This window comes from Lissotriton helveticus, chromosome 4_1 (assembly GCF_964261635.1).
Source record: "Lissotriton helveticus chromosome 4_1, aLisHel1.1, whole genome shotgun sequence".
In the NCBI taxonomy this organism is placed as follows: domain Eukaryota; kingdom Metazoa; phylum Chordata; class Amphibia; order Caudata; family Salamandridae; genus Lissotriton; species Lissotriton helveticus.
This window is the reverse complement of record NC_136063.1, coordinates 1,741,432,831-1,741,577,009: the sequence shown is the minus strand read 5'-3', so window position 1 is coordinate 1,741,577,009 and position 144,179 is coordinate 1,741,432,831.

The following is a 144,179-nucleotide window of genomic DNA, read 5'->3' as shown; positions in this document are numbered from 1 at the left end:
ATCTATAGTACCATCCCATTTAAAAAAGAGGTCATCAATGTACCTCCACCAACATTTGACCTTTGTATTCATGGTGGCAGAGTGGCACGACATGAGGACCTGCTCCTCCCAGTAGCCCATGTGGAGACAGGCATAACTGGGAGAAAAGCATGCCCCCATGGCCACCCCCCTGGTCTGCAAGTAAAGCTGGTTAGAGAAAAGGAACACATAGTTATTGAGGCAAGCCAAAATCATATCTACTATCATTTTAGAATGTTCTATGCATTCCACTGGTCTTTTGCTAAGATAGTGCTGGATTGCCCTAATCCCATCCTTGTGATAAGTGCTCGTATACAAGGAGGTAACATCTAAGGATACCAGAAGAAAAGTCGGCTGCCATTCAAAGTCGGAAAGTTTGTTCAGTAGATCTCCTGTGTCAAGTATGAATGATGGAAGATTCTTGACAAAGTCCTGCAAGAAAAAGTCAATGTATTTACTGACATTTTCCAGAAGACTGTTCCTGGCTGAAATTATTGGCCTTCCTGGCGGTTGATGATAGTTCTTATGAATTTTAGGGATGAAATAAATTACAGGTGTTACAGGGTGGTCATTTTTGAGATATTTGAATTCCTCAAGTGTGAGCAGTCCCTTACTCCTCCAGGCCATCAGTTTGGAGTAATTCTCATTTTTGGCTGCTAACACTTCTTGCGCGTTGGTTCTCCTGTAACAATCCCTATCACTCAATTGTTTCAGTGCCTCCTCCAGGTACATTTTTTTGGGCCAGAGTACTACGTTTCCGCCCTTATCTGATTGTCTGATAACCAGGTGTTTGTGTCCTTTCAATTTCTTTATTAGGTTATGATACTGCATGTCACGATAGTTGATTTTCTTCTTTTTTGCATGTGCCTTTTTGATTTGCAACTTCTTCAATTCCAATGCGACTCGGTCATGAAAGATATCTAAATTGTCCTTCAGCATTAAAGGGCAAAATTTGGATCTAGGTTTAAATGGCGTTGGACAATGGGTGGGTGCCGGTTCTCCGTCTAAAGCCAACTCTGATAATAACCCTTCTTCTTCCTGTAATTCTAACAGTTCTTGAGTGAGTGCTAAACCTGTAGATAATGGTTTAATTATAGGGTTGGAGGAAGAAATGGAGGGGGTCGTGCTAGCAATTCTACGAGTACTGTGAAATTTCTTCAACTTAAGTTTGCGCACATATTTGAATAAGTCAATACGGGTGCTCGCGTAGTCAAAATCACTTTTGGCGCTGTAGGATAACCCTAACGACAAGATGGAAGTGTCTTTCTGGGTTAACACTACATCACTTAAATTGACCACAGTTTTAGCACCATCTATTTCGGCGTTTGATTGTGTTGCCATTTTGATCTTTGCCTCCTCTGCCTTCCTCCTCCGCTGCCTCCTTTTGCTGCATTTTCTCCTCTCTGCGCGTTTGAGGTTGGCTTGTTTGCATTTGCTCCCTGTGTGCCAGAGCGGAGGGTTTGTTTCCAGTCTTGTTGGACGACAGCTAACTCCTGGGCAGGAGTAAATTTGCGAAACCCCGACCTTTTGTTTCTTTTCGCTTCATTGTCTGACTCACTTTCAACTTGAGAACTGTTTCCAGATACAGAGGAAGTCTCTAAAATACTATTGCCGGTTGATTGAGCAGGCGTGCCGGCAGTGGCACTTTCATTGTCATCTTTTTGTTGATGCTGGTTTAAATTATCGTACCTCCGGGCAAAGGTGAAAATCTGCCCGTACTCGTAATCTAGCCTGTCGCGTTGAAATTTATAGGCCTTTCGCCGCTTGATTACTTCTTCTTCATGTTTCAATCGCGCCTCCATCTCAGCGCGGTACTTATCAATAGCGGGGGAACTTGGAATCTTGGCTACTGCAGCTTCCAGTCTCTCTATTTCCGCCAGCAATTTGGTTCTGTCGCTTTCCGCATACTGAATAAGTATCTGCTGCATCAAGCGTTTGGAATAGTCCAAATTACACTGTGCCCAGTCAATGAGCATTTGGGGGTCAGGATCTTCGTAGGAGGGTGCTAACATTATTCTCAAACCGCGCGGCACCCTCCCTACCTCCAAATACCCGGACAATGAACTGTGTTCCCACCACTTTGCCTGCTCGCGCTTGTAGCATTTTTCTAATACCCTATATATATATATAACTTTATTACCTACTGGCGGTCGCCAGTAGGTATATATAGTTAGGATTTTTTCTCTATGGGTTTTTTGAAAATTCTATGTCTAATAACTTTGGTGTTTGTGGACGGAATTGGCTGAAATTTTCAGGAAAATGGCACATTTCGTTTCTGAGCAGCCCTTGAAAATTTGGGGGGGGTTCGTCAAGGGGGGGCCGAGAAAAAAGGGGGGTCCCAAAACGTGTTTTTAACATTGAGTTTTCCATAGGGCGGTTGGCCTCACTTTTAGCCCGAACGGCTGAATGGATTTGCACGAAACTTGGCAAAATTGTAGGGACTGGTAGCCCGATGTGCCTTTTGTAGGTCTCAATATATGTGCTCCAGTGGATTTTGAGAAATTAACGTTTAAAAAAAGATATATATCTGTAACAGCGGACCGGGCAGCGCTCTGGTTCGCGGACTTTTCGCGCAACGGAGCTTTGTGAAGCGAAGCTGATTGGTTCTCCGGCGTCTGTCAACATTCCAAACAGTCCGTAGCGGCCGCCATCTTGTCTCTCGGTAGGATCGAGAGACAAGAGGAGGTCAGAACAAAGGGGGAAATAACTATAAGGGGGCATAGTAGATCCTCGCTGACCCCCTAGGTTTGATGTGGAGGTTTTAAAAGGGCCCCGCGGGGCAAAAAAAAAACAAAATAATAATAATCGAACGGCTGAATGGATTTGCACGAAACTTGGCAAAATATTAGGGACTGGTAGCCCGATGTGCCTTTGCTAGGTCTCAATATATGTGCTCCAGTGGATTTTGAGAAATTAACGTTCAAAAAAAGATATATATCTGTAACAGCGCTCCGCTTCGCGTACTTTTCGCGTTACGGAGCTTTGCGAAGCTGATTGGTTCTCCGGCGTCTGTCAACATTCCAAACAGTCCGTAGCGGCCGCCATCTTGTCCCTCGGTAGGATTGAGAGACAAGAGGAGGCCAAAGCGAAGGGGGAAATGACCATAAGGGGGCATAGTAGATCCTTCCTGACCTCTTAGGTTTGATGTACCATTTTGCCAAGTTTGGTGTAATTCCGTTCAGCCATTCAGGCTGTAGACGTATGTAAATGTCCTATGGAAAATTGCATGGGGAAAACACATTTGAAAGTGTTGAAATTTAGAACCAATTAAAATGTTACTTTGGTTTTGTATTTGTGTGTGATGAAAGTTAATTGGTTATGTATATATGTCAAATGAGAGGAAACCACAGCCATTTTGTGATACTACTGTCTGAGGTACATTTGTGAGGAATTTTTGGTGGTGAATTTCTGGTGTTTGATTTACACAGTACTAACACTTCTGCTACTTTTAAAAAGGTGAGTTGTTAATTTGTAAGGGGAACTATGTTGTACACTTGAAGATAATTTGAAAAATGTTTTCTGTTATTTATTTGCAGTCCTTCTGTTATACTAAATACTTGATAAAGTTAGTTTTATATTATGTATTACTAAAGACGATAAATGAAAGTGATTATTTTTTTCTGCAATTTACAGCAAGCAATTTCAAAATAAAATGGCTCACAATGAAGAGACCGTGGCAATTTCTTTTGAATTGTCCAACACATTGATTGAAATTGAGAGCACCAATAATGAAATATTGTCACAAGGAGGACATGACTTGTATGATTCCATTAGATTGATTGAAATGGACAGCACCAAGAATGAAATATTGTCACAAGGAGATGACTTGAATGATTCCACTACATTGATTGAAATTGAGAGCACCAATAATGAAATATTGTCACAAGGAGGAGATGGCTTGTATGATTCCATTAGATTGATTGAAATGGACAGCACCAATAATGAAATATTGTCACAAGGAGGAGATGACTTGAATGATTCCACTACATTGATTGAAATTGAGAGCACCAATAATGAAATATTGTCACAAGGAGATGACTTGAATGATTCCACTACATTGATTGAAATTGACAGCACCAATAATGAAATATTGTCACAAGGAGGAGATGACTTGAATGATTTTTTTGATCAATCTCTTGATGGCGAATTTATCGAGTGTTTGGAGACCATAGAGTTACAAGAATCATCATTGGAGACTTTTAATGAGGACATTGCTGATGAGGACATGTTACTAGTTCTTTCAAATTTAGAAAATTCTGAAGAATAAATTTATATTTAGAAATCAAAAATTGTTTGAGACATTATTCATTTTTATTTTTAATTTATGAGGTTGTAGCGAAGTGATTGTAGTATAAAATGAGACTTATAGTATAGAGTGCAACATTTTTATGTTACATGGTAAGTTTACTCATATTTACTTCCCTTCTGCCACTATATTATCTCCAATGTGTATTTGACATGTCTTCTTCATCTCCGGCCTCCTTTCTCTCACTGTGTGTCTCCGATGCATCTTATCGCTGGTATTTTGTGTAATTACAGAAGAGAGTAAAATAAAATAGTTCGGAACGTGAAAAGGGGGCAAAGTAGAGTACTCCTCACCCCCTAGGCCTTTTTAGGCGGTCCCAAAAGGATCAGTTTCTGCTTTCCTGAGAGATTATGGTATGAGTTCCATATACCACAATAACTTGCATTACAACATGCAAGATATCTATCTCCTATTACCAACTTTTGGAGATATTCGCGCTAAGCGCGAATATCTCCAAAAAGTAACACCTGCCCTGAGCAGTTCTTAGCCATGTTATCTAATGGGAGGTGGATAACATGGCTAAGAGTATTAGCTCGGTAATGCATGAATATCGCTGAGTTTTTAGCGATATTCATGCATTGCGGCCGTTTATTATCGCATTTGCGATAAACCTTGATAATAGTAAGGTTTATCTTCGATAATTTCTGACGATGCTTAGTGGTAAAAAATTGGTTGGTAAGCATCGTTAGCGATAAATATCGCTTAACTTTGGTAATATGCCCCAACGTCTGTTAACGTTCGATTCGAAGGAAATGAGGAAGTGTTGAAAAACATTGTCTGCGCCATCTTGCCTTTTTTGAAATGCCACACTTTTGTCGTGCACGGCAGCCATTTTAGATGTCTTGACCAGACCCACTCTCTGCACGCTGTCGATTCGTAGCATGGCTCCTCACCCACGCAAGCATCTTCCCTAGGCACTGGTCACCACCGCTCTCTGTCTTATGCATGGGCAATAAACCTCCCCCCATCTGCGCTGCTCTTCCCTGAGAATCACACTCTGTGCCCGCCCGACACCTCCCTTTCGCCCTATTCACTACCGCACCCTCTGACACTCCTCTTTCTCTGTGTCCGATTGTCCAGGCTATCAGCTAGCCCTGCAGATGTAGTTTATGGCCCCAGCTGTAAAGAATCACCCCTCTTCAAAGGAGTTATAGTAGATCAAGGCCCACACTCGATGAGATCCGCCGACACCACACGTGTTCCTACTATCTGAAAACCATCCTGTATTGTGATTGGGGAGGGGACCGAGCCTGAAGCGGAAGATTCCAGGAATGACTCTTTGTACATCAAAGTTTTTACAATTATGTGTCACATTAAAAATATATAGCACTCCAACAAAGTAGTAGGAATATAAAACTTTAATAACATATAAATATATACAACAAAACAAAAACAGTAAAAACATTTAAACAACGAAGAGACCGTGGCAATTTCTTTTTAATTATCCAATAGATTTATTGAAATTGACAGCACCAATAATGAAATATTCTTGTCAGTAGCGGTCTGTTGTGCGAATAGTTCCAAGGCAGCAGAACGCGCTGAAATCTAGATGGCACGAAAGTGATGTCTAGTAAGTTGCCGCTCAGCAAAAAACGGCGTGGGGCGCCGCGGGGGTGAGTGAGTCCAGTAGGCACCACAGCTATTCTTACCGGCATTGCAGAATTACTGCTGGGGACAATGCCTGTGCTGTAGCAGGGTCACAGCAGAAACAAAAAGGATTCTGTTGAAGATGTTGTTGGTTTTCAATTTGAAAACAGTTCTGGTGTCAACTGCTATGCTAATGTAGTGGTTAATGTTTTGTTTTCTCTAGAAAATGTAAAAGAGGGGGAGGCAGTCCAAAGTTCCGTTAAAAGGGCAAAGGAAAGGATCGGTGGTTTGAACTATCAGTCAAAAAGGGGAGGGGGTGCAATAATTTTTCCTACCGGGTCACACTGTGCTTTCACCGGAAGTGAGGTCTGCAGGATTCTAGTAATTCAAAGTGAGGCTGGCGCCAGCATGGGAGCGCCGACGTCCCGCGGATACAGTTTCGTCACTCCACGGGCGATCATGGCAGTCATTCCCCATCGGGGGTCGGAGACTCCCGCGGCTCCTCTAGAATCTTCAAGGTCGTGGAGGACTACGGTGGTGGAGTCAACCAGTGACCGGGCCATTTCTTTATGTTGGGCCCGCTCTTGCCAGGTCGACCGCCATTTTGAGAGTTCGGCAGCTACCGGCGATCGCGGGGTTACATGAGCGGACGGGCTCCACCCTGCCGGGCGAGACGTTGCAGCATGGCCACAGTGGAAGAACCCTTTTCCGGGCACCTGGAGCGCTGAGGGTGCAGCTGGGAAGCCTCCACCTGGGGAGGCGGGAGAGGCCTGTTCGCACCGTCTCTCCCTCCCAGTGCACCCCACGGCGTCTCGCTTGAGATTTGTTATGGCCGGACCAGGCGATGAGGACGAGGGGGGGGTCGGAGGCATGTGCAAGACATCCACCCCCAGTGTTGTCGCAGCCATTATAAAAGAAAGAAGTGTCCCGTCCGTCTTTGGGCCGGGCTTCCGGTGGATGTCGGCCGGACGCCCCTGGCTCTGGCCCCATGAACGGGTTTCTTGGTTTATCGGCTGCAGCCGGATCCCGTCGGCCTCGGCCCCCCGACCGTTGGTGGTCGGACCGGAAGAGCATGTGGCGGGACTACCTGCAACTCTCAAGGGCCACCGCGGCCGGACTGGGAGAGAGAGGGGAGGGTCGAGGAGACATTCCCCCCCCCTGCAACTGTTCAGCGTTGTAAAGGCAATCCCCTGGCCGGGTCCCGCTGGCCTCGGCCTCTCCTTCGGCTACACCCTACGTTAGGATCTCCTGGCCGAGGCGTGGCAGCAGGACCTGCCTTATATGGGCTGCTCCCGGCTGGGCGTAGCCGGAACCCTGCCCCACCTTGGAAGTTTCCAGAGTGGGGGTGGATGTTCTACTGACTTGCATTTTCCCTAGTCTATCGATTTTTTTGGCGTGGCAGGCGGTGGGACAGCGAGGGGTGATTTGGTTTCTCTTACTGTTTTTCTGGTCTCTCACCACTGGCATATTTTAACGTTTTCTTGTTTCTAGGACATTAATAGGTTTTATCATTACGTTATGTTATCGTTTCTTTGTTCGTTGTTTAATAAAAGTTCATGTTCATCAGTGGCCTACTGATTTTCGTTTTCCTATTTTTTTCTTTCCAGGTTGTTTCATGGTAAAGTTTCTGTTAACAGGATACAGTGATCACTTCGTTATTATTGCATATGTCCTTTTCACTAGGGGTGCTCTCTGGTCGGGCCAGATGACGTATCTCTAGTAAATGGTCCGGGTGAAAAAGGTGCATCAATCAGTGGGGAGTAGATAGGCATGACAGATTACAACGGGGGAGAACGGTCCGCATTACGTACCCTTTCACTACTTGCAAAGATTTTCCTACGTTTATTTGCAAACAGGGAATACCTCCAAAAAGAACTAATTCCCAAACAGTCAATGTTCGGACAATCAATCAATCAATGAGGAATGAAATAGGTACGACGTGTTAAAGGCTTGCGTTACCTACCCTTCACTATCTGCAAAGGGAGATAGAATATTCCTATTCTTCCTCGTTTGCAGGTAGAGAAGATCCTTAAGAGAATTAACTTCGAACAATTCAATGCTCGATTGAAACAATCAACAAGGGGTACTGTGAACACAAATGAACGCCGCTTATATACATACGCATTGCTATTTTCAACAGGTTGTTCCTAATGTTTCTATTTTAGCGAGGTCAAAAGAGATCCCATTAGTGGCCTACTGATTTTGCTCGATTCCTTTTGTTTTTTTACACGATTTTTCGCTATCTGCAAAGACTAAACAGAGTATTGCGACTCTGTGCTTGTTTGTAAATAGAGAATGAACCAAAGAGAACAATCAATCAAATGGAGAGAGAAGCAGGCACGACGGATTACAAAGGGGGCAAAGGGCTGCGTTAACTACCCTTCACTATCTGCAAAGAGAGAGTACTCCTAATAGAAATGAGGGGTGGGGGGCAGCAATCAAAGCAGATCAGTGTGCATAAACACGAAAAAAAAAATTCTTACCACGTACTTGACATTCGACAGCTTATGATATTTGCCATTAAAAAACCATTGAAATTCACTGAAAAAACCATAGGTTATAGACCATATATAGTTAGGAATTAGCATTTACAAAACCTTGAAAATTCACTGAAAAAACCATAGGTTATAGACCATATATAGTTAGGAATTAGCATTTACAAAACCTTGAAAATTCACTGAAAAAACCATAGGTTATAGACCATATATAGTTAGGAATTAGCATTTAAAAAACCTTATTTTACTCACACAAAACCATTGAAATTCCATATATAGTTAGTTGCACTAACTATATATCGCGCACCCGCAATCCACTGCTGATGATGTCACATATTACATCATTCATGACATGGTCAGTGACATCACTGATGACATCACTGATGACATCTCAAATGACATCACTGATGACATCACTGATGACATCTCATTTGACATCAATGACCACATCACTGATGATATCATTCATGTGACAATACAATGCATCTCCTCACACTTTAATATAACCTCTGTTACACCCAGTGTTAAATACAGAGTATAATTTTTGAAACCATTGACACACCAATACTAGTTACTACATACGCACTCAGTGATTCCTATGTTTACACACACATTCACTCATTTACCCATACAATCATTCATACATACAATCACTCATCTTTACAACACTATCATATGCACTCATACACCTATACAGACTCTCACACTCTGTCACTCATCCATGGAGTTACTCACACACCTAGTCAGTCCTGTAAAGAATCAATCACACTTCCATTTTCTAATCTATACAGTTAAACATAGAGCACCTTACATTTTGAAACATATACTAACACATAATTACTCTCTTATACAATCATTGATACAAGTACACATTGATCTGCACAGAGTCACACACCTCCCAGCCAGCCACACACACACTCAGTCTCCCATACAAATACTTGGGCAATCAATCAATAACCCATATAGTTACTCATATAGCTACTGATCAACACATGCAGCAGTTTACAGAACAACAGACATAATGATGCACAAATTAAGACAGTTTAGTCACTAACCCATGCACTCAGTGAGACACATTTAATCACTCACTCATACAGTCAGTCACGCACCTACTAAATCCTTCATCCAGACACTTCTACATCTACTCATTCTTCAATATGTAAAACATATTTAAACTTTACAGAAACACACAGTCACTGGATGATGTCATCAGTGATGTCATCAGTGATGTCATTTGAGATGTCATCAGTGATGTCATCAGTGATGTCACTGACCATGTCATGAATGATGTAATATGTGACATCATCAGCAGTGGATTGCGGGTGCGCGATATATAGTTAGTGCAACTAACTATATATGGAATTTCAATGGTTTTGTGTGAGTAAAATAAGGTTTTTTAAATGCTAATTCCTAACTATATATGGTCTATAACCTATGGTTTTTTCAGTGAATATATATATATATGTGTGTGTGTATATATATACATATACATATATATATATGTGTATATATAGGTAGACTTTGTTTTTACCTGCTAAATACTTAATTTTTTGCTGTTAAGGCATGCATGTTTTACTTTGATTTCATGATAGCTTGTTGTTTGATTTATGACTCTTTTTGTTCACTTAGTAAAAACATGCTAGAACATATGGTTTATTAAAAATGTTCCACAAATACTGGCTCTTTGTAAATGCAATATTGTGTTCTGTGTGATTTTTTATTCCACTCTTCACAACACAATTGTTCTGTTCTTTTTATAACACTCATTACAGGGTACAGTTGAACCCTGCTTATGCTGTCTCTTCAGTAAAGGGACCCTCTTACCAGCTTCCAGGTCGCAGTAGTTCATTATGGGAATTTCTTTGTAGGACAACTGGAGGCACACAGAGTAACCAAACTAATAACAAAGGCTTTACTCAGCATAAAAAAAAAATATTACTCTTTTTGCCAATGTTTGTTGATTTTGATAGCAAAGCAACTGAATACACTAGATGGCTTGTTTGACAAATCTGCAAAACGGTTGTTTCCATGATTTTAAATCACCAATGAAGTCAAATAAAATTACTGGCTTTGTAAATTTTCTCAGAGATTGTTGACATTTCCTGAAAAATGTCAAGGAAGAGAAAGAAATATAGGGCCAGATGTACGATGGCCAAAATAGCGCCTCGCAATTTGTGATGCACTATTTTGGATGTACAACAGTGTGTAACACACTGTTAGCGATTCCCAATGGGGTCACAAATAGAGAGGCTCATGAATATTAATGAGCCTCTTGCAATTTGCGACCCCATTGGGAATAGCAGGCCCTCCCAGGTATGGTGGGCTGCTGGGCTCAGCAGACCACCATGTCTTTGACTGCTTTTAAATAAAGCAGTTTTTTTTAATGCAGCTCGGTTTCCTTAAAGTAAAACGGGATGCTTTTTTAAAAGAAAGTTAAACAATTTTGCCCTTCGTTTGAAATGGGGAAGGGGTTCTCTGAGGACCCCTTCCCTTTTGCGACCCCATTACCACCCTCTTGAAGAGGGTGGTAATTTGCTAGTGTTTTTCACACGCAATTGCGGACACAAAACATTCTTACATAGGGTTGCGCTTGCTATTAGGAAGGGAACACCCCTTCCTAACAGCGAATTGCAAACCCTATTTTGCAAGTCACAAAAAATTGCGACTCGCAAAATAGGGTTTGTACATTTCCCATGCCGTTTTTGCATGCACAAACGGGTTTTCAAACCCGTTTGTGCTTGCAAAAATAGTTGTACATCTGGCCCTAAGTGTGGTACGACCAAAAAAACAAAGGTTCAAGCATATGACAGCATAGTTGTGGTGTCAGCATCCATTACACAGCAACAGACAGTTTTTGTAGACTTTTGTTACACAAAACACTGCTATGGAGCAATCTAAATATAGGGATATTGTTCAAAGCCCAAACATTCCTCTATTAGGCTGTGTTGGTGCTGAAAAAGGTAAGAACTAAAGCGCAGGGATTCACAGTGATAGAAACTGAAGTATCCGGGTAAGGGTCAGGTTTTGACGTTTCAACGAAGTCTCAGATGCAAAGGTCCTTTCCTGAGTTCTTGACAAGAAGAGTGTTCTATAGCAGTACTCCTTGGACCCCTAAAGATGTCTAGAATACTTAAATCTAGCCACAGCATGTTTTGGCACATACCTCAGTGATGACGGGCAGTATATTTTTTTTAACTGTTTGGCAAAGATTTGTGGGCACTCGTCAAACTGGAGATGGTGCATAATACTTACATTTTCAAAGCAAATTCTGTAATCAACATTAGCAAATGAAGTTGGCGGCGTTTGTCGAAGCCCATATGGGCTTATTTACTGGTTTTTGATGCAGGGCAGCAAGTCACTTTGTTGCAATTCCCTATATCTAAAGAAAAGGGCAGGAATACACTGTATCTATGAGATAAGGCGCATTCCTATACTCTTTCACTGTGCTGGCACACAATTGGCTGCCTTGTGCCAACGCAGGCAACCTTGAACCATGGTACACGGGTGTCTGCGTTGTATGAATGATTGTTTTGGCACAGAAAAGGTACCATACCTGCATAAAAGCAATCAATGGGGGCGTTTTCCTCCTTCTATGTATGCTGCCAAAAAGGAATAAACAAGGAGAAAGAAAGTTATTTATCCTCACCACGCCTCTCCTCGGAAGGCATAGGCTTTTGGTGCATTCCCAGATTTACAACTCCTTATAAATCTGGTGAAGCGTCAAAATCCATGGGTGTAGCTTGGGAAACCCCAGTGCAGCACCCATTGGAACGCCCTTTTGATGCATATTAAGGCAACACAGAGACTTGCGCTGCTTTGCCTTACTCCATATTTACAAAGCCATGAAATGGCACGCAAAGTAGGTTTTGCGTGGCCTCATAGATCTGCTCCGGGGGTGCGTCAAAAAAAGTGATGCACTGGTGATGCAATGGGCTTGTAAATAAGCCCCCCAGTGTCCTGGTTGTCATGTGTTGGACATTATGGAGTCTGACAATGGTCAGGCGTAGATAAAGTGAGTTGGCGAAGTTAAACAGGGAGTCAACTAAGTTGCAGGCTACAGCTATCCCTTGATTAAAGTAAATAAAAAATAACCCTTTTCAGAATACTTAAATGATTAACACCGGTCTTGGATTCTTCGATGATGTGGCTAGTTGATGTGTATCAGAGATATCAGAATCATCAAGGGCCCAAAGATTTCTTAACCCCCGAGAAAGGAATTTAGGGGCATATTAGCAAGAACCTCATTAAAATTATCGCTGTTATAGCGGCAGGAAACTGACGCTAAAATGGCGATAATGGGCTTGCTAGTATGCGTTAAAGAACTCCAATAGACGCCCAGGTTAAATGTGCAGGACTTCTAACCTGAGCTTCTATTGGAATTCTATAATGCATAGTAGCAAGCCCATTATCGCCGATTTAGCGGCAGGCGATAATTTTAACGAGGTTCTTGATAATATGCCCCTAAGTTTTAGGTGATGAGAAATTCTCCATTCTTGGATGGATTTAAGGGTGGTGGCGAGAAGTGAGATGTTGTGTGCTGAGGACACCTTGAGGCAGAGTTGGGTGTCATCAGCATACGTCTTTTTCGTTGCTCTTAAATAGCGTGTTTTGGTAGGCTGAAGCCTCACATAGTATTGATACATATAGAAGGAATGATGTTCGTTCTATTGAGTAGTGTACCACTAGTTGATAAAGTTGTTACATTGAAGATCTTGACGTCATCTTTGGTTGGTGAAACACACAAGCTCAGTGTAAAGATTAGGCAGATACAGAGTCCGTTTTTTATGCTGGTGACGCTTAGTTGTTGAAAAAAGGAAGGAGGGTCACGTTGTTTCATTTGGATGCGTCTTATGTAACCTAAGAACGCTCGGATGACTAAATTGGCGGCTTGAACGCCGAGTGAAGCAGTTTTTCGAATTAGAGAGGCATTGATAAGGTAAAGAAGCTTGTTACACTGGATACATAATCAGGAGAAACTGGTTACAAAGCAGTGATTAGCAGTTAAATTAACAATTTACCTTGTGACTTTGACAGATTAAGGAAGTATCACAGCGCACATCAGAGAAGACGGACTAGCATTGTAGAAAGAGGTGTCGACAGGATAAACAAGTAGGTGAGGAGATGGGCTTACGGTTTATGGACACGGATTATAGTGTGATGCAGGCATTATCAGTTTGTGTTTTGTTATGTTTCTGTCTTTTTACAGCTATTCAATTATTCGGTTGACACGAGGCATTCATTTATGCTAGAGGTGAGGTAGGAGCAGATAGCACATAGGCATGATTAATGCACGAAGGTGGCACAGGGTGTCTGTTGTAATTTAAAGCACGTATTTGGCAGGTAGGATCCACAGTAGATACTTAGGTTTGTGGAGTTGCACTATTTGGATTTTATGTTTCATGAGCATGAAAAACACATGGATCACAGGCATGCAGGGACTGGCTGGTCTATCCCCTTGTTTCTGTTAATTTTATCAACTTTTGATGATAAAGTCATATCTTGAATTACAAGCAAATGTTTCTGTTACTTACATCATTCCCCTGATGAAGGGTAATACCGAAATGCATTGGGTGTTGAATATGCCAGGAAATTCGGTAACATGCTAACAAATGGATTGCGTTTTGCGAAATTCTGTGAACTATCATGGATGCAGAGGAATTAAAGACAAGAGATGAAGACCTTCAAACCATTTGATTTTGATTGTGTATAATTTGATGTTTTAGAAAATTGTGTGTTAACATATCGAGTAAATATTGTTAATATTTTGGATGAATCAGCTTATATACAGAAGAGGATATAGTTGTGGCACCATATTGGGCAAGTGAATAGTGTGTCTCAACAAACAGGTTCTGTTCTTTTTCATAATTATTCACCTGACTGGGGCCAGTCAGGATTTGGTACAGCACCGAACCATATTTGATGATTATTGATTATTAGTCTAACAGAAGACGTATACTGAGGAGTGCAGGTTATCTCACCTTTACAGATGAGAAAGATGTTAGCCAGATTTGCCAAGCAAGGGACTGTGTATAGAGGTCTATTACAATGTCACTTGGGATAGGGTCTAGAGAATGGTTTGAAGGTTTGGTTTTCAAGTGGTTCTTGAGGAGGGCATCCTCAGTAATGATGTTAAAACTGAAAACTGTTCCAGGAGCATTTGGATCTACATACCTTATTTGGGGTTGGATGTTTAACATGATCAAGGAGCGATTATCTTTTGCATTGAAGAACTGTACAAATTCTTCTGCTTTCTTTGGTGGGTCATCAAGTTTGATAGTTGAAGATTAGGAGGTGTTGCTGTTGGTTTTGATTTGGTCTGAGAGTTTCTTTGATCTGTTCTTAGCGGACTCGAGGAGGGTTCTAAAGTGATTAGGTTTTTTTGCTAATGATATGTGAATGCAAGATTGTTGACTGAGGGTGACTGTCTACATTTTTTTTCCGGTATTCTTAGGTATTTCATTTCATCATAGAGGGACTTATTGAACCATGGGGCAGAGAGTCTGGGCCTTTTCTTCTTGCTTTGTAGTGGAGTTACATTGTCTATCAAGACAGATAAATTGGTGAAGCAGTGAGTAGTCAAGTCATTGATGTCATAATTGGGGCTAATGTCTGGTAATATCTTTTTAGCAATGTTGCTGAGGGTGTTGAGGTTGATGTTCTCTGTGTTACAAAACCAAATAATTGCTATTTTTGGTTGGCCCAGGATTCCAACATGTGAGAGGTTAAATGAGAAAGGGACGAGGAAGCTAATGATTTAACAGTGTAAGAGGTGCTAAAAAAAGAAGCTGGTGGTCGACAGTATAAATCCCCAGAGACAAAGCAAAAGTAGCTTTCACCTCTGGCCACGAAGCACATGATTACTGAGAAACATGTCTAGGCCTCTACTCTTAGTGAAGGTTATAAAGAGGGTTCAGTCAGGCAAAATATCTGGGGTCCCCATAAGATCACTTAGATGTCCTTCAGAATCCATTTTGATAATAGACAATATTATCCTTCTTGTGCATAATTTTATCTCGGGTAGTTTAAATACCCCTAACAGAATTGCTACTGTTGATGACATTTCATCGGTTAATCTACGATACAGACCAGCACTGTATCAGAGACAGTTTTAACCTCAACAACATATGACATAATGTGTCCCAAACAGACAGTTTAACAGCAAATACATCAGCACAGTCCATCAAATAAGCCTTAAGTCAAAAAGGGATTTGAGATTTTTAGACGTTTTAAAATCATGAAGGCTTATACAATTATTAGAATGCAATACAGAAGTCAAAAGAAAAGTAAGTCAAAATAAATGTATGGTAATTCAAGATAGGGAATTAGCATAAGTATCAATAAGATGAAGCAAGGAGTCTGAGAAGAAGTCAGGGGCATATTATCAAGCACTGCGTTAAAATTATTGCTGTTTTACCGGCAGAAAACTGCTGTTAAAGCGGCGATAATGGGCTTGATAATATGCTCTTGAGAATTCCAATAGAAGCCCATGTTGACACCAGAACATGGGTTTCTATTGGAATTCTCAAGGGCCTATTATCAAGCCCATTATCGTCGCTTTAGCTGCAGTTTTCTGCCGCTAAAGCGGCGATAAATTTAACGTTGTTTCTTGATAATATGCCCCTCAGTTCTCAGAGCAAAACACATTTAAGTCCAAATTAAGAGACAGGCTAACTTGGGTCCCCTCTCTGAAGTCTGGGCAAACAAGAGGGCTCACTTCCAAAAAACAACTCCTTATATAACAAAATGCACAGTGAAAATTGCAGTGTCAGCAGATGGTGATTACGTCATTGCGCAAAATGTAGAAATCAGAACACAGAATGTAATGCAGCATCATCTACACCATCCCACCACCATCCACTAATTGAGTATTATACGAACCCTAGTTGAGCTAATGTTAGTACACATTTGGTTACACTAAGAACAATGACAGTCTCTAAAACGAATATACATAAGCAGGAAGAGCCCTGAAACGCATCAAACGGCTTACAAGTCAACATGAATATTACACTTATGCACATTTTGTTCTATGTGATGAGAGGAGAAATGAAAACCCACATCATGGCTGCGTTTGTTTTCAAAATGGAGTTTAGGTCTTGTTTGACCATAGTTTTGTTAGAACAGGAAAATACAGTTCTGCAGCGTGCAATGTTTTTGTTTTTGTACATAAATGTCCATAACGTTAGGCACGCAATTACATTAATTCCAAAGCACCTCAATGACAACCATTTGCTTACAATAAGTACATTTTATTTCTATCCCAGCACTTTACTCTCAACATCATCCCCGTGCCTATGGTCCTAAATATGAACCCAGTACTATACTAGAGCTGCTATGCACAGCTGTACCTAGTATTGACAATGGCAAATGATGACGTCTGAATGTGGTCGAAAAACAAAGAAATGTGATTTTCTTTATGTCGCTTTAGCTTTCCTCCTGTCCACTGGGCATTCAACTCAGCACCTTCTCTTTTACAGGGCAGCTTAGTGAATCCAGTGGACCATATATTAGAGCACTTATTAACTGATAAAACCAAGAGAAATAGCTTACCACAGTAAAAAAATATAAACCTAATAGTATCAGACTACAACTATCATTCCTGCACTGGCCTCAATTACCTCAACACCTTGCAGTCAATTTCCCCAGACTACTGCTTGATTTGTGTAATCACAAGTGCCAAGGCCCGATTTTATCACAGGTCATCTCATGCTGTAGGGCTAGCTTCCCCCTTCGGATTTATTGTTTTCTTAACTATATGGAACACCTATTCTTATTTACGACCTCCTTTCCGCATAAGACTGCATCACCATGTGGTGTACTGTCATAAAAAGTGCTGGTGTTTAGAAACAAGTGGTGGTACTAAGCAGAGGCAAATCCCGGTACAAACTAAGCACTGCCCCCAAAACACAGTGATTAACAGGGTCACACTTGTTCACAAGGGAAGGGGTGTACATGAGAGGAGTATATAACCTCTAATGGCCTGGGGCTAGATGTAGGAAATTCTATTTTACCACTTCTTAAATACCGAATTTTACCGATTCGGTATTTAAGAAGTGGTAAAATAGAGGGGGGGGATGTAGGTATTTCAGAATCGGAAAATACCGAATCGTTAAGATTCGGTATTTAACGATTCTGTAAAAACCGATTTGGTAATGCCCATTGATTCCTATGGGCATTGAAGCCCATAGGAATCAATGGGCAATACCGAATCGGTATTTACCGATTCAGTAAATACCGATTCCAGCAAGGGTGCAGGGGGTGTCACTTTGATACCCTCTAGCACCCCAAATACAGGCATGTGCGCCATGTGGCACACAGACATGCCCTAAGGGCATGTCTGTCTGTCACATGGCATAGGTGTGCATGCACAGATGTGCATGCACACCTGAATTCGGTATTTTACCACACAATAGGATTGTGTGGTAAAATACCGAATTCTGAAGGCCTGTAGCACTGTAAACAGTGCTACCTACATCTTGGATTTACCGAATCGGTAAAATTACCGATTCGGTATTTTACAGATTCGGTAAATTTACCGATTCGGGGACATTTACCAAATCTGTAAAATGATGCCCCTACATCCAAAAAACCTATTCACCGGTCGGTAACGGCCGAAATCGGGCGTTACCGGCCGGTAAATGGCCACCTTCATCTGGCCCCAGATTCTTAAAATAAAAATCAGCACTTATCGATATATTCTTCTATTACATTGTTCTTGTTCTACACTAAGGCTGCCAACAGTACTCATGAAGGGGTTTGTGAATTACCAATTACCTCCATTCAAAGGCCATATGAGTAATTGTGAACAGTTTGAAAGAAAGCATGCGGAATTTCTCTCTGACTTAGGCTCTCACCTTTTCTATCTTAAACTTTTCTTTTGAAGTCAAAAGCACTCTAAAGCTTTTATATACGAAGATTGGTACTTTCCGAAAGACTGATAAATATATGAAATGCCCAGAAAATATATCTCTACATTTGGTAAGGCATTAGAAATAATATTTATTTAGTGCAAATAAATGGAGATTTAATATACACATTATAAGTGTAAACTAAATTATGTTAAGTATATGCTGTCATATTGTGTTAAGGAAGTCTCTTCAATAAATTCCAAAACATTTCTATTAAGTTTTGCATCTGTTTTGTGGAAAACACGTGACAACATTTAATTCTTGGTCAAACACAATGGTAGCCATGCACACTTAGCTAAGATGCAAATTTGTTATGGCAACATTAATCTTACTACAATGGGCATTTTAAGTAAAGAACTGTGCGAAAATAGTAATTGTTTTGAAAATCAATAGAGGTTAGAATGTAGTTCCTTTTTTATTAAAGCTATTGATGAATTTAGGTGCACGGTAGAGAACGTTCATGCTGTTTGACACACAACATATCTCTGTGGGATTGTTGCTTTTAGTTTCTTTTAGCGAGGACTGCCTGGGGTGTCATTATTCTTTATTTATTCCTTTTAGTGTATTGTAAGAAATCTTGAAATTGACTGGCTGTCACTAGGTTAAAGAAGGTCTGCTGTTCCTCTATTCACATTGCAGCACATTGATATTTTTTTGCTGTTATTCACTAGCCTGGTGAAGGCAATTCGAGTGGCAGAGACACCCACACTGTGGTGAGAAGCATGGACTTTATTTAGGGGTCACCATGGGTCACAGCTGCGGCTCCCTAGCTTGTCCATTGCTATCCCTGGCATGCCTTTGCGACCCCTTGCCTCAGAGATGGCAACATCAGTGCCAAGAAACCAGGGTGTCTTGCATTATCAGAGTCAGGCACTAACCTTATTCTGCTCATTTTTATTACACTAATAGTGAAGAATAGTTCATTATTCACTATTAGTGTAATGTATATTGCATGCATCCATGTGGGTGAGTTTGGGTAAGAGACCGTGTATATGTGTGAGCAATTATGTTTGTGTGTGGATCGTGGATTTGTGTGTGATATAAAATGAGTAAGTTTAAGTGAGTAAGAGTGAGTGAGAGAGTGCGAATGAGTGATTCATGTTGATAATGAGTGCACAAGAGTAGGTTAAAATGAATGAGTGCAAGTCAGCTTGTAGGTGAAAATTAATGAGTGTGAATAAGTGAATGTAAGTGAGCATGTGTTTTTTTTCTTGCAGATTAACTGGTGTGCCTGGCATGCTTCTTGGCGTATAGAAGCATCCTCGAAAAAATGTTGGGACTGGAATACTGGAGGTAATACTTGCATATTGGATACCCTTGGCAAAATGCTACTGCACGTAAATTTCTGGCACAGAGCACCCATGCAAAATGGCAGCACTGGCTTGCTGGAGGACATTCTTGGCATAGTTGGCACCTGTAGCAAATTGCTTGTGATGGAACAAGAACATTCTTGACATATGGGAAGACAACTGTGGCAAGGTCATGGGGCCATCCATGACAAAATGCGGTTCATGACATATTAGACATACCCTTTAACATAGAGAGCCTCCATAGTGAAAGAGAAGCAGTATTAGGAAAATTCTGGCACTGGCATATTGTATGTAATGTTTGGGCAAAGGGGCCACCATGGCAAAACGCTGGTCCTATCAATGGAGGTCATGTTTGATAAAAAGAGGCATCCATAGCACATTTAAAAAACATAATTGGGTGAACTCATTGAGTGTTTTTTGGAGCATATGGCTTTTTAGCAAATTTATGTGAAAACTGTGAATTAAAATGCACTAGTAAAGCCCATTTTTTCCAAAATTGTCTCAGGGGAAAAAAACAAACCACCCTTTGTTCTCCACTAGAACACTATATAATATTAATTATGCAATTATGTAACTTCAGCAATGTTCATTATTGTGATGTCATTAGGATTAGCGTTATGTGACATCACTTCTTGGGATGATGCAGGGTCAAAGGTCATATGATGTCACTTTCTGGGAAATCGTTCAGGTCAAACGGGAATTGATGTGACTACTGCAACCCCTGGCCTTTTGGTGAATCAACATCGAAGGTGAGAAGGGTAGACACATAGCTTTTTTAAAACAACTCTCCAACCCCATGTGCCTGGTATTTAAACGCATAGCACTTGCGAACATAAAGGGACAGTGTGAAACAGGTGTCTCATCAGAAAAACTTCCCATAGTGTTGCCAACCATGTTAGAAATCTTGTACTCCCCCCTTGGTGTCAATTACTTAGTGTCATCCAAAAATCAATTAATAGCCAACACTGGGAGTATGCAGGATTTTTTAAATGATATTGTAAAGTATGCACAGTGATAGTGAGGGATCCCTGACTAGACACTAGGGTTCCTACTCATCTCCAGTGGTCCCAACTGGTATACAGTGATTTCCGTCACGCAAATGGCAATTGCAAACGCTTCAGTCAGGCTAGTGTCCTGCCTGTGTTGACAATAACTTCACCTTGAAGCCAAGCTGTTGCATTGCTGGGCAATTTAAGTCCTTGTTGCTGCCATCTTGTAAGGGGAAACGCCTATGCTGTGGCATGATTGTCAGCCCAGCATATTGCCAACCTGCCAGTACTTTCCTGTCTCTGCTGGAAGGATGACTCATAGCGTTGGATCTTGGCACTGGCATCTCTTTTTAACTGCTATGACACAAGTTCAAAAAAACAATAGGCCTTTAATCCATTTGAGGATGACAAATCACATGGCAATTTTTAAGCACTTAATACAACCTTATTATCTAGTGCTTCAGTAGTCACTCTCCTGCACTTCAAATTTCCAACCTACTCTCAAATGCTCGCATCTGCTGCCTTCCAATGCATCGTCCTTCTTTGACTCCACATTAATGTAGACCTTTTTAACCCTGATCCCCAAGTATTTATCCTTGCTCTGAATCTCTCCTGTGCAAATAGCCTTCACCCCTGCTGCACCAGTGCCCACCTTCCACCTTCCCCTTCACTATGGGATGTCATGATAACCCTTATATGTTGGGGGCGGCACACCTGGGTTAATTTCCCCAAGATAAAACTGTGATTTTTGATAAAAAAGAGAAAATGGACATATGGACACATTCTTCTAACTCATACCTCTTACAAGTCTGATGTGGTGTTTTGAATTTGACAAACGAACCTGTGAGAGCATCTCTTGTTCTTGCTTGGGATAAGTAAGCAGGCCCTACACTGAGCTCCTAGTAACGATGCACACACTTTTCAGGTTTCATAATGATTAGTACTTATTATATGCTATTCTTCTGAAAATCATGTAAAATTATCATTATACTAATGAATGTAATGTCTTTGCAATTATAACTATTATTAGAGCTCATAAAAGACACATTACAAACACTGTTAATCACACATCCCTTAATAATTAGCGTTAAACTTCCAATTTGCATAAATAACACGGTATTAATTTGTTTTGTTGTTTAGTTAGTCGTCTAAAAACTAACAAATGTGGTCTGAACAATAACATTCCTTGGCTCAGTCTGATTTCCTAAACATTCTTCTATAACCAACATCTAATCTTTTAGAGCACCCATGAATCATCCACCTTAATACAGGATTGATGAATCTTCTATGTGAATAAAAGAATCTAAATATAATTTCCTTTTCTGCTCTATACCATTGGAAAAACGTTTACACTACTGTCTATTGAAATTAAGATATTCTAGAACAAACCTCTCACAAACACCTAGAGATATAATACAGTCTTTTTTCACCTCCTTGTAATTACATAGTCTGTTTTCACTCTCCAAGAAAGTCTCTCTTACATATTCAAGCAAACCACTGCACCAACCTCATCCAGGGCGCCGTGGGAAGAGTGAGGGAAGAGAGTAGAGGTGTTTCTCTGCTGCGCTGCAATAAATCTACATTCAACATCATTTGTGGTGTCAAGCCATCTTTACAAGCGAGCACAAGTCGCCGCAGCCCGATGCAAGCCGGTGTGACATTGAGGCAAAGGATCGTCCCATACAGAGATAAGTACAACTCCTCTCCCTCTACTAATCCATATTTCACGTTAACTCTGCTTCCCAGCAGGTCAATTGTGCCTGCCCGCCCCCTCTTGAAGCCCGCACTATCGGACTCTGAGGTATGCCACGTTGAGCTAGCAAGCGCGAAACTAACAATATGCGCCCGTATCTGTCTGACTGTAAAAACCCTATTCAACATCTTGCTTTTATAAGCGTTGCGCATGCTGAGGCTCAGAGACTATTAGAACTCTCACCAGCACCTGATTTTTAATAACTTAGCGCAGTCTCTGGCGATTAAGCAGGACCGAGATTGGCACACTTCTTAACACTACTATGAACCAGGGCACACACGAAGTAATAGCCCCGCATTAGCCATCGCACAAAATATACTTCCACGGCATCAACACCAAGCAGTAACCAACATCACAATATTTTCCATTAACACTCACGATTATTCCATGAGTAGGATCCCATGACGCCTTATTCAGAGCACTGTCGAGTGGTAAACATCCGGCAACTCACTACTAACCACAATACCTCTTTAGAACTTCTTTAAAACAGCAGTATAACTTACGTACTGAACATCGTGACATTACTATTTCTATGCCACCCCTGACCATCTCACAAGTGTAACCTTAAACACACAATTGTGCCACATCGCTATGTGTACATAGACACCAACACCATCAACAAGAATGCCACGATTAATGATAGCGCACGATATAACTAGACATTGATCTGTGGGTGACTGATAAGGATAAAGAATTGCCATTTTCCAGTTACTTATCTGTCCTCCTCAAAACCGCCAACCAGAGTTTTTATAAATTCAGCATGCGACCCATCATTGACCAATTGGTAGTCACATAACATGATGTTCCAAACGTAACAATGTGTGTATATATGTACATATATTTTTAACTTGTTTTTCTTTGCTTCTTTTTTAGAACAAATTGCTCTCTCCACACATAATGGAACCATCATTGTTCTATTAGTTACCTGTGAAATACATAAGCTACCTCCACTTTCTTTTGAGGTCCTGAAGAAAGCCCCTATGACCAAACCAGGCGTACATGGAGGGCTGAAACATGTCAACCTATTTTTTTGGACACTGACATTGCGTTGGACAAGTAACTCGTCCACACACACACCACTCTGTTTTTATTATTACTTGATTCCTGGCTGATTAAAAAAACTGTCAAGGATATACAAGCTTTTAAAACACACTTCATTTGAGAACTTTCCCTTATTCTTTGATCACTACTGAAATAACCAGTGGTTTTCCTCGTGGTGGAGGAAAGCATACTACAAAAAAGAAGCCCAATGATGATGCTTACACGTTTCTAAACTTGGCACAGAACCAAGATATATACCCCCCACGACCTTGCTAAATGTGATTGAGGGATTTTAATTACCAAGTTGCTAGCCCTGGTTACTCAGGTCAAGTGATTCATTCCTCATTGATTTTGTATATTACGGCAAGGAAGCTGAATGAATCACAGCCTCTTTCTTCTCCCCCCACATTGATTTACAATAGTTAGTTGTCTATTCATATAATACCTCTGCATACCTTTGATCTTCGATTCAGAGTCCCAAGAGATAGAATACCTCCAAGCAAACAATTTCTCTCCCTGTTTCCTCCAAGTTAGCAAGAGTTTATATAGTTTTTATTTCCATACATTTGTTTGGAGCAGGTATGGGCTTACTCTCTTGGAATCCTGTGTTTGCCAAACCAAGCTGAAAATAATACTTCCATTCAGATTTATCATGGAAATATTAGTTCCTTTCAGTCTCTCATACCTGTAGCTACTAGGGACCATAATCAGCCACTGGCACTCATCCGCAGCCCCAGTCCCCTCCAGTGCTTGGTTGCTCCTTCTCAGGCCACTGACCTCCAAGCCTTTCTTTCAGTTCTACAAAACAAAGGCAACGCCAATGTCATCTATACGTTCACACATTGTAATTGTCATGTATTATTACGTATAATAAAATTAGATTTGGTACTGTTTCGTGATTTTGATTGGAGGAGGAAGTGTCCATGTCATGTTAGCTGACATTGACACAAGGAATGTGGTAAATGGACTCCATATACCTTTTTTTTTATTCTTGAAGTCCGTGGGAGCTCCTCAGTGTATAGATCAAGTTGATATCTGCAGTATGTCATGTCTTTTAACCACTTCTCACATTTGGGAACCCCTCTTTTACCCCAGTGAATAGCCTCCCTCCTTTTTGCTAACAGCAAAGCTATCACAGATAACCTATGGTTGATCAGCTGCAAAGGCTTAAGAAAGGCCAAGCAGACATGCGGGGTGCATGCCACCATCCCCATCACCCTATCTGACACAGCCTGAGTAACTTGGACCCAGAAGCTGTGTATGAGGTCTCACACCCAAGCTAGGTGTATGAAGTCTGTAGCAATGTCTCGGCATCTGGCACATTTTGTGTCAGTGCAGAGCCCATACTTTTTGCAATTGAAGGGGAGTTTAATACATTTGTTGTGAATATTTAAAAGGTATGATCCTTAAATTGGAATTGGAGGTAAGTTAGGCTATATGCGCACAGCAAAATTCCCTATTCTACAAAGCGGGTCTCCAGTAGGTTGTTCCACTTTTCTAACGTGGTGCTAGAGGCTATCATTTTGGTTTTCTGAGAGGTATTATTTAATCTGGTGATAAGGCTCTACGCATGCTGTTTGTAAGGAGTGACTGCAGCACTCCCAGAGTGGGTGGTTTGTCCAGGAATTGTAGGTAAAGTGCTCTCACAAACACAGTGATAGGTGAATTTCAACAGCAGGGTTTAGCACTGATTTTGTGATATCTCATCTAATGCTATAAAAGTCCCACCCGGGTATAGGTCTTCTGTGGTTCTCAGCCACTTCTGTGAGTATAGACAGTGCCTTAGGCTCCTGAGTGACTGAGGTGACTTGGTGGTGAAACAGAAGCAAAGCTTGTGCGCATATGGAGGATCCACCCGCCCAAAAACTGACTGTACGCCAGGTCCTCATGGTTATGTGTATGCCATTTATTTCCACGCACATAACATCCCTGCGCTCAAGAGGAATGATGGCTTTGAGTTGTAAGGGGCATGCATCATCACTTTATATAGCTGGTGTGGCATACATTGAGGGAGGAAATACCATTAGGGGGAACATTGTGCTTGTACACACAAGTCTGGGGCTCCAAACCCACCCTGTGTATATGGCCATGTGAGCGTGCTTGAGCCAATTCTGGATGCTTACCCACCCGAGCTAAGGTGATCATGTGGGATTTGAAAGTCTTAAAAAAAAGCCTTAGTCAAGATGATGGGGATATTGATAAACATGTATAAATATTTGATGATCACTACTCTATTGGCAAGGGACAGGGGCAATAATGACCACTGGGCCACCTGATTCTCCAATTTTGACACTGCCTTTTTTCAAAGAGTTGTATATAGCGCGAACTTGACCCGAATCGGGAATCAGAGTGCTTTACATAGCACCAGTTGCATTACATGAGGACACATTCATTTTTGTTAGGCATGGGAAGATTAAGCGATTTGCCCACAATCACAGGATGTACAGCGTCATTGCGAGATTCAAACCCAGTACCCCAGATTTGAGGTCGACCGCCCTAGCCAGGGGCAGCTTTAGTGAGGCGCAACTGGTGCGGCCACACTGGATGCTGACCTGTGGAGGGTGTGGTGACTTCAGGGGGGCACTAGGTTTAGCAATATCTTATGATTGGTGAGAGGAGGGGCACTTTTGACCAGTGGTAGTAGGAGAATCTGAGGAGGCGGTCATGGTGCGTGGGGGCGGCAAAAGTTATTGTAGCACCAGGCGCCAGCACTGCTAAAGCCGGCCTTGGCCCTAGCCATTAGGCCAACTCCTCTACCTCTCCCTCACCTTGCCATATTTCTGCCTGACAGCTGTCTCCAGTATCTGTGTCCCATGTACCAAGGTATTTTACAGGCTTCACACTCCATTCCAGAGAGATGTCCAGTGTATAGGGCTTGGTGCACAGTGTCAGGGGAAATATGGTTGACTTGGTCCGATTGATACACTGCCCAGAATACCATTCATATCTAACATATCCCGGATTAGTGTTGCTAATTGTGTGGCCGGGTCATGAACAAAGAGTTATATTTACAAGGGGATAGCGCCAGCAGGACTTTACTTCTAGTGATGTTCTGGTGGTGCAATGCCCTTCTCCATATTTACAAAGTGCCATTAAGCCACTTTTTGTGATTTAACTTTGCCTTGTAAATACAGCCCCTTTACACATCACTTAGATTGAAAGGGGCCTACAATGGAAGAGGAAGTAGCCTTATGGCTAGAGCGATCGACCTCGAAGTTAGAGACCTGAGTTTGGGTCCTGGCAATGATGCTCAACATCCTGTGATTCTGAGCAAATCACATATTCTCCCTGTGCCTAACGAAAAATTTAATGTGTTAATTTGCAACGAAACTGGTGCTCATGTAAAGCGCTCTGATACCTGATATCTTTTGGTCTAGTTCGCGCTATATAACAACAACAAAAAAGAAATTGGTGTTGGGCATTCCACCACAACACCCAATGATTGTTTATGCTGCCACAGATTTATGACATGAATCTGTACATCTCAGGCAGCATCAAAAACTAACGTCATGCAAGAGCAGGCATTAGAATGGATTTTGGGTAGTTATTTGCTGGATCCTTGTGGCGAATATTTTGTCCAAAATCTTGGTGTCTGTGTTTATTAGGGATAATGGTCGGTAGAATTAGCACTGTTAAGGTGGTTTGTCGGACTTTAACAATTCTATAATTACAGCTTATCGCAGGGACAGCAACAATGTCTGCTTCACATTTGCCTCAGCAAACATTTTGTGTAGGTGGAACACTAGTATATCGATATATTCTTTATAAAATTCACGTGGGAGCACATCTATTCCTGAAGCTTTCCCATTAAGGAGTGTCTGTATAGCATCCTTTATCTTGTCTATGGAGATTGGCTGAACACAAAATTCCTCTGTCCTGGCAGTAGCCACAACCAAAGCTGTATTATCGAAGTATTCTATTGTTTCAGCGTCTTTCGGGACTCGTGGGCACCGTATAGTCATGTGTAGAAATCCACGAATTGTGCAAGGATAGCTGTTGTATCGTAACATAAACCCCCATCTCAGAATCCTATGCCCACTATGTTAGCATGCGCCATGGTTCTGTTTTGTTTGCAGCTAGACTATGGCCAGGTCAGCCTTCCTCTCTATAGGCTCTAGGGACCCACTGATGAGACAGGTGTCTCACCTCCTGCATAGAAGTGTCATTGTAGACAGTGATCTGCTCCCTTATGGCTATCTGTGTTTGGGGTTCAAGAGCATCTTGTATTATTACAGACTTGTACCGCGCTGGGAATCGACTCCCGAAGGACTATCTCCGCGCCCCTGGCGTCATCTTTGAACAGAGCAGGTCCTACAGTGTAGCATTATTTCCCTTTGTCGGATAAACTAGTATTGAAAAAGGAAAGTTTTTAGTTTCTTCCTAAAAGGAAGATGTTCCCTACACTGTCTGATCTCTCTGGGGAGATTGTTCCACAGCTTTGGGCCAGCCACAGACAGGGCCCTACCCCCTTGCCTAGCCTTCTTAATCCTAGGAACACATAGGAGTTCTTGATCTCCCGATCTAAGAGATCGGGAGGGAGCGTATGCATTGAATTTTTTTGTCAGATGTTCTGGGCCTTTCCCTGTGAGGCACTTATGGATGACACAACATGTCTTAAACAATACCCTCTGTTTCACTGAAAGCCAGTGAAGCTTAATTAACAGGGGTTTAGATGGAGTACGTGCAGGGGCATTGAGGACAAGGCGTGCAGCAGTGTTTTGCACAACCTGCAATCTGGAGATGACCCCCTCGTTGGCAGCTAACACCAATCCATTACAGTAATCAAGCCTGCTCAACACAAGCGCCTGTACAAGGTTTTTCTAGTGGTATCAGGGAGCAGGGGGAACACTTTTTGGAGAAGCCCAATGATATGGAAACAGGAGCCAACCACTTGGTTTCCATGTTGTTTCAAGGAAAGCTCCTGATCCAGTTTTACTCCAAGATTTTTCACGCACTGTTTAGGTTCAGGGACTGGGCCCAGATCTTGCGGCCACCAGTCAGGAGTCCACAGGCATTTAGCTTCCCCAAAGAGCATCACCTCTGTTTTGGAAACGTTGCACTGTAAGAAGTTCGAGGCCATCCACTGAGCCACTTCTGTCATACCCCGGGCAAAGGAGTTTCGCACTTCAGATGTCAAAGTTTTAAACGGAAAGAGGAGTTGTGTATCGTCTGCATACGATACCGGGATAAAACCGTGGGATCTCATGATATTCGACAGGGGGGCCACATAGATGTTAAATAAAGTAGGGCTCAGACATGAGCCCTGTGGCATCCCTTTAGAGATCTCCACCTCCTCCGACCGATACGTCCCCATGATGACACTTTGGGTACGCTTAGTGAGAAAACTCCTTAGCCAGGCCAGCACCCTGCCTTCCAGACCAATGTCAATTAGTCTGGAGGTCATGATGTCATGTGACACCGTGTCAAACGCCGCTGACAAATCTAAAAGCACCAGGATAACGGAAAAACCCCCATCCTGTAGCATATGAAGATCGTCAGCGACGGACAACAGGGCAGTCTCAGTGCTGTGCCTAGGCCTAATCCCAGACTGGGAGGGATCCAGCCCCCCTGCACTTTCGATGAAATTTGACAAGTGCGACTGACAAATTTCTCCGTCAGCTTCCCAAAAAATGGAAGGAGTGAGATAGGTCTTAGATTTGTCAATTCAGTCCAGGGGATGGTGTTGTTTTTCCTCAGTGGTTTCACCAGTGCCCGCTTCCAATCTAGGGGGACTTCCCCTGTGCTCAGGGACAGGTTGATTACATGCTGGATTCCTGTAGCCAAAACATTAGCCACTAACGGCATAATGCGTGCCGGGATGATATCAGAGGGGCACCCGCTTTTTGTCTGGCTAATTAAAGTAATTACCTCCTCCGTTGTTATGAGAGGGAATTCTGCCATCTTTTTAGGGCAATTGATATTCATATGTGCTCCAGTGGCTAGATGAACCATGTTGTCCACTATGGTCTTATTTTTGGTGTTATCTTTGGTAGCTATTATTTTGTCATATATACCCTCGATCTTTTTGGTAAAAAATTGGGAGATGTTGTCACAGAGTTCCTGGGATGCTATCTCGATGGTCTCACAGGCAGCAGGTTTAGTGAAGGTTTGAAGAACTTGATACAAAACCCTTGCATTGTTTCCTGCTGCTGATAGTTGTGCTGCTATGTGTTGTTTTCGTGCAGCCCGGATGGCTTTGTGATAGATGTTTTGAGAGATCTTGTAATTCTCCCTATCCTCTGCCTTGTGAGTTCCCCTCCAGAATTTTTCTAACTTTCTTGTGGTTAGTTTTAGCAATCTTAAATCCGCTGTGAACCATACTTCTTGTTTAGAAGCAGATCAGGGTTTAAAAGTTCTCAAAGGTATAGCCTCCTTTATGGCCACTGTCACTGCTTCCTCGAACTTGCATAACGCAGTGGTCACATTGGCTACACATTCACCACAGCTGGGTTCGATGTATTTCCCCCTAAAACCGTCTGATGTTAATTTGTGCCAGGGTCTCCTGGTATCTGCCATCACCCTCTGTGTGGCTTGCGGTTTGTGGTTAATGCGGGTATGAAATTCAATGATGGAGTGGTCTGTCCATTCCACCTGGATAGGAGGTATGCATATTATAGCATTTGAGTTAGACAACACCAAGTCCAATGTGTGGCCTGCCCGGTGTGTTGGTCCCTGATTAATCTTTTTAAGCCCCAAAGTGTCCAGATCTGTCAGTAGGGTCCTAGCCTCAACACAGTTATTTAATTCACTGTGGATGTTGAAATCCCCTACCAAAAGGAAATCCGAGTTCTCCTGTACATGTGGTGCCAGGGCCTCAACCAACTGTATGGAAAAGTTTTCACATGGGCCTGGGGGGCGATGAACTAAAGCTCCCTTTCTAGTTTCCTTTGAGCTAGAATTAAGTCTAAAAATTAGAAGCTCCATCTGGGGAGTGCACACTGTCTCAATGATAATAACGTCTAGCTCCTGTTTAAACACAATGGCTATCCCTCCTCCAGTTTTGATTGGTCGGTCCATCCTCACCATCTTATAGCCTAATGGAACCCCCAATGTAATGGCCGGTGTGGTATGTGGCTTCAGCCATGTCTCGGTTAGGAAGCATAAATGTGGACTCTCAGATGTTATGAGGTCCCATACCTGTGTGGCATGTTTGGCCAGGGAGCGGATATTACATAGTAAGTTTTTACAGTCTAGAGGTAGGTCCTTAAGTGGAGTGTCAATCAGGCCAACTTGATGCAGAATAGGGATCGAAAGCCGTCGCTCTAACAGGCGAGTTCTGGTTTCAATGCAGATGGAAAATTGCTCGTGACACCCCGAGCATGAAAAGGGCCCCTCTAGATTAATTCCCGCCTTTTGAGTACATAATACGGGAGCATACCTGTCAATATCCAGCAATGCCTGCCTTGCACTAAGTTCCTTAAAGTCGTCTCTATGGTCTGTAATTGAAAATAAATGGACTTTAAAACCCCTGCTTGTAGCCAGAGCTCTCTTCCCTAATATAAATTTGGAATACTTCCCACAATGTGTGAGCCCCATCCACAGTGTCCCTATTCTCTTCAAAATATTGGCTATCATTGGGGCCGTGCATATTCTGTCACGGAATACTAGATTTAGCAGGGTCGTGGCCTGAAGCCTCCACTGATATTGCGGGGGCATGTGGGTGGGGATTGCAAGCTCCAAGAGGCATGTTCTGAGAGTGTCATTGGAATGTGCTGTAAGTCCGTTGTCCATGTGCTCACCTCCCTCTTCACCAGCCAATAATGTAACCAAGACCATGTTTTGTGTACAGAAGATGTGAAAGTGCTTTCCATGCCTCCTGGATGCCACAGCCTCCAGATGTCTGTAAACCTATACTCTTCTTCACCCTCCTGCAAAACCTGTGCAAAAAGCTTACCCTGCAAGTCCGCTGAGGTGGATAAATCAAGTGTGGGGTGCAGTTAAGTGTTAAGGTCTCTGCCCCATATGACAGCTGAAGATTTCAGGGTGTGAGCCAGCACCAGATTCGAGTGTAAAACTCAGGGTCGTCTGTGTTGGGACCATACATGTTTTTAATAGTGACTCAAGAGCCACACAGACTACCCTGTACAATAACCTAGCAACCCTGATTGTCAATTGTGGAGTGTGTAAGTGTAATTGGTATTCCCTTCTTAATCAATAAAAGGGTCCCCCGTGAATATAATTAGTAAGAAGAAGCTACTCGGGTTCCATCCTATTTTACCCCTGGAATGTGCAAGATGTGTTTCCTGCTGCAATACAACTTGAACATGGTAGTGGTTCAAGTAGGCAAATACCTGTCTTTTTTGGGGGGGTTGTTAAGGCGGCTCGCATTCCATGTAATAAATCAAATTCGGCCTATGGTGAGGGTAATAGAGGATTCAGTAAGACAGTGATAGACTGGTTAGGCTGCAAACAACAAACAGAACACCCCCACCCACTTCAGAATCCCAACGATGCTAAAGCCATCCCTACAACAAAAGGAAAACAAATATAAACATGCAAAGCACAAAATACAGTGAAATGCAGTTAAGTCATCATACAATACTGCCATGTGGGATTTACACTCATGGGTCTGCTACATGCCGAAAGTCCCTCCAGGTGGATGGAGGTGGCCGGTAACAGTGTGTTAACCTTTAAATAGATTGTTATCACATGAGAGCAGTGATGTACCAACTAGTACTGGGGCCTGAAGGCCACAGAGGGCAGCCAGTGGCTGGGTGATCTAATATTTTCAGGCGCAAGGAGAAGTTACGAGTTCAAACAGGGCACACTGAGGTTCAGGCCTATGCTGTATCATAATTCATTGAGTATATCACATGGTGCAGCTGCCTGGCAATAATGTTGAAGTATCTAACTTCCCTGATGAAGCCACAAAAGCTTACATACAGCCGATATCTCTTACTGCTCTCTGTTTCAGATGTCTGAAGCACCATAGTTAGATCGTATCAGGCTGCACCACTCCTGCGTCACTGATTTAGCAAAGTCCATGGCTGCTTTTGGGGTGGTGAAGATGTTTCGTGTACCGCCTTGTACTACTCAGAGGTGGGTGGGATACACCATGCCTTACAGAATGTTTGGGGCTTGTAGTTCTTTCTTGACCTGGAGAATCTCTCTCTGAGCTGCTTGCACCGCAATAGTGAATTCCAGGAAGAAGGCAATGTCTTGGAATAGGATTTTTTTTTCCCTGGATAAGAAGAGTACCATGTTGCTATCTCAAAAATTCAATATTTTGGCGATGAGCAGGCACGGTGGGATGCCCAGGGGTGGTCTATCCACCAGCAATCTGTGCACTCTCTACAATTAACACTGGGGACAGCCACTCCAGTCCAAAAATCTCATGCATCACTGTTTCTATGTAGTCCTCCAGCCAATCAGTGTTGGTGGATTCTGGTACGCCAATCATACGCAAATTATTGCAGCAGGAGTGTGCCTCCAAGTCCTCATTTTTAGCCTAAATAACCTCCAGCCCTTTTCCATCTTGATACATTTATTTTTGACAGCCTGTACATCATCCTCGGCTGTGTATATACAGTGTTCCATGGTTATGATTTGTGCCATTTGTTTGTCGAGTTTATTCGCTATATTATACCTTCTTAGGTACCGTGTGTCTATTTGCCCATCAATTGATTAGAAGCTTTGCTGCATCGCCAGGAACGTGGATCTAATGATGGAGCACTCTGAATGTGCGTTTCCTGTTGGAAGCATGCTGGTGGGGCCTGGTTGCACACCTAGACTCAGGACAGTTGATTTTCTGTCGTACCTATGGCGGGGAGTGTGTTGTCCTCTTCTTGAGTCCGTGCAGGGCAGACTACCAGTCAGTGTCTGAGCAGGGCTCACAGGGGCCACTCAATGTGGTCGTCGGAGGAGGTCTGCTTGATTTCAGTTAGAGTGATCCTAGCCACCTGCAGCACTAGAGCACAGCGCAGTGGAAGAAACACCAGTGCAGTTGCTGTTTAGGAGACTGGTGAGGTCATGCTCAGCAATCAGACGGGTGTGGTGCTCACTGGGGTCCCTTTCATGCCACCAAAAGTCTCATATGCTGTGTCACTGGCGTGGTTGGTTGGTACCTACTGCTCTGGTTGTGCTGGAGATTTCCACACTAAGGAGCCCAGCACTGTGCCACACCACCAACCTCCATTAGCCTGCTCAATTTGAGGTCTTCAGCTCCTGCACACCCCATGGGTTCTATGTATGTTCTCAAAGCCCTTGCATGTCTGACCTCCACCAAGGGCCAACATGCTTCTGGCCCGATCGCCATCGCTCCTACCGTTTTCTTCAGTGTTCCACGCACAGCACACCTGTGTAGGCTGCACTCTATACCCCATTTGTACCTCGGACAGCCGGTAGTGCCTATCATCTTTAAAGAAGTGGTTCTTATGGCCCACTCTCAATCTGAAGCGGCAAAGAATGCGGATCATTCAGGGCAGGGAGGCCTCCATATTCCAGGTGCAGTCCCGCAGCATCATACTGCTGCTCCCATTGCTACACTCTGAAAGTCAATTACTGTGGTGTCAGCCCGCTCACCATTGGTGTCTCTGACGCCACTCCTAGCCCACCTCACAGGTGCCTCCCATCAAGCCCGGTGAGCCGCTCCACTCCTTTCCATACAATGCCACCCAGCAGGGCCTTTCTTCAATGTCCTGAAGAGCAGCAGCATCTCCATCCACTCACCGCTGACTAGACATCTCGGCACAACCCCTCATGGTCAGCCGCTCAGTGCTGCGTTGGTCACAGCATCTCTGACAGCAGCCATCATCAGTCTGCCAATTGGCACCCCTAGCGCTCTGGACCATGTTCAGATGGTCCTGCATCCCTGCAAGATACTCCATCACCTGCCGGCTGCCATCATTTTAATGCTGTTTAGGTTCATGCAGTATCACAGAGCCCATGGCACCTCTGTGATTGGCATTCACCAAAGTTGCCGCTTTCTGCATATGTTCTGCACTAGAAGTCCTGTTGATCTTGGCACTTTTTTTGCAGGGTCACCCCATAACTTTTTGCCTTCCTCCTGGTATTTTTTTCTCTGACTTGGTGTTGGTGGTTTTAGGACTCAATGGCACTTTATCACTGCTGTCCAGTGTAAAGTGCATGTGCTCCTTATGGTAAACTTGGTAAGATTGGCGTATTTAATTTACCCATCAGTCCCTTGTAAAGTGGTATCTCATATACCCAGGGCCAGTAAATTAGATGCTAAGGCTGGGCTTGCAGCGCTGCTTCTGCCACCCACTAAAGTACGCTTTCAAACATGTCTCAGGCCTCTGCCATTGCAGGGCCTGCGCACACAATTTACTGCTGCTGTGACGTGGCACATAAAGTGGGTGCAATGTCTGTGACCTCCCTTTTACCATATATCAGTCACCCCTAAGGTAGGCCCTAGCTAACCCTATGGGCAGGGTGCACTGTATGTAAAAGGTAGGACATGTGCCTTAACTGTGTGGCATGTCCTAGTAGTGACAAATAGCCATTTTGGTTTCTCACTACTGTGAGGCTGCCCTCTCATAGGAATGCATTGGGGATTCCCTGATATGTGTTTCAGTAGTAATTCCTGACATGAGAGGAGTAGCGTGGTCAAGTTTGGTAGGTTTGGAATAGTGGTAGCAAATGCTACGTAATGGTGTTCACAGATTTATTATCACTATTTTAGAAATGCCACTTTTAGAAGTGGACATTTCTGTGTGCCTTGTGTCTTTGTGCCTGCCTGTTGTGTATTGCATGTCTGGCTCTGGAGTGACAGAACATGGGGAGGCGCAGTGGCTCCAGAGGGGCTGGGTGAGTCAGTGCTAGGCTGAATAGGCCGATCTGCATTTGGAGTAGCGGGAAGAGTAGCAGCTGGACCTGAATAGGACTGTGCCTGCCTTACACAATGCTGGCTCTGCCCCGTTGTGGTGTGTCTGGGGCCAGAGCCTACACTAACAAAGGAGGTTGTTGTGCACTGTAGATAAAATGTTTAAGTGCCCCCCCAGAACTGGTTTGGACCGGGCACAGATCCCTATGGCGGGGGGAGAACAAAGACTAGCAGTGGTATAAATATTGGAGCTGTGATCCCATGAAGGAGAGACTTGCTGGAGCTGTAGGGCTGAAGGAGTGCTGGGCGCCAGGAGGAACCACCACAAAGGATCACCCCTCTGCTGGAGGGCCCTCTGAGCTGGCCTACCTCAGCATAGCTCTGTCTTTGGTGATTCCTGAGATCTAGCACCAGGTGAGTGCTTTCTGACGTTAAGCAGAGTCTACAGAAGCTTTGGAGGAGCACTTGTGGCTCTGCCCCCTAACCAGCACGAGTGAGGGTGCTGCCGAGTTCTTGGAGAAAGGGGAGCAGCCGGTGTGCGTGTCTGTGCCCCCCCTTTTCTCAAGGGCTTCAAATGGCGGGTGCTTGAAAACTTGGTTCCTGAGCCGAGAAGTAGGCTCCTTTGGTGCAACTACAGTGAGAGAAGGTGACTGCTGCCTGACTGTGGGTGGGGCATCACGCCCCCAGGAGAGGAAGCCAGGCCGGCGAAGCCTGGTTGTGGACGTGGCCAATAGAGGCTTCGCTCAGTGTCCTGTGAGATGTTTTTAGCAATTCAAGGAGCCTGGGCAGGCAGCCCCGGCTCACTCGTGTTGCCCTGGACAAGTGGATTCTGTGCTTTCCAGCGGAGGAAGCTGAGAACAGAGAAGCGAGCCTCGCCTGCATCCAAGCCATGAAGAAAGTGCTGCTCGGGCCGCCTCAGGTGAGAGGCCGTGCGAGAAGTGGGGATAGTGTGACTCCATCCTCCAGCAATAGCACCTGCCTTGACCAATTGGACGTACTTGGCCAGATGTGAGGGACCCTGCGAAGTTACCCAGCTGGAGCAGACAGGATGTGTCCATCACACCCTCAGGGGCCCCTATGTGCCGCATTTGTTGCTGACAGTCCCCCCAGCCTGCCAGAGGGACTGCCAGAGCCAATACTCCTGGAACCCGTTGTTGGGGGCATTCTCCCTTGAAGGAGCTAGGGGTGAATTGCACCCCCACCCCCTGTGCATTACGCACATTGTTTTTGCTGCATCAGCAGCAAGGGGGTCCACTTTGGAGGCATCATGGAGAAAGGAGCATTTTGGGGGCAAGCCCAGGATGGGGCCTTGCACACCCAATTGTAGCAGCTTGAACCCTGTGGGGACTTTAGGAATGTGTGCCCTTTACCAGTGCTTACTTTGGTGCACTGCTTCTGTTGCACCCGTGTCCCATGATTACTGTGTGCCCTGATTACTGTGATGCCCTGTTGCCAATTATGATGTTTGCATAATGCTTTGTACTAGGGTGCACTGATGATTATGATGTATGCCTAATGGGTTTATGCTGAGTGTACTATTGCCAGTAATTACTGGTTGTTTTTGATTCCACTACTTGTACATTCCAATGGCTATGACAGTGGCCCAATTGGTCATGTAAGGTATATAATCCCCTGTAAAGTAATACCTAAGAGCCAGGTTGCACAGTGTACACATGTGATTACATTCTAATGTGTTTTTTTGAGTAATACAAAGACTATTTCTATATAACCTTGTTTGGAGTGTCTTTTGTGGTGTGCCTAGTTTGTCACTGCTGTGTGAGTGTGCTGCACAAACCCTTTACATATTGCCTCTGGGATAGGCCTGACTGCTCTGCAAATCTACTAAGGGGATGAGCAGGGATTATCTTCAGCGTGTAACTCAGTTGCCCTGACTAGAGTGATGGTTTCTGCCTGGCTGAGGCGCATGCCCTAGCCAACCACCAATCCCATTTCTAACATTAGGCAGCGGTGGGATAGGACTTGAGTTTGCGCAGTACCACAGTAATGCATGGTTGCTCTACAAACTCTGAATTTTAAACAATCACGTGTTTGGGGATTTCTCCTAATTTTATTATTTCTCCTCAAAAGGGTCCTTTTTGAATTGTGTACTCCTGTTGCAGCTCTTACGTCTAGCTCTCTTGTGTTGCACTTACGTTTTAGTGCCTTGCCAAAATGGAACCTGTCATTATTGTAGGTGATCTGTTCAAATACAGTATGTTGGAGTTGAGGGGGTTCTGTGAGGAGAGAGACATAGCAGTGAGTGGGTCAGACACCCAGCTAAGTCTTCAGAAAATCCTACTCCAATGGCAAGAGGAAGAACTGAGACTTGAGTACTCTGAGAGGAATAGTGCCCTATCCTCATACCAAGAGGGTGGTGGGTCTGAGGGTCGCCCTGAAGAGTCTGCATAGGAGGAAGAAAATGACAGAGCAGGGATGCCAGTAGGTAGTGAGGACCCCGTAGAGAGAGAGTCCCTTGCTGTGTCCAGTGCCGGGGCAGTGCCTCATCCCTTTCCCTGTCCCCAGAGGAGTGGGTAGATAGGAAGGAAGAAAGGGAGCACCAGCTGGCTTTGGAAAGGCTTAGGTCAGAGCATGCCAAGGAGATAGCGCATCTGGGTGTGGAGGAGAAAAAGGCCTTGTAGGCTAAGGAGTTGAGTCTCAAGGAGTTGGTCCTTGAAGAGAAAAAGCTAGAGACTGAAATTGTCTTAGCACAGGAGAGAATGGCGGAGGCAGAGAGGGCCTTGGCCAGAGAAAAGCTAGCTCTTGAGGATATGTCCCCTGATTGTAGTTTTAGTTGTCTGGATTCCCCAGTGAGGGCGAAGTCCAGTGTAGGAAGTCCCACTCCCAGATCCCAGAGCATGGTACCTAGTTCCCAGGAAGAGGGTGTCACACTGTGGAAAATTAGTACGGTTTGGTAAACATTATCTGCGCCATCTTGTCTTTCCCCCTGATGCCACACTTTTTGTCGTGCGCGCCCCGCCATTTTAGGTGCCTTGAACAGAACAGCCCTTTTTTTTGCATGCCACTGGCCCCCGACATAGCCCTCCGCCCTCACCAAGCCTGCACGCTGACCAACCCCCCTTGCTCGTACCCGCCTTGAGTCATAAACCCCTCTTCAGCGCAGCTCTGCCTCGGAACCCCATCCTGTTCCCAGCGCAACACCTCCCTTCATTCCTTTCATGATCCCCGGCCCTTTGATGCAAACCCCCTTTTCCCCGTGTGCCCATTTGTCTTCCTCGTTCCCAGGCCGACACCCAGCTCTGCCGATACTATTCCTTGCCCCTCCCCGTACAGCAGAAAGCTTCCCTCATCAAAAGACCCCCGAGTTGATCAAAGCCCCCTCCCCATGAGATCCGATCGAACCCCACATTCCATGAATCGACGGAATATCCAGCTGTGCGATAATCATCACCTGTTGTGACCGGGGTGGGGACTTCTACTGTAAATGTGTGTGGGAACGGGCCCGAAGGGGAGATCCCGGGAATGTCTTTCCGTACATCAAAGCATTGCCATGAATATGTAAACTGTAATAAAAGCCATGAAACCTGTATATAAGGGGCCAGGCCTCAGAGGGGAAGTTAGAGCACCTCATGACGATACCTGCTGTCTGTTTTGTTGTGTTCTCCTCCGGAGAGAATAAACCTTGTTTCCTGCTTTCCAGTCTCCAGCGCCTGCCTCTTCATTGATTAATAATTCGTGGGTTATAGAGGCAATACCGCCGGGCAAATATCGATTGTCCCCAACCTTAGATTTTACAATTGGCGTCCCAAGCGTGGGGCCCATCAGCGACTCGTGGATCCAGTGGGAGAGGTCCCGACGACAGAGTGAACGACTGCAACGATCGGGAGAGCTCTTGCCCAATAGACCCTCGTCTGGCAGCCGATCATCCGAACTTCACTAGCTCCGAACATACCTCTCTCGAGTGATCTACGGTCCTGACTGGGAACCATTAGGAGTGCCGTGAGAAATACGAGAAAAAGAGGACGAACGGGCGCTGGATTCGGAAGACAAGAAACTGTCCATACGGTCCGGGTAAGGTCGTGTAAACACGACGAGTTGCGAAATAATTGCTTGATTGTTTAGGAAATACTAGTATTGCTCGGTTTTTGACTTATTTGGAGATTCACTGTCTGCACACGGAGAAACAGTAGGCTCTTTCCCTTTTGCAAACAGTGAAGGATAGGTAACGCAGCCGTCGTGCCTATTTTTCTCCCCCACTGATTCTATTATTTATTAACGGTTTTCAGGAGATTCCCTCTCCCACACTGATTAACTGGGTTCTTTGACCCCGAACTACTGTTCACGGATTGTCTTCTGGAGATTCTCTGTCTGCAAACAGGAAATAACAGATTCCTCTTTACGGATAGTGAAAGGGTAGAGGACGCAGACTTTTGCGCCCCTGCTTACTCTCCCCATTGATTTTATTCTAGTTATTTATTATTGGTTATTCTTTATTATTGATTGTTCTTTATTATTGGTTGTTCTTTATTATTGGTTGTTCTTTATTATTGGTTGTTCTTTATTATTGGTTGTTCTTTGTTATTGGTTATTCTTTGTTATTGGTTCATGAGGTATTCACTGCCTGCAAACAACGTAGAATAGAAATATTCTGTCTAGTCTTTGCACACAGTGATAAGATAGGCAGTGCTGACTTTTTGTCCCTCGTTGCGAGCCGTCATGTCTGTCTTCTCCCCACTGATTGATAATTGGTTCAGCCCGGACCGTTTATTAGAGGTGGATCATCTAGCTCCGCTGGAAGGTACCCCTAATAAGGACATGTTCATAAACTATGGATTAGTCACCATAGCCTATAATAAATTGTGGCACAGGTATACCAAAGAAGGTCAAGACAAACAGTGGCCACTGGTAGGATCCTTCGACCTTGATAAAATAGAAACGTTAGAAATAGCCCTTCGTAATAATAAGACAACGCCTATTATGCTCGACAGTCTCGGTATGTGGCGAAAAGAGGCAATGCAACGACAGAAAAAAAGACGAGGACAGAGCAGGGAGAGGAACATATCAACAGGACAACCCCTGGACACCACGACCCGAAGGTTATCCCCCGACACTACGCACAGGACGGCCAGACTTAGGGCCAGACCAATGTGCTTTTTGTAGATATGTCGGACACTGGAAAGCCCAATGCCCGACTCTACTGAGCGTGAGTAGGGGCAGAGGGCCGACAGGAGTAACAGGCCGACAGAAAGGGAAAAGGCGCGAGACGAAGAAGAATCAGACTCACATGGACAGACCAGATAGAACCACCACGTTCGATTATGCCCGATGGCACAGATTTCGCCAGAACAATTTCAGCGACATGTTCGAGTTTTCCTAGGTCGGACAATGTAAAGACGGGAACCCAGCCTAGCCCTAAATTAACAGACGGAAAAAGATGATTATGGCCAATAACAGTTTTTATACTTGTCTTTGGATCTTGTATGTCATACTTTTACTGTCTCCCCGTCTGAGTTTGTGTGTACGTAATGTATGAATCTGCGTCATCCCTCTACACGTGCTTTCGTGTTACATAAACTCTGTTAACAGAAATTTAGCTTGAAACAACCTGGAAAGAAAGGAATGGGAAACGAAATCAGTAAGCCACTGATGAACACGAACTTTTATTTTTAACATAACAAGCAAGAAACAATAACGCTAGAAACAAGAACGGTAAACTGTAGAAAATGAAAGTCAACAGAACATTCGCCCCCCCCCATTCTGGAACCTTCCAAAGTAGGGCAGGGTTACGGCTACGCCCAACCGGCGGCAACCCATATAAGGCGGGCCCTGCTGCCAGCACTTGGTCAGGAAATCTTAACGTATGGGGGAGCCGGAGGAGAGGCAGGGGCCAGCGGAGTCCGGCCGCAACGGCCCTGGATAGTTGCAGGCAGTCCCGCCACATGTCCTCCCGGTCCGGCCACCAATGGCCAGAGACCGGGGCCAACTGAGTCCGGCTGCAGCCGATAACCTAAGGAAGCCCGGTCCAGAGAAGAACGAGACACCTCTTTCTTTTCCCCTCCGTGACAGCCGCAGCAGCTCTGGGCGGCGGGATGTCCTGCACGTACCTCCACAACAATTTATCCAAATTGGGCTGGGAGGGAGAGGCGACGCGGACGAGCCTCTCCCACCTCCATGGATAGGAGGTCTCCCAGCCCCCGGCCCAGCGCCGAACTCCCCCAGCCAGGCGGTGGTGCCCCAGTACTTGCGCAGCACCGAACGTGCAATGGTGCCCATATTTTCGGAGCACTGAATATGCAATGGCTGCACCGATACGTGTGCAGCACCGAATGTGCGCCGCAGGTGGCCATACTCCCACAGCACTAAGCACGAGACCTGGGGAGCACCGGATGTGGAGAGACCTTCGTGCAGGCCGATGAAAAGGAGCAGCATGGAGTGCACCGGGAGAAGGAGACGGCGCGAACGAGTCTCCCTCGCCCCCCCCAGGTGGGGGCATCACAGCCGCACCCCAGCCGAACGTCCCGCTTCCACAACACAGAGTTCCATCCCCTATTTGTCCTCAGAAAGGTCTCTTCCACTCTTGCAGACTCGACGAGAGGGGACCGCTGCAGGGCCTCAAAATGGCGTCTGGGTCCGCTGGAAGGCGGGCCTCGGCCGCTAGAGTAACTTTGACCGGCAATGTAACTCGGGCGCTTGCCCACCGGGGCACGAGCCCCCCCCCACCTCCGACAACATCTCCGCAGCCTTGAAGAGTCTACAAAGGTCCCCGGCGGAGCCCTCGGCTCCTGCAGGCTTCCGGTAAGGGACAACTGCCTTGATCGCCAGCGAAATAAACATGACATTGCCACCCCTTCGGTTAGCATGAATTCTTGCACTGCCGAAAAGGACTCTGGTCCAACTGCCGGTTGTAGGAAACATTTTCCCTGATGCTACTTCCGGACTAACCCGGCCCCGCCCAAAATGGCGCCGGTATCAATAGGAACGAACGAACACCTTGTGGTGTTTCTTTTTGCTAAACAAAAAACTTGAGGTTCTGAGACATGTATATGATCCTTTGTACACTTGACGAGAAAGAAGGAGAGCTCACTCGACGAACATGTAAAAGGATCCCGTTAAAAAAAAAAAAAAATGTTGATTACAAATGTACGATGTATTATATTTTTATATAGCTGATGTATAACCTCGCTTATGACGCACACACACGGTATGCATATAGGAAATCTGATTTCAACTAGTCTGACTATGCTTCTAAATCAGGAAATAGATGCCCCCGATTCCCCCAGTCAATTGATAGACGTTTTAATTTCCTACAAATGAGTGAATAAACCTTTCTAATGTTTTTATTGCTGCAAAACAACCCCCCACTGTACGCACTTTAGCCATTTCCGTGTCCGGCCAAACACGACCGCACCCTCATAAACTACGTACTGAGATGATTTTGCAAAAATAAAGGTTTTCGAAACTATGAACGGGTATTACATGCTTTATTTGAAATATGGGATCGGCGGGAGAGTTATTTTCTGTGCACCCTACTCTGCTCTCTCTTTAAGGTTATTAGAAGATGGTTGCCCAGCCCCGGAGGAAGGATCGGACCTACGACTCGATACTCTGCCTTCAAGGTACGCGACTGACTCATGAACTCTCGCGTGGAGAAAGACCTCGACTTCTGAGGATGGGTAAAACGAAACGGTATGAATGATGGAATGTAAAGGTACGACGCTCAAAGGTATTAGGGAACAGAGCGGACCAAAGAACTGAAGAACCTCAGAACGTCACAGCATTGAAAGAGATTTAAGGACCCCGATAGTTAAATACACCTGCCAACTAGAAACTTCGCGCTAAGTACTTCTGATTCTCTAACGTTTTCCTACTCACAGCCCATAAGGACACACTGCCCCCACCCCCCCTGGCTCCAGAATCCACAACCTCAGGGATTCTATCCCGAGGAGATAAGACGGGTATGAGGTAAGTAAAGGACCCTTGAATCCATGTATTTGATATGCGCGAATGTTGTCCCCCCTCCCTTCCCCTCTTTTCCCTCCCTCTGCAGGTTACATCAGAGATCACAGCCGAGGTGTGGCGAAGATCTGAAGCCTTGCCATGTCTGATACACGAAGCAGACTAGCGCCGCAAGGTGGCACCTAAGCACACCCACGAACTACTAATGTAACAGACAAACCAACAAATAGTATGACTCGATGAAAAATGATCACCCTTAATCCATGATGCGTGAATGGACACATGTCGCGTGTGAATGAAACTATGAGAGAACGTTTGTGTGTGACTGAAGCGCTGACTCAACTGGTCAAAGGACCAAGAATGCAAGGAGGGCGACACGATGGTGCCCCCTCTTCCTTTTTCTCAACGCATGTCCCCCGTACCCGACCTAATGCTCGCCCGTCCTGAACCGCATGCTTACAAAATACTAACACAGACCTGCGATGTCTTGTATCGAGTAATGCGCTGAATAATCTATCTTAAATACACGGCCGCTCCCTATGTTGCACGTGTACTATCTAGCCTATTGTTACACATCTCTCTCTCTCTCTCTCTCTCTCTCTCTCTCTCTCTCTCTCTCCTCCACACTCTCACTCTTCCGAACGACTAGCACCTAAATTGGCAAACCGCCGCCCCTAGCACACCACCCAATTGGCTTCAAATACCGCCAGTATTTGCTCAAAACTTGTCTTTAATGCAATCACCCTAACGCTGTGTCACCACCTCTCCTTTCCCAAAAAAAAAAAATAATTATTATTTCGATGAAACCGAGATTTGGCCATAAAGGAAAGGACAGGTAAGACGACTGAGGTTCCCTAATCTGACCCGTAATAAGGGAACTACAGGTCAGCGGCCCCTATGATGAAATAAAATGTCTCAGATGACGCGACCTTCCCCGTTCCGAATTGTCACAATCCCCAAACCATAAAGGTAATCGAAACCTTCCCATCTTCCCAGGACGCACCCAGTATTGTGTTCAGTTGCCCCAGATAAGAGTTTTTAACTATCCTCCACCCCCGATTGTAAAAGATGAGCCGACTTGCAACTAACGCAGGCCAGCTGTGGTTCCTAGAAGTGATTTTTTTGATAGGCAAATTTCAGAGTTTGGAATTCGAGAAATGCCACTGAACGCTCACCAACTGAACTGTGGCCTTCTGCCGATAGTACCCTTATAACCCAAAAGTAAGGTGATGTCCCCCCCCCCCATCGCAGTTTTCCATGTCCCTAGCTATTTTCCCATGAGACCCCTGTCTGTTCTAATTTGGTAATCAGGCCGTGAGAGACTGCATAAGAACCAGAATGATGGTTTACAAAGTTAAAGATTAGACCGAAACGAAGAAAATCATTGCAATGAATCTTGTGGAAAGCGAAAATGTTTAGTTAAAAGGCAGGATGCATTGATAAAATGAAAAATGTTTGGCCTATGTTCGTCCCTCAGCGAGATACCTATTAGTACCATGTTGATAGCTCACAACACCCTTTTTAAATATAAACCCCTAGAAGAACGGTATAGCTTTGTCAGGCTTGTATTACGAAGGTGGGTCTCCATCAGATGAACTGTCGAAACTGTAATAAATAGTTGTAAAGGAAAGTCATAGTAAATCCAATAGGCCCATCACCGGCCATTTATATGTCACTTGTGAACCTTAATATAACGGACGTCTTCATTTCGTGCCTGGAGCTGGAAGAGAAATAGACTTATGTGTTTACCTTCCTCTACCAATTCTCTAAAGACTGTCTTTTCGAACTCATTTAAGGGTACGACTGTCGGAGGAAAGAAGAACCGGATGTGGGAGCACGTGGCCTGACTACAGATCTTGGAACACCTGCGACGTTGGCCGAGGCGAGACCGCGACGGAAAGGAGCTGCAGGACGAGGCACTATTTCCGACAAAGTGAGAGGAAAGGGCTAACCTGTTGCCCCTGCCTAATGTTCAAATGTGTGTCGAAAGGTCCCCGCTCCCTAAACTCGGTCATGAGCCCGCCAACCTGAAATTTTCCGTTCCCCTAGTCTGTCCTCGGTCTGGCCTTCGCTCCATCCCCCTTTTTCTCCGACCTACCCTATGGACTATTTGTACACTCTTCTTCCATCTGAACTTTCTTGACTATCGACTCCGAAAGACACAGGGCGAAAAAGACCTTTTTGACCAGAAGCGCGAGGAAAAGGTCGTGCCCTGCAACACGGGACCTAGAATAGAGCTGGACCCTTAGCTCCACCGCCGGTGCTCCACAGCGCCAACAAAGGACGACAAACAGTACTGAGAACTCATTAACTTCGAACATTGACACCCTCAATCATCGTTTCTGCTACGTCTCGTTTCTTTCCCAGCCACCATTGTATTGATTATGCTCTAGCCAAATATATGTGGAGCCCGTATATAATAACCTGTATGCAATGTACTCACTGCTCGCTACAGAATCATTTTTGTATTACATTTCTATGACTTTCCTGCAAACAAGTTTATCAAAGTTTATCAATAGGCCCGCCTCCTAAAACTAGAGATCTTAAATGTTTATGACTCCTTCATCTGGGTTCCTACTGCTTTCCTTATGCCCACCATAATAGACCCAAATAGAAAATGAACCAGCAAGATGTCTTGAATATGTTAAAGGGAGGACTGTGGAAAATTAGTACGGTTTGGTAAACATTATCTGCGCCATCTTGCCTTTCCCCCTGATGCCACACTTTTTGTCATGCGCGCCCCGCCATTTTAGGTGCCTTGAACAGAACAGCCCTTTTTTTTGCATGCCACTGGCCCCCGACATAGCCCTCCGCCCTCACCAAGCCTGCACGCTGACCAACCCCCCTTGCTCGTACCCGCCTTGAGTCATAAACCCCTCTTCAGCGCAGCTCTGCCTCGGAACCCCATCCTGTTCCCAGCGCAACACCTCCCTTCATTCCTTTCATGATCCCCGGCCCTTTGATGCAAACCCCCTTTTCCCCGTGTGCCCGTTTGTCTTCCTCGTTCCCAGGCCGACACCCAGCTCTGCCGATACTATTCCTTGCCCCTCCCCGTACAGCAGAAAGCTTCCCTCATCAAAAGACCCCCGAGTTGATCAAAGCCCCCTCCCCATGAGATCCGATCGAACCCCACATTCCATGAATCGACGGAATATCCAGCTGTGCGATAATCATCACCTGTTGTGACCGGGGTGGGGACTTCTACTGTAAATGTGTGTGGGAACGGGCCCGAAGGGGAGATCCCGGGAATGTCTTTCCGTACATCAAAGCATTGCCATGAATATGTAAACTGTAATAAAAGCCATGAAACCTGTATATAAGGGGCCAGGCCTCAGAGGGGAAGTTAGAGCACCTCATGACGATACCTGCTGTCTGTTTTGTTGTGTTCTCCTCCGGAGAGAATAAACCTTGTTTCCTGCTTTCCAGTCTCCAGCGCCTGCCTCTTCATTGATTAATAATTCGTGGGTTACAGAGGCAATACCGCCGGGCAAATATCGATTGTCCCCAACCTTAGATTTTACAACACCTGAAGGTAATGGGTTGAGGTTCAGGGGCAATAGGAAACTGTTTCTCCCATTTTGCGGGGAGTTTGTGGATGAATGTTGTAATGCACTGGAAGGTTGGGTGATGGGTAGCATTACAAACACTTTTGAAGGGCTGTTCAATCTGATTGTCAGAGAGCACATGTTCCGTTGTTGTTTTCCAGAGTTACGCCAACACCTGTTGGAATGTGAGTTCTCTGATCCCTGGGAGATTGCACTGGAGGCAGACCTCTGGGTGAGTGCCAGAGGGTCTGATGAGGCATAGGGGAGTGACCCTAAGAGGAGTGGCTCAGGTATTTCCCAACCCAGGGTGGTGGGAAGGGTTCTTAGTAGCCCAGATACACCAAAGTGTAGTGGGAGGGGTGATGGGACTCACATCCTGTCTCCGCGGAGAAGGACTGAGGATGGAATGTGTCCCAAGGTGCCCAAAACCCAGTCTCAGGGTCTGGAGGGTTCCTTCGGGGAACACCAGGTGGGGATCCTAGGCTGTCCTAGTAGGCCATGTGTTGAGGGGATCTCCTAGTGTCAGGAGAACTTGGAGTGTCTGTATGCAGAGCTCCACCAGTTCTGATGTCTGGTGGTGCCGCTCCTGAGTGGAGGGTACAGGAATCCAGATGGAGGGGTGAGAGGGGGAGAGAGACCCCAGTGGGAGAACTAGTAGGTCAGGGGCCAGCCATAAGTGCTGAGCCTTCTAGGAGTGACCATGGTGATACAACATCTGTCCTAGGGGTCTTTGCGCACTGTCAGATGGACATGGGTCAGAAAATCTGTGCCAGGCAGACTGTCACGCAACACATGAGGTATGTATTACCTTTGGGGGGCTGCGTGCTCCCCCAGAAGTCCTGGTATGCCAGGCAAGTGTTCAGCCATAGCGGGAAGTCTCTGGGCTGGGAGGTCAGGTTCTTCCTGACCTGGAGGGATGGACATCTGTAAGCAGTGTCCCTACCGTTTTGTTTTCAGGGGGTACCACTTCAGGTGGGAGGGTGCAGAGCTCTGGAAGGGGGTGCAGAGAGAGGGAGTCCTCGCCTCTGACCCCGGTTCAACCTGAGGATTTAGACCCTATGTTGGGAGACCAGTTGCAGGAGAGAGGTCCTGAACTGATGGGAGAATTGCATGGGAGGGCTGATTCCAGCGCCCTGACAGGTTTGTGTTCTGAGGGTGCCTATACTAGGAGGAGAGTCCAGAACCCCAGAAGGAGAGATGGGGGAGGAGAGCCTCACCTGTGACCTCTGATCAGCCTGATGATGCAGACCCTGGGTTGAGGGATCAGTGGCAGTATAGGAGTGCACTGATGAGAGGTAGAGTGAATAATGGATACTATGTACCTGGAGCTACTGCCCCCCACTCTGTGAGATGCCAAGGACCAGAGACATCTGGATAGCCTGGGGCCTGGTCCTGGCTGCAGACAGGTGGGGAGTCCCAATGGGGTAGCTTAGTTGGTCCTGGGAGCTTTGACAGACGGAACCACATGGGTTCAGATTGGCGTAGAACTGGAGTGTGCGACTGCAGCTGTCGGCCCGTTTCTGTGTTCTATCACCCAAAGCAGGGATGTCCATCAAGGTATTGATTGGTCTACCCTGTCTTTAGGCTGGAAGGGGTTTGTGTTGGAGTTGGCCCTTTTTGCAGGGTCATCCCTGAACTTTTTGCCTTCCTCCTGGTGTTGGTGGGTTTAGGACTTTGGGCACTTTATCACTGCTGTCCACTGTAAAGTGCATGTGTTTTCTATGGTAAACTTGGTAAGACTGGTCTTCACCTGTTTGGTGTATTTAATTTATTGATTAAGATATATGCATAATGGGTGTACTATTGCCAGTAATACTGGTTGCTTTTGATTCCATTCCTTGTGAGTTCTAATGGTTATGACAGTGGCCCAATTGGACCTGTAATGTATAGAAACCCCTGTAAAGTGATACCTTAGTGCCAGGTGGCACAGTGTCCATATGTGATTACATTCTAATGTGTTTTATGAGTACTACAAAGGCTATTTTTGTATAACTTTGTGTGGAGTGTATTTTGTGGTGTGCCTAGTGTGTTGCTGCTGTGTGAGTGTGCTGCGCAAACGCTTTTCACATTGCCTCTGGGATAAGCCTGATTGCTCTGTCAAGCTACCAAGGGGGTGAGCAGGAGTTATCTTCAGCGTGTAACCCCTTTGCCCTGACTAGAGTGGTAGTTTCTCCCTGGCTTAGGCGCATACCCTAGCCAACCAGAAATCCCATTTCTAACAATGCCCCTCTTACTAGAAGAGGTTGACGGTCAAATGGACCTATATTGAACAAATTAATGTTCCCAACCAGCAGAGCTACACTAGTGTGCGCCCATCTTGCCATGGAATTTCTAGCGCCCCCTTCAAGCCTTTTTTCAAACACCACTCATTAATCCCGGTACCTGACATTTGCATCTGCTCCACTTTGTAGGCATTTCTGACTCCCTTGATCCCCAGAACACATCCTCTGATTTGTCCCACTCTCTATCAGTTCTCCAAATCCCTGCCTAGAGGACTAACACTGCCCACCTCCCAATTTCTAGCATTTGCCTTTGTGCTTAATTTCTATGATCTTAATGGGATTAGATATTGCTTCTTTCTTGCGAGAAATGCGCATGCGCGGACGCCCTCGCATGCGTAGTTTTCTCAAGGATTATCCAGATGGCAAGGAAGAGGAGGAGGGCAACCCGGGGACACCGCAGTGCAGGTAAGTAGTTTTAAATTACTTTAAGTAATGTGATTTACTTGTTAATATAGGGCGGGTGGAGGCGGAAGCTGGCCAACTCCGCTCCGCTGCGCTGAGAACGCGGAGGTGGCAAATCTCCGCACACTCTGCAGCGGCGCGGAGGTCTCCACCCAGGCTTAGATTTAGCTACTCCTTTCAAATCAGAAATTGCAGTTTTAAACAAGTTTAAGGCATTCCCAATGCTAGCCTATGAGAGGAGAAGGTCTTTCATTAGTGAAATACGAATTTTCTGTTTGGACATGTAAAACCTAAAAGTACATGTCCTGTCTTTTAGTTACACAGGACCCTGGCCATAGGGCTACCTAGGGCTAACCCAAGGGTGGCCTATGTCTAATAAATGTGCAGTTTAAGGCTTGGCAAGTAATTTTAAATGCCAAGTCTAAGTGGCAGGAAACTGCATGCACAGGCATTGCACAGGCAAACTTGAAATGTGTTTGGAAGGGTACTTGTGTGGATGGCAAAATCAGTGCTTCAGGCCCACTATTAGCATTAAGGTTAAAGGCCCAGGGTATATGGTATACCACTTTACAAGGGACTTAAAACCAAACTAAATATGCCAATCGGGTATATATCAATGCTGCCATGTTTTAGGGGAGAAACACATGTACTTTAGTACTGGTCAGCAGTGGTAAAGTGTTAAGAGTCCTAAGGCCAACAAAAAGATACAGCAAAAGGTGGCAGTAAGCAGGCAAAAAGTTGGGGGAGGACAGGTTTAACATGGGCCCCCCCAGTTGACAGTGGGGAGATCTACCTAACCTATAGGGAGTTCTCATCACTTATGCGTAAAAACTTGGACATACCATCAGCATTGGCATGGTCTACTCCTGGTCTGTGATCCACCCTGAAGTCCATACCCTGTAAGGAAATGGACCACCTCAACAATTTTGGAGTTCCACCCCTCATTTACATGAGCCACCTGAGGGGCATGTGGTCGATTTGAATCAGGAATTGAGTGCCAAACAGGTAAGGCATCAACTTATTCAGTGCCCAGACCACAGCAAAAGCTGCTCCCTCTATAGCACTCCACCTCCGTTCCCTGGAGAGTAACTTCCTGGACATAAATGCGGCAGGTTGTTCCAGGCCCTCTTCATTTAGCTGTGGTAACACTGCCCCCTGTATCATGTTCTGAGGCATGTGTTTGAATGATACACTCATTGGAGAAGTCAGGGGTTCTGAGCACAGGGGCTGTGCACATGACATTCTCCAGGGAGCCAAATGCAGTTTGGCATGCTTCCGTCCAAATCACATTTCTGTGCTGCCTATTAAAAGTCAGCTCTGTCAAGTGGGCAATAAAAGTGTCATATCCCTTGACAAACCTCCAGTAGTACCTAGTGAGGCCCAAAAATGCTCTCTAGTCAGTCTGGGTTTTGGGGGGCTCTCAGGCCATGTTAGTCTCTATCTTGGCCTGGAAGGATTGCATCTCCCACATGCCTGCCAGGTGTCCTACGTACACAGCAGATCCCTGCCCTATCTGGTACTTACTGGCCTTGATAGTCAGGTCTGACAGTTGCAGACCCTGAAGCACTTCCTGGAGGTTAGAAAGGTGGTCTTTCCAACTGCCACTGAAGACACCTTGGTCATCCAGCTAGGCAGCTGAGAAGGCCTCCATACCAGTAAGTACCCGGTTCACCAACCTCTGGAAGTTAGCAGGGGAATTCTTGAGTCCAATGGGCATCACTCTAAACTGATAGTGTCCCTGTGGAGTAGAGAAGACTGACCTCTCCTTGGCACCTTCAATTATGACAATCTGCTAGTACCCTGATATAAGATCCAGGGCACTTAAGTACTGGGAACCACTAGCCTGTCAAACAGCTCATCCGGGGATAGGATAAGCATCAGTCTTTATCACAGAACTGAGCCCAATATAATCCACACAGAACCTCAGTTCATGTGTGGTGCCCGCTGGGACAGCTTTTTGTTCAAGAACTACAGGACTGGACCAGGGGCTAATGGAGGGTTCTATGACCTCCAGCTCCAACATCTTAGACACTTCATTCTTGATAATGGCTCTCACCTTATCCGACAACAAGTAGGATTTATGCTTCACAGGGAGGCTTTCCTCTATGTCCAGATCATGGTTAAACAGGTGGGTAGTCCCAAGAGAAAGGTAAAAAAAGGGAAGAGTACTGCCCCAACACTTGGCAGCAGTCACTCTGTTGTGCAGGATTTATAGTGGGAGAAAGAATCAAACCTTCCAAAGATCCATTCTTTTCCTTGGAGTCCTAGAGTTCAGGGAGAGGTTCACAACCCTCTTCCTCCTCTCCATCTGTATCAAACAGCATAGTGAAATCATGCCTCTCAAAGTGGGTTTTGAAGTGATTGATGTGAAGCACCCTGTGGGGTTCCTTGGAGGACTTAAAGTCCACCAGGTAGGTAGCCTTACCCTTCTTCTCACTCACCTCATGGGCCCAGTTCAATAGTCCTTGAGTGCCCTGGGCTCCATCGGTTCCATCACTCACACTTTCTGGCCAGGTTGTAGTTCATCAGTGGTAGAATTGTGGACGCACCACTCCTTTATCATAGCCTGACTGGCTTATAAGTAGCCATAAGCTTGCTTTCACAACTTAGCCATCTGGCCTCTTAACCTCTAGGGTGCCCATGATGAGCTGAGCTCGTCATACAGCATGGTGGCGCTGTGCTGATGATGAGCTGAGCTCGTCATGAACGTTACGGAACGCCCACGCGGCGATAATTCCCCTGCTGTCCTGGGCGTTCCATTGGAACGGGCGTGGTCATGACGAGCTCAGCTCGTCATCAGCGCAGCGTTACTGTGCTGCATGACGAGCTGAGTTCGTCATGAGCACTGCGGCAAGCACGCGCCCCCCCTCCTCCCCGCGCAGTAGGGAAATTAACCCAGCGGCGAAGGGGCTAAGGCCAGCATATAGCTCACTACATCCTGGGGAGTCTTCCTAGGAGGTTGCTACCACCCTTCCTTCACCAGACTCGGAGGTCCTCTAATTGGCTGCTCGTACAGAAGCCTAAAGGGGCTGAAACCCATTCCCTTCCGTGGTACCTCCCTGAAGGCAAACAACAGGCTTAATCCTCTGGGCCTCAGAGAGGGCTCTAATCATGCCTTTCAGAGTCTTATTGAATGTCTCGACAAGCCCATCGGTTTGTGATTGATAAGGAGTGGAGAACTTATAAGTTACTTCTCATTCCTTACACATTGACTGCATGTAAACAGACATGAAGTTTGTGCCTCTGTCAGAAACTACTTTCTTGGGGAAACCCATTTGGTAAAAATCTCTCAGGGCCTTTGCCACTGCAGATGCAGTCATTTTCCTCAGCGTAATTGCCTCTGGGTACCTAGCGGCATGATCCATCAGAAACAGGATGAACCTGTTGCCTGGATGAGTCTGGGAATCCATAGGCCATACAATGTAGATGTTCACACTCTCAGATGGTGTGTCAATGATTGACAGTGGGTTAAGGGGGGCTTTAAGCCTTTGCCCTGTCTTCTAACTAGCCTGGTAGGTTACAAAGGTCCTGCAGAATGCATCTGAGGAGGCCGTGATATTGGGCTGGAAGAAATGCGGGGCAAGCCTAGAGAAGGGCATGTCTTGGCACAAGTGTCCTGCCAGGGGTATTTCATAAGCCAACTCCAGTTGGAAGGACTTGTAGCATTGGGGGTACTCTAAGGCCCCTGCTGTCCCATGCACAGGATCCTTAGACTTATTGTAAAGGAGGTTGTCCTCCAGTAAATATGATAACTCAAAGAGAGTTGCTTGGGCTTCAGTCTGCTTACTCATGCTCTCAAGGGTTGGACATTCCCTCTGCAACATACAGAGTTCCATCTTGGTGGGTCCTCCTTCTACATGCCATCCAGCAAGTGTAGGCAGTTCACCAAACCAAGGGAAGCAGTGTCCTCCTCAGGGGGCTGGTTTACCTCGCACTCTGCCTTCCTCCTTTGAGCAGCTGCTTGGCCATTGTTCCATGCTCCAGTCCTTTTTTTACAATCATCATAGAAATCCATAGACCTTGTCGTAGCAAAGTTCCAATCTGGTAACCCCAACATCTCCACATGAGCCTTGAGCTCACCTCTTTCCATATAGTGTGATCAACGTCATTACCCAACAAAGAGTTCACAGGCATGGCAGGGCTCACCGCAATTTTCAGAAGATCTGTAACCCCCACACTCAAATGAAACCAGGGCCATAAGATAGTGACCCTCTCTGTTGTCAGTCACCACAACCTGGAAGAATGCATTAGGAATTTTCAATCATGGGAACACCAGCTGACTTCTTACCATAGTCTTACTGGCTTCTGTATCCCTCAGAGCCTCAACACCTTGCCAATTGATGGAGACCCATTTCCTATGCTTTGCAGTATTTGAGTAAACAACATAAAAGGTGCCAATACTGATCTTCCTTCACTATATTATTTTCACTGGGATACAAGAAACCATTCAATGTGGCCCAAAGTTATTAATCCTTGTCTCTTTTTTGAAGGTTTTTCTTTTGAGGATTTTTTTTTTTACATTATGATTTTTTTTTCAATATTACCAACATCACACCACACACAGAAGAAATTCATTAGAATTATACGCAAATAAATGACATAAAATAAAAAACATTAAATTACAAACAGAGACTGCTTTTTAACAACACATAAAACATTTAACACAAACAACAGACACAGAACCAGACCGGTGAGTTTCTATTCTCAAAGTTTCAACCTTCCATTAAGGGCAAAATACAAACAGTGTATCCAATTAAGAAGGAACACACTCCGGACTGTTTTTTGGTACATTTAATTATTCAATTTCCAACCAATGTAATTATTATAGGAAACAGTAATGGGTTTGCATTTTATAGACACTGTTTGAAAGGAAACTGGTCAGCGCGTTTGAACCCCTCATTTATTCTTGGGGTTCTCCTCAGGACCACAAAAGCTATCTCTTTGTGAGATCAGCCGATCTCTACCTGTGCCACAACGTGCCACACAATTGTTTATTCTTTGGTCAAATCATTCCTGGTTGTGATGGGACTATTCTGTAAATCCAGGTCTAGGGACTCTGTTTTCCAGTTTTAAGCGGAAAATGAGCCGCTATATAGATATGTGGATCCACAAACGAAGAAGATGCCGCGAACACAAGAGACGCACAAGCCCAGATTCACTTGTGGCATCTATATAGCAGCTTATTTTCCGCGTAAAACTTGAAAACAGAGTCCCTAGACCTGGATTAGGGAACTTTTATTTCAATTCATTACAATGTGAAGTAAAACGTATATTTGCTCTAAAAAACAAGGTGCTCCAAAAAGGGTGACAGCGCAGTGAAAGTGACTATAAGTGCAGAAAGTGCATATGTGCTATGTACAGAAATAAATACATGTGGAGGGATAATGAGCTCAACACCCGCTGAGCACGTGTCGAGATCCAGGATCAGTTTCACGATAAACAGTCCACATATTTTATTTTTTCTACGTTTTGGTGCCTGGGCTTACATTATTAAAACAGGGTCATCATCAGGACGAAAAAGCATATAGGAGCCACCAATTGAATGGGACAATTAGTTCACTAGTTAAAAGAATTTCGAAACACCAGTCTTCAAATTCCTTTCAAAATAGGTATTAATATATGTAGTTCAGTGGGAACTGGACCTAATGGAGGATGCTCAAATCAAAAGGTATCCTTGCAGAAAAGTGCACTAATGTTTTACATGTGACCAAGAGAGCTGATACTTTGGAAGGAAGCTTTAAATCATCAAAATTATAACTGTTTTTCAATTGAGCTTTAGTCTTGGACTGCAATTTCTTTTTTCTAACTGTCCAAGCTCAGGCATCTTTCTCGGGCCAACCGCTGATGTAAGACACTAAATATAGCTACATTATTACTATTGCCTGAGAATGAAATTGATGGGGATGAAATTGAAATGGCCGCCTAGTTGTTAAAGATTTATGCACCAAGCCAAGACCAGTCATTTCAATAGTGAGTAATAATTCAGTGAGGTACTAAGGATGTAGTGTGTGGCTTGTCAGGTCGAACACAGATTACACTCTAGCTATCATCCCGAGGCTTCAGGGATAGTGAGGCAGTTAAACGAAACATTGAAGTCTTGATTGGCCAAAATCTGTGCATCCACTTCTTTTCAATGGCCAGATGAATGACCAAGTTTTGATGAGTCTTTGAAGCATTCCTGACAGGAGAACAGGATTATCACCTCATGGAATCCTCATGGGTCGTGCTATGAAAATATCAGATAGCATGATGCTCAATTACTGCAAAGGATAAGCTGATGCAGTGCATTCTGTTTCTCGCCAGGTTGTAGTGGTGTCACTGCCAGTACACATCAGGAGTGGAGTTTCATGACCTTAACCTAGGGAACTGGGTTTTGGTGAAAAAACAATGTGAAAATCCTGTCTGAAGCCAAAGTGGAAAGACCCCTAGCAGGTCATCTTGATCACTAATACTGTTGTTAATTGTGCCGGGACACCTACTGGGTGCATGCCTCGCACACTCAGAGAGTAAGGTGTTCGTATGAAGAAATAGTGTTCTTTTCGCCAATTCAAAGATCTCCTGTACCCATTCCTCCTGATGGACCAGCGGTGGGTGAAATACAGCCAAAGTAAAGCCAAATCTCTCACCGGTGTAAATTCCAGAAATCTTGCAAAGTGGTGTGGAGCACACACTGAAGAGAAGAACTGAGAGCTGTGAATAAAGGTTCTGCTGAAGCATCACAAGAGCAATTAAATGATCCAGATGAAGGAACATGTGCAAGAAGAGAAAGACCCCTATTGATATCGGAATGGCCAAAAGGTAGGAGGCAATTTCTATCAATTGTGTCAGTTAAATGAATACCACAAACCATAATTTAAAAAACATAATCTAGTGGTGTAACGAAACAGAAGAAGATGAATTGACACTAAGGAGAAAGAGTATTTTTTTGTAAGTATTCTGCAACTGAATGGACCCACTATGCAGAGAATGTGACTAATGCATCAGGTCAAAATCCTAATGAAGTTAAATCAGAGACATTTGGACCCCGATTATATGCCACACTGGGAAACAGCATTGATTAAATAGGTTTTCATGAAAAAGAATTACAGTCAAATAACTTGGCAAGCACTATTTAGTGAATTCAAATGCTGAATCAATTGAGACGACATGTAAGGTACTGTGTTTAAAACCACCAAATAAAAGACTAAGGGCCATATGTAGCATGCTCCAGTTTTGCGATTCTGAATTTGCGATTTTTTTCCGAATCGCAAAATCAGAATCGCAAAACGGGATGTATAATAAATCGCAAAAAAATAGCGATTTCCCAAAAATCGCTATTTTCATTGCGATATCTGAAATAGCGATTCCTTAACGGAAAAAATCGCAAATTAGCGAATTTCGCAAATCTGAGAATCAGAAACTCAGGTGCAGCTTGATGACATCACAACCAGGAAGTGTGACTACCCATGCTGCACCTGAGTTTCTGAAGCACATACAGAGAGAAGGAGTGGTGGAGAGGGAACTCTGCAGTGGAGGAAAGAATGCAGGACACAGGAGACATGCCCAGCCAGGACACCCCCCAGCAGCAGCAGGGTGACAACCAGAGGAAGAGGAAGCAAACATTTTCAGAAGCTGAGCTGGAAGTGCTCATTCAAGAAATGGTCATAAGCCATGAGCTGCTTTTTGGAACAAAATCACTCAGGGTGCCTGAGACACGGAGGAGGCGCATATGGGCAGACATCCAACAAAAGGTGAATGCTGTTGGGGTAGCACCAGGAGTATGGAAGACTTAAGGAAGCGCTGGTACGACATGTGCCAGCGCTCCAAGGAGAAGGTGGCTGTCAGGTTGGAACAAGCCAGGAAGACTGGTGGAGGGACCTCCACTGCCACTGACTCAACACCTTTGGAGGAACTGGTGGAGGGAATCCTACTTCTACTTCCTGAAAGCATCATGGGTGTGGCCGACCTGGACAGCTCCGAACCCCCAGGACCAGGACAAGGTAAGAGGCATGCCATCACACCCCTGAACCCCCCACCCCCCAAACGACCCACACACACCCAGCAGCGACCCAAGGCAGGACAAAAAAAGTCCAGTGCAGGTACACAAGCACACACAGCAATGCATTATGGGAGATGTAGTCACATGCACATTACAGTGGTGCATTTACACCCAGCCAATCCCCAAATGCATGTGCACATCAGGAAAGGAAAAAACAAGATACATGTAATCCCAACAAGCGATATTTAATAATTGTCAAGTGCAAGTCAGAACAGAAAATAAATGTGTGCTTTTATGTTCACAGCATCTACTGCAACACAGGCAACAGGAAGTGGGAGACAGGGCAATGCACCTACCAGACCAGTGGTTGCACAGGAGGATGAAACTGAGGACTAGGCTAGCCCAGTGAACCCCCCAAGTGCTGCAGGAGGAATGTTGTGCTACCACTACCCCCTTTGGAGGATGAGGGCCAGGACACTGGTGGCGATGGCCAAACTGATACCACACAGCCTGATCCACAACACCGCCCATGTGCAGTTCCGATACCAGTAGTCCCAACCAGGTGCAGGTCCCATGATTCCAGTAGTGCTGCAGATCCATGGGGATGGGTCTGTGTTTGACGGACTGGAGCTACACATGTTGCAGGTACAGCGCCGAACTCAGGGCAGACCGTGCAGCTGGTCACAGGGAGATGCAGCGCCTGGACTTGTACACACTGGCGGTGAACCGCCTGTCCTCTGCCACCAATGTTTTATCTAGGCGCAGCATCTGCATGCAGCGCGAGGTGGCGCACAACAGCCAGGACGTGGCAAGGGCCCTGCTCCAAATTACTACGGCTGTGAATGAGCTGCGGGCAGTCTGCACTACTGGGCCAGGAGTCCTGACTCCCACTGATGAGGACGCCCTATCAGGAAGGAGCAGCGTCACCCCCCCACCCACCATGGATAGGCACCATAGTGGCCATAACAGTAGGCCTAGTGGCCCAAGTGAAGGGGGCACTGTGCATCCCCAAAAAGGGGCTTCCTCCCGACAGCGCCGCTTGTGAGGAGATGTACATGGGACCACAGGATGGGTGCAGCTACCCACTGCACATGGACACTTGCCCCTGATGAGATACTTGCACTGTGCAGGAACATGTGCTGGACATTTTGATGGACATTGTGTGTTACTCAACCTGTGTGAAGTTAATAATCCTGATGTTAAGGAATAAAATACACAGTCTGATAATTGATATCTAGCATTGTATCATTTTCTCTTACCTAGAAATAGTTTGTGTGATCTCATCTCGCCTCTGGCGCCCAGCAGCTGAACCAACTACATCGGCTGGCATTTGCCTGGAGCTGGCCCCTCCACATCTGATGAGTCAGATTCACTGACCTCCACCAGTGTGCCTTTCCTGGTGGCGATGTTATGTAGCATGGCACATGCTACCACTATCTTGCAGCAGGTCTGTGGGCTGTATTGTAGTGCCTCTCCACTCTTGTGTAGGCATCTGAATCTGCTCTTGAGTATCCCAAATGTCCTCTCAATGGTGCCTCCTGTTGCTATGTGGGCGCTGTTGTACTGCCGCTCCGCTGCGTTGGCTGGATTCAGGTAGGGCGTCGGTATGAAGTCACGGACCACATACGCACTGTCACCTCTGGGGTGGGAGGAATATGGTTAAATACTGTCCTGCACAGGCTATCCTTAACAAGTGTGGCCTCTGTTCAAATGCATTTACCTAGTAGATAGCCCTCGCCAAACTCCTCACTTATGAGTCTACAGTGTATCCCACTATGGCGGAAGATGAAAGAGTTGTGCGTGCTGCCAGGGTATTTGGCAACAATGTCCGCGATGATGTTTTTGGCATCACACACCACCTGTATGTTCAGGGAATGGTAGGATTTGCGATTCCTGAACATGTAATCATTCTGGGAAAGGGGGAATATTGCAACGTGTGTCCTATGTATGCATCCGATGACATGGGGAAATTGGGCTATTTGATAGAAGTCCTGTTTGGTCTAGTCTAGTGCCTGTGGGGTGCTTGGGAAGTGAATGTGGTGATGCAGCCTCTGTACCATGGCATCAAGGAATGCGTGGAAAAAGCACGAAAGTGCACTTTGTGACACCCCTTCTGCTGTGGCTATCACCCCTGGAAACTACCTGATGCCAAGAGGTGCAGTGAGCACAGGACCTGGATGTGGGTGGGGATGGAGTGTGTCCTGCATGTGGGATGTTCAAGGAAGGGTTTGAGTTCATCAATTAAATCAAAGATGCTCTCTTCATCCAGCCTGTAGTGTGTATGGATGTCCTCCTCAGTGCGCTGGAAGATGGTAATGTGCACACCGAATATCCTCTCCTGGCATCTCCTCCTCTGTGCAGCAGCTCTGAGTCGCAGCCTCCTGGCTATCACGTAAAGCCCAGCCATTGTGGAATTCTCTAAAATGCGAATTTCGTGTAATCGCTATTTGCGATTTTTTCATACATTCCATAGCAATTCCTTGTTTTGCGATTACCCCATTTGCGAACTTCGCAAACTGAGGTAACTGCAAAATAAGGAATCGCAAGGGAAATCACAGAATTCAGGGTCCCGCAACGTAAGGAATCGCTATTTTAGCGATATCTCATTTTGCGATGAGATTGTGCTTCATACATTGGGAATAGCGAATTTTTTGTCGCAAACGCAGTTTTTTGCAATTCGCAGTGTTTGTAACTAAAAATTAGCTTGATACATATGGCCCTGAAGTAAATGAAACTGACAATAGATAATTAATGAAAGTGAATAAAAGGAATACCCTACGGCTAAGGTTGAAGCAGAAGAATAGGGATAACATATTTAGAAGAAGATGGAGTAGGGCTAGGGATTTCTTCAAAGATTTTTGAATATAAGCTGAATAAAATAACTGCAAGTGATAAATCAAGAGGTTTTGCACGTTTGCACAAGTAGAAGTCAACACAGAATATTACATCTGCCTACTTCTATACTACAATAAGGTCTGACTGTAGACAGACGTGTATTCTTATGAAAGCTAAGTGTAGAGTAGTGATTATTGTCACACTAATAGTTGTTATATTAGCTATTATAATCCTTTTAGTTTGAATGAGTTTTACATCAGGAAATAAAAACACTTAGGTCTACACCTGCATCTGCAAAACCTTCACAGGCAATAGAATAACCAAAATTAAAGTCTTATTTGTAGATTATTATATTAGATTAGTTCCAGAATACATTCAAGGTTTAGATACTAAGGACTGCTACGTCTGTTCATATTTACCTTCTTAAGCTGCAAAAGAAGTGACATATCATCATATCCCATTGTCATACGCAAATACATATGCTTAGTTAGTTTTACAGGCAGGAATATTCTGAATGCTATTTTTCTAATTATGAAATGATTCTTCTATTCAAAAGAATGACTCCTTACCCACAAGCAAAAGATGCCAAAATTGCATGGTTTTCTTTAGATCGCCCGCAGTTATGGACACAGTTAAAGCATCCGCAGAAGAATCTAACATGTTAAATGAGACCATCAGAAAAAAAAGTTTATTTTAACATTACAGGAGAGAAGAGCTTAATTTCTTCAAAGTAAACATAAAGAAGAAGATGTTTTAAGGAATGTTTGGCAGAATGAAGAAGATCAATATAAAAAGAAAATGATTCATCCAAAATTTAATTTAGACAGATGACAAAAATGTTAATTATGTGTTTACAAATTATTAGAAAAAGACACATTACGATAAAAGATTGTGAACACACCTTTGAAGTTTTAGCAGGACCTGTGCAAATGTTAACAGAAGAAGAGGCAGTTATTCCTGGAGTTTATTTTGTGTGTGGACAAGATGCCTATTTCCAGTTGCCAGCTGATTAGGCGGGTGTTTGCTATTTAGCTTTGTTATTTCCTAAGAAGTATAATGTAAATAGTAAAGATACCTTAACAATGACACCAATCCATAGACACCCATATTGTACAAATGATGGGACACTATTAGTGGGAGAGATTATCGGAGCAATCATACCACCTATAGGAGCAGTCTTAAACAATGAGATAATAAAGAAAGCTATCAACAGCGGTAGATAAACTAGTTTCTATTACATCTGGTGCCCTAGTAATGGTTAACACAGAATTAGTGACAATTAGATCAACAGTTTCGTATAATCAATTAGCTTTTCATATTTTGTTGGCAAAGAACGGCAGAGTCTGCAAGATGCTGAAAGCTCAACATTGCTGTTTGTATATACCCTACGAAAGTAGAAACAAAAGAATATCCAAAGAACATTTCTGACTTGAAACCTGAATTAGAACCTTTAGAAGCAAGTAGTGTATTAGAGAGCTTTAGAAAAGGAGCTTCTGCCATTGGCAATTGGTTTGCAACTGTAGGGGGAGAACTTTTTAGGATCATACTGGGACCCATACTAATCATTGGTATGTGCATGATATGCTTACACACTTTCTACAAAGAATTCAGATACTATGCAACTAGGAAGAATAATAAAGAAAGAAAAGGACACATAAGAAAAGAGTTTGAAATGGAAGAGAGTGCACTCTAATGATTAATTTGTGAAGATATTGGGATGGTTTTTCAACCATCAGAGGGGGTAAACTGTTGCTGTGAATTTAATCGCTCCCAAAATGCTTTTATTAATAATGTGCAAAAGCTTACATTTAACAAAGACATATGTTAAATGTCGAATTTGTAGTAATTAATCATGCTTAAATGTTAAATAAACAAAAGTCCTGATTTAAGTTAGCCTAACTGCAGATGCCATGTTAACTAAAGAAGAACATATTGACACTGAAAGGCCTGCTTTTCTACTTTGAATATTTATTTGTGAACTGTGTTTATCCATTCATTATAAATGTTGATTTTTCCAGAAGCTTTTTGTTAGCTAGTGAATAGGCTTTTGTTATGTATTAGATAACAGATAGTGATTCTCACAGAGAGAAGAGTAGATGACCGGAATGATGATTCATGAGAAGAACTGTCTGGACCTCAAAACATCAATGCTGTAACATTTCAAGGTTCAATGTCCGAAAGCCTATGGTGCTCGTCGGAGAAAATGAGGAGCTTGCTTATTTCCAGGAGTTAGCTGATATTCTACTGGAGGAACAAGAAGCCAACAAAAATAATGTTGCAACATATAATTTGTGTGTTTATATTAATGCATTTTCCTAGAATAGTTAGCCAGAGCCAGATGCATACTCCAGATTCCTTTCCCAATTATCTGAGTGGAGACTCACCTTTGAGTTTCTTCTGCCTTCTCTTTATGAGAGGCTGCCCTACTTAGATTTCATTGAACTGTCATCTTTGAACTAAGAATACGTTCCATCTTATAATGCAGACTTTAGGCTTGCATATTGATTCTCTCATCAGAGCTCTTCATTGGATATCTGAACTGGCACCTTCTTCCCTCTTTATCCCAACTTAATTTAGATTAGGAAATTTCCTTTATGGAACACACTTGTTGTATCACTACTATTTTGACTGTGTTTCTGATTAACATTTTGTTCTGTTTTACAATGAAATAATGATTGATGGATTATGTTAACCTTTAATGCTGAAATTTAAAGATTAAAACCTAATGAATTAATAATGAAAGACTACAAGATTTGAAAAGAAAATGTTTTATCTCACACTAGATTGTCTTTATTGACTAAATTGAAAGTCCTTAATAACTTATTTTTTTGTAAATGTTTGCTCCTCATTTCTCTTTGTCGATGAACAAAAGTCCCTACAACCATTGGCAGTGTTATTTAATGACTGTACCCGAAGGTTAAGATATAGAAAACCCATCTCCCTCTCATGTGTCCAGTGTGGACCCACTCTATACTGGCTGCCCATCTCAAGGAGTTTCTCTGCATCTTTATTTATTTGCTACATTACCTTTCACTTTGATCTTTTGCACACAAGGATGGATGCTAACTCTTTACTGCAACAGAAACACACAAGACATTGTCCTGAATATTAGTGTACCATGGTACTCCTCCTCCACGGCAATATATGTAGACGCATGTATGGAAACTTTGAGATACCATTTGAGAGCTCATATGCCTGTCATGGTCCCTCCCTGGTTCCCACATCATTTTTAGCATATCGAGCTACCCTTTGCCCCGACTGACTTTGCTAAGGATCACAGTGACCATCTCTCAAAATATGGGGCACAAACTTGCCAAGATGGTTATCATTCTTGGAATGTAATGGATATCTTTGGCATTTTAGTGCTCACCCCTGAAATATATGTGATCTGACATAATGATGGTCCTTCATGGCTGTTGTAAGCATCCATGACATGGTGTTGCCTTTCCCTGGTAAATATCTTTGGCATATTGTGAGCATTCGTGGTATGCTTTTGCCCTTCCCATGAATGAGGCTGATCATGTGATTATAGTAATTTCTAACATAACATATATATATTTGTAAAGCACAAATTCACCCGTAGGCATCTTGGCACTGAATAATAGATGTCTATTGTTAGCCAACTCAATGTACTCATTTTATCGACCTAAGATGGATGAAAGGCTTAGTGGACCAGCCAGGAGAACCGGTGGCCATGAGGTCGAACTTAGGTCCCTGAAGTGGACGCATTAGTCCACTGAGCCAACAGACCTGGCTTTTTAAGTTATAATCTATAAAAGACTGAAACGAACATTTGCCAAGAGATGTTTTGATGGTGGCTTTGTCTTTTGGGATATTTTCACACACTTTTTCAGATAGCTGGCTTCACTATTTCATACGCTTTTGACTTAGGGTCGGTAAGTATTATCCACCAGATGCAGACATCGAGAAATAACAGACTCAGACAGATGTTAATTTGTTCATGCTCAAAAGGACTGAGGTTTTCGAGCAATTCATCTTCGAGCATAGCAAGAGCTCTTTGCAGCCAATTAAAAACAGAACGTTCTTCAGCCATAGCTCTAGCTCTGCCCTTCCCTTAAATAAGATTGGCTTCAGCCTTATGGTGATCGTTTCTAAAAGATATAGGGTATAAAATACCAGAACTATTGCATGTGGGAATTCTTGTATTTTTCTTGCTTCATATTATTTTATTTTTCTTGATGGATGATACAATTAAATAAAATAAAAAATAGATATTCTGTACCATTAAAATTAATATTACACCTGCCAACTCACGTTATGTCAGTGGGCTTTTCCCCAAACATGTCTTTACAGAATTTCAAACGGTTGGCTCTACTGTGTTTGCTGTGCTTCTGCTTATGTGTCTAAATCGTGAGGTTGTACCTTCCAGAAACAGAATGATGAAGATCAGACCCCTGGAAAGATGGGCCCAGGTACAAGAAAAGCAAAAGGTCCACCTTCTTCTGGACGGCCAATCAAATACACTAAACAGGGATTCCGTGGGCCATTAAGGGCTCTTGGCCCGGTGTCTCTGCGCCTGCTGCACCATTAATTGCTACGACCCATGCAGCTGATTAAGTTCATGCTCAGAAAGGCCGCAATGTATCCTCACGAATACAAGCTCAGGCACTTAGAAACAGATCAAAACAACATGTTCATGAACAGTTCGAAATTTTGCGATGGGACAGGTACAGATGAAAAGTGGAGTTTGTGAAGTTGCACGCTCATAGTTAACCGTTAACATTAAAAAGAATTGGAACCCCTTTCGAGATTGGCATACAAAGCTGCGTGGAGGCAGTTGCCGTGATCTTATTAAACAAATCTGTATGTAAAACAACAACAGCTGTGTACGGATGACCGCCGAATGAGGCATGTCTAACCACAGGATGCATGTAGGAGTGCAGGTGCTATTTATAGAATCTTCGAATCCTTTGGCTAACTCTTTAGAACATGCGGCTGTAGAATGAAATCAATAAAACTAAGTTATGAAGCATGATTTTATTGAGTGCTTGCTTGGTGGGAGAAATCAATGTTGCTTTGTCAAACAGAGTCCTTAAGCATTGCACATAAAAGTGCATTTGTAAAAATCAGCCCCTAGCGTTTGTTAACCATACATCACATCACTTTACATATAACTTTAACTCGTCTGAACTCCGCCACCTCTATACTCATCGGCCACTGACAAGAGAGAATCTTTTACAATACTTCACTTGTCCCTTTCCGCTAATAAAGCTGTAAATGGGAAGATAAAACATTCTATCAATCGATGAACAGTAGACTGTAACAAGGCACTAGGTTTAAAGATTGTTATAAGCGGTACACCAAGTTTCTGTTCTTCAAATGATGTGTGGTAACATGCATTTTCAAATGCAATAGGTCTGGAATTGGCTGCCAATCTTTTTACTTTTGCAATTCTTGTGTTTTTTCTATCATGTATTTATAAAACTTTATTGTTGTGGAAGCTGCCTGGCCCTCATCATAAATATGTTTTATGGTCTAAAAAAAGCACATGGTAGTCACTGTCACTGAAGGGGACTACTTTGAGTGTGCATGTACTCCTTGTGAGAAGGGAACATAACTCACAGTGATGTCAGCCAATGAATGAACTGTGCTTCCTCCTTTCTGGAGCTGGTGGAAAAATGTGAATGACAACAACAACAGACTAATAGATGAATTACTTATCTGAAAACCCCAATAAGTAACTGTTGGACCTGGCCATTTTTGCAGGGTTATCCACAAACGTTTTCCCTTCTTCCTCCAATTTTTTCTGACCTGTTTTTATTGGCTTTGGAACTCCTGGCACTTTACCATTGCTAATCCGTGCTAAAGTGCAAGTGCTCTCTATCTAAATTGTATTGGCGTTTGGTTTATCTGCGATTGGCATATTCGATTTACTAGTCAGTCACTAGTGAAGGGCACTAGATGTGCCCAGGACCTGTATGTCAAATGCTACTAGTGGGACTGCAGCATTGATTGCGCCACCCACATGAGTAGCCCTGCAAACATGTCTCAGACATGCCACTGCAGTGTCTGTGAGTGCAATTTTAAACTGTCATTTCGATTCCAAACCTTCCCTTTTAGTACATGTGAGGCACCCCAAGGTAAGGCCAACGTAGCCCCATTGGCAGAGTGCAGTATATGTAAAAGGTAGGTTTGTACTGTTGTCCTCCTAATAGTGAAATTCTGCTAATTTCGTTTTACACTATTGCAAGGCCTATCTCCCGCATAGGGTAACATGGGGATTGCCTTGAAATATCTTTTACGTGTAATTTCCCATTGGGAGCAGATAGAGATTTTGAGTTTGGGGGTCTCTGAACTCACAATTTAAAAAGACATCTTTTGGTGAAGTTTTTTTATTTTATTGTAACTCTGAAAATGCCACTTTTAGAAAGTGAGAATTTTCTTGCTTACACATTTTGTGCCTCTTCCTGTCTGTAGAAACACATCTGGGTTGGCTGACAGTTGGGCAATCACTCTAAATAGTCACACAAAGGGATTTGAGGTGTGCTTTGCATAGCCTGATGGGCCATCACCAGGCTAATCCTTCTTGAGCTGAAGTGGAGGGAGGAGTTGTCACTGACACTTAAATAGGGCTGTGCCTGTCCTAACACAAAGCAGTCTCCACCCCCTTGCAGGGTGCCTGGAGCCAAGTCAGGGAAAGGCACGGTCTTGTGCACTGCAAAGACTTTCCTTTGACGTTTGCCTACTTTAAATGCAGAAAGGGGTTTAAGTATTGGACCTCTACACCCCAAAATCAGAACAATTCTGGACTGAGAACATACTGCCAAGAAGTAGTGCTGGATGCGATAGGAGGGACTGCCACTCTGCATGTTTCTTTGTCTTTCTGGCCTGCTGCTTCTGTCCTGGGAGTGAAAGATTTGGACTTTGCTTTCTACATCCTGCTCCCAATGTTTTCCAAAGGCATGTGTGTGCTTGCCTCCTGTTAAGAAGTGTCAGGGTCATCAAAGACCTCACCTGCCAGTGACTTGGCTCTTCTGTTGAGAGTCTTGACTTGCAGAGTGGTGCCAAATCGCATTCCTGGATCCTTAGAAGTTTAACCTGGTGATCTTAAGGAGAAAATCCACGCATCAACTCCCGGCTCCTGTTTTCTTGATGCACCACTGCAAAAGATTGACACACTGCCGCTGCCTGCACCGAAGCGTGGTTCCCGCTCCATGCAGAAACCACGGCTTGCAGCACAGGCCCCAGTGTGCCATTTCCCCAGTGTGTCTTCGCAGTGCATCACAGAAATCACCCCAGAGTGAGTCCAGAGCACTGTGTCACCGACATCCGTGGCACCCGCTCCAACTCCGGCACAGCACATGCTTTCTGGCCGAGGAATTAATGCAGCAGGTGCTTCACGGCTGTGAAATCAATGCAGCGCCTGAATTGCCCATGTCGCAACAATGCAGCACATCTGTATTTTTGACCCATCTCCCCATGGAGCTAATTCTTCATCAGCACCAGTAAAGTTCCAAGTCTGTGTGTCCAGAAACCGATGCATCACCTCCCCTGCCAGTAAGGAACCAATGCATCTCTGCCCCTGCCAGTAAGGAACCGACAAATTGACGCATCACCTCCCCTGTATGGCAAGGAACCGGCACATCACTTTCCTTTTCCAGCACCTCACCTCCCCTGCACGTTGCACCATCTTTGATTCTTGACACCTCTAAAGTGCATTGTGCTTAAACGAATGCATCCAATGATTTCTTTGGACTAAACTTGCTTAATCTTTTAGAAGTGATATCTTGACTTGTGTTTGTTGAATTTTTGTCATTTTGGGTCTTGTTTTATTCAGATAGATATTGGCTATTTTTCCAAACTGGTGTGGACTCCTTTTGTAGTGTTTTCATTGTGCTACTGTGTGAGTGTGTGTGATTGTGTGTGCATACAAATAATTTACACATTGCCTCTGAGATAAGCCTGACTGCTTGTGTCAAACTACCAAGCAGGGGTTACCTTAGCTGTTGGACTCCCTTAACTTGATGAGAGTGAGGGTCCCTACTTGGACAGGGTGCAAACCACTGCCAATTAGAGACCCCATTTCTAACAGTAACTATGTTATACAAACAACCTTTGTCAAACTAAAAAGGTCTTCGCTAACACCAGACCTAAAAACAAATTGTTCCGACATCAAAGCCTCTTTCATTTGCTAATGCTTTTTTGTAATTTTGAATAAATATCTTACAGCTAGTCAGGGACAGACAGACAGACAGAGAGACAGATAGATAGATAGATAGATAGATAGATAGATAGATAGATAGATAGATAGATAGATAGATAGATAGATAGATAGATAGATAGATAGATAGATAGATAGATAGATAGGTTGATAGACAATTAAATAGATAGAGTGGTATACACAGGCAGACAGACTGGTAGATAGACAGACATAGAGAGAATTAGATAGGTAGACAGATAGTCAAACAAAGACAGATAGGTGGGCAGATAGATAGATAGATAATAGCTCGATAGATATATGGATAGATAGATAGATATATAGATAGATAGATAGATAGATAGATAGATAGATAGATAGATAGATAGATAGATAGATAGATAGATAGATAGATAGATAGATAGATAGATAGATAGATAGATAAATAAGGATATTGGAATAAACAGACCAGCTTCAATGAGTAACATATTAGTTAAGTATATACATAACCACATCATTCAAGAACACTGAAAGTGAATTAGAAATCCACACAATCAGGACACACAGACTAAATTGGTAGACAAGTATTACTGTAGTCCTCAATAAAAATAACTACCAGCAAGACTTAGAGGAATACATTTATAAACGTATGTCACTGCATGCATACTGAAGGAGGATACCTTTATAAAGAACAGTTTCAAATAGATATAATCTGGTATGCTGTGAAATAGCAACAGTCAGATAAACAAAGGCTACACCAAAAGGAATTTACAAAAGCATTGGTGGCATTAAGGAACTGATGCAGCTGATATGTACCTTGTGCTCCAGTAAGAGAAACAGTAGGGAAAGTGTTGGATAGCGGAAAGGAAAAAATTACTATTCCTACTCCAATGAGTGCAACAGTAAGGAAAATGCTGGATATCGGAGGGGGTAAAAATTACTATTCCCACTCCAGTGAGTGCAACAATAAGGAAAGTGCTGGATAGCGGAGGGGCAAAAATTACTATTCCCACTCAAGTGAGTGCAACAGTAGGGAAAGTGCTGGATAGGGGAGGGGTAAACATTACTATTCCCACTCCAGTACGAGAAACGATAGGGAAAGTGTTGGATAGCGGAGAGGAAAAAATTACTATTCCCACTCCAGTGAGTGCAACAGTAGGGAAAGTGTTGGATTGCGGAGGGGTAACATTTACTATTTCCACTCCAGTGAGTGCAACAGTAGGGAAAGTGTTGGATTGCGGAGGGGTAACATTTACTATTCCCACTCCAGTGAGTGCAACAGTAGGGAAAATGTTGGATAGGGGAGAGGTAAAAATTACAATTACCACTCCAAAGAGTGCAACACTAGGGAAAGTGCTGGATTGCAGAGAAACAAAAATTACTGATAACATTTAAACAATAGAAAAAAATGTTAATCATACAAATAAACAATATTTAAAAACTATACATTTTAATATATTAAACATATAAAACACATATTATAATATAATTTACATATAACAAAAAGCTACAAATATTTAAAATAAATCAATCAATACATTTAAAAACAATAAATATTTAAAGGAGTAAATATTAACAGAATTATGTAAAACATAAATATATTTATTTTGTTTCCTACCTTATAACACCACACCAATAAAAAATCATTTTGTTCACATTTATTTTTATAATTAACTAATTAATAATCAATTAACAAATATTATTAACAAAAGAAAATTATCATCCATTGAATACACATGCTTTAACACTATAATATTCCGGAAGTATGTGAAAAAGTGTGTACAGTCCCGGCAATATTCAATAAATGGGCAGTAGGTAAAGGAAACACTGTTAAAGGTCCAGTAGCCCGTGGGTCAGAATTGGGGCTTGATGTGGGGTCAGGCGCTAAGAATGGTGCAGAGAATAGCAGCAGTAAACACATTGCCTGAGGTGTTCACTCAGCCCCCCCCCCTCAACTTCACGGAACAGCCGCACAATCAACTATTTGCCGCAATGATGAAGTAATCGAGGAAGCCCCTAGTATGGTAATGTTAACGGGTAAGGACATTGATGCTGATGCTGATGCTGATGCTGGCTCTGAAGGCAAGTTTTATTCAATGTCCGATCTCTCAGTAGTCTCGGAGCCCGATGATGACGATAAGGAAGAGGATGATGAAACTGAGGGGCTAAATATTACAGGTGACTGGGGTGATGAAAAAGAGCCTGAGTCAGAACAATCCTCTTCTCATGAAACGGTAAAAAAAGCTGTGGACCCGGCAGAGCGCCTTCCCCACGCACTATCAGGAGGAATTATCCAACCCAGATAGGATAATATAGCTACTGGGGATTCAGTAACCGAAGACGCCTCAAATTCAGTAAACAATGATGTAGGCACGGATGTAGGCACAGATCCAGGCATTGATGGGACTCCTATAACTTTGGAAATAATTTACAAGAGCATCATGGATCTTCGTGCTAAGACAAAAGCTGAGAGCTTGCGCATGCAAGGGGCGGTCCGCAAACTGCAGAACTCGGTTAGAAGGGTGGTAAAAACATCAGCAGAAATAAGTACAAGAGTAGTGGAGGCAGAAGAGCGGATTTTGGGGGCTGAGGACTCTCTGGCTAAACAACATTCAGCTATTGAGATGCTGCAAAAATCTAAACAGGATGTCGATTGGAAACTGACTGATTTAGAGAATCGATCCAGACGTAACAACCTGTGAGTACTGGGGGTAGCAGAGTCTAAAGAGGGGCAGGACGCAAGGAAATTCATTGTGGCTATGTTTAAGGAGGCATTTCTGGAACTCAAAGATTGGAATTGGGACACTGAAATAATAAGGGCACATAGATTTCCTTTTGTGATACGCAAAAGAAAAGGTGATCTGAGATCTCACACTAATAAGTTTCCCAGGGCCATTCTTATTTGCATCAACAACTATTTGCTCCGCGAGGCAATATACGATCTGGCCCGCCCAGATAGGCGACGTCAGGGCAAGGGATGTGAGTTCTTTGTGCGCCCTGATTTTTGCCCAGTCACTGTCCAGCTTAGGTGGCAATTGTGCCAGATGATTTCATCATTACAATCCAAGGGTGCAACGGTTTTTCTCCTTAATCCTGCGAAATGAAAAGTTATACACAATGAGCAAACTCGATATTTTACCTCCGAAATATTGGCACATGATTTTCTAAAGTAAATGGAACAGTTTATATCTTCGAAAGCCGCTCGAAGTGAGAAATTTGGTCAGAGATACATTAGATTTTACTTCCTGTGGATTGGAGTATTTTTTTGGGTTTCTTTTTTTTCCCTCCCCTTTGTCTGTTCAGTTTGGGGCTTGTAAAATTTTTTTTCAGTTGATGTTCTATGTGTTGTATTTAGTGCTCCTTTCTACCTCAGTTTTCATATTTCTTGGCCTTCTAAGTAGAGTAACTAACCATGTGAGAATAAGGCACTGTTTTGTTTAGGCAACATATTGTAAAACTGTTGGTAATATGCGGATATAATAAGCAAATGTTTAACTGTGGAATATACCAGTGTTTAGTTATGGAGCGGAATTTATATATTGAAGTTGAACAAGAGTATATATGAAAATGCCTTGTTCAAGGAAGTATAATAGTACAGTGCCCGATGTCTGATTTGGTACTTGACTAGTATGTAATATCTAATGACCTATTCTTGGCAAATGTTTAAATGTGGAATATACCAGTGTTTAGTTATGGAGCGGAATTTATATATTGTAGTTGAACAAGAGTATATATGAAAATGCCTTGTTCAAGGAAGTATAATAGTACAGTGCCCGATGTCTGATTTGGTACTTGACTATTATGTAATATCTAATGACCTATTCTTGGAGAAAGGTATCCAGAATGAGAAGATTCATCTTCTCCTTTTTTTTTTTTTTGCTCTATAACAAGACTGTTGGATAAAGGGATATAGGGGGGGGAATTAGACAATATACAGGAAGAAATTATGTGCTGTGGGTGTTGTCTAGTGTGAGTCGGGGGGGCGGTCTGCAACCATTTCCCATCACAGAGGACAAGATCCTCAAGCCCTGTTGTGGGTGGTTGGGGTTGGGAGGAGGGTGGGGGTGGGAGTGGATGGTGGGTAGTGTGGGTGGGGTGTTGGTTGTGGGGGTGGTAAAAATGAAAATAATACATGAGTACAGTATCGAAATGAGTGTTGCGTGCGATTTCTCTGTTTGTCCAATTCAGTATGTGTGGCGAGTGGAGGGAATTTATTTCCAATTCGATGGCGGTTAGGGGTATCAGGATAGGCTCGCTGAATGTCCGGGATTTGAATTCTTTAGATAAGAGACGGCAGGTGGCACAGGAACTAAGGCTACTTTGTTGTGATGTAATGTGTCTCCAGGAGACCCATATAGTTTGGGCAAAAAAGAAACGGTTAGAAGAGCTGGGATTTAATTTATTAGCTTGCACTAAACCCACTTACACGTCTAGAGGTGTTGCAATCCTGGTTAAAAAACATATAGGCAATACTGGTAGAATCTTAACTGATGGCTTGGGTAGGTGGGCAATCGCTGAATGTTTCATAGGTGACACAAAATGTACGATCTGTACAGTATATGGGTCCAATATAGATGAAGCTGCCATTTTAGATTTTTTTAAATGTAGAGCTTGCGACCTGGTCAACACCTTTGATCCTCTGCAGGGACCAAATATAAATCTTGCACCAAATGTATCATGTAATGAGAAAGCGATGTATATTGGCAGGAAACCGCGTGTTTTTAAAGTGTTGCAATCGTTACTTTATGCACATGGGCAAGTAGATGTTTGGGCCTCTCTTCGGGGGGCGGATACCGGATATACCTTCTTCTCCTTGTGGAAAAGTAAATTTTGCCATGTTATGTGTCCCTACGTGTTCCCCATGTTATGTCATATGTGCATGATCGATATGCATGTATTCCCTTCTGATCGATTAAAGACGCAATTATAGTTGTGTCCATCTCTAGTATCCCAGTTTCCAGTCCTCGTGAATACAACGAATATCAGGCCTATGTAATCCTACGTTGCCACATTTTACAGTGTGCACGTTAATTCATTGAATTATCCCCGTTTCTAGGCCTCAAAAGGGCCCGGACTCAGATTCAGCTCCTGTTTCCTGAACCCGCTCCGAGGAGCGATACAGCCCCACCTGTATCCCTGACCCTTCACTTACTTCCTGCCTCACAGTGCCCGGCCCGGCCTGGCTCTGCCTGCCAGTCTGCCAAGAGTATGTTATGATTCTAGTTATCAGTCCAGCTCTCCTTCTCTGCATTCCTAAGCTACTGCATCGCATCAATAGTTTCCGTCATGGTCTAGCCTTTATGCCTCCAAGTAAGAGAAATACTGTATTAATGGTCATTTAATATTCCTCAGCACGCACTACATGCAGAATAATGCATGCACCAGTCTTAGTGTCTGTTAGCCTTTACCCTGATAACATTTGGATTCTATCAACATGTTCTCTAAACATCAGATACTAGATAGGCTTTAGGTACATGTCGTTCTGACCCTCCAGACTTTCGTCTCCTCTTCTAGCACAGAAGTAATAGCCCCCAGTTTCTTCCTAGTAACACGTCATTGCCAGCTTGCGCGCACCACTAGGTCAGAGGTCCCGGCTCCTTAGGTAGCCCCCTCCATGTTTCCGCCCCATTTATGACATATTCTGTTACATTTACATCACATGTCTATGTACACGCCTCTTGTTACACCTACTTTCTGCCTTATCTTTCGCGAATGGTACGAACTCCGCCCACTGCTACGCCCCCTGCATTGAATATAATGTATTTTGTTTAACTATAAATATTGTGCACTGTTATTAAAGTTTGCTAGCCATTCCCAGATCCTGCCCCGGCAGCTGTCGGGCCCCGGCCATCCTATTCCCATGCAGGCTGTCCTGTTCCTGTCCTTTTATGCTTAATAAAGCCTGTCAAACTCAAGATACCTCGAATCTTGTCTCTTATTTATTGAGCTATCTGTTATTAAGAGTATCCTGAAAAATAGACCGGTAATTAATTATTTATTTACCACATAAAATGGCGCCCGAACAGGGACTTGCCCTTTCCCCACGCGCCGGAGAAGCCACGCAAGCCCCCTGACCCTCTGCAGCCGTGACGGAACCATCCTGCGCAGTGGCAGATATTTCTGCTTCAAGTATCCCTCAGGCCCACGGAGGAGACGGAGGTTGCGGTCCAGCATCCAGACGAGGCGGTGGAGGAACGCGGCGAGTCCCGACCAGAGCCCAAGCCGAGAGTCCAAGGTCCGAGGTATCCGGAGGCCCACCTGTAACTGAAGTCCGAAGTTCGTCCGTCCGTCGTCGTAGCAGTCCAGTCCAGTCCGAGGCCTTCCGTTCTTGCTGCCCGGTGAGTACCGTTGCTGGGGTAGTATCTAGACAGGGTCAATTAAATTGTCTCTGGTCCGTGGGTTTGGGTACGCAGATCCAACAACGAAGTGTCCACCTAGGTGGATGCGGGTCCTGACGTGTCTCTTTATGAGACCGGTAAGTTTCGTACTGTTTCAGCAGTGCATCTAGTCTGTTCTAGTAAGTTCTGTTCTCGAGAAATTCATGTGTTTCTGTTTTCAGTATTTCAGGTAATATTCTGTCCGAACTGTTATTTTAAATGTTATTTAAAGTGTTTTCAATGTCGTGGTATGAGTGATTTGTTTTATCGTGTATTGTATTGTGTCCAGATTCCAGTTTAAATCATGCCTCTGTTCACGAAGTTACGTCAGTTAAGAACTAGAAAAGGTCTGCTCGAGGAAGCAGTTCCTGTCCCGCCTAGGGACAGTCCAGGTCATTTTATGTATCATAAACATGGCATAAGTGCCATATTATATCTAGACTTATGGGTCGAGTATACTAAAAATCTAGAAGAGAAATATAGATGGCCTGTATCAGGTACATGGGATGCCGAGTGCATCATGCGAGTAGAAGAAGCATTATGGAAAAAGAAATCCAGACAGTCACAGAAAGATGCCATCGAGTTATGGCGCAAAGAATCTCATAAAAGAACCGAAAAAGAAATCAGAAAGTCAGAATTAAGTAGAGAATCCTCAGAAAGAGCCCAAGAAAGGGAATTAATCGAAATAGGTGAACGAGTTAAAGCCGAACAGTCAGACAGACAGAGAAATGCCCTCATCAAGGGTATGTATCCTCTTCTTGCCGAAGGCTTGCCAAAAGCAACCCCGGAAGCACCATGTAATTTTCCGCCGCCATTAGTTCCGATTAAGCTACGTCACAAACCGACCGCAGCTGATATTTTTCTCTCGTCCTATTTGGACGACACAGTCCCAGAATATGCAAATCCTGTTCCGCCAGCTCCTGTAAATAATGTAATTCCTGTTCCTCCAGCCACCGGGGCACCTGTTACAGTACCTGTTACGGTACCCCCGGTCCAGCCCACAGTACAAGTATCCGCTACATCGGTCACTCTGCCAGCACGGAGAGTATCAGTCGATGATTCCAGTTTAGGGGCCGCGGGGGGAGGTCCTCCTGGTACCCCGCCGCCACACAAACGTGGAACATTAGTCGAGTTACATGAACGTGCGTTACAGCGTACGCCCAAACAGCAGTCCGTTGCAGATATCAAACGAGCTCTTACCGAATGCCGTTATGATCCAGTCCCAGGCGATGATAATATGGTTATATATTCATTGCGTGTAAGACGGGTGACCGAGTATTTGGACACCCTACCGAATATGAAAGAAGATCTAGACAGAATGTATCGCTTCATCCGTACAGGAGAAGATCCAGAAAGTATAGGCGAAATCATGTCTCTCAGGAAAGCTGAGACCCAGTTCATGTTATTAAAGTTTCTAATTAATTGTTTAATAAGGGAACAAGATTGTCCGACTAAAGATCCGACCGAAATGAGAGTCCTGACAAGGTGGAGTGATAATATAGCCGAGGGTAGACACAAGACACTAGGTAGTATAGAGAGTATGTACAAGAAAATTCGTAAGGAAATAATAAGGTTGCACGAGAAACGCAAAACAGTACAAGTAAGCGAGAAAGAAGACGACTCTTCTACTGAAGAGGTAGACGACGAGAATCCTACCAGAATAGCGTATGTAGGTAGATCTAGACTTCCCGACCGACATTCACGCCTAGAACACAAGAAAGTTTTTCCTCCTCCAGCACCAGAACAAGGTTCTCTCGAGCAAGTATTTCAAGTTACTGATCACATTCTGAAATCACGTATCGGTTATAGTGAACTTAGTACCATGCATGAACAAGAACTAGCCCGATCAGCAGTCCGATGGATTACTGATTCTACCACTTTTCCAGACGAAATAGTGGCACAAATGTTTCTGAAACTGCCCCCAGCCGAGCAACGACTGGTGGGTATGTATATGATCCAGCACCTCATTACACTGTATGAGGGTCAGCATTCCGATCCAGGTCCGTTACATGATGTTCTGAACGAGTTACTCCAGTATAAATGGAAAGGTTTAGGTACCGATTTAATTAGTGTCATTCTAGAACAGCGCCACAAATATAGAACGTTTCTGAACCCGCATTTTGTTCACGTCTCACCTCCAGAAAGTAAACCATTCTACATAGATAGACAGCATCCATTACGAGAAGTACACCCAGTTAGGACACAGGGTGGTGAAATGCAACGAGTATTTGTTTACACCCCTATCACAAAGATGGAACTCTTAGAGATGAAAAAGTTAATTCCCTGTCACGACAAAGATCCAGCAGGGTTCCAACGAGAATTAAAAGACATGCTCCGTATGGGAGAATACACGTATCCAGATATCATTAAAATGTTAAAGGTCCTGTTGCCCGCAGGGGTATATGAAAAACTCAAGGAAAAAGAATGGGAGGTGGGAGAGAAAAAGATAGATTGGGCAGTTCTAGAAGCTGAAGAAAATACACGTGTACCAGGTACCGGTCTAGGAGATAAATGTAAAGAATTACCAGAGTTATTGATTCAGGTTTTGCCAAGATTACTAGCCACGAAAAAGGAAGACTGGGATGCAATCTCAGCATGTAAACAGAAACAAGACGAAGACACTAGTGATTTTTATTCTAGATTCGAGAAATGTTTTAGTATTAACAGTGGTTTGAAGACGAGTAGTGAGTCATACCCTCATCTTTTTGTTACTAAACTAGTCGAGAATTCAAGTCCACAAGTTAAAAATCGAGTTTTGAAAGTCGAAAGTACCTGGCAAGCTAATACCCCGTCACAAATGCTCCAGATGCTCCAGTATCACCAGAATAGAATCAGGGAAGAGCAAGAACACGAAAAGAGACGTATGAAAGACACGAAAATGAAAGTATTAGTTGCACAATCTGTTCCACAAGACAGTCAGAAGAGGGGTCCGAATCAAGCCAGTCATCCTGCAGTTCCTGTTAAAGGGACATGCAATTATTGTAAACAGCCAGGTCATTTTATAAACGAATGTGCAGTTCTGAAACATAACATAGCCACTGGTAAGACTAAAGAAAGACCACGTCCGCCTAGACAAGAACAAGTTTCACAGACTTCTCAGTCACCACAGAATACACAACAGACAGTTCCAGCACCGCAGCCTATAGCTGCAACACAGCATGTTACACAGCAGATGTACCAATATGCCCAGACAGAGTATCCAGAGTATCAACAGTATTCATGAAACAGCCTAGAGAGGGAGGTAGGCTTGCCTCTCATCGAGATACCTGTAGATCAAGAGGGTCCCTATGTACACAGTCAAGTATTAGGGAAAGACAGAAAGTTTTTGATTGATACAGGGGCAAGTAGGACTACTATCAGTCATGACGAGGTTCCAGGGGCTCCGCTCTCAGGCTCTAGAAATGTTTCCCTTGGATTTTCAGGAAAGCCTATTGTAAACGAGATATCAAAGCCAGTTACTCTAGAAGTTGGTCCATTGTCCCGAACTACTGATCTGTTGCTTACGAAGTCATGTCCAGAAAATTTGTTAGGCATTAAAACATTGAAAGAATTAGGTGCAGTAATTTGCTGCTCCCCAGAAGGAATACGCTTGTTTTTACGTGACTTTAAGGGTCACTATGTATTACGTGATTTTGATCCAAGATTACTGAATGTTCCCCAGCATCTATGGGCGCAAGGTCCAACTGATGTTGGTTGTATGCAAATCACACCCCATCGTGTGACTCTCAAGCAAGGTATAGTGTTACCACGAATCAGACAGTACAGATTGCCACCTGAGGCTGTAGCAGCCTTATCCAAAATTATTGACGAGCTCATTGCTCAAGGAGTGGTTGTAGAAACTGACTCCAATGTATGCAATTCTCCTATCATTCCAGTCATGAAACGTACTGATCCAAATGCACCTCCAGTATATCGATTAGTGATTGACCTTCGAGAACTTAATAAATGTATTATACCTCAGTATCCAGTAGTTCCAGATATTTCATCCCTATTGACAGCCATTGATTCTGAAGCCATATTTTTTACTGTAATTGATCTCAAGAATGCATTTTTCAGTGTTCCCATTCACCCAGACAGCCAGTACCTTTTCGGTTTTTGTTTAAATGGAAGGAGCTATAAATTCACACGAGCTCCTCAAGGTTTCACAGAAAGTCCTAGTATTTACAGTCAAGCACTTAAAAGACAACTAGACAATATTCACATGCCAACTGACACTGCCCTGCTCCAGTATGTCGATGATCTATTGATCACAGCCCGTTCTGAACGTGACTGCGAGCGAGCGTCACTTACAGTTCTGTATTTCCTAGCCGAGATGGGGCACAAGGTGTCCCCTTCGAAGCTTCAATTCTGTGTCCAGCAAGTGAGCTACTTAGGCCACTTACTGTCCAAGTGGGGTAGGCAGTTGACACCAGACCGTATCCAGTTAATAGCGAGTCTTCCACAGCCCAAGACACAGAAGGAGGTACGAGCTTTTATTGGCCTCACTTCTTACTGCAGACAATGGATTCCTCAGTATGCATTTCTAGCAAAGCCACTGATATAGTTAACGACACAGGAGGCAGCCGTATCGACTGTCCTCCCTTGGACATCTGAACATACACTTAGTTTTAATGAATTAAAGAAAGCCTTATGCCAAGCACCTGTTCTAGCTACACCGAACTACAGTAAGCCTTTTACACTTTTTGTCACAGAACGTAATGGTACTGCATTATCTGTTCTCACACAAGATCAAGCAGGACAATACAAGCCCTGTGCTTATTTTGCGAGCACATTAGATCCAGTAGCCCAGGCTCTGCCTGCGTGCCTCAAGTCAGTTGCAGCCACAGCTCTAGCTATCAGACAAAGTGATTCCATAGTATTAGGACACTCCCTGACAGTTCAAGTTCCACACTCCGTGGAAGTTCTTTTAAACCGAACACAGACTCAGCACTTGACAATTGCACGTTTAACAGGTTATGAATTGACACTGTTCCAGCCACACATAGAAATCAGACGCTGCAACGTTTTAAATCCAGCTACACTGTTACCGTCAGTTTCTTCAAATCCTGCCACACATGACTGTGTGGAAGTAGTGAACATTATGACAAAGCCAAGACAAGACCTGACAGACATTGCATTACCAGATCCCGACCTGACACTTTATGTGGATGGTTCATGTATGAGAACAAGTACAGGAGAACTAGTAGCCGCGTATGCAGTGACTACTGACACCGAAGTTCTAGAGACACACCGTATTGACACCCTGTCTGCTCAAGCAGCAGAGCTAGTTGCTCTGACCCAAGCCTGCATACGTGCCAAGAACCTGAAAGTAAACATATATACAGATTCACGTTACGCATTCGGAGTCGTACACGACTTCGGAGTACTCTGGCAGGAGAGAGGTTTCATGACTTCTCATGGAACCAAGATTCAGCATGGTCTCCTCATTCAAGCTCTGTTAGAAGCAATACATTTACCGACAGCTATCGCTATCATGAAGTGCAAGGCACATACGAAAGTCACTGACATTATTTCCCAAGGTAACGATCTAGCAGATCAAACAGCCAAGCTTACAGCTCAGACACCAGACATTCCAGTTAACAAGACACAGACATCCACTCCAGAACAGACTACTTGTATGACAGTTAAGGACCCTACACAAGATGTCATAGACATACAGTTACATGCTACTCCTGAAGAAATCAAGAAATGGTCCGAACAAGGAGGGGTCCAGACAGATCAGGGATGGGTGACGAAGGGAAAAGCCACATGGTTTCTCCCCGACTCTATGGTTCAAGTCATTATCAATACCGCACATAGTCCAGCACACCTAGGAGAAAAAGCTATGTTAGACAGTATCCAGAACATTTGGTTCAACAAGCACTTACGAGCTGCAGCCAAGCAGAAAGTCCGTACCTGTATGATATGTTGCCAGTTTAATCCAGGTAAAAGTGTCCCGGTGGAACAAGGTGGATTCCAACCCCCTGACCACCCTTTTGAAGTCCTCCAGATGGATTACATTCAGATGGAGCGATGTAGAGGTTTCAAGTATGTCCTCGTAGTTGTATGCGCTTTGTCCAGGTGGACAGAAGCATATCCAGTCCCAGATTACACCGCCGCGACCACTGCCAGGCAGTTGGTTCGTGAATTCTTTCCCCGCTATGGACTCCCTAGGGTCGTGTATTCTGATAACGGCCAGCCATTCTCATCTGAACTTATGAAGCATGTTTCCCTTCTGTTAGGGTACCAGTGGAAGTTTCATTGTGTACGCCATCCTGAAGCAGCCGGTCTCGTAGAGAGACATAATCAGACCCTGAAAATCCGCATTGCAAAAGTTTGTAAAGAGAAAGGTGTAGACTGGCTAGTTGCCCTGCCAGTTGCTTTATTTTATATGCGCATGGTTGCACATTCCAGATCAGGTCTGTCCCCTTATGAGGTCGTATTCGGCCGCCCCCCAAATATGTGGGGTACACCTAGACCCCGCAGTATTACAGATGTTTCCAGTAATATGCTGACAGATTACCTAGCTTCCTTGATGTCTGCCCTCCACTCTTGTCGTTCACAGGTTGCCGCTGCATTTCCAGACAATACCGAGGTGAAACCGCATGAAATCATTCCAGGCAGCCTGGTGTTGGTGCGAAATTTTGATCGTTCAAGTCCGCTGGAGCCCCGTTGGAAGGAGCCTCGTATGGTCTTACTTACAACAAGGACTGCGGCCAAGCTAGAGGGGAGAAAAGGATGGGTCCACCTGTCCCATATCAAGAAATTCCATGGACATCGTATAAAAACATTTGCCAAGAACATTTCTAAGGACTACCTTTTTCCAAGAGACTGCCTAAAAATTTACTCTGAATCCAAGCCTCCCCTGTTAGAGAAAACTCCGCAACAGGAGTATAAAAAGAAACTCCGGTCTAGTAAAATAAGTCAGCCAGTTTAATTGTCTAAGTCCCCCTCGGGTGAAACGGTTAGACAGGTTCCTGACATGTATGAGATAGACCCCCATAGTGAGAGAGTTAGTCAAAACTCTATCAGATGTATCATTGTTCTAAGTTTTCTTCTATTTTTGAGTTTGATGATTACCTGCATAAGTTATGCATTGCATTTATGTTTTCCAATTTCACATGTAAATAAGTTTTCTAATGCTACAGTAGAGCACACATTTAGTGATCTGCCTCCTCACGAGCTATCCTATCGTCTTGCTATGCGTAATAACACATTCATCAGAATGTTACACTATTCACACCAGACCAGCAATGCCACTAATTGTTGGGTGTGTGGTCGACTCCCCCCTTTCCAGACACCGAAGGGAGTTCTGCCACTCTTTCCTTATCCGTTTTCACATAATGGTTCATGTGGAGCACGGTCCACGTTAACGTCATCTTCTAATGATATGTTACTTCTGAATAGTACATGTTTTCCAGACAAGCAAGGTCTCTCCCATAGAACAGGGTTAGATCTAGAAAATGAAGTTTATAATTTAGGTAATTATTCTTCGAATTTTATGGTATTGAATGTTCAGTCTGATACTACTCCAGACTTGCCTGCTATTTCAGTACTACCAGTCAAAGGCGAATTATGTGTCAGAAAGAATGGTTCCGCACATGTAGGACATAGTGATTGTACTACTACTGTCAAGTATAGTGACAGTGGGAAATCTATTTTCAAAGCCTCACGTCATTCTTATTTTGTGTGTGGTCAGACCGCATATGTTCGTCTGCCCCTCGATTGGGATGGAACATGTTACATTGCCTTCCTACTGCCACCAGTTTTTCTAGCCCCATCCGATTATCATAGAAACACACATCTAGTACACATTAGACATAGAAGGGAGATCGAGTCCCCAATTGTCGATCAAACCGAAACTACTCTAGAACAATATCAAGACTTTAATAAAGGTTTCTTCTTCTTTATAGGCCCTGTCCAGAATAGTAAGCTAATCCGTAGGTTAACCAGAACCCTTGAAGCAGTAGTGAATGAGACTACTTCTGCTCTAGGTAACTTAACTGAAGAGCAATCTGCTATGAGATTTGTCGTGCTCCAAAATCGTCTCGTTCTTGACGTCATACTGGCCGATAGAGGAGGAGCATGTAGAGTCATCGGATCTAGTTGCTGCATTTTCATTCCTAATAACGCGCCGTCTGTTTATTCAGCTATAACCAGACTTCATAAAATTGCCCATCAGTTACACCAGAATCCAGGCACCTGGACATGGTCCAGTTGGCTCTGGAGTATTATTTCTGCCTGGGGATGGAAAGTATTGTCATTTCTAGGTATTGCAGTAACGATCATATTCAGTTGCTGCCTCTGTATACAATGTGGCCCTGCGATTTGCGGCATTTGTGCTACCTCTTGTATTCCTAGTCCTAAGTCCCGTTCCAAGACAATTCGAGACGAGCAAATGATACTGTATGAAATGATAGATGGTATCATGAATATTGATGTTTCCTGATGGAAACGTAGTGACAAGGAGGGAATGTGGAAAAGTAAATTTTGCCATGTTATGTGTCCCTACGTGTTCCCCATGTTATGTCATATGTGCATGATCGATATGCATGTATTCCCTTCTGATCGATTAAAGACGCAATTATAGTTGTGTCCATCTCTAGTATGCCAGTTTCCAGTCCTCGTGAATACAACGAATATCAGGCCTATGTAATCCTACGTTGCCACATTTTACAGTGTGCACGTTAATTCATTGAATTATCCCCGTTTCTAGGCCTCAAAAGGGCCCGGACTCAGATTCAGCTCCTGTTTCCTGAACCCGCTCCGAGGAGCGATACAGCCCCACCTGTATCCCTGACCCTTCACTTACTTCCTGCCTCACAGTGCCCGGCCCGGCCTGGCTCTGCCTGCCAGTCTGCCAAGAGTATGTTATGATTCTAGTTATCAGTCCAGCTCTCCTTCTCTGCATTCCTAAGCTACTGCATCGCATCAATAGTTTCCGTCATGGTCTAGCCTTTATGCCTCCAAGTAAGAGAAATACTGTATTAATGGTCATTTAATATTCCTCAGCACGCACTACATGCAGAATAATGCATGCACCAGTCTTAGTGTCTGTTAGCCTTTACCCTGATAACATTTGGATTCTATCAACATGTTCTCTAAACATCAGATACTAGATAGGCTTTAGGTACATGTCGCTCTGACCCTCCAGACTTTCGTCTCCTCTTCTAGCACAGAAGTAATAGCCCCCAGTTTCTTCCTAGTAACACGTCATTGCCAGCTTGCGCGCACCACTAGGTCAGAGGTCCCGGCTCCTTAGGTAGCCCCCTCCATGTTTCCGCCCCATTTATGACATATTCTGTTACATTTACATCACATGTCTATGTACACGCCTCTTGTTACACCTACTTTCTGCCTTATCTTTCGCGAATGGTACGAACTCCGCCCACTGCTACGCCCCCTGCATTGAATATAATGTATTTTGTTTAACTATAAATATTGTGCACTGGTATTAAAGTTTGCTAGCCATTCCCAGATCCTGCCCCGGCAGCTGTCGGGCCCCTGCCATCCTATTCCCATGCAGGCTGTCCTGTTCCTGTCCTTTTATGCTTATTAAAGCCTGTCAAACTCAAGATACCTCGAATCTTGTCTCTTATTTATTGAGCTATCTGTTATTAAGAGTATCCTGAAAAATAGACCGGTAATTAATTATTTATTTACCACACCTTTACACCTTTAAGGCCGCCTTCAGAGGAGAAGCTTTGAGTGTGGGACTATATCATCAAAAACAGCTGGCGGCAAAACTCCAAGAGTTATACCAGGGTCTTATAAGGGCTGAGGAGTTGCTCACGCAGGGTATTCATGCAGGGACCGATATAACCGCCCTTACAACGGCGGTAGCACGGCTGAAAGCAAGGATAAATCTTATCTGGTCTCAGGAAGCTGCAAACATTTTTTGTATTAAACGGCAACTGCATTATGAGTATGGGGAGGCAAAAACTTAGAGTGAGAGAGGCAGCTCAAAGAATTGATAACATTTTGGACTTAAACAGTTGTTCTATTGAGGGTGATCCTAGAGGTGTTTAAACAGTTCTACAACACACTATATCATGGAGATGATTACGATGAGGATAGGGCGGGCATTCTCCTGCGTCAATACTGTGCGTCGGACCTTCCTGTGGATGAGGCAGAAAGGTTAGAAGCTCCAATCTTTCTTGAGGAATTGGAAGCTGCGGTGAATGGCTTAGCTATGGGCAAGGCGGTAGGCCCAGACAAACTACCCTTGGAAATTTATAACATTTTCTTTACTGTATTGAAGTTTGATCTCTTAGCAACGATCAGAGCCGCTCAAAAGGGGCTGCCCCCAAGTCTTGGGATGAAGCATGCATAGTGATGTTTCATAAAAAACACAAACCTGCAAACTTACCCGGCTCATATCGTCCCATATTGTTATTAAATGCGGATGGGAAGATCTATTCAAAGATATTGGCTACCAGGCTCGCATCAGTTATTACCCCACTAGTATCTATTACACAGCATGGTTTTATTCCGCATCAGGGTACGACAAATTATGTTAGTCGGGTAATAACATTTTTTGATTACGTTAATACAACTGGTGATGCGTTGTGTCTAATTTTATTGGATGGCGAGAAGGCTTTCGACCGAGTCTCATGGTGCTTTTTATGGGATGTAATGAAGCGGCGTGGTTTTGGTTCAGAGTTTATCACTTCGGTGCAGACATTATATCGTCAACCTGTTGCTCGTATTTGCACCATGGGACTCGATTCGGCGGCAATTTCTACACAACGGGGCACGAGACAAGGGTGCCCGTGCTCCCCATTATTCTTTTCATTATACATCGACTCGTTTTTAAAAATGTTGGAATCTAGCACCAAGATTCAATCAATAAATATACAGAATTATCAGTTTAAGGTCCTCGCTTATGCGGATGACGTTGCCGTTGTCACGCCTAGACCAAATACAGCGATGCATGAGATAGAGCATTTGGCAGCAGAATTTGGGGCAGTATCTGGCTACAAGTTAAATACAGCTAAAACTCAGATGCTATGTGCTAACTTACCGACTTATTCTGATCCAAGGGCTTGTCAAGAGGTTACTTATTTGGGTGTTAAGATTAGGGTCTCAATAGTTACAAAAAGGGGGTAGTGATGGACAGAGTATCTGAGTTAATCAGAACACTCCTACCCAGTCAACAGATCAGGGCTTGATCCATCACCGTTTTTTAGCTCACTGCACCATCCCAGTTCAGAACCTGGCTATATGCAAATTAGTCTGTCCCTGGCCCAGTGCATCATGGGAACAGGGCAGACCAAACTACCAAGCCAATTCTTCACTGGAAAGGAAACAAGCTTCCGGGGACCGGTTTCTGGCACTACAGCCGTCTTCGGCCCGGCTTGCTTGAATCCTGATGGTGCAATGAGCAAGGGACTCATGTCTGAGCATACCCTTCCACACTCATGGTGGCCAAAATAGTTACAAAAAGGGGGTGGTGATGGACAGAGTATCTGAGTTAATCAGAACACTCCTACCCAGTCAACAGATCAGGGCTTGATCCATCACCGTTTTTTAGCTCACTGCACCATCCCAGTTCAGAACCTGGCTATATGCAAATTAGTCTGTCCCTGGCCCAGTGCATCATGGGAACAGGGCAGACCAAACTACCAAGCCAATTCTTCACTGGAAAGGAAACAAGCTTCCGGGGACCGGTTTCTGGCATTACAGCCGTCTTCGGCCCGGCTTGCTTGAATCCTGATGGTGCAATGAGCAAGGGACTCATGTCTGAGCATACCCTTCCACACTCATGGTGGCCAAAATAGTTACAAAAAGGGGGTGGTGATGGACAGAGTATCTGAGTTAATCAGAACACTCCTACCCAGTCAACAGATCAGGGCTTGATCCATCACCGTTTTTTAGCTCACTGCACCATCCCAGTTCAGAACCTGGCTATATGCAAATTAGTCTGTCCCTGGCCCAGTGCATCATGGGAACAGGGCAGACCAAACTACCAAGCCAATTCTTCACTGGAAAGGAAACAAGCTTCCGGGGACCGGTTTCTGGCATTACAGCCGTCTTCAGCCCGGCTTGCTTGAATCCTGATGGTGCAATGAGCAAGGGACTCATGTCTGAGCATACCCTTCCACACTCATGGTGGCCAAAATAGTTACAAAAAGGGGGTGGTGATGGACAGAGTATCTGAGTTAATCAGAACACTCCTACCCAGTCAACAGATCAGGGCTTGATCCATCACCGTTTTTTAGCTCACTGCACCATCCCAGTTCAGAACCTGGCTATATGCAAATTAGTCTGTCCCTGGCCCAGTGCATCATGGGAACAGGGCAGACCAAACTACCAAGCCAATTCTTCACTGGAAAGGAAACAAGCTTCCGGGGACCGGTTTCTGGCATTACAGCCGTCTTCGGCCCGGCTTGCTTGAATCCTGATGGTGCAATGAGCAAGGGACTCATGTCTGAGCATACCCTTCCACACTCATGGTGGCCAAAATAGTTACAAAAAGGGGGTGGTGATGGACAGAGTATCTGAGTTAATCAGAACACTCCTACCCAGTCAACAGATCAGGGCTTGATCCATCACCGTTTTTTAGCTCACTGCACCATCCCAGTTCAGAACCTGGCTATATGCAAATTAGTCTGTCCCTGGCCCAGTGCATCATGGGAACAGGGCAGACCAAACTACCAAGCCAATTCTTCACTGGAAAGGAAACAAGCTTCCGGGGACCGGTTTCTGGCATTACAGCCGTCTTCGGCCCGGCTTGCTTGAATCCTGATGGTGCAATGAGCAAGGGACTCATGTCTGAGCATACCCTTCCACACTCATGGTGGCCAAAATAGTTACAAAAAGGGGGTGGTGATGGACAGAGTATCTGAGTTAATCAGAACACTCCTACCCAGTCAACAGATCAGGGCTTGATCCATCACCGTTTTTTAGCTCACTGCACCATCCCAGTTCAGAACCTGGCTATATGCAAATTAGTCTGTCCCTGGCCCAGTGCATCATGGGAACAGGGCAGACCAAACTACCAAGCCAATTCTTCACTGGAAAGGAAACAAGCTTCCGGGGACCGGTTTCTGGCATTACAGCCGTCTTCGGCCCGGCTTGCTTGAATCCTGATGGTGAAATGAGCAAGGGACTCATGTCTGAGCATACCCTTCCACACTCATGGTGGCCAAAATAGTTACAAAAAGGGGGTGGTGATGGACAGAGTATCTGAGTTAATCAGAACACTCCTACCCAGTCAACAGATCAGGGCTTGATCCATCACCGTTTTTTAGCTCACTGCACTATCCCAGTTCAGAACCTGGCTATATGCAAATTAGTCTGTCCCTGGCCCAGTGCATCATGGGAACAGGGCAGACCAAACTACCAAGCCAATTCTTCACTGGAAAGGAAACAAGCTTCCGGGGACCGGTTTCTGGCATTACAGCCGTCTTCGGCCCGGCTTGCTTGAATCCTGATGGTGCAATGAGCAAGGGACTCATGTCTGAGCATACCCTTCCACACTCATGGTGGCCAAAATAGTTACAAAAAGGGGGTGGTGATGGACAGAGTATCTGAGTTAATCAGAACACTCCTACCCAGTCAACAGATCAGATCAGGGCTTGATCCATCACCGTTTTTTAGCTCACTGCACCATCCCAGTTCAGAACCTGGCTATATGCAAATAAAGATTAGGGTCTCAGCAACTGCCTTAGTTAAAACAAACTGGGATGCTCTTTTGATGGGGGTAAGGAGACAGTTAGACCGGGCTGAATGCCTACATCTCTCTCTTGTAGGGAGATGTAACTTATTAAAAATGATGATACTGTCTAAAATATTGTATTTTTTTAGATGTGTGCCTTTGGAAATTCCAAAGGCGAGTTAAGCACAATTGCAATCTATCTGTATGTGGTTTATGTGGTCTAGGGGGAAGGCCGGCCGGGCTCTGCAATATATAGTTTTACCTAGAGTATTAGGGGGCTGGTCTATACCGGACTTTACTTTGTATTATTATGCATGTATGACACAAACTATGAATATACTGCTTACAGGGGTGGGCCCTCTCGATATTGCGGAATGTCCCTCTATATATCAGATGTTATTGGGAGTAAAAGCTAAAAATTGCTTGTTTTTAAATTTAGATTGGAGCTACTACAAGCGTACTAGATTTAAGGTTTTAAGGGGCAGCATACAAAGTGTGGAAAATAATCAGGAAAATGTATGGGTTTGAGAAAATATCTTGGTATACACCGCTGGCAGCTACAACATTTTTTCCAACTGTATTTTGGGACCGTGTGGTTTACAATAGGAGATCAAAATGCATAAGGTTGGTGGGAGATTTGTACTCGGAAGCGGGCCTCAAATCATTTGATCAACTTAGGGAGAAATATCAGTTGCCTAGGGAGAATTGTTTTAAGTATTTACAAATTAGGCATTTTCTGTTAAATGCGTGTGGTATTATCCAATCTAATCCCCTGGTAGAAGCAAATAGTAAATCAGTAAGAATCTGCATTCTATATGGTCTTATGCTTGGTACCCACCCTAATGATTTGGCAGAGCAGAATCGCAAATGAGGGATTAGATTGGGGCGACAGGATATATGTTTAGAGGCCTCTATTGAATTGGCTACTCAAATCAGCCTTTAATCTTTATTATACCCCAGATAAGGTCTCAAAATGGAGTGGGGATCAAATAGGGAAATGTTTTCGCTGTGGGTATCCTTCTGCAGATGATGCACATATTTTTTGTGCGTGCCCATCATTAGCTAGGCTATTGATACAGCTGGAGAAATTTTTAACAGAGTTCATTGGTGTTCCTACGCAATTATCAGCTGCTCAGATTCTCCTAGGGGTGGAGATGGGATCTGGGGCGGTAGGAAACATCAAAGCATCAGGTTTTTTTAATATTCCTAGCTACAGCTGTAGTTAGATTGAGTATAGCCTCGCATTGGCTTCAACAAGAACCGCCCACATTTGAGGGCTGGAGGGCACGCTTCTTTTCTGCGTACAATATGGAGCATAGTCTTTATGCCCTTAAAGGTTATCGCAGAAAAAAGTTAGGGCGGCAAATCTGGGGCGCAGTTTCAGACTATTGGGATGCGGATACTTAAAACGAGGGCCCATTCTGGTCCCCCGACTGGTGTTTATTATGTCTGCAGTTTAACATTTTATGATCTGTATTATTTGTATTCGCTCATTGGATTTGGTTGATGTATATATATGGAAACATTGTTGTTGTTTTTTTTCTCTCTTGAATTTATTCTAAGATCTTCGCGCATACTGATTGTATGATATTGATTTGAACTTACTGACTCATGTATTTTCAATAAAAAGATTTAAAAAAAAACACTATAATATTCACAACACACATCTAAAACTATTAAATTAAAAATAAATTACTTCCTACCCTTCCCACCATTTACACCTATAAAAACCACAATACACACCTAAAACTAATTTCTAAATGCCCATATTTAATTACTAATTAATTATTTAAAATTAACTAATAACTAATTATTAAATCATCAATTAACAATAAATTACTTCCCACCATTTACACCTATACATTCCACAACACACACCTACAATTAATTACACAATTACCATAATTAATTGCCAATTAATTAATTTAAAATTATGAACAACATATTATTAATTAATTCATAAACAATTACTTTCCACATTCAACACTATAACATCTCAATTAAACAGATATTAATAAATAAAAAAATATTCAATACATTTAATAAAATTATATTACTTTCCACCCTATTTCCCTATAAATCCACAACCTACTATGGTACTAAAAACACAAAATTAAAATAAAAAAGGTAATAACTACTAAACATAATCAATACATTTAATATATTTAATTTACTTCCCACCCTATTCCCCTATGAACCCACAGACCGCTACAGTACGAAACATGCTAAATAAAAATAAAAATGAATAACAACTAACATTTTAAAACATATATTAAAAATTCAACCAATTCTTATACATGAAAACAGATCATATACATATAAAATATATACTAAATACATAACATTAGTAAAATATCGATATTCTTAACAACTATATTTTTGCAAACTAATATTACACACCTTCGCTATTTTAAATATCAATATTTTTGCAAATGGTATTAAACACTACGATATTTTAAATATCGATATTACTTACCTAAAAATCGATATTCTTGACCACGATATTTTTTCTGATGATATTTCTGACCCATGATATTTTTACCTCGATATTAATGCAAGTCGATATTTATACATCTATATTAAGTCTCTTCACCCACCAGTTGAAATTGTTCATTGTGCAACTACAATATGCACATTTCACAGCGTAAGTTATGCTGCCTAAATTGGTATTGGTAATAAGTATGAGAATATGAGATTGATCAAGAGAGCTTACATATGACAGGCTAATCTATCTCTTAATACTCCCTCATTTCCTAATTTACTAAATTATCTAATGCCAGAATTAGCCTTTATTTTCAAACTCTCGTATGCCTTTCCAAGTCATAAAATAATACTATTTTCTTCAATACCACATATCTTGCAACACGGTCCACAAGCATACAGCATTAATTACTAATAACTAGCAGCATAGTTAAATATACTATGTATACTTCGGAATCAAGAGATATAACAGTATTGGCCCTGTCTCCTGCGCTACCCTCTAGATGTTATAATTGGAGTAGAAATAGAATGTACACAAATGCTTTAGACCAATATGCAAGCATATGATCATACCTCACATTTCACATTACCACAGACAATGCATTGAGGCAGCATGACCTGAGCACAGGCAATCATCAGGGTGTCGGAACCACTGCCAGCTCCAATTGCCCTTGTGAGACTCTCCAAATGTATCCCTCATGTGTGTCGCACGAGTTAACATCACCCTCTCAACTCAGGCCTTTGTACCATGAGATTGTTCACTTAAGTCATCTCATGGAATGTCTACATGAATATATGAGAACCTATCCACACAGGACCTGCAACAAACAAAAGAGCAGGTGTCCCAAACATGCCACAGGTAGTACTGTAGGGCAACTACTAGGGATGAGTAACATCAAAATTAGTAGTAACAATTGACATGGAAGTGTCCATTCCACACAGCTAAAATCTCAAAGTGACTGTTTCACTTCTGTCCACTGCCAGATGATGCTGTTGACAGATGTAAATGAGTAGGTTACCTACGTGTCACTTGCAGTACAGAACAGTAGTATGGAAACAGCACAAATGACCATTGTACCTGATTCTCCCTAGGTACATCCACATTAAAGATCAGTTCTTGTATGTAGACCCTTTCAATATTCATAAAGTCAATGGCATGAGGAAACTGAAAGTATGAGGTATTGTTATGAGGCCATCCATGAAGATGTCAGATCTTTCAGTACATTCTAGGTATTTTGTGACACATGCATCCATGAAGCACTGATTACTGACACACACGTCACACCAACATGCCAGCATATCATTCCCAGATGCATGTCACCATCCACAGACTGTTGGTTCACTGATGCACATGCCCTTCTCAGCATACTGCAAAGATCATTTTCTTTGACCGGTCTAAAGCAATAGCTGAGACAACTGGAATATCCCAAACGTGTGTCCTTTCATCAACATATTTGCCTGCAAGTTGTCATCCATCAATGTCAGTGGGTATGTGTGACTCGTCTTTCCATATCCCAACATACCATAAGTGTGGCTTCCCCAAACTGCAAAATACACATCAGTCATTCACAATGTCATGTACACATTGACAAACACAATGTCTGTTGCAGACACATAGTGACCCATCTATACCCTCAATTCTTGTATGCCACAGGGGTACTCCTGACAATGCAACACATAAAGGTACACAAGGCTGCATGTAGGCATCCAATAAAATGACATGAGTGATGTTACACAACTTTTACTAATGCACACTCCCAACTACCAAGGGAATGTTGTACACAGTCACTGCACCTAGAGTACAGTGAATCCCAATCATGTGTCATTTCATCAACATATTTATCTGCAAGTTGTCATCCATCAATGTCAGTAGGTATGTGTGACTCATCTATCCATTATCCCAACATACCACAAGTTTGGCTTTCCCAAACTCCATAATGCACGTCACTTATTCACATAGTCATGTACACATTGGCAAACACAATGTCTGATGCAGACACATAGTGACCCATCTATAACCTCAATTCTTTTATGCCACAGGGGTACTCCTGGCAGTGCAACACATAAAGGTACACAAGGCTGCATGTAGGCATCCGATAAGATGGCATGAGTGATGTTATGCAACTCTTACTACTGCACACACTCAACTACCAAGGGATTGTTGAACGTAGTCACTGCACCTAGAGTACAGTGAATGCCATGACACAAGTAAGTGGTACACCATCACATGAGACACAGTTGTGAGGAATCTACGCTGTAGACACAAGGATGACAAGTTTCCTGTGTAGGACCACTTACACACATTACATCATGGAACAATGTAGGACAAGAAGAGACATCATGCTGCCACGTGGATATGCCACAGTGAGAAAACATGTATAAGTGGACCCTGCTTAGTTCCTGCCCACATGACCTATAGTCAATTGTAAACACCATGCCCCAACTATCATACCAACACATGCAACAATGCTTCTGTTTCTTGGGACATGAGCCAGCTCCAAGCTTGTGAAGAAAAATCAGCCTTTGGCAAAAGTTAGTTGCCCATGCACAATATCACCGCAGGCCAATACTCACCCCCAAATTTCTGCTTTTGGGCTTACCTGCCCATGAAGGTCTGGGTGGACCACCACCAGTATGCAGGCCATTAGGGGGGGTCAAGCTCTGGTGCACACCTCTGCCACTCCTGTGCCCAACCCCAGTTTGATCTCCATAACCCTGCGTGCCCAGCACCGGAGGTCATCCCATCTCTTGCAGCAGTGGGAACTGCACCTGTTGGGGACCCCCAAGGTCCACACCTACCGGGTGATAGCTTTCCATATTACCTTCTTCTGATAGTCAGTTGTCTGTATAGATGCAAGAATTGTAGAAACTTTTTATAACTACTAATTGGCAGACCTCAGCATGGTAGTTAGAACATAGATTAAGATCTAGCACACACATTACTCTGTGTAAAACACGTCACATATGTCCATCTCACCACACGTAATGAATGGAAAAGCCCTCTTCTGCTCATGTGATGTTGAACTACAGTGCTAGTTGTGACAGTCACTGACTGAGCAAGACCACTTACAACATATGAACCAAGGCAATACTAGATGGAATGCTGATATGAAAGGCCATGATAGACAGTACACCATTTAAAAATGTTGATTGGTCCACGACCTCTGCATGACTGTCCAGACACCTTTACTGCAAGGTCCAGTGCTTCACATAACATACCAGGAATAAGGTAAAAGGGAAAGAGCTAGTATGTGTGACACTAAGAACTACATCTTAATGGGGGTGCTTTGAAATGGGGACCTCTCAATTTAGATTCCCAGTGAGTGGGGTACACGTTGCCATCCGAGGAGACCCCTTTAGGCCCACGTGGCACAGTCACAGGGTTGCCACTAACTTTACATTTGTTTTGTGAAATGTGATTTGTGCTACTTTAGCCAGAGATGTGATCGGGATGTATATTGTAAGATGTACAAAAAATATCCCTTTCAACAGACCTCTGGGAGTTGAGGGATAGTCATTAGTGGCAGACACACATTTACATGGTGGGTCAATGTACAGGAGTATCAGATGACGACATTCACCTCAAACTCCATCTCCGCTAATTACCAGATATTAAAGTAGGTAGGGTCAGCAAATATTGTTTCTAGGCACATCAGAGGAGCAGCTGGGGTAAAGCCACATGAGTATTCTGACACTAGTCCTACCACAGTTAGGCCTTGTTCCCTGTTGGCTGCGGTAGATTATCCCAAATGTAGCTTCCATTTCCAAAACTCCTAACTGATTCTTCAACCTCTGCCCATTCCATATCTGAACATATGGCTTTGTTGATCTCAGTAGTTGTCTGTGAGTCGTAGTAACCTCCCAGTCAACTGTTGTGCAAAGTTTGATGTGGGCTTCTTGGATATTGCTACAGTACAATTGGATAATATCATCCTGTATTGTACATGAAAGCATGAAGACTTGATTCATGGTGAGAAAATCTTACATACCATAATGTATGTATCCAAGTTAATGTAGGTACCATGAACTAGAGTGTTGCATCAAGCTATGCCGGTGACATACTTGGAGATAACCTTCTCCACAAAGTCCCGGGGCCCATAGGCCTTCACACGGGTGCCCATGTAAGGGTCAATCAATCCATGCAATGAACATAATGCTTACACTTTTGCGGCATATTGTAGCTAAAGGGTACAGAAGGTAAGCAGTCAAGCAGAGTGCAATCTGCATATAAGACACTTACTGTTACCTCTGGTGAACCATATAGCCTGCAATAGAGGGGAAGGACCACATCAACAAGGGTATCCAGTTCCTCAGGAGTGCAGGTATGGGACCTCTCCCCTACTGCATGTGTCATGACTGCTCCCAGAGTTGACAAACAGCAGGCAGTGTTGGGGAAGTGTGGCAATCAGCAGCGTCTGGTGGCAAGTGACAAGAGGTCAAAAATGCAAGGTCTAAGTAGGTCACATAGATGGGCTTTGGCACACACAGCCACAGCCATTGGACCCCGACGTTTGCATTTTCCATTGTAAGCCTACGGGTGTGACCGCTGTGGCAGAATAAGGCTGTCCCATTGGTGATGGCTGGTATTCACATAGGCATCTCCACTGTAGGCAGACGGATCACTGAAAGAATATCGACTACCACAATATCGAGTACCCAAAATATCGAGGAGAAAATATCTACTACAAAAATATCGAGTTTGTATGTACAAACAGGTAAGTACAAAAATATCGACTACAAAATATCGTTTACAAAAATATCGTTGTAAAAAATATCGACTTTACTAAAAACAATGTTTAATTACATTAATATAAAAATTTAATTACTAAAATATAATTAACAATACTTAAAATAACTTTTAATAATTAAATATTTAATGAAAGTAAAAAAAAAATATTTTTTTAATCATATTTCTTAAAACATATATATATAGTAACAAAATTTAATTAAATAATAGGCAATATTGTATATGTACCCCAAAAACCCAAAACTGACCCTGAACCCTAAAAATACCCCTTTACCCAAAAACTAAAAACTGACCCTGAACCCTAAAAATACCCCTTTACCCAAAAACTAAAAACTGACCCTGAACCTTAAAAATACCCCTTTACCCAAAAACTAAAAACTGACCCTGAACCCTAAAAATACCCCTTTACCCAAAAACTGAAAACTGACCCTGAACCCTAAAAATACCCCTTTACCCAAAAACTGAAAACTGACCCTGAACCCTAAAAATACCCCTTTACCCAAAAACTGAAAACTGACCCTGAACCCTAAAAATACCCCTTTACCCAAAAACTGAAAACTGACCCTGAACCCTAAAAATACCCCTTTACCCAAAAACTAAAAATTGACCCTGAACCCTAAAAATACCCCTTTACCCAAAAACTGAAAACTGACCCTGAACCCTAAAAATACCCCTTTACCCAAAAACTGAAAACTGACCCTGAACCCTAAAAATACCCCTTTACCCAAAAACTGAAAACTGACCCTGAACCCTAAAAATACCCCTTTACCCAAAAACTGAAAACTGACCCTGAACCCTAAAAATACCCCTTTACCCAAAAACTGAAAACTGACCCTGAACCCTAAAAATACCCCTTTACCCAAAAACTAAAAACTGACCCTGAACCCTAAAAATACCCCTTTCATTTAACATAATTACCAATTAATCAATTAAATAAAATTAATTACCAATTACATTTTAATTAATTAACAAATATTTTTTAATTAACAATTAATTAAATATTACTACCAATTATTAAATTAACATATTTAATTAATTATAATTAAATTACTTCCCACCCTATTCCCCTATAAACCCACAACCCGCTAGAGAAAATACATTATTTTAATTGACATAATTAGCAATTAATCAATGAAATAAAATTAATTACCAATTAAATTTTAAATAATTAACATATATTATTTAATTACCAATTAATTAATTATTACTACCAATTAATAAATTTACATATTTAATTAATTATAATTAAATTACTTCCCACCCTATTCCCCTATAAACCCACAACCCGCTACAGAATTAAATTACACAATAATTAAAAAAATAATTAAAAATAATTATAAAATAAATTGACACTTTTCACACATATTATAACATAAACACACTATAAATAATTAAATATTATTTAAAAAACTATATTTTTTACTATCTAGATTATATACTTGGATATTTTCACTGTCTATATTATTTACAGTCGATATTACTTCACTTACCTTAAAAACGATATTTTGGCTGTCGATATTCTGTCTAGTCGATATTTTCTCCAAACGATATTTAAAACTCGATATTCTGTCCAGACGATATTTTGGAGTCGATATTATGTCTGTGCACCTAGGCAGACACATCAGACACATCCCTTGAACCACGGGGGGCGCATGTTAGAAAGACAACCAATGGCTGAGCGCGGCATGGTACAAATCGTATACCTCCCTATTCAAAACATCGAGTGGTCGCAGAAGAGGCCTGTCCCAAAGGTCATGACTGGTATACAGATCGGCGCTCTCCACTTTCGGTGGACGTATCCCTTGAGCAGCTACAGTCACAATAACGTTCTTCAGATTATGGCTGGGAACACCTCTCATGCACCCACCTACAGCGTGGGTTGACAATATTGTTGGGGATCCTGTAACTCACATCAGTTACATGGGGCCTCCACCATGTCACTCCTCATTATCACATTGAATGTGGAAGTGACAGTTAGTCTCTGAGACAACATTTCTATTGTCACCTGATGTTTGCCACCTGACCTAGGCCTATACCACAGATCACACATCTGTGTTGTGCACAAGTGTACATAAACACACAGTTATCATGATGCTAGGTACCCCAGGGGTGACGGTGGAAATGTGTACAATGCAGACTCCCCAAGATGACAGTGCCCTCCAAATGAGGTCAGTATACATGATGCTCACTTTCCTGTTACTGGATCATGTGTTTTCCAAATTGTGACAGATAGGTGGGAATTGTGATGATTGCAGTGCATTCTATCCATCAGTATGTCAGCCACATATAGCTGAGAATTATGCCTAATGTTGTGTCCCGGCTGTGAGGGGCACTAACAACAGTGCTCAATGTGACTCATTTGTCATCAGCACAATGGCAGGCGACTCTTCCACTTTCCTCATTCTAGAACTTGTAAGGAATCTTTGCTGCCATACAGACATGATGTACACTGCTCACAAATGCACTACTGTTAATTCACATGGCTGTTGGCTGTATCCTGGTATAAGTGAGTGTGGACTATGTGACCACCATCAATAAGTGTTTTCATTCCACACATAGGAACCCTGGCAGAGGGAGCAGATGAAGTGCCTAAGTCTTCCGGCCTTTTCCAGACCTGATGACAATGGAAGAACGAGACTTCATCAGGAAGTTTTGTCTCAATAGGGGGTCAATACAGGATCTATGTGGCTAGTGGGAGGTTCACTTGCATCCTCGTCTGACCTATACCCCAGCTCTGACACACAGTGGCTATATCTGGTGGAAAGTCACAACCAGTGTTCAGTTTGGGTAGACGTGATGTGCTATCAGAACTACATTCATTTCCCCAGACCTGACGATTTGGCCACTGTGAAGGGAGACTTTTATATCCTACGTCGCATCACACATGTTGTTGGAGCTATTGATGGAACACATATTGCCCTTTTACCTGTAGCCCAGAAGAGGTGTAGCGGAACAGGCAGAACTTCCATTCCATCAATGTGCAAGTGGCATGTCTTTTGGATTTTTACATCTCCCAGGTTCTACCCATGACTCCTACGTACTGCATAACAGCACCATATCCTAGTTGATGTCACAACTGCAAGTGGAGAGGGCCTGGCTAGTTGGTGAGTGAGATGTGTCCAACCTTTGTGTGTGTGTTCTGTAAATATCTGATTCCTAACTGCACCTCTGTGTGTCTTCAGTGTAGGGGACTCAGCATATTTCAACTGGCCATGGTGGTTGGCACCGCTGCGGAATCCAACAGAGCCAGGGGAAGTCTGCTTCAATGAGGCCCATGGTAGAACACAGGGCCATTAAAGCAGGCTTTTTAGCTCCCGAAGGCCTGTTTCCGATGTCAGAACAAGTTGAGAGGAGCCCTCCTCTACTCACTCAGGAATTTGTGTCAGATCACTGTCACTTGCTGCATGCTCCACAACCTCACATTGAGGAGGAACATCCCTCTGATGGAAGAGGATGGAGATTAGCAGGACCCCACCAGGTGTGGACCCTGAAATGAGCAGTGATGATGATAGTGGCAAAGAGGAAGGAGTTGACATGCATCAGCAGCTCATTAACAACTTCTTCCCTTGAGTGTATGTACGCTGAGAGATGTCACGAAGGTGACAGTTGCAGTTACTGTGGTTGTGCAGCTGTGAGGGTGTAGTTTATGTTTGACTGTTTGGTGTGTACAATTGTCTGTGAGTCTTTGTTGGTCTGTCATTTGAGGAGCTCTTGACAAATGCACACGTTGGTGATGTTGATTTGTGTAGTCTGATATTCTCCATGTACCATGTACTGCCCATGTAGACTGTCATTGTTGTCATATGAATGATTAGCTGAACTGATATCTGACTTTAGGCCTGTTGTAGGTTGCTTTGCCCTTTCATCATCATTTGGTCATTTCGGGGGTCTGACTTTAGCAGGTGTGAGATGCTCTTCTCCAGTGCAAATTGGACATGGTATATACCAGGGAATGGGTTGCACAGTCTTTTGGTGTACGACTCTGGTAGCAAGGCAGCTTGCACAGCAACAGGATAGTAAGTTTCTATTCCACATTAGGGTTTCTGATCTGTTGTGTGGTGGTGTTTAGGATTATGTGTGTGTTGGACTTGGCCCTTTTTGGATAAAGTTCCTTAAACTTTTTGCCTTCCTTCTAGACCTTTTTCTGACATTATTTTGCTTAGATGCTTTAGGCACTTTGTCACTGCTGATCAGTGTAAAATTCCAAGTGCTCTCTGTATAAATTGTTATGGTACTTGGTTGTCCATAACTGGTAAGTGTGGGCAAAATTAGCAAATTCGCGGTCCACGAATTTACGCAAAATCGAATTCGCAATCCGCATAATCCGCAAATTCGTGCGAATTTGCGGATTTTTTTTGTGTGTTCGCGGGGTTTTTTGCATATTTGCGGACCGCTTGCAGCGCACCGACCGCGAAGTTGTCCATGCGGTCGTACATGGGCGCGGCCATCTTGTGCGCGTTGCGTATTTCCGTTTCCGGGCGCTATTGGTAATCTTGCGTTGTGTGCGGCGCGCTATTATGAGTTCACGCGTGTTTTTGCGTGCTCGCAGGGGATATATCGCGCAAACTTACCCACGTGGTCCTCAATGGGCGCGGCCATCTTGTTTTTCATTCATTGCTATGGTTCTGGGCCTGGCTTTTCTATCCTCTTTTAATCTTTGCAATCCTTTGTTTCTTTGAACTTTTATTTGTTTTGTTTTGCTCATTATCTATCTCTCTATTTGTCTAGATCTATATTTTGTGTTCTTTTCAACTTTTTGTTACTTTAATAACTACTTTTTTTGTTGAGCTCTCTCTTCTATTTTTTTTTTCCCTATTATTTTCTTCTTTCGGCCAGGACCATGGCAAAGGGAGCCGGCAAGTCAAAGGGGAAGGGTCCCGCACCCCGTAGCCGGCTCCCTTGCGGGCGATTGAGGGGAGTGGATGTTGTGGCCAGGGAGGTTTTTACCGCGGTGGAGGTGGCCACCCTGATATGTTTTTGTTCAGCGCCACCTCCCTAAGACCGTGGCAGCAGGGGGCAGGCCCGTTCAAGGATATGGCCTCCGGGAGCATCAGCAGCGATGGGATAAGGTGTGCCGGGCCATGCGGAGGGATTTTGGGGACCGGCGCACCTACGACCAAGCGACGCACCGGTGGGCCGACGTCCTCGACCGGGAGCAGGACCTACTCCACCTTCAAGGTGTGGAGATCCCTGGCGTTAGTGAGTAGCTATTTAATAACTACTTTGTATTCTTCTGCTCTGTGTTATATTGCTAATATATGTTTTTCCCAAAGAGCAAGAATGCTGCCTATTCGATTACATTGCAGGTAAAATAGTGTTTAAATAGCTTCTGTGATTGCAGGTGCTCGCCTCCTCAGTGGCGTTGCTACTATGCTTACTTGTTTGCAACTTTGTGCTCATTTGGCCTGAGAATATGTATGAGTGTAGTACTTTACAGAACTGCATAATGCTAGAGAGACTAGAGACTCAAGTCCTTCCTTTGTACTCCTGCTGCCACTAAGAAGAAGAGATAGTGATGGATTGATAGGTTGAGTATATTATGACTTTGTAGTGTAGTTCCTATTATCCCAATAGGCTCTGCGCATTGGAATAATATCTTCAATAGTATAGACCTAGGGCAGAGGTTAACTAGGTCTTCTACTGACGATATTAGACTTAAAGTTTTTGGTTTTGCCAGCTAGCTCAGAGTTCACTAGAAACTTTCTCGAATAGGCAAGGAGGAGTTTAACCTCCCTGGATAGACAAGAAGGGATTTAGTTTCTGACAACCATAGAACATGACAACTTTGCTCTCCCCTAATCAAGAGTGTATCTCTAGAGTCGTGTGAAAACAAAAGACAACTTATTTTACTCAGTCAGTTCAGTGCATTCTTAGTTTCACCAGATTGTAGAGAAAAGGAAGAGACGGGCGTGTTCAATAAAGATGGTATTTATTGATCAGTCTCTTTTCTCGTACAAGAGAAATGAATCGATATTATTGCGATACTTATGGTTAAGTAAAGTGCATACAATAAAAGCAGGAGTATAAAATAATACTGCAGAAGCATTGATATGGTTTCTAAGCCATATGATATTTAAAATTGATAAAATAGATACATACATATATACATTTGACTAATCGTACTCAACTGGTGCTTCTAACCACGCCTACCCCAGTGTACCTGACCTAAGCCTAATACGTGGGCGGGAGTAGATAAGTAGATAAGTAGCAGTTTAAGTTAAGTTTGTTTTGCCAAGGGACTGACTCAAGAATTCTCTGCAAGGGGTTGTTCAGTTCTGTACCTGAGATCTAGAATGGTTGAGGACTGGTATTTCTCGTCTCTGGTCTTGATATTCCAGCTGCCTGCGAGGGCCGCTTGGAAGCGCCGGAGCTGGATTTCTCGGTAGGAGAAAAGCAGCGTCTCGTTCTCAGCGCGTCAGGAAGGCGGGGCAGCGCGTGTGGGCTTCGCTCTCTGCTGGGCTCCTCAGCACGTCTCGCTGCTCCGATCTCGTCACCACCGCGTGTGTTTGCTTAAGGCAATGTCGGTAATATTTATACCTGTAAGGTGTCGAGATTGACGTAAGGATGGACATAGATACGTCAATAAGGATGTCATACGAACTGGTCGTTAGCACATTCTTTACTGAAGTTCTCGGTGAAATCAAAACAATGGCCGCAGGGATTTTCCCAGGTTGTCATAGGTTTGATTTGTTTTGAGAACTCCGTATGCCTTATCAGGGGCTGGAGGAATAGTGCTTGCCTAATTAGATGGCAAGCGTTATGACCTAATCAGATAACGCGTTCCTGTGCCGTGGTGTGGCTTAATCAGATAACGGTTTTTTGTACCGTGGGATGGCTGCTAGTTAATTATTAACCAGAACAGGGTCAGGAATAGGGGGATCGATACAGAACCTATAGGAATACATCACACCCACTCCACGCAGACTATGTCCATATTTACAAATCTAGGCATAGTAAATATACTAGTAGAGCACGTGTATACCGTACCACCCCAAAATACATTCATATGCATTTTGAAACCATGAAGTATACGAAAAGATAAATATATGCATTATATGCACTCAAGCAGTATAATAATGCTAAATCAATTACGCATATTCATACATCATTATTAATAAAATATGAAAATAACACATGAAATTGCTCTTAAGACAGAAGAAAAAAAATGCGAGACCATTTCATCACAAAATAAAATATATATGAACATGCCAGAGGGCAGCTAAAGTTCCTAAAATAGAATTTTAGTTCTCTAAGAATAGTTTCTACTTTAAGCAGAAGATAAGTGTCCCGAAAAATTGCAACATATTTTGGGGCCGCTGAAAAAATTATGTTCCGCTGTCGGTAAACTGGGGAAAAATTGTCCACAATACTTTATTATCAAAGTTGAAGGCCAAATTCAGGGTGTTGGGAACGCCGTGTGCTAGCTTGCTCAAAAGTCATTATTTCTGCTCTGGTGAGAACATCATATCATTTAGACTCTTGAAAAAACTGTCAACAGCTTCCTGTGAAAGTTCCATTAACTCGGAAAAAGATGTTACCATGCATTCATGAGCATGATTGCCTTCATTGATGTTTTGATCAGCATAGCTGACAGAAGGTCGTACCTGATCGATGCTGCTTTCATTTTAAACCTCACTACCCCTCAATCGTAGTGGTGAAGTCTCCACGAATGCCGTCATCAGGATTGGTAGCCGCAGGGGACAGCACAATGCATGAGCCGTTACCGGACCCAACAAGGTATCTGCGTCCATTGGCACATCCGATTGTAGTGCCAGACAGGTGTCCAACACGCATTCTTCGCCGCATAGCAAGCATCTTAATACAGGCATAACACAACTGTGCCACATTGGTCTAAATGAAAGAAACCAAGTCATGTTCAGGTCTCTAAGCCGGGATAGTCCAAGGATTTTAGTTACCCGGTCCCGGTAGCCAATGGCTAGGATCATTTCTTCCCTTGTCGCAGGTGTTTTGTCTGTGACACGGTTTGTCATAGCGAAATACCAGGATCAAAAATAGAATACCCGCTACTAGTCCTAAAAGGAGAGGAAGTCCGCCAAAAATGGAATGGACAAAGTCTGGAAAAATACCCAGGATGGCTTTGAATGGAGTTAAAGCACCCGAAAACACTGCTTTAAATACACTGGAGATACCAGTGGTATCAGAAATATTTAAGATTTCGTTCAGGATTTCTGCGAAATGTATGAGGGAATTAGTTGATAACAATGAATGAATCTCTGCCGTTGTCCTTGCAACTTGGAGATCATACGTTTCTTTTGATGACGTGAGCTTGGTCGGCGTCTGAAGGAGCACTGTTTTCATTCTGCTTAAAGTATCAACTCGAATGGAAGCAATTTTCAAATTCGGCCATAACCTTGCCTCCCTGTCTGGCATTGCGCAGGGGAACAATACTCGTTCACAGCACATAACCTTTGCAGTCGTAGTTATGAGATAAGCTATTCCGGGCACCAAGCTACAACATCTGCGGTCTACGATTATAATGTAACTCCCGTTCGATAGTCTCCTAAAGAATGGTTCTATTTGTGTCGCAGGTGTGCCTAGCTGGTGACATGAAAGGTTATTTGAGGACCCTTCACAGGCTACGTGTAAACTAATACCATTACACAGAAGTGTACCGCTTAGTGACATCGCACAATTATTGCCACTAAGAAACACTTTTCGGCCTTTATTACTGACACATGCATGTGAATAGGGCAAGTTCCGTGTTGATTTGATGTACCCTTTACCCAATTTTTCGTACATGCCAGCCTGTATATATTTTTGGCAATATTGAAACCTGAAAGTAGATATTGGAATATTAATTATTCCATGTATTATCCATTCACTGACAGGTCGTTCTGACATTGTCAATGGTAATCTCTCAAGTTTCTCAATGCTCAGGATTGTATAATCCGCACCCTTCTGTGCCATACTGATTTGTTTATCAGTAAGGTTAAAGATATTGAACAGTGACGTTGTGTTGATTAAACGCCAAGGCACATAGCCTGAACGCAGATTTTGTAACGTCCAGCCAAGTTGTACAATAGAACGCAATTGGGACTGACCGTGTTGTAACAACAGTAAGTCTTGCGATATTATGTCGATTGCTGAAGACACAATGCTGTCCAAAGAGAATATTCTGGAGGACAGAGTCATTAACCCATTGTCCACTACAGAAAGTGATTTTTCCAAATTAATACGGTCAATTTCCCGTATTCTCTCTGATGTTTCAATTTAAGTTATTTTCCAGGCTTCATTATAAGCTGCATATACAGAGGCTGCTATGAAGCGTTTTTGACGCTGTTTGCCCGGTCCCATAATGAAATCACGCAAGTCAGCACCATCAGTAAGTAAAGTCAGGTGTTGCTTAATTTCTGCCAGTGTGGATGTTTGTAGCCATTGAAGGCAGAGCTTGCCCACACTGTACGTGGTAATTATCCCTGGGTGTTGTCTTTGGGAATATCTAGGGTCTGGCCTGGTCAATGTGAACCCTTGGATTTTGTTCAGTAATCTGTCTTGACAGTTATTTGTATCTGTGGGCCAGATCAACCACTGTTTCCAATCAGGATGTGTTCTGTTTTGGCTTAATATATGGTTTACGTCTATCTCCTCATCTAAAGATATATTACCGTTCATTGATGGCTTTGGAATAGACGGTTTGTTTAAGTCTTTGATTTTGGCTAGGCCAAGACAGGTAGTTTGTTGAACAGTGTCATTCAAAAATATAATTTGTTCTGGGATCATGCAGGCTCTAAACAATGATTCTATACCTTGTACTTGCCATTCCTTTGTACCCCAAATACTTTTTACTTCAATATTTTTGTCCCAGTAATCAAAACCAAATGTACTCATTTGCTCAAAAAATGAGTCTGAATATATCAATTTAGTGTTTGTAAGCATGGTCTTTGTGCCTGTCTTATTCGATAATTTGAAATAAAATGTTTCTGCATTACTTGTGTTGAACCCTGAAAAATATGAATATTTGTCATAAAAAGTTCTTGAGCTACCTTTTGGAGGGGTTGCACAGTGTTCCCATTGATTAAAATTTAAAACATTTCTCGGTTGTGCAGATAATGATTACTATAGTGATTATAGCAGAACATTTTATCATAATTAGACGAACCCTGCAAATAATCATGTTTTGTAAATTTAGCAGACATTACTAGGTCAGACATCATATTATTAATGCTTTCAACGTCCCAATCATCAGCAACTGAGTTTGGTTTTACAAAGTCACTCAATGAGATCTTGATTTGATGTGGATACTTCAGGATTTCAACCGGACCATAGATTTCATAATCAGTATTGTCCCATGCTACCCCACCGGGTATAGGATTGGCTGTGAAGTTGACTGAAGAAAGTTCTCTTTTCTCGACGTGTGAAGACGTGTGTGGTTTGAGGACCAAGTTGATTTTCTGGCTTGCTGTGTCCATTTTAGCATATTTTCCCTCAATGATGTGTCCCAAACATAGTACCATGATGAGCCAAAGTATGAGGATAAGTGCACCTAAGGCCACCCAGAATTCAATCCATGGAGAAATCAGATAGGTTTCTTTCAGATGTTGAAAAAGTTCCTTAGCTTTATCTTTAAAGGTTTTTGTTGATGTTTGTTCCTTTGATTCACTCAGGTCTTCAGATGAATCACTGAAGTTGATGAAGTAACCGGATGCCGTTCTGTCTATTGTTCCTATTGTTTCAGGATTGCTGTTTGCTTTATTAGTGTGTTTTGTTGCAGTAGCATAGTCATTTGTTACTTCATTGTAGATTGGTGTGTCTCTGCTAAATGTTTTTATTTGGGTTTTTAGAGGTTTAAGTTCCATAGCATTGTTGCATAGTCCTTGTTGTTGTTCTGTTGGCATTTCAAATGTGAGTAGCCTCTTAGATTGAACCTCTGTGTTTGTAGCAAACCTTGGTATTCTACTACTTATCGGGAGTCCACTTGGCCTACTGTTTGTTATCGGCCACATGATTGTGGTTTTATCAGGTCGATTGATACAACTCTGTTCTCCTTTTTACCAGCAAGGGGCGGTAGTACTACTGATCTTGTCCCGTTGATAGACAAGACAGGAACTGCTTTTCTGTAAGAAGGCCCAAATTCCTTCTTTACCGCGATCTTTTCTCTGACTAGATCCCCGACTTTTGGAATCCAGACAGGTCTTGCTGGGACAGGTGGTTTTTCTTCAGTGGTTGTTGGCTGCTGTTTCAACTTTATGTTGCTCAGGTCTTTTCTTGTTTCGTTTAAGTCCTGTAAAATAGCCAAACGATCTTTGATATCAAAGCTTTTTTCTTTAACCACTGAAGTCTGACTGTCAAGATCTAAGACCATCATTCTAGTTCCAAACAATAATTCGTACGGACTGAATCCCCTCAGAGAATTTCTTGGCAGGTTATTTAGACTACGTTGGACACTTATTAGATGTTTGACCCACCCAGCTCCCGAACCTAATACCTTCGCTGTTATAGATTGCTTTATGCCTTTGGTTTTTTCTTTACACCATCCCGTTCCCTCAGGTAGGAAGTGAGAAAAGTCCCGCTATGCTATGCTCATTTGACCATGTGTTTTCATACGCTTTAGGGCAAGAAGAAAAAACATTCAGCCAAACGTAGCATGCTTCTAGCGTATATGCCATTATAGACTCGCAAATCTTTTTATAACAGTGCAGACGTCAGCCGAGTGCTGGGGTCTTACATCATAAGTGAAAATTAGTCTTTTTTTTTGTTTGTTAATGTAACGCTTTTTCGTGATGGGTACTTTCTTATTGTTGTTGTTTTTCTGGAGCGAAGTGCCATGGTAATAGTCCTCCTCGCTCGCCACTGCGATCTCTATTGCAGTCTGGGCAGTTTTTTACAAAAATCTGATGATGCAGGCTCATGCCTGGCCACCAGTACACTGATTGTAATTCTTCCAGAGAATCTTTTTGTTTAAGGTGTCTGAGACCTTCACCCATATGTGCGTCTGCTATTAACAAGCCTCTCCTGTCCGTGTTTGGAATCACTCTATCCCCCACTCCAGGGATTCGAGCAAAAGGGACTGAGTTTGCATCGATTATGTATGTATAATTGAGTGGATAGTTGATCGGTCGCCTTTTGATGACGTTTTCACCGCCAGCATAGTTTCACCGTCAATGTGTTTTACTGTACGCTTTTTCTTGACTACGGAAGCCGATTCAGTTGCTGCAGTTGTGGCTTTCTCAGCCAATGAATTCCCTGCAACGTGAACGCCATCACGCTGATGACTCAGTGAGTGTATCACGTGAGTTTTTGGTAGTTCTTTCTGTAAAAGAACTACTTGTTCCCAAAGCACTTTTTGCTTTATTGTTGCACCTGTGTCATCTTTGTAACCGTTTTGAATCCATTTCTGTAAATCGTTATTGTATGATTTGACGCAGTAATACGAATCGCACACAATAAGTGTCGGGAATTCGCGATCGGCATTATCTAGCGCCATTTTTAACGCTATTATTTCCGTTTGTTGTTCTGAATTATTTTCCACTGAGTGTGTTTTTGTAAGTAGAGGTCTTAATTTACCTCCGCGCCACACTTCTTTTACAATTTCGCATGTGGCCTTGTAAGCCAGCTCTCCCCAAACTGAGGGTTGAGCATGCCCGTCTGTATGTATTACACAGGCGTACTGTCGTATAGGCAGAATGTCGATTGGCAGAGGGTATGTCATTTCATATTCTAGATATCTTAATTCCTTTAATTCTGGATCAAAGTAGTATTTTACTCTGTCCGTTGTAATTGAATTCACCCATTGTATCCATTCTGGATTCAACGCTGTTGTTGGTAAATTACATGGGGTTGTTAATGCCTCAAAGGCTGACTCCGCTGTTCTGACTGTGATACGTCTACCGTCAGCGTTGTCTTTTTCTCTTGCTATAGCCGTTTGAACTGCATGAACAATGTTGTCTTTAACACTGAACTTCTTTTCAGCTTCTGTGTACAAGTGTGATTTGTATGCAATTGGTACCTTTTCTCCCTCATTAGAGGTCAGGTATGTGAATCCGCATCTTCCTGGGATGACTCGAATCACAAGATTGCGTGTGTTGTCACGTGTTTCTAATTTTGTTTTAATTAACATGTCTGTTTGTAAAGATCTCAAAATTTCTGTGTGTTTTTGAGTCCAATTGATTCTTTTAAAATCTGTTTTTATTAGATCATAAAGGGGTTTGACCCTTTCTGCGTAATTTGCAATGTATGTTCTTCCGAAATTTAGGAAGCCTAGAATTGATTGTAAGTTTTTTAGTGTTCTAGGAGCTTGGAGTACAGCACATTTCTCTAGGAAATTGTCAGCCAGGCTTTTGCCTTCACTTGATAGTTCATATCCTAAAAACAGGACTGTTAGATGGGCAATTCTTGATTTTTTAAAGTTGAATTTGTAACCCTCTGCTGCGAACCCAAGTATTATGGTGTTCACTCTCTTCAAGTGAGTATCCAAGTCATCATCTGTTAGGTAAATGTCGTCGACATATGATAATGCCTCGTCATCGTATGTTTGTAGTAATTCTGTTACTCTCTTTGAGAATAATCCTGGGCTGTTCTTGTGCCCCTGGGGTAAACGGCAGAAACTTTTTTGCGAGCCATTTACCGAGAACGCAGTCAAATATCTGCTCTCTGGTGCTATATTTTGACAAAAGAATCCATTAGAGATGTCTAATGTTGTTTTGTATTTTTTGCGCACTATGTTATTCATTAGTGCAGCACTATGCGAGTTTTGCACTGCAAAGGTTTTGCAACATGAGTTAAGGTGTCTGTAATCCAAAACTAGACGATATGAGTTGTCTGGTTTGGAGACAGGAAACAAAAGATTGTTCATTTGTGAGGTGCAAGTTTCAATCACCCCCTGGTATTCAAGTTGATCTAGGATCTCTTTTACCTGTTTTTTGGCTTCTTGCTTAATTGGGTACTGCCTCTGTGCAGTAGGTTGTGATTTTAACTGGATTTTGTGAGGAGGAGAGTCCTCATCCCATCCTACATGATTTTTATATAAAGCAGGATCTTGAGCTACTGCCCACTTTCTAGCAAGTGTATATTTTTTATGAATTGGAATATGATTTGAGAAGGCAGGCATACTTATTTCTTCGCCATGAGGGCACTCCCTGACTCGGGTGGCCAGTCTTTCTCAGCTAGAAGGATGTCATAGCCCTGGGAGAGATTATCCCAAAATAGTCCCCTTATTTTTCTAGTCTTATCCTCTTCTATACGTAATGTTATTTCATATATTTTATGAGGTTTGCTTACTCTGGTATCTGCAGTTTCCACCTGAATGTATTCATTTGTGTCCACTGTCTCCAGATGATTCATAAGGACTTTGCGAGCTATGCTCACTTCTGCTGCGCTGTCTAGCATTGTCTGAGCCCATTCTCCGTTTTTCAGCTGTGTCCTCAGTATTCTCGGCATCTTTGACTACCTTAATACTGGCTACCTTCTTTTTTGGAAATTGTAACTTTTTATTTGGATGAGCAGGTTCCTTGTCTTTGGACTTGACGTGCTCTTCCCTGTGTTCTGATCGTCCTCTTCTTTCCGATTTCTGCGAGGAAGTCTGAAAAGATTGAGAGGGACGTGCATCATTATCTTGATATCTATCAGGTTTCTTTATATTATCCCTATTTCTAAGGTTGTATTTTTTCCCAGAGGGCTCAGTTTGGGGAGACCTCCGTCCTTGGTTCGGAGATCTTTCTCTCCGCCGAGGAGACCTTCCTCTGGACTGGAATCTTTTTTCTTTAGGATTGGATTGTTTGTTTCCATCCCAGCTCTTTTTTTGAGTGTTTAAATTATTTTTAATAAATACCTTCTCAGGACTTTCAATCAGTTGAGGTTTTACCGGTATTCCACCCAGACTATCTCTTCCTAGTTCTTCATAGGATTTCTCTATGATTCTGGCAATTTCAGTTGGTTGGTCTGCTATATCTGTCTCTTTTAACCTTTGGCGGATCGCCACGTTTGCTGCTTCTCCCTTTATGTTGACTAATAATATAGCCGAGACCTGCTTGAAGTCTTTCAGTAATTTCATACCAAGAGTTAAAGCGGGTTCTGGACCATATTCATCTTGAATTTGTTTTAGCACATCTGGTATTACTGACATGGATGGTACACCATGTGTATTTGTGTATATGGAAGCAAAAACTGTACCCCAAGTGTCACAGTCCTCCACGTGTGGTGCGATTCCCATTGGAAGACAGATAGTCAGAATCCTGTGTTTTTCTACCGGGGTGGTGTCTGGAAACACCGCCTCTATTTGAGTAATTTTTTGTGCTAGCCAGAAAGGTATTTGTTCCCGTTTTGTGGGTACTTTACCCAGACAGGACTGTATGTTCTGTGGTGTAATTTTATTTGTGTTACCCTGATGAGGGGTCAGCTGTGGAATTTTACTTGCTGGTTGGACTGTTGAAGTCCGCATTACATATTGGACTAATTGTCTATGTATTTTGATTAGTTGTTTTAGCTGTATTAAAAGCTCTGCTGCAGGCATTTCTTCAATGTCTGGATGTGGTGTGTATCCGGCTAGGACCGGCCACGTTGCTCCTGGTCTACCTAGTGGACCGAGCCTGGTGATGTGATTATTATGTTTTAGGGCGCCTTTAAACAAGAGCAGGTGCTCTTGGAATTTGAGTGGTACTTCCACCTCCTCGAAAGGAGTGTAGGTATCCGGTGGTTCCTCTATTTTATAATAGTGGAACTCTTTTGTTACAGCGTTTGCTGCTGGAAAGTTTATCCATGAATAGAATACCTCTGTCTGCCGATATTCGTGTGCCTCAATTACGAATATGACTGTACCACCTCTCGATGTCAGTCCATTTTCTATAAGTTTTAAGGTTATAGATTTTCTTATGTTGACCGGGATGAGTATTATATCCGGGTCATTTTGTAGCAGTGTATTATCAGCTGCTAGGAGTTCAGCTGCTAGTCTAACTGTCTCCCTTTCATCATCACTGTCTACCATTTTACCGACAGGAAGGTTATTTTGTTTGTTTGCAGATCAGGTTTCTATGGAAACAAAGATTAGATGCACAATATTTTGGAACAGTGTATCCTTCAACGTTGACTAAACCAAGAACCATACATAGGAGTCTCCTCCTGCGAGGTTTGGTGGATATGACCTTTCACCCACTCCAGACGTCTTTGGAGTATTATGGGAAAAAAGGGAGTCTGTGTGAAAAAGCACGACTGAGTTACTCTAATGTCTTGCGTTAGTTTTATCGCCTATCCAAACGTTTGGGCGCCATGTAGTGTAGTTCCTATTATCCCAATAGGCTCTGCGCATTGGAATAATATCTTCAATAGTATAGACCTAGGGCAGAGGTTAACTAGGTCTTCTACTGACGATATTAGACTTAAAGTTTTTGGTTTTGCCAGCTAGCTCAGAGTTCACTAGAAACTTTCTCGAATAGGCAAGGAGGAGTTTAACCTCCCTGGATAGACAAGAAGGGATTTAGTTTCTGACAACCATAGAACATGACAACTTTGCTCTCCCCTAATCAAGAGTGTATCTCTAGAGTCGTGTGAAAACAAAAGACAACTTATTTTACTCAGTCAGTTCAGTGCATTCTTAGTTTCACCAGATTGTAGAGAAAAGGAAGAGACGGGCGTGTTCAATAAAGATGGTATTTATTGATCAGTCTCTTTTCTCGTACAAGAGAAATGAATCGATATTATTCGATACTTATGGTTAAGTAAAGTGCATACAATAAAAGCAGGAGTATAAAATAATACTGCAGAAGCATTGATATGGTTTCTAAGCAATATGATATTTAAAATTGATAAAATAGATACATACATATATACATTTGACTAATCGTACTCAACTCGCTTCTAACCACGCCTACCCCAGTGTACCTGACCTAAGCCTAATACGTGGGCGGGAGTAGATAAGTAGCAGTTTAAGTTAAGTTTGTTTTGCCAAGGGACTGACTCAAGAATTCTCTGCAAGGGGTTGTTCAGTTCTGTACCTGAGATCTAGAATGGTTGAGGACTGGTATTTCTCGTCTCTGGTCTTGATATTCCAGCTGCCTGCGAGGGCCGCTTGGAAGCGCCGGAGCTGGATTTCTCGGTAGGAGAAAAGCAGCGTCTCGTTCTCAGCGCGTCAGGAAGGCGGGGCGGCGCGTGGGGGCTTCGCTCTCTGCTGGGCTCCTCAGCACGTCTCGCTGCTCCGATCTCGTCACCACTGCGTGTGTTTGCTTAAGGCAATGTCGGTAATATTTATACCTGTAAGGTGTCGAGATTGACGTAAGGATGGACATAGATACGTCAATAAGGATGTCATACGAACTGGTCGTTAGCACATTCTTTACTGAAGTTCTCGGTGAAATCAAAACAATGGCCGCAGGGATTTTCCCAGGTTGTCATAGGTTTGATTTGTTTTGAGAACTCCGTATGCCTTATCAGGGGCTGGAGGAATAGTGCTTGCCTAATTAGATGGCAAGCGTTATGACCTAATCAGATAACGCGTTCCTGTGCCGTGGTGTGGCTTAATCAGATAACGTTTTTTTGTACCGTGGGATGGCTGCTAGTTAATTATTAACCAGAACAGGGTCAGGAATAGGGGGATCGATACAGAACCTATAGGAATACATCACAACTTGTTATTAGTAGTAGGACATTTTTTAATGCTCTGCAATCATGATGACGGACTGTGTCTGTCACGTCGCGTGCTCCTGAGTGCTGGCAGTCGTAGTAGAACCTTTTTTTTGTTGGTTTAGTTAGTGATTTACATAACTTTCCAAGTAGACGGTCTGCAAATCCAGAAATACTGTACTAGTATCCTCCTAGTTGACCAGATCAGATAGGTCAATACATGTAGTGCAATTGTTGCTATTTTGTTTCCCCGAGATAATTTTAGATTGTGGTCAAAGAAATCAAATATTTCAAAAAAACAATCATCCATGCTGTGTTTCTTTATTTCATGAGCATCAGCACCTCCGAGGGGCAAGGCGACTAGCACCATTGAGACTCCGGTGGAAGAAGGTGGACAGTCACAGGATCGGTCCCTTGCAAGCTCTTCTGCTGGCCCCAGTAAGTTGTTCTATTGTTATATTAATACTTATACTTCTCTAACTTTTACAGCTCCTATTCATTACAAACTGTTTCCTAATTTTATTTTTTACAAAATAGTGTTTGAACTTCTTCTAATCTAGACTACTTTCTACATTCTTATCCTGCTTCTACCATCACTCTCTGTGCTACTACTATTTACGATTATGAGTCGGTCTGTGTAGGTAGATAAACTTGCCCAGTCGGCAAACGGTGTTAAACAAAACTCTGATCCAGCATTAGCTCTAGGCACTGAGTGCAGTCATCTGGGTTGCCCTTGCTGTCTATTCCAGTCTTCTTAATGTAAGTGCTTTGACAATTTCTAACAACAAAATGTCAATGTTTACACCAAGAAAAAGGTAGCAGTTGCTTTTTTGATTTGCTAGGGGCACATACCATACCGCTAGTGTTTCAGGGACTATTCTGCACATAAAGAAGTATGGACAAGAGAAATAGGGCATTATTGATGATAGGTGCAGTTCGACTTTCCACATATCTCAGTCCGAACAGAAGTTGAATCCCCAATCCCCTGACCGACTATCTAGTGTGTCTGACCAATGATTTTACGACCCAGAAGAACAGAAGAAGACTACCGCCGAGTCCCGGCCTATCTGAGTCACTGAAACATGACTGCCAAGTGCAGTAGTTCAAACCCTTCCGCTCACTCACTCGTGAACAAAAACCACAGTTTTAAAGTTTTATTTTCAATTAAGAAATGAAAAAATTATTTCTTTATTTTTAATAGCGTAGTATTCCGAGCGAGCACTGCTGATAGATGACGTTAAAGTTTAAACAACATTCCCATGAATCAAATTACTTTAACGGAATAGTTAACAGACACATGAAATTATTAGAAAACATTGTGCGGGAGCCCCCACCTTCTTTAAAGTACTTAAAGTACTGCTGGTGATGACTTACTAGTAGTTGATGAATTGTCATATTGGCAGAAGGGCAATGTAATCTTCTTACTGTAATTATAAAAACGGTGCACGTTAAGCAAGCATTCATCAGTTGTCCTAAGAAGTGTAGCATTTAATGGAATAAGCATATAAAAAGTTAACACCCTCCCCAAAACCGTGTTATGTAACATTTTCTTCCATTACGAGACGAAATAGGGGGTTGTGTATGGCATCTGAAAATATGACATGTTTTTTCTAGACGTCACAACATCTGATGCGGCACAGATGACCACCAGTGCCGGGGCCAGCAATGCGGAGGGGTCCACTCTAGGGGCGGATGCGGCGGCGCCACCAGGAAGAGCTGGGGGGGAGGCTCAGCGGCGGACGGTGGTAAGTTATTATACTCCTTACCTATTGAAATTTTTGAGTAGGCTCGCAAAGGAGTGTATGATGTACTGTACAGTACACAGTACACTAGTACAAGTACACTGTACTGTTGAGAACAGTTACTCATTTAGAACTACTTTTTTGGCTATCACGGAGAAGACAGTCAACCTTGACTTGTAATAGCATTAGCGGCGGTACTTCTCCGGAAAGCAATGGCCCCCTCTATTTGACTTCAACTCAGCTGGCAAACTTTTATCGTGAAGCCACGTCATAGCAGATGTACTTTAGGGATGTGAAGAACGAAAAGTGAAAGAAGGATGAAATGAAGGACGAGCGAGTCTTAACATTTATGACTGTAAAGAATGGTGTTTTTGAATGCAAGTCAAGAGAAGAAGACGGTGGTTTCCAAAATATAATGAAAAGGGTGTTAGTTGGTTGCTGAGAAAAAGAAAACTTGATACATTTGAGACATTAAGAAGAATGATAGACGTACTTTGGAAGCCTGGATGTTATCTTCTTTTTCCTCATCGATAGCAGAGGTGTATGATGTAGTAGAGCGGACGCTGAGTGGATGAAGATTGTTACTTTGAACAGCATGTCCGTGCCAGAGTAGCAAAGCTGAGGAAGTCCAAATACTAGAATTTGTGATTGTTCACAAATACTCCCTGCCTTGACAAACGGTACAGTACTTTACTTTGCAAGCACAGCATTGATTGTGTATGTATTGTATAGTTGACAATATTATATCAAGTCAAGTCCCTTCCTCCGGCAATTATGGGTACCACACTTACTCCCTATGTTAATAATTTTATTTCAGCTGTGTCATGGGTGGACTATCGCTGTAGTTCACTCAATCTATCTAAACAAAGCACCTAAGTCATCCATCATATAACCAAAGATCATGTGATCGGCAGGATAATGATATATGATCAGAATTGAATAATCTTCATTCTTCTTTTGTAGTAGTCAAGGCCAGGGGGGGGCAGTGTGAAAGATATCATTACATTGAGCAGTAGCCCTTGATGTAACCGAGTATGGCCAGTGGCAGTGCCACCCCTATAGAAAAGTAAGAGCTTCCTATCCCCACCTGCATATACTGCTTAAAGTACTGCGAGTCTGCGTCATCATGGCTTGTGTCTGTTTTTCTTGGGTGCAAGCTGAGTGAGCTGCCATGCCGGCTTCCACAAGTTCACGTACCAGTAATTTCTTTTGCAAAACAAGAGAAAAAAACAGAAGACTTTTTTTAGTACTCTCTGACTGTGTATGTAGTAGTGAGTCCATCCATAGTCCTGCTAGTGGAATTCCTGAAACTCCCAGTAATGTCAAAGGCCTACAAAGACGGCAGAAAGATACATGCCAAAATGTTATACTGTGTTTGCTACTTGCTGGTGTTACTCAGAGTCAACTTTCCATTGAATTATTTTGACTTTTTGTTAAAGACTATTGGCTACAGTATTTTTCTTTCTTTCTTCATATAGATGCTACTCCGAAAAAGCTCACCAGAAAGGAGATGGCTGTCCGGGCCAGGGCCCGTAAGCTGGAGGCTATTTGTGCCGAGTATCGGCGGCTGTGGGCTCGGGAGCAGGAGGAGGAGACAGCAACCACTGCATCCTCCTCTAGTGCCCCCGGGTCCACCAGCCAGGAGCCTCCAGCCAAACGGAGCCGCGGCCCGACAGCCTCCCGCCAACACCTCACTGCAGCAAGACAATCAGCTGCCACCCCAGAGCCTGGATGGTACATCAGCGCCTCCTCCATAAAAGAGTGGACAACCTGGAGCGGTTGGTCGAAAAACATCAGCAACAGCTCCGGGACCTCCGCAAAGAGCGGCGGGAGGTGCGGGACCAGCTGTCCACAGGAGGACACCACCGAAGGAAGTGACTGTCCCTTGCCCCTTTTTTAAAGACTGTTGGGGGGTAGGAATTGGGTGTTTGAGAAAGGGGACTTTTGGACTTTTGGACATTGGTTGGGGTTAGGCAGGGGGGTGAGTTGGGTTAATTTATTTAATTTTTTGACTACATCAATATATTCATTAATAATTATTTTTCATACCAAAACATAGTATACGTGTTGATATTATTTTGTGTGGGGGTGGGCAGTGGTTACTGGACGTTTGGTTTCTTCCAACTTACCAGCATGAATGAAACATCTAGTCCTGAAATGTACCAAAGTGCTAGTAACCGAGTTAGTGAATTCAGTAGCCCTACTAGTACTTTACTAGTAGTACTGGCAGTCTCTGCTCTCCTCCCAGTCCTAGCCCATTATTCTACCTCTCCAAAATACTTTTATTACCTGTGATTCGTGTTTGAGAATAGGGGTAGCCACAGGGCTGCCTGCATGGAAAATGGTGATTAAGGTTGGTTGTTGACTTGAATCCTCGACGGACGAAATATCATTGTTGTGCTGGTAGTAGTAGTGGTACACACTGGCAGTAGCAGCATATGAAAAAAAGGAAATGAAACATTGAGTGGCCTGAGCGTAGCATTAGAAACAGTACGATAGATAGTACGCTACAGAACAGTGCCATAAATTTTAGCCTAAGCAGTGCTAAAGTATTCTAAATATAAGTACTAGTTTCGTGGACTATGGCTACTATAAGAAATATTATGAAGGCAAAGGATACTTAAACATAAAAATTAACCATTTGATTCGTCATGTGTACGGGCATGATGTTTGATGCTCAATCCACGATGTCGCATATGAAATTCCATTTTCCAACATTTTTCTGTTGCTTAGACCTTATCCTCCCCTGCAAGTGTGTGGAATTTCTTGGTGTCATTTAGTCATACCTCAATGAAAAACCACACAGCCCGGGGGAAGAGGGTTAGGGTTTTTGAAGATTGGATGGGAATGGGGTTTTTTGGAAAAGTTTTGTGGAGAGAAGAAAAAAAACACTGCATGGACAAACAACAAATGAAGAGAAACAAATGTTTGGATTCAAAGATATCCATAAATCTTTTAAGGGACATAAAGGTAGTGCACTACTGCATGCATGAAGTTGTTTTCTAAACGGATGGTTAGGTTACTGAAAAGTTGTACTTACTACATCTTATTAGTAAGTATGAGGAAACAATTTGACATTGACACTAGTACAGGGCTGCATTAATTACGCAATTTCACGTGCCTTTCTGCCCTCATAGAGAATAAACTCTTATTATTAGTACATTAAGTTAGTTATAAAAATAGCAAAGAAACCTACGCAATAGCTGGAGAGATGACTTTGAAGCAGAGAACAAAGAAATGCACCTAGTCACATTCGTAGAAGTTCAAGTTTACAACAATAACATTTAAAAGATAAGGAGAAGTTAAGAGAGAATACTGTAACTTTATTTTGTAGCTGTCCTGTTGAATTGGTAAAGTTGCATGCATCTAGCCATTCCTCTTATTCGCGATATACTCCTCCATTCCATCTTACGCTCCGTCGATCAATATTGGTGACCAGGCACACTGTCCACTGGCTGCCTGATGAGTAATTGCGGATTGCTAATGGAGTTCATCGTTTGTTCCATGGCACATGGTAAAAGCCGTCCTGTAAATTTTGATGGAAAAAACAGGAAGTGAACCAGTTAAAAAACCTAAGGTACGCTGTGTAGTGCAAAAATAACACTTTCAGTTTTCAGAGCTGACATTATTATTATATAAATCATCACTTCAAAAGTGCGTAACCTGGTTCTCCTTTACAAGGATAGTAATAGTAACTATGGTTGAATTCTGAGGATCCACCATGGATTTTCTTAAAACAAATTGCAAACAAAATTAGACATTCCCAGGAGTGCTCACAGACCCCTGAACCCAGTCGGCAACATGTAGAACACCCCCAAGTAGCCCCCTAAAATCATGCGATACTGCTACCAGGTTGAACCCTAACTTCAAATCGTGCCAAAAAGCACTCTGCAACTCGGCCCAGACCCCCCTTTTCCACCATGGATTTTCTTCAAAACACTTGCAATCAAAATTAGACATTCTCAGGAGTGCCCCTAGACCCCGTAACCCAGTCGAAAAACTGTAGAATCCCCCCAAGTAGCCCCCCAAAAACATGCAATACTGCGACGGGATGAGGCCTAGTTGAAAATCAAGCAGAAAGCACACTTTGAAATTAGGCCAAAAATACCCCTTTTCCACCATGGATTTTCTTTAAAACACTTGCAATGATTATTAGATATTCCCAGGAGTGCTCCCAGACCCCTAAACCCAGTCGCAAAAATCTAGAAACCCCCCAAGTAGCCCTCCGCAGAAAAGCAATTTTGGAGAAAAAAAAAGGAAAATTTCACCTCAGATTTTCTTCAAACCACTTGCAATCACAATTACACATTCCCAGGAGTGCTCTCAGACCACTGAACCCAGTCGCAAAAATGTAGAACACCCCCAAGTAGCCCCCAGAAAAAATGCGAAAGTGCTAACCCTAACTCCAAATCGTGCCAAACCACACTCTGCAACTAGGCCCAAACCCCCCTTTTACACCATGGATTTTCTTCAAAAAACTTGCATTTAAAATTAGACATTACCAGTAGTGCTCCCAGACCCCTGACCCCATTCAAAGAAATCTAGAACACCCCAAAGTAGCCCCCTAAAAACATGCGATACTGCTACCAGGTTGAACCCTAACTTCAAATTGTACCAAAACCCACTCTGCAACTATGCCCAAACCCCCCTTTTCCACCATGGATTTTCTTCAAACTACTTGCAATCAAAATTATACTATCCCAGCAGTGCTCCCAGACCCCCAAACCCACCCCCAAAAACCTAGAACCCCCCAAACAGCCCCCCCAAAAACAAGCAAGTGAGCAAAAACGGAAACACTTTTTCACCATGGATTTTCTCCAAACCACTTGCATCCGATATTAGACCTTCCCAACATTGCCCCCAGACCCCTCAACCCACCCGCAAAAAAGTAGAACACCCCCCAAACAGCCCAAAAGCAAAAATGGAAAATATGACAGAAAATTTGCGGCCTACCTGTTAAATCACTCCAAATGCGCTCTGCAGCTAGGCCCTAACTCCCCTTTCCCACCATGGATTTTCTTCAAACCACTTGCAATCAAAATTAGACTATCCCAGCAGTGCTCCCAGACCCCCAAACCCACCCCCAAAAACCTAGAACCCCCCAAACAGCCGCCCAAAAACAAGAAAGTGAGCAAAACTGAAAAACTTTTTCACCATGGATTTTCTACAAACCACTTGCATCCGATATTAGACCTTCCCTGCATTGCCCCCAGACCCCTCAACCCATCCGCAAAAAAGTAGAACACCCCCAAACAGCCCAAAAGCAAAAATGGAAAATATGACAGAAAATTTGCGGCCTACCTGTTAAATCACTCCAAATGCGCTCTGCAGCTAGGCCCTAACTCCCCTTTCCCAAAATGGATTTCCTTCAAACCACTTGCAATCAAAATTAGACTATCCCAGCAGTGCTCCCAGACCCCAAACCCACCCCCAAAAACCTAGAACCCCCCCCAAACAGCCCCCCAAAAACAAGCAAGTGAGCAAAAACTCAAAAACTTGTTCACCATGGATTTTCTCCAAACCACTTGCATCTGATATTGGACCTTCCCAGCATTGCCCCCAGACCCCTCAACCCAACCGCAAAAAAGTAGAACACCCCCAAACAGCCCAAAAGCAAAAATGGAAAATGTGACAGAAAATTTGCGGCCTACCTGTTAAATCCCTCAAAATGCGCTCTGCAGCTAGGCCCTAACTCCCCTTTCCCACCATGGATTTTCTTCAAACCATGCACTGCTGGGATAGTCTAATCAAAATTAGACTATCCCAGCAGTGCTCCCAGACCCCCAAACCCACCCCCAAAAACCTAGAACCCCCCCAAACAGCCCCCCAAAAACACGCAATACTGCTAGGTCTGAGTTTAAATTGTGCCAAAACGCTGTCTGCAACTGGCCCAAATCCCCCTTTTCCACCATGGATTTTCTTCAAACCACTTGCAATCAAAATTAGACTATCCCAGCAGTGCTCCCAGACCCCCAAACCCACCCCCAAAAACAAGGAAACCCCCCAAACAGCCCCCCCAAAAACACGCAATACTGCTAGGCCTCAGTTTAAATTGTGCCAAAACGCTGTTTGCAACTAGGCCCAAACCCCCCTTTTCCACCATGTATTTTCTTGAAACCACTTGCAATCAAAATTAGACCTTCCCAGCAGTGCTCCAAGACCCCCGACCCACCCCCACAAATCTAGAACAGCCCAAACAGCCCCACAAAAACATGCAATACTGGTATATTCAAAACATGTCAAATTGCTGTTTTCAGCACTTCCACTACTTCGATCCTCTTGAAACTTACCTGGACACTTGTTCCAGCGATTCCCAAGAATTTCAGCAAGGCAGAACAAAATCAAACCACTGCGCTCTTTGAAGAAGAAGAAGAAGGTCTACGACTAGTTTTCAATTTTCACTTTTCACCCAAACACACGTGCCCGCAAGACACCAAAAAAGGCCAAAATCCTGCCAATTCTGGACCAAAGATCGCCCAACCCCCCTAAAACCTTGCCAACATCATTATGAATGAGCCTGCATCAGGCCCTGAGCCCTAGACTCAGCGGGAACCCTACCAACTTAAACCCAAAAACCCTAGTAAATCGCACTGAACCCTGAACCCTAGATATGCTTTGTCTGTCTGTGTCAAAGAGCCTAGGTATGCTACATCAGGATGCTTCACTCAGTGGTGCCTGCCTTGACTGTCTGCATGGCCCTGCCGCAAGCATGGGCCAAAAATCCGTTCCGCTCAAGAATTTGCGATTTTTCGGTAATTTTGCGAAATTCGCGAAAAACCCCAAAACAGCAAATTTCGCAAACATAACAGATGTTTGGCCCAAGCTTGAGGCAGTGCCATGCAGACGGTCAAGGCAGGCACCACTGAGTGAAGCAACCTGATGTAGCATACCTAGGCTCTTTGTCAGACAGACAAAGCATATCTAATTGTATGCAGAAAGCCACATAGCCCCAATTTTACATGAACTGCTGTCTGGAGTGGACTCTGCCTGGCATAACAACAACAGTACACTGCCTCGCACTCGACCACTACATACCACGAATAGACAGACATGTAGTTCTGCTGTAGTAGTTGTTGTAGACTGGTTTACCTGTTTGCCACTCACGAATTGGCCATAGTTCTTCTGTGAACCGGCACTGATGATCCATCCATCCCAGTGAGTGACTGTAAAGAAAAAAGATATATTATTTAATCAATCATCATGGTATATTGGCAAGTGAGTCCAGTCCAAGGACATTTTGCATATTGTAAAATACAACATAGTGGCCCCTGAATTTGAAGTACAATTTGAATCAAACAAGGTAAAAAAAACGGAGTAGTAGACATGAGTTACAATTACTGTGTAAAAGTTTAAATAATAACCAAGACAAGACATATGATTCGTTTCATGCACAAAAAACAAACAGCAATTGGTTTCATCAGAGCCAGACAGACATTGCTGTCCACTGCATGCCATCTTCTCAATTATTCATTACCTGTTCTACTTTTTGTCCGCATCTTCTTCGGAAAGTGGGAGCCCACAGGGAAGCCTCTCCTGTCAATTTCAGAAGTAACTCTGTCAGCAATCAGCAAGCATGTAGTCAGTCAGTAATTTCAGTCCCACTTGAGGGGACTCGTCTATGAAAACAAAGTTTCTTTCTTCTTCGTAATCCATCCATCTGCCTTGAGGGAAATGGATAGGTGGAGTCTGGAGGAGGAGGATAGAGGAGCATGATTGAGTTGTGAAACTTGTGAACCTCAGGAATAAAGACTGCGGCACCATCAAATCAATAAGGAAAATAAGATGAAGACAGTGCTGCTGATGGACTTGTTGTGAGAGTTTTGTTGTGGTAAAAGTAGCAAAACAAAGAAAGACACACAGGAATAAAAGTGAATAAGGACGAAAAAAAGGAAGTCATTTTCAGGCCTCGGTGTCAGGGAAGTAGAGCTAGTCCTCAAACTCTATGAATTGAGACTGGGGTAGGTCGTCTAACAGAGAAGAACTTCTGTCACCTAAGTCGGTGTCCTCTTCTTCCTGCAAGCATTCACGTATATTGTAATCTGGTGGTATGAATTGCTGATTCCTCTTGATCAGTGTTAACCTCTCCAAATTTTTGGGTGAGAGGCGGGTCCTTTTTGAAGTTACAATGGCACCAGCAGCACTGAAAACACGTTCAGAAGACACATTTGCGAGTGGGCAAGACAAATAATTTAGAGCCAGGTTGGTGATCAGTGGCCATAGAGGACTTTTCCTATTCCAATTCAGCAATGGGTTCTGATTAACAAAGACATCTGTTGGGTCATCCAGATATGCCTGCACCATCGACTCAAGGTTCTCCACGGTTGCTCCACTTTGCGTACCATCTGTGGCCTTTGCAGCACTGGAACGAGCGAACCCTTGATGAGTTAGCCAATCCGCTTCCGACAATATTATGGCTGGGCCTGGTGCAGGTGAGGATGATGATACGGTTGCTGCTGGTGTTGTTAACGGCTGTGAGGGAAGGTGACTCCCTTCGGCCACAGATTCAGAAGTTCAAATCTCCCGCCGGAAGTCAGCTGCGCACCACATCTACGTGTTCGGCCTTGTTTACTCCCTCAATGCGTGATCGCGGGCCCTTATGACGTACTTGCGTTGTCAAACTCTCGCTGTGCAAGATGGTGAGCCGCGATGACGTAATCGCGGTCGAAAAACTCTTGCGCGATCACGCAGCAAGATCCAAAATGGCACAGCACAAGCAGACCGGGAGAAAAACAACTCGGCGAACACAGAATCACGGTAAGTCAACGCAGCGCGTGCGATATTGTATTTTTCAAGTGCAACCAAGCAAAAAAATCCTCAGCTTGCGAATTTGCTTATTTGTTGGCAAATCCGCGTAATTCGCGGATCTCGAAATTGCCAAAAATCCGCAAATTCCGCGAACGAAACGGATTTTACGCCCACACCTAATAATTGGTATGTTTGTCTTACTAGTAAGGTCCCTGGTAAAGTGCACTGTGTGTTCCAGGGCTGGTAATGCAAATGCTACTAGTGGGCCTGCAGCACTAATTGTGCCACCCACACAAGTACCCCTAAAAAGAGATCTCAGGCCTGGGCCTGCCACTGCAGTGCCTGCACGCAGTTTGTTAACTGCCTTGTTGTCCTGACAAGTGCACCCGCTTGCCAGGCCTTACCTTCCCTTTTTATGCACATCAGACACCCCTGTAGTAGGCCCAAGGTACCCCTTGGGCAGGGTGCAGTGTATGTGAAAGGTAGGACATGTACTGAGGTGTGTGCCATGTCCTGAAAGCGAAATACTGCCAAATTCATTTTTTACTGTTGCAATGCCATCTTGCCCATAGGACAGAATGGGGAATGGTGTGTCAAATGTTTTCAGCATATCTTTCCATAGGCATAAGATTGAGAGACGGAGTTTAGTGTGCCTGAACTGAGAATTTGATAACACATCTTTTTGTGAAGATGGATTTTAAATTGTGTGTTTAGAAATCACGCTTTTAGAAGTGGCCAGTTTCTTGTCTTAAACTATCCTGTGTGCCTCTGCCTGTTTGTGTATTGACCGTCTGGGTTTGGATGTGACAGGGTCTGGGAAGTGTCCTGACACCAGAGAGGAGTAGGTGAGACAGCAACAGGCTGGCCTGCATTTGATGTGGGGGGAGGAGTAGCCCCTTTGATGTGAAGAGGGCTGGGTTGCCACCACCAAAGGATGACTCCACCTCCTGCTGAGCGTCTGGGGCCCAGACCCTCACTATCAAAGGAAGAGGGTGTGCACTGGCAGGAAGACACCCAGGTCTGATATGGACCAGGCTGAATGCCCCCTGAACATAAAGACTTCAAAGGCATTTAGGGGTATAAATGTGAGAGCTGAAACCCCGGAACTCACGACTGAAATCCAGACTGAAAAAGGATTTAAACTACTTTGTGATCAAGAGAAACCTCTGCCAAACAAGAACAGCTGAAGAGACTGAAGAGCAGGACTGCCCTTGCTGTGTGTTCTGGAGCTGGCCTGCAGTTTGCCGATTTGACTAAGGGGAGGACAAGGGCGTTTGCTGTGTGCTGTGTTCCCCTGCTTGTGAGGACTTTGCTGTGTGCTGTGTCCTGAAGTTGCGTGTCTCCAAGGGCCCGAAGAGAGCTGGTCCCCTGTTGTGGAAATTCAGGAACATCAAAGACGCTAACCGTGTCTCAGCGACGCTTGGTGCGTGGTGCATTTGCACGTCTGAGACTGCCATGTGGTCCGTGGTGCTGTTTACGAGGTGCTCCATGACCGCATTGCCCCTGCAGTGTGAATCATCGTCCAAGCTGCTGCATTGATGTTTATGGCCCGAGCCGGCATCGTAACTGAGGCTGTGAGTAAGGATCGCCGCCCAAGCTGCAACATGCAAAACGTTTCTGGAAGACTGCCATGTGGTCTGTGGTACTGTTTATGAGGTGCCCCATGACTGCATTGCCCCCGCAGAGTGAAACATCATCCATGCTGCTGCACTTCAGATTTTGGCCTGAGCCGTCATCGTAACTGAGGCTGTGAGTAAGGATCGCCGCCGCCGACCTGAGCCACAACGTGCTAAAGGATTTCTTGAAGCTGAAAAAGGTGAAAGGGATTGTTATCATTGTTCGCCAAGAGGAATCTGCCCAAGATCGTCAATGAAGGAGAAGGCAGCGCCCTAAACCGTCCGGCTATAGCATCGCCTAACAACGGAGCTTTAACATTATCGAGGCCGCCCAGCAGGACGTCCGAAGAGTGGGGAGAAAGAGATAGAGAGAGCGAGGCATCGCACCCCCCAGGTGAGGGTTGGACTCCCATCGGGAGCCGCAAGCATATGTGGCCTGGGAAGGCGTGCAGGAGTAGTACAGGAGTGCTCTGATCTCTCTCCCGCTGCACCACGTTAGACGCGCTGAGTCCCCGAGTGGCCCGTACCTGCCCAACAGTATTGGTGTCCCTCTTAAGGCTTACGACCGTTGTCTCTGCTTTTGGGGCCTAGTGGGGCCCGTGCTGACCACGCAGATTGGCGAAGCGCATTATTCTTGCATTACGAACTGCATTATTCTTGCATTAAGAACTACCTGTTTCTTGCATTATCAACCGCATTATTCTTGCATTACGAACTGCCTGATTCTTGCATTACGAACTGCTGTATTCTTGCATTACGAACCGCATTATTCTTGCATTACGACCTGCATTATTCCTGCATTAGTACATGCATTAAGGACTGTCTTATTACTACATTAGGAATTGCATTATGAACTGCATAGCATTGCATTAGGACTGCATTAGATAATCGTGAACTGCTCATTAATACCGCAAAAACCTACAAGTGATTGCTGGCCTAATAACCGGCAAAGTGAAATATTACAAATACACATATGTAGGATTTCTATTGTTTGTTCTCATCGTATTCCTTTTGATAAAGATACCATTCTTTTTATTAAACTGGTGTAGTGTCCATTTGTGGTGTTATCACTGTGTTACTGGGAGTGGGGTTGCAAATACTTTACACATTGTCTTGGAGATAAGCCTGGCTGCTCGTGCCAAGCTACCGGGGGGTGAGCAGGGATTATCTAAGAATGTGTCCCTCCTTTCCCTGACTAGAAGCAAGGGTCCATGTTTGGACTAAAGGTATCTACCTCAGCCAACTAGAGAACCCCAGTTCTAACAGTGTGGCATTATGTTCAACTACACACTGTGGTCATTAGGCCAAAACATGACCATCTCTCTTCACATTGGCTTGGTACTCTGTGTATGAGCTGGGTGTAGGTGTTTATATGTGTCATTGAGTTTGGTATACACCACTGGCAAATGTTTGTGACATTCCAACATATGCTGCTACACTTGATTGGACTGTACCTGTGGTCAATTGCTGTGTTGATCCCCTGTTGTGGTACCTAGTGATATATGGTATGGAATTCCCATTGTGGCTCCAGCTAATTCCATGACAAATTTGTAACCTTGCTACTAATTTTGGCATTGTCTGATGTGTCATCTCCAAACATGTTTTTGGAGTTCTGAATATGACATTTGTGGTCACTGACACTGATCCTTTAGCAGATGAGCCATTTTACTCGGTGGAAAACATTTTGACCTACTAAGGTTTGAACACGTTAATAAATATGTGTTTCAACTTTACATTTCTAAGCATGTGTTGGATGACATGTTTGACGTACATATGAGGATAATGAATGAATTTGACAAGTCCATGCATTGACAATTTAGCGCAACTTACAATTGGTGATACACAAGATCTTGAGATCATGATTTGCTACATGTGAATAATACAATATGGGCAGATGGATGTGTATAAAGTGTGTCTATTGTAATGTATTCTGTGACTTATTTACAGAACATTTACAATGCAATGGTGAACACACAGGGGTAAAGTTGTCACTGGTGGTAAATGAAATCATTGTAGTAGTAGCCACTGTGTCTGAAGTCCTGAGTCCAACAAACTCCTGCCATCCAAAATGATATGCCAACAGGAAAAGTCAACAAAGTCAATGTGTTGCACACAAAGCAGATATCAGGGGCAACTCTTCTTCCTCGTTTGGTTCGGTGCTTTTCCACCCAAATCTTTTGCATAATTTTTGAGACGTCCCCGCTTACATTTGCTGGGATCCAGGCTCTGAGGTGTCTGAGGACTCATCCTCTGCCAGGGCCTCCATTCCTGTGCCAACTGCTAATGTTAGGAATGGGTAGATGGAGGAGCAAAAGCCCTGAATAGGGTGGTGTTGATGTCCCTCAGCACCCCAATATGCTGGCCCATATTGTCATTGTGGGTCTCAAGATGCTGGTCTATTGACCGTTGCAGCTGTTTCATTCCCCAGAGTACTTTGAGTACCTGGCCCATCCTTGGCTGTCCTTTTGTGCCCCGGTGACTAAGGTAATGTTAGTGTGGACTGCAGTAGGACCAGTGGCCTCACTTTGCTGGCCCACAGAGACCCTCCCACCACCCCTGCCCCCACAGCCCTGTGCTCTTGGCTTAGGCTTCACCCTCCCATTCGCCCCTCCATCCTCAGTGAGAGCGATGTCAGTGCTCACCTCCGGAGCTGTGGCTGGGACTGAGGTGCAGGTGATGTTGGTGCTGGTTCTCGGTCCACAGGTTGTTGGGGCAGTGGTCAGCTGTGGTGTTGCAGCTGAGGTGGGAGGTATGGTTGTGGGCTCAGTGAGACACACTGGCTCTATCCGCCCAGGCTGTCTAGAAGTGCCAGGTAGGTCCTCCACGTCCGTCTGTGCAGGAGATTCAGCACCACTGGAAGGCTGATCCAGGGGTTGTGCTGAAGTCTGGTCATCATCTTGCATCTCAGCAGATGTTGTGCATGATCAACCTGTTAAAATAGAGTAGATTGTCATAGTTGTAAGTATGGTATGTACCTTCCCCAACCTTTGTTACACAGTGAGTAGAGACATGGAAGGGACAAAAGGGGTTGAGGTAGACATTATGGACTATAGTCATTATGTTTGACAGTTTAGCAAGATTTTGTGCAACTTCCGTTACATGAACGATGTTTGGCATGATCATTATGTGAACTGCTCCAATTCATGTTGACAATATGGATGGGTATGGCATCTCTCAAAGACTTAATGCAAGACCATTGCACATGTCACATGGGTATTGGTAAGTTCAAACTCGTTGTTGTGTCCAGGACAGACCATTTGATATATGAGTTGTACATTTTGCACTGGTTATCATTTGTGCTGTGCAGCGTTAATGGCTCACAAGCCATGTAGGATGTGATACCTTCACGCATTGATGACATGTGAGTTACACACTTACTTGGATGTTTGTTATTTTCTTTTTATATTAATTCATTCAGACCTGGTGGGTGTCAGGCTGAGGAGGACATGTGAGTGAGGAGAGCTTTGTGTGTAATGTGTGCAGCCCATTAGGCAGGGGGATAAGTAGTGGCATGACTGCCAAGTGTTTGTGGGGAATCAACACTAGTACCGCCTGTTAAGTGCTCACTCAACAGGGCCTGATGGTAGTTGCACTCTCTCTCCAAGCCCACACTTGAGCAATGGCTACCTACCTGCGAGGTGAAGCTGAGTGGATGAGATGGCTGTGGGGCAAGGAGAGGAGTGCATGTTCTTAGGTGCTCAGACAACAGGGCCTGTTGGTAGTTGCAGTCCTGACTCCCTCTCCCAGCCCACTCTTGTAAAATGGCTACCAATCTGTTAGGTGAAGCTGAGTGGATGAGATGGCTGCCATGTGGCTATGGACAGACACTAGAACCTCTTTTTAAGTTCTCAGTCAACAGGGCATGATGTAGTTGTAGTTTCAATTTAGCAACAGTAGCAAACAAGCATTGGGTTACATACCGGTAGGCAAAATGCTGTTGTGTTGGCCCATACAGTTGTACATTTTCACAATATATGGGTTCTGTGATAAGGATTTGATGAACAAACACTTGAATACAACATCCCAATGGGAGTGATGTGATGAGTGCGGATTCATTGGTGATCATGTGCAGGACTACTGACTGTGACTGCCAATAACATATCACGGATGCCTTATCTATTGCATGTAGAACAATTTGATGTGATGGAGGACAGCAAAGGTGGGTTTTGTGCAAACAGTACATTGCTATGTTGTGCAGATGGAGGGGATTTACTTACCAGCGTCCAGTCCCCCAGGTATTCAGTCAAGCTCTCAGTGTGCAGGATGGCAAGCACCTTCTCCTCACAGGCTGCAAGCCCCAATGGTGGCAAGGGAGGCCCATGGCCAGTCTGCTGAGTCACCAGGTGGTGCCTGTTGATCAGGTTCTTGACCCTGGTCTTCAGTTAATGCCACCTCTTCCTGATACCCCTCTTTGTGCACAGGATGGTAGTGACAGAATTGACCTTGTTGATGACCCTGTCCCACATTTGGTTCTTGATAGCGACAGACGTTTGTTGGTCTTGGGCTCCAAACAATTGTGGCTCAACTTCTTTTTTGGGTGCCATTTATGTACAAAAGAGGTGAAATGTGAGTGTGCTGGGGCGGGTGATACAAAATGTGTAGTGACTAGAAGGAATATATGATGTTACAAGGCATACTTTTACAACGCATGCCTTTACAACGCATTTTTTACAACGCAAAATCCTTTACAACGCATTCCATTACAAAGCATGCCATTGCAAAAAATTGTCTAAAAACTACCTTTATAGCACATTCCATTACAACGCATACTACCTTTACAACGCATACCATTACAACGCATACCATTACATTGCATGTATGGTAAGTATTGGATAGTATAGGGGTAAAAACTACTATTCGAACTCCAGGGGGTGCAACAGTAGGGTAAGTGTTGGACAGTGAAGGGGTAAAAATTACTATTCTAACTCCAGGGGGTGCAACAGTAGGGTAAGTGTTGGATGGTGTAGGGGTAAAAATTACTATTCTAACTCCAGGGGGTGCAACAGTAGGGTATGTTTTGGATAGTGTAAGGGTACTATGCATTGTGATGGTATGCGTTGTAATGGCATGTGTTGTAATGACTGTGTTGTAATGACATGCGTTGTAATGGCATGCGTTGTAATGGATCTTGCGTTGTAAAAGTTTTATTGTAATGGTAGTGCGTTGTAAAAGTTGCGTTGTAAAGGTTGTTTCCCGACTAGAAGTGACAAGAAATGGTGTGTAAACAAATGTGTGTGTGGTGGTAAGGTGATGGCTGCTTTCTCTCTCTCTCTCTCTCTCTCTCTCCCTCTCTCTCTCTCCAACTACTTAGTGTGTGGGGCTGCAGTGCGGAGTAGGGGTAAAGGATAATGGTCTGGAATGGGGTTTATTTTATACTTTAAAATCTAGGCTTGTCCACCTGAATTATGACCATCAGCTGTGTCCTTTTTGTTAAACCTCCGATGGGCACAGTTGTGGTGTTTGGTGGTAGTAGTGGTGCGGCGGTCGATCGCTCTAGTGTGAACACAGATTCCGACCACAAGTACATTGGGTTCATCGTAATCTGCTCATCTCATTTGGAGAGCTTTCCAACCGCAGCAGTCAAATTTTTCCATTGCATATATCTTAAACGGGCGGAGTATACATCGCGGCCTTGGAAGTCGGAACTTTTTCACAGACATGTTTATCAGACATATGGTCCAACTGGCATCATACTGAGGCTCATATTTTTTATTAGATTCAATATATTTAAATAATTACAAATTTATTGCAAAATTGACTTAATAGTGCTATAGCATTTTATATTTTTGTTCCGCATAAATATAAATAAATAAAACTAATCTACATTAAAAAAAATCATAAAACATTTGCAACTAGTTTAAAAAAAGTTTAATGCACTTCTTTACTTTTCCCTATACTTTACCTTGGGGAGATCTGCACCCTGATGGTAGAGACATTTGTCTGTGTATGAAAAGTTAATACACTCATAAATTAGGCTTGAGACATTTAAGCCTACACTTTGTAGTAAATGTACACTCATAAATGGTGAATAGCAAAAAGTTGTAATGTTTTTACAAAGTGTAATAGTAAATGTACATATATAGATTCACTCATTTGTAAATTTACCTATATGGTTTCTTTTTATCATTCACACTACAAATGTAATTGAATCTCGGTGAACAGGTTTTATTACCAAACTTAGGGGTCGATTAGGAGGGAACGTCCGCATGGGCTGCGGCGTTCCCTCCGTGCAGATTAGGATGTGACCGCCAGGGTGGCGGTCACATCCTCTATCTTTAAGATTGCGGCGGGTGCAGCTTCAAGCTGCACCCGCCGCAATGTTAAAAATGCATGCACCGCTTTTGCGTACACAAAGCGGCAGGCACCTCGCGGTGCCTGCTGCTTTGTTCACGCAAATGCTGGGGGGTACCATAGGTACACCCCATGTGCACCCCCACCCCCTCCTTCATCCAGGGGGCCCGCAACGGGCCCCGAAGTAAAGGTCCGCATGCTTTTCCACGGCGGAAAAGCCGCCGCGGAAAAGCATACATTTTACACCATCATAATATGGCTGGCGGTGTCTGATAGACACCGCCAGCCATGTTATAGCTTTTCTGCCGCGGTCGGAAGGCGACCGCGGCGGAAAAGCTGCGGACTGAATGCAAGACCTACCAGCCATCCTAATTTGGCGGTGGGTCTTTCTAGGCTCCGCGGCGGTTTTCCCGCATCCTCCAGGCCGGCGGTGGCTTCCGCCGGCCCGGAGGATGCGGGAAATCCGCAATCATAATAGGCCCCCAACTGTGGTCTGCAGAGGATAAAAGAGGCACTGTGACCTACATTAATGTGCAATGCATCTTCTTTTCAGAGTACCCTTATACACAGAGAGAGAGGAAAGAGAAAGTGAGCAAGAGAGAAGAAGTCTCAGGCAAACAGTTAGGGTTACTTAAATGGAGAAAGCACACAAACAACAAAATCTACAGAAATTGATGTTATGGTGGGATCATGGGTCATAATGAAGAAACCTGTTATTGTTGGTAAAGACTCTGCATGATGTTCAAATTCTCAAAGAGTTACTGAGGAATATAATAATGCTTTTGGAGTGGAAAGATTGAATCATTGGAAGTTAAGTAGGGTCTCTTTGAGTCTGAATGTGAAGAGTTTTGTAGTTGTGTTGATGGGAGGTTTGAAGGCAACATGTTTTGGGATAGGGCTGACGAAGTGTGTGCAAGCTCACACGTGTTCAAGGTCAGAGATGGAAGAGAGAAGAGTTATGGGGAATGATAATGGTATGGTATGAATGGTTGAATAGGCAGAGCTAAGAGCTGCCTTCTGGAAATAAGCATTTTATGGTGCAAAAGCTAGGAGGTTAAGAACAATTATCCTGAGACGTTTAGAGGAATTGGCCCGAAAGCTTTAAGTGTAGTTTTCATTGTGTGTGTGTGTGTGTATGTGTGTGCATGCGTGTGTGTGCGTGAGTGAGTCTCAGTGGACTGGTTGATCGTTGGAACGTATTTTGTCTTTAAGTGGAAAGATATGTAGGAATGTGTCTTTGCTGTGTATAGTGGGCATCAGAAACATTAAAGGATTTGAATGGGTTTGTGTAATGTATGTTTGGGTACTAGTGTTTAGAGTGTAAGAGCTGATTACTGGGAAGACCTTGCTTTGTATTTAAATCTTGAAAACCACACCAAACTATTTAATTAACAAGTTTCTTTATTCACTTGTGGATGCTCACAGTAAGATTGAGATTCCTAAGGTCAAAATAATTAACTTTGGGGAGAAAATACAAGCTCTACAAAACGAATATCACCATTGTCCTAGATTGAGGCGTAGTCATTCAGCATATGATAAACTTCTCCACATAGCAATTGAAAAAGAGTCCATAATGGTAACGCCCGGACCTCCTGCCTTTTCTGCCATTGTTTAAATAAGAAGAAGGACACCTTTATCATAGCCTTCTTGTATCTGTATACAATGCAAACTAATAAAGCCTGTCAAAGAGCCCTTAACTATTGTGTCATGTGACATAAACATGTAATGACACAATTATTGCAGCGTGGCAGATGTTGCTTTGGGATTTTCTCCTCACCACCATTTCTCACCCCTACTGTTGCTGCCGCTCTTCACTGTTTGGAATGCTAAGACTTCACAATGTAATGAGATATCACGTCCATAGTGTCTGGTAGGTTTCACTGAATACATCAGTTGATGTGATCTAATTTACCTTCTCAAGTTGAACATCTGATATTTATGATTCTGATTGTAACAATGGTTTTTAACATTAACTACTTAGGGATAGATAAGTGGTCCAGCCTTGCTGTTTCTTTTCAGACCACAGAGATAAATGGCTTATGCTCCTTCATATGATAAGGGAAGGAAACTCTGTGTGGGACTCTCCTTTGTCTTTAACTTCACTTTTACTGTTTGATAAAAATGTGTTTACATTAGCTTTGACTTTCTCTCTGCTCAGCAATGAACTGAATTTTGTACACATTCATGTATTTTTTATTTTGAAATAATTATCATACTTTTTTTTATATTTGATGCAGAGATACCCTTTGACCCACAGTTTTTAATTCCTAATTTCCTCTGATTATTACTGTATATGGACCTTCCAGTGAAATTTAATCACATGAATTTTGATCATGTCAATCAAAAATGTGGCCACAGACAGCAAGCTGATACAAGGGAGATCAAGTGATTTTAAGCAGACAGATTTAAAAAGCAGCTACAAGGAGAACATTTGAAGTTCTGTATGATCATTAATTCCCGACCTCCCCACTTCCTCTGTTTGAGGTTGTGCTCTCTGAACTCCCCATCTTTTCCACATTGAGCAATGTGTATATTTTTATTATATATCTACCTTGCTTTAAAACTAGGAAATCATATGTAATATTTATTAACTCGAAAAAAACTCAACTTCATTCGTTTATTTGTGGTACTCCTACCCTTTCTGTGCAATGTGTGGAGCTATGTCATAACTTATAATAAAGCTAGCTGTTAGAACAGGCGTTTTCATCCCTTCCATTTCAAATGGTTAACTCTTGTATTTATTTCAATTAACCATGATTTATCTGGCTTTCCCATGAGCGATTTGGTACAAATCTGGGTCTCTTAAGCTTCACACTGGAAATAAGTTATCTGTGCTTAATGCCAACTGCTTTATTAATTGTGTAAACAGTTTTTTTTTATATTTTCCAGGCAAACTTATTGTTTGTTTGTTTTTAAATTGTCATGATTTTGAGTAATCGAACAATAAACAATAATCACTGGTGATATTTTCCAGGCAAACTCTTGGATAAGTCCTACATAGCTTGCCTTGCATTATTAAGGCTCATTTTGAAACCTCCCGTCATTTAAGGAAATGCTTTTTATTATCTTGAGCACCTACTAAGTTCTCAATTATTTTTAACCTTGTGGTGTTTCCTGCATGTGGTTATGTAGATTGGTAGAGTTAAGAGTGTAGAATTAGGAATGTCCATTCAAGGTGTTCCATTACTGTTATGTGTGTTCTTTTGTAGACAGTTGCATAATTATGGCAAGGTATTATTTTGGCAGATGGAAGCAAGGGAAGGATGAAACCGTTGAGGAATATATAACGTGCCTAAGGAAGTTGACAGCTACGTGCACGTTTGGGGCAACGTTAGAGGAGAGAATGTGTGACCAGTTTGTTTTAAGATGTGGGAGTGATAAGATCAGGGAAGAATTATGGTTAAAAGATGAACCACCCTTAGAGGAAGTGTAATGATGGCCAAAAGAGTGGAGCACATGTTAAAGTGTGTTTCGGAGTTGAGTGCCAATAAAGCGAAATGTGTGTTGGGTTCAGCAAAAGTGGACGAACTGGTGTGTGAGGTAAAAAAGAAAGAAGTAGTCAAGGAGAAAGAGGTGTGTGTAAAATTCATGAGGGAATCCTTCAGGTGTAGCAATAGTGGCTACAGAGCGAATGCTGTCCTGCGTTGAGTTTTCATTGTAATGGATGCAGGAAAAAGGGACACCTCTATAAGTGTTGTTGGAACAAGGGCAGAAAGAATATCAGAAGGGATGTTAAGGAGATTTCACAAGAAATCATGTTGCAAGTAACCAGGGTCATGGGGAAGGATGGACACCCCAGTGAAAGAGTGGTGATTGATGGAGTGGGAGTATTTATTCTTGTTTGCATTTGACCATCATTTCGAAGGACTGTTATGCAAATGAGTTCAAAGGGAAAAATGTATTACAATCTATGGATGTGAATCCAAGAGGATGTTTTTGGCAGCCGATCAAAATGCTTCAGTAGTTTGAAGGCTGTTTGGAGCTAGGTGGTAGGTATACAGTAGGTAAGGTTTACATTTCCTACAAAGGAGACACTCTATTGAGTTTGCCACACCAAAGGTTGTTAGGTATGCTGCTCAATCCCAATGCAGAGCCACAGGTACAGGTGCAAGAGATACACAATAGTGGTTTGGATTTTGTAGCAAAGTTTACAGAGTCTTTGGGGTGTCTGTGAAAGTGCAAGCATTCTATCAGGTTGGAAATGGAACAGTATCAGTCACTGCTAGGGTCAGAAGAATTCCTTTAGCTTTGCAAGACCAGGTTAGTGCAAAACATAGGAGATTGGAGGCTGTAGGAGTGATAGTGGAGGTAGAGGTGACTGAGTGGTTGGCCCCCGTTGTGGTAGCCAAGAAAAGAAATTGGGACATTAGGTTATATGTAGACCTCAGAGCTCTGAGCACAGAGGCTGTGGTGGACAAGTTCCCTTTTCCAAACATTGAGGAAATAATTTCGACAGTGGGGGAGCGAAGTTCTTCACCACATTGGACTTGGCATCAGCATACCATCAGGAGGAATTGAATGGTGAGTCACAGGACCTAATGGCAGTTTCTGACACCGTTCTATACTTTTTAAGTTCACGGGAATGCAGTTTGGCCTTGTTTCCGTGATGTCAGTTCTTCAACTGATAATGTGCAAGGTGTTGAAGGATTTGGTTGGGGTGAAGTGCTACCAGGACACTGTTTTAATATGTGGAAGCACTATGGAGGAACACAATGTCAGTGTTTGGATGTCTCTGCAGAGACTGAAGGAGGCAGGACTTACTCTCAAAAGAAGCAAGTGTCAGTTTGGGTTGGTTGGAGTAAGTTATCTAAGTCATCTGATCTCGGGCCAAGGTGTGAGGCCCAAGCCAGAGTTGGTTGACACTACTTGATAAATTTGAAATGCAAAAGCCTAAGAGGAGTTAAGTGGAATGGTGAAATACTATGGAAGAGATATAATAAACTTAGCTGGGAGATTTGGGAATTTCAGAAGTCTGCTAAAGAAAGGCAAGGAGTTCTTAGGAATGATTAATGTGGGATGGAATTCATGAAGATCGAGGAGTAGTTGAAAGAGGCACCGTGTTTGCAGGCATTTACATTCTTACAGATGCTAGTTCCAAAGGTTTGGGAGCAGTGTTGACCCAAAACACGAACAGACAGGAGAAACTAATAGCATGTGCCTCAAAGACACTGAATGATACAGAAATAATTAGTCAGTAATTGAAAGAGAAACACTGGCAACATATTGGGCACTTAAGAAATGTAAAAATGTCATTTGGGGCACGAAAATTGTTGTGCTATCTGACCATAATCCATTGGTGGAAGTGCATAAGAGAAAGGGATTGCACTGCATTTCTGCAAGGATTCGTAGATGATAATAACTTTGCAAGAATTCAATCTTGATGTGGAATATTTGCCTGGAATACAGCATGTAAGGGCAGATTGTCTCTCAAGACTAGTGAGTGAGGAGCAAACTGGTGATGGGCATGATGAGGTCCATGATGTGGGAGAAAATGTGTGTGAAGTAATGCAAGATGTGAGTGAGGTTAATTGTGGAGCAGTAACTGAAGAGGAGTGGAAGGGAGAAGTACAAAATTATGAGACATTGAAAGCGGTGCTTAGTGCTGTGATTCATGGAAGGTTCAGAAGTCTAGAGAGAGTGTGGAATTTGATTAAGGATAAGTTGGCTGTAGATTGAGTACTGTTATTGAGGGGAACAAGATTGATTCCACTATCAAAATTGAGCGTGAAACTAATAAAACAGGATCATGTTGATCATCTGGGCATTGTAAAAACTAAAGGCAGATTGTGAGCTCATTTTTGGTGGCCTGGGATGGATGTGGAAATTGAGCAGGCTGTAAGAGAATACGTGGAATTCTCATGTAGTGATTAAGCATTGAAAACACATCAAGTTCCTATGGTTTACAGGGGTTTATCGAACCAACCATGGGATGAAGTGTTCATGGACATTGTGGGTCCATTGCATGGTGAGAAAGCCACTCCTTTTCTGATTGTGAAGCTGAATCTCTATTCAAGATGCATTGAAGTGGCTAACCGCAAGGATATTTCATCTTTAAGCATCATCAGGTTTATGGAATGTGTGTTTAGCAAGGAGAGTTTTCCAAAGAGCATCTTATCTGGCAATGGTCCCCAATATTGCTCCAGAGAGTTTGAGAATTTCCTAAAGTCAAGTGGCATTGAACATAAGAAATGTGGTCTTTATCATCTGGAAATAAATTGTGGTATTGAGCAGTTTAACAAATTCATTAAGAAGGGTATACAGTTTGGCAGGGTGAACTGTATAGACTGGAAACAAGAGTTACAGAGGAGGATAACTGCTTAGCTCATGTCACCGCATATGACTACTGGAAACTCTAAATGTGAGCTTGCTAGAAATGGGGGTCTCTAGTTGGCAATGGTTTGCAACATTGTCGAAGTAGGGACCCTTCATCCTAGTCAGGGTAAGGGGGATACACTTCTAAAATAACCCCTGCTCACCCCCTCGGGAGCTTGACACAAGAAGACAGACTTATCTCAGAGGCAGTGTAAAGCATTTGTGCACACATACAGTAATACAGGGAAACACTACAATAGTACACCACACCAGTTTAGAAAAATAAGTAATCTTTATCTAAACTAAACAATGCCAAAAAGACAAAAATCCACAATACAGTAATACAAAAATGACTTTCAAAAGGTAGAAACAGGTCTGTTCAAAGCAAATTGCAGATGGAACACTTTTAACACAAAGTACCTTGGATGTGTCAAAATCAAAAGCAAGAACAGCCGCAGGGAATTTGATGCATTTGTTCCTTACGTGCAGGGAAGGTGATGCATTGGTTCCTTACTCCTGGGTAGGTGATGCGTCAGTTTCTTACTGTGTGAAGAGGTGATGTGTTGGTTTCTTACTGTGGCCCTGGTGTCCTTGTAGACTTGGCGTCCAAGTACAATACGTGAGGATCGGTGATGCGTTGGTTTTCAATGCGGCGCTGGCAACTGCGCTTTCATGGATTTCTTCAGCCGTGGTCCCACAATGCGTTGGTTCTTGCAGCCACACAGCCGGGCCTATGTCGGAATTGGTGCAGTGATCTCGGCCTTTGTAGATCAGTGCACTTGATGTGGCGTGCAGCGATTTCGCGAGCCATGAGCAGGCGCCGACTCGATTTCTTCTGCGATGCGTCAGAAACAGTTTCAGATGTGTCGGGCTTCTCCTCATTACATTACTTTTCCAGCTCCCAACAGCAGGACCAACGTCCAGAGGCCCAGCAGCAGGCACCTCTTGACAGGTCAGAACTCTCAGCAAGGGAGTTCAGAGGGACTGGGGGTGAAGTATTTGTAAGCCTGAGACTTCAAAACAGGAGGCAAGCTCTACTTCAAGCCTTTGGATATCGTCCTCAAGGAGGGTACAGAGCACACAGCAAAGTCCTTGTCCTTTACTTGGCAGACACAACCACTGCAGGCCATCCCCAGACAGCACACAGCAAGGGGTAGTACTTACCCTCAGTTTCTCCAGCTCTTCTCCTTAGCAAAGGTTTCTCTTGAATTCCAGAAATAATCTTTGAAGTCTTTTCTATCCCTGAGATTTCCAACAGGTGGCAAGCTGCACTTCAAGCCCTTGGAGAAAACTCTAACAGCAGGATGATGACAGCACAGTCCAGTCCTTTCCATGCCCAAAACAGAAGCCACAACTACAGGCCAACCCCAACAGTACACAGCACTGGGGCAGCACTCCTCCTCCAGCTTTCCGGGTTCCTCATCCTGGCAGGTTCCTTGGTTCAACAGTAATATAAAGTTCAGGGGTCTGGGCCCACATTTTTATATAGCACAAATTCCTTTGTTTACTTGGTGACAGAGAAGCTCTTTGCCCAGCCAAAACCAGCTCTGTCTTCTCTGGTGCAGCTTCCTGGCTGGAGGCGGAGTCAGAAAAAGCCTATTCAGATACAAGTGAGAACTCCTCCCCCTGCTCTGAATACAGCCCAGGTCTATTTTGCCCAGCCCTGACTCATTCAGGAAAGGCAGGACACACAGAGCCCCCCTCCCCCGGTGGCTGTCTTAGAGAATGCACCTCCCAGCTCCTGTCACTCCAAAGCCAAACATTCAATACACAAACCAGCAGAGGCACGCAGGATGGCTAAGCAAACACATACCCACTTTCTAATAAGTGTTATTTTCAAGCACACAATATAAAAATCATCTTTACTAAAAGATGCATTTTTATATTCTGAGTTCAGGCTTACTAAACTCCATCTTTCTATCTTGTCCCAATGCAAAGTTATATTTCTAAGGTGTTCTAAATAAACTCCCATTCTATCCAATGGGACAGATAGCCTTTCAATAGTGAAAAACGAAATTGGCAGGAAATGCCACATACATCAGGACATGTCCCACCTTTCACAAACACTGCACCCTGCCCACAGTGGTACCTTGGGCCCACCTTAGGGGTGACTCACATGTTGAAAAAGGGAAGCTTTGGGCCTGAAAGTGGGTGCACTTGCCATGTCGACATGGCAGTACCAGACTGAACACAGGCTCTACAATGGCAGGCCTGAGTTACATTTACAGGCTGCCTATGAGGGTGGCACGATCCGTGCTGCAGGCATTTGATTTACAGGCCCCGGGCACACACAGTGCACAGTACTAGGGACTGACTAATAAATCACATATGTCAATCATGAAATCACAAATCCATCATAACAATTTACAGAGAGAGCATATGCACTTTAGCACTGATCAGCAGTGGTAAAGTGCCCGGAGTCATAAAACCACCAACAACAGGTCAGAACAAAATAAAATGGGAGGGCAAAAAGTCCTGGGATGACCCTGCAAAAAGGGTCATGTCCAATAGAGCTGTTTAAAGGAGAGTGCCCAACACCTGTTTATGTCCAGGATTGATGGATTGGGACAAAAGCATGTAGTTCAATGGTCCATCAAGCTGGAGAAGTTGCGAACAAAGACTTATGGTAAAAAGGAATGAGGATTTTGACAGGAGGAGAAATGTCTGTGATGTTAATGCAAAAGTAAGTGATGTTGTAAAAATTAAAGCACCTGTTGGTTGTGCGGCATGTTCGAAGTTCACAAAGGCACAAAAGGTTATTAAAATAATTTGCAGTGCAGTGAAAACTGTTGATGGAAGAATTTGGACCAAGAACAGGGTGGTGCTTGTACAAAAGGAAAAGAGGGAAGATGTGAGCATGGGTGGTGAGAAAAAAAATTCTGGGAGCTAAACCAAGTTCTAGTGTTGTGAGGATAAATGATGGAGGAGAGAGACTGACTGCAAGATCAGGTGGGAGATTTTGGATTGATTGGATTGGTAATAAGGAGTGTAGAAGAGTGAGCAGCAGGAAGAAAGAGCTACCACGTTATCTCAAAGATTTTGTAATGGCATAAAGGGATTTGTGGCGGATAGTTGTTCTATTCTATACATATTTGAAAATTAATAGAATGCTGTTACCATGAGTTTTAAAATTCTTGTAATATATAAAAGGGATATGTGTGGTGTCTCCTGCATGTGGTTCTAGGATTAGAACAACATGCAGATTAGTAGATAAGAGTGTATAATTCAGAATGTCCATTCAAGGTGTTCCATTACTGTTATGTGTGATCTCTTGAATACATTTGCTTTCAACTGGCTATGGATGAGGTGTACTGAAATAAACCTCCTTGAACTCGTGTATAGATTTACTAAACATTGCAAACCATATTTCAGACATTATGATATTGGGTCCTATTGGCCACTTATTGTGCTATGCACCTTCTTACACTCACAGAGCTCTTTAATTTCTATTTGTTTTTCCTGTGCAATGATACGGTTCCCTATACATTGCTTTGAGTGGTACTCATACTCACTGAAAATCCCTCTCCTGTAATATTTTGGCGGTGATCTCACCTGGAATTGCTCAATTTACTTACTCCTACGGTCTTCCTAATTACTTTCTAGCAGTTCACGATCACCTGATCTCTCGTGCTTAATCCTCTCTTAATGTTCCTTGATGTTTTTGAGCTATTATTGGGTTTGTTTGATATAGTTGTGGGTGCTTTGTTCTGTGTCTCCAGCGCGGGTACTTAATTTGTTTGATTAACCCACACTGTCTTTTATCTTTTCCACTCCCTTTTCTCAGTTTTTTTCCCGTCCATGTTTGTGTCACCTTTGTGTTAAGTAAATCATCAGAATCTAGTTATTTCCCACAGTAAAAAGACATGTGGCCAGATAGTGTTTTATTGAACATAATAGTTGCTGTTGAGTATCTAAATATCAGAGTGTCATGTGTTGGCAATTCACTGACATTTCTCTGACATGCCTATATTTAGTTAAACTCCCTCAAGGGTCTAGGTTTTGAGACCAGTACAGAGCTTTCACAGGAGTTTTTTTGAAAGAGGTTAAGGGTTGCTTTCTGGTTCCACAGCATTTTGAACCTGTACTAAGATCGTCCTCACTCATACTCAGTGATTCTGGTGCTTTGTTATTATTGACTGAGGTCTTGGGTGCTTGATTTAGAGGACCATTTAAAAGCTGTTCATTTTGAGGGAACCTGACACAGAAACAGTAAGGAACGAAACTTGAGGGTGCCACCGGCAAAGTACATGGAGGCCTCCCTCTGGAGTGAGTAAGGAGCTCTCAGGCCAGGGTACTGTGCAGAGGAGGCCTCCTGGAGCTCGGGTCCCCCCTGCATCCAGGGGGCTGCGGGGGCCTATGTTACATCACTGCACTGAAGTAATTTCAGCACAGCAGAGGTCTAGCTGAAGCTATGTGTAATTTACTTTAGCACTCATCAATTTGATGATGTAATATAATCTTAAACAGCTCAAAAAATATTGTTGTTTCTAATCATGAAAGAGTACTAGAATGTTTTTGCTAACCAGAAACTAGACCTCTTGGGTCTGCTATCTGAAAATGTTACCATAAGGTTGCACCCGCTATTTTCTGGTGGGCTATTTCCTGCCTTTATTATGAGGAAAGCCTAAGTTGTGAAAGGGTTTTGCTAAGCTTATTTGCAGTTTGAGTGAGGACCTTCACCTAGCAGTTTGTGCAGACTATTCCCATTGGAGTAGGGTCAAGACTGATTTTCATACGGCTGGGTCCAAACTGAGGTGGCATAGTGTGCAAAATAACAATGGACAAGGATGTGGCACAAGTGATTACCATGGCTGAAATTAATTCAAACATTCCATTGATCATGTTTTTGTATGCTTAAGTGTGATATCCCAAGTAGGAAAGAAATACACAGACTGTGCCGCTTGAACTAATCTTTACCCAAATAACGAGCCCTAAGGTGGCTGAAACCAGTCTTGGGTTGTTTGTATTCTGGCTCAGGAATGACAAAGCCTGGCAGTTTAGGCTGAATTGTCCCCAGTCGAGCAGGGTCAAGGAAGATTTTGAATATGGCTGGATCCAAACTGTGGTGGCACAGTGTGCAACAAAATGATGGATTGGGATGTGGCCCCAATAATTTCCAAAGTCTGAGTTTATTTAAGCTTTCCATCCATCACATTTTTGTGTGCTTTAGTGAGAAACTTTAAGTGGACAGGTATGCCCCTATATGGTTGATCTGCACTGTGCCACCAGAACTAAGCTATACCAGGCTCACTTGATGCTTTATTTCCTTCAGTCAACCAGGCATGCCGGGTGGTTCTTAATTTTCAGTAGCCATGCCTCGGTCTGTCAAACATAGCAGGTGCCCCTTTCTGTTCCAGAGGTTGTGCTGCAATTGTCACAGTCTTACAGGTACCCTGTTGTATTTACCTTCAGGCAATCAAGCATGCCAGGCTGCCATCCAGTTCTGTTAACTTTGCCTTATCCATGTGCTCTGTTTAGACCACAACTTCCAGTGGCTGTGCTTGCCTCACCTTCCCCTAAACCATGACTTCCACACTGCAATGGCTTCTCCTCTGTTTCTCTTTTACATCCATTTCTTCTACTATCTGTTCTTTGTCTGAATAAGATAAGCATAGCCCTGATGTAATATCCATTCTTGCCTTCTGACACATTTTCTATCAACCCCTTGGTAGCTATATTGTACTTCCTGAGGATCTAGTTAGAAACCCTTCTTGCTGACATAGTCAAGTGATGAATATCATCCCAGAAACCACCGTTCTGAAACTTTTAACTGTGTGAGCATCAAGAAGGCGTACATTTATATCCTTTTTTGAGCTAAAAACCAGTTTAATAGTAGCTGGTCATTCATTAGTTCATTCATCCATAGTTACTGACTGTACCTTTCTCCCCAGGCTGGGCACCTCGAAATGCATACGAACACATGGAACTTGGTATTATACAACTTTATTTGTCTGCTTGTAACCACAAACTCAACATTTTAAACCTACATTCACTTAATTATGCTTTAACACTTTCATCACAGTTCTATGGAGTCCATTCCTACCTCACTCAACACTAAATCTCTCGCTCTGTTAAATAAAAAATTCCAACTTTATATGTATATATATATATATATATATATATATATATATATATATATATATATATATATATATATATATATATATTGCAAATATTGCAAAAAAACTTTTCCTTTAATGCTTCGATAAAGAAAACAGAACGGACTCCACTTGAATATGTGCTTCAGTTCCTTTTTATTTGGTGCTAGTCGCCGCCACGATGCGTTTCGGGCTACACGGAGCCCTTGATCACATGACGTGCTCAACATTTTTCTGTTTTTAAGTGACACCGTGCAAAG